Here is a 144,179-nt window from a genome sequence, read left to right on the forward strand (position 1 = left end):
TGTCTCGCGGCTCTATTGGTGGCCGTCATTGTCTCGTGATGAGAGTTCCTACATCTCTGCTTGTGCTATCTGCGCTAAGACTCCTCTAAATCGTCCTATGGGTGAACTGGTGCCATTATCTGTTCCACAGAAACCTTGGTCTCATCTGTTCATGGATTTCATCACTGATTTGACAGGGAAAACTGTAATTTGGGTTGTGGTGGGCGATTTCAGTAAAATGTGTAATTTAATTCCTTTGCCTCAACTCCTTGATTCCAAGACTTTGTCTAAATTATTTGTTGATCATATGGTTCGTCTGCATGGTATTCCGGAAAATATTGTCTCTGATAGAGGTGTACAACTTGTGGCTAGCTTATGGAGAGCTTTCTGTAAGAAACTTGGTGTACAGTTATCGTTCACATCTGCAGTTCACCCTGAGACTAATGGACAAACTGTGTGCTTTAATCAAACCTTTGAACAGCATCTAGGTGCTATATTGCTGAAAACCAGGTTGAATGGGTCTTCAATTGAACTTGAAGAACTCCCAAGTTACTCAAAAGAAAAATGCTTACAAAAAAAACGTACAGAGGGTCCTGTGTTTGTTGTGGGGCAAAGGTTGTGGTTTTATACTAAAAATCTGCGACTGAAAGTACTGTTTCGCAAGTTTGCTCCTAGGTTTATTGGTCCATATTAAATTGTTGAAATTATTAATCTTATATCTTTTCGTCTGGCTCTTCCTCTGTCTTTTAAGATTCATGATGTTTTTCACAAATCTCTCCTTGAAAACTTTCTTACAACCTCCTCTTCCAGTTCAGGTGGAATGAGATTTGGAGATTGAGGTTCAGAGGATTGTGGATTCCAGAAGGATCAGGGGTACTCTCCAGTACTTGGTGCACTGTAATGGGTATGGGCTGGGGGAAAGAACTTGGGTTCTGGCCTTTTCTGTACATGCTTGTCGTCTAGTTAAAAGCTTTCATTTAAAGTTTCCTTTGAAACCTAGGCCGAGGTTTAGGAGTCCGATGGCCTCTTCTTGTAAGGGGGGTACTTTTAGGAAGCGTCTGTGTCTTTAAGATCGCCATGACTACTGATCTAGCTTCTGGGCGGTTCTGTTTACTTCCTGAGCCTATCCCACTTCTCTGTCTTCTTCCTGTCAGGTGTGGGTGGGGTATTTATACCTGGCCTCATCCCGCTTTCTTTGCGTGTGAATTTTTCCTTACTTAGGTGTGGTGAGCAAGCTCTCACTAACCCTGTGCCCTGGACTTCTTGGAAACGGACCTCGTGTTGTCTCTCACTAACCCCTTGTTTGCAGATTTTGATTATCTGCTCTCGGCTGGTTCTGACCTCTGCTGTACCGGATTTCCACTAGTTGTTTTGGACATTCTGCATTGCACCCCTTATCCAACACTGACCTCCGTTAGAACCTGGGTTCTGTGCAGCGAAAACCATCGCGCCTCGCGGTTGGCTCCTGCGAATACCACAGAGTAGCCTTACATTCTGTCGATCAAAGTTGTGACGGATTTAGGGTTGCAGTATTTTTTTTGAACACTTATTAACGACAGTCTCTAGCAGCCTTTTGGGAATGGCACAACCAGTGATTCCATAACACCGTGTACTTGGTCTGCAACATTGGTAGCTGGCACATGTCAAAGTTACATCCACATGACTGCCAGGACTCAAGTGATCCCAGCAGACTATTACCCAGAGCATCAGCTGCTACCATCTCTTCCCCAGGTAAGCAATGCACACAGCCTTCCAGATAATGTAAAAGAAAATGTGATTCATCAGATCAGGACATCTTTTTTCACTGCTCAATTGTCCAGTTAGGATTCTCACGTGCCCATTTTAGGGTGCTTTTGGAGGTGGAGGTGGACAGCAGTCAGAATGGGCACCCAAACACAGCAAGCTGTGATGCACTGGGTATTCTGGCACCTTTCTATCATAGCAAGCATGAAAAAGAGGTTATTCCATTTACAATTTTCATACCAAAAGTCCTGAAATGCTGTCAATAGCTGTTTTAGGATAGGGCTACATGCAACTTTGGCCGTGACACAGGTTGCATGTTCAAAGATGGCTGCATCGCAGTAATGTGAGTGAATGTAGCCGTGTCGTGACCCCAGGAGGCCGCGCATTAAATCCAAATTTTCTAGATTTCCTACGACTGCTCTGTCAGAATTGCGGCCACATTCACTTTCATTACTGCGATGCAGCCAGCACGACACTGCGATCTTTGGCCGTGCGACATCTGTCGCGGCCAAATGCACCGTGTAGCCCTAGCCTACCTACATCTTTTGCTTTCATGAGTCCCCCTTGGTGCTGCTGCTAATCTGTGCTGCTGGGGTAAATGCTCTGAGCAGAATCTCTCTCTCTCCTCTGACAGCTTCTTACTCACCCTTCAGAAGTAGTCTACTCAGCTATACGGTCATGCTACTACAGAACCTCTGCTCCTTCGCTTGAGAAGAATGCAAACAAGCCTTTTCTTTTGCCTGCTGTGAACAATGGATTCCTATGCAGACACCTGGCTGTGGAGAGAGTGACTAAGCATGCGTGTCCGTTAATTAGGTGGACATGCACATTGTTACACACTTTAAATACCAGGTAGTACCATAATATGCAAGTAAATGTCATAACTTTACTGGATATATATATTTTTTAAATAGCATGCAAATGGCAAACTTTAATTTCTTATGATCTATACAATGAATATATTTAATGGTGCGACAACTCCTTTAAACTTTTTCAGCAATTTGTGCTACAGTAGTTCTTCTGTAGGAGCGGATCATATGGACTAGCCTTTGCTCCTCACAAGCATCAACGAGCTTAGGTTACCCATGCCCCGGTCACCACTTCATTAGTTGCCCTTTCTTAGACCATTTTTTGTAGATGGTAACCACTGCCTACGGTGAACAACCCACAAGACCTGTCCTTTTGAAAATCCTTTGACCCAGTCTTCTAGCCATTATAATTTGGCCATTGTCAAAATCGCACAGATCCTAACGCTTGCCCATTTTTCCTGCTTTCAACACATCAACTTCAAGAACAGACTGTTCGCTTGTTGAATATATCCCAGTGGTGGACAGGTGCCATTGTAAGGCTGAGTTCACAAATTGCAAAGGGTGATATCTGCGTGATATTCGCTAAAAAATACATGACAAGTGAACTCAATCTAACGAGATAATTAATATTCACTTCACAAGTCAGTAGTTTTTATGTAAAAGATAAATAAAAGCATTTGTTTTGATCTATGTACGCAATATACAGGATCTTAACCCCCTTCCCGCTGCAGCCACTATTGACCTTCCTGACAGAGCCTCATTTTTCAAATCTGACATGTCCCTTTACGTGGTAATAACTTTTACCTATCCGAGCAATTCTGAGATTGTATTCTCGTGACATATTGTACTTTATATCAGAGGTAAAATTTGGTCGATACATTTAGTGTTTGTGAAAAACACCAAAACTTAGCAAAAACGTGCAAAAATAAGCACTTTTCTAAATTTAAATGTATCTGCTTGTAAGACTGTCATACCACATAAAATAGTTACGAATTAACATTTCGCATATGTGTATTTTATGTTTGCATCGTTTTTTTTAACATCCTTTAACCCCTTAATGACCAGCCTATTTTAGACCTTAATGACCAAGCTATTTTTTACGTTTTTCCATCGTCTCATTCAAAGAGCTATAACTTCTTTATTTTTGCGTCGACATAACTGTATAAGGTATTGATTTTTGCGGGACAAGTTGTAATGTTTAATAGCACCATTTTGGGGTACATATAATTTATTGATTAACTTTTTTGGGGGGGAAATATAAAAAACCCCCCAGCAATTTCACCACACTTTTTTGAGTCCTAAATTTACGCCGTTTACTGTGTGGTATAAATAATACAATAGCAACAATACCAATATTATATCGATTTTGTATGTTTTACTACTTTTACACGGTAAAAAGATATTTTTTTCAAAATTTGTTTTTGTGTCTCCATATTTGTAGAGCCATAACTTTGTTTTTTTCGCCGATGCAGTTGTATGAGGGTTTTCTTTTTTTGCGGGTCGACTTGTAGTTTTTATTGGTACCATTTCCGAGTAGATGCGACCTTTTGATCAATTTTCACATTTTTTTTTAAGGCAGGAGTCAAAGAAAACAGCAATTTTTGCATTGTTTTTTATTTTATTTTTTACGACGTTCACCGTGCGGGTTAAATGATGTAATAACTTTATAGTTGGGGTTGTTACGGATGCGGCGATACCAAATATGTGTAACTTTTTTTTTTCCTATTCAAATTTTTATTGGTTTTCAATACACACAGGTATAGAACATAGTGGAGGGAAGGCCTCCATACACTAAAAGGACAACAACAAATAAGGGCAAAGCCCAAACAAAAAAAAGTGTGCATCACATCCCATGACATTCTAGATCAGCAGCATTAATGTACATAAAAAATAGGAGAACTGCATAAGGATGAACCAGAAAAATAACAGCTCAGACTCCTACACAACATAAAGTACAATGGGAACCGATAAATGCAATCAGAGGAAGCAAGGCACATTCCCCTAGACAGGGGAAGAGAAAGAATAAAGAAAGTATGGAGAAGGTGAAAGGAGAGGTAGGGGGAGGAATAAGTCATGGGGAGCCTGGACTCCAGTCCAGATTATCATGAGTGAAAACAGAAAAGAGCAGGAGCAGCAATACACATAGCAGGGGTTTGGTCAGAGCAGCAAAATCCCAGGAAACTGCAAGGAACGTCTCATCATAATAAGTCTCATAGGAAGGGGGGGGGGGCGTGCCTCAAGTTACTGCCCAAAAACTCTGCAACGAGGGGCAACTCCACCAAACATGGGACATGGAACTAAAATATGGGTAACTTTTTTACTTTATTTTTTATTTTTTTTAATAATAAAGCAGTTTGTAAGGGGAAAAAGTGGGTTTTTCTGTTTTTTTTTTCAGTTTTCTATTAAACTTCTTTTACGAGTCCCACTAGGAGACTTCACTATGCGATCCTCCGATCACATTTATAATACACTGCAACACTTCTGTATTCTATGCATCTGGCATGACCTAGCAGGCATACACTACAGGCAAACCTGGGGGCCTTTATTAGGCCCCCCCCGGCTTGCCATAGAAGACACCGTCACTCTGCGATCACATGCAGGGTGCCGGTGGGGTGAGAGAGGTAGCCCCCTCCTTCTCTCCAAAACCACTCAGATGCGGCGCTTGCTATTGTGCGCCACATCTGAGTGGTTAAACGGGTGACATTGATACTAATATCGATCTCACCTGTTAGAGCAGGGATGCCCCCAGCCCTCAGCTACCTCTGGTAGCTGGAAGCAAGAAGATTTAACAGCTCCCTGCTTTGTTTATTTATTCAGATGCAGCACCGTAAAAAAAGCTATTGCATCGGAATAAAGCCAGTTAGGGGTCGCCGTAAAAAAAACACTATGGGGCGGTTGCTAATGGGTTAATGCTTATAGGACTCAACAAGGCTTATAAGTTTAGAAGAAATGTCTCACATTTAAGAAACTTTCAAAAGCCTATTTTTTTTAGCGACCAGTTCAGTTTCTTTTACATTTCTTTTTTCAAACATAAGAAAACAGACAAAGCGAACAATATTTATACTTCATATCAAACACTTTGCCAATAAGAAAAGAAAAAAGGGTATAAAATAAATCTTAAGCACAAAACACACATACATAAAAATGTATTCATAACATTTTTTTGTGACATAGTACAAGGTAGAAATGAACTTCCAATATACATAGATCAAATAGATGAACGGCATGATTCCAAGGGAATGCCTAATTTAAAACTAAGCATATATCTGTTTATTTCTGGAGTACATGCAGAAAATTAATAATAGCAGAATAATATGTCATATGTCAATAATGGTCATTTCTAATAATGCAGATCTTGTTGGGAATGTCAATGTTCGTGAAAACCTCGGTAACAGTGATCATAATATAGTTACATTTTACCTATATTGTAAAAAACAAACGCAGGCTGGGAGGGCAAAAACATTTAATTTTAAGAAAGCCAATTTCCCCAGGATGAGGGCGGCAATTCAGGAGATATAGACTGGGAAGAACTAATGTCAAATAATGGAACAAATGATAAATGGGAGATTTTCAAATCTACTTTGAGTTATTATAGTGCAAAATGTATTCCTATAGGTAACAAGTATAAACGACTCAAATTAAACCCCACATGGCTTACACCTTCTGTGAAAGGGGCAATACATGACAAAAAAAGGGCATTTAAAAAATACAAATCTGAGGGTACAGCTGTAGCCTTTGTAAAATATAAAGAGCTTAATAAAATCTGTAAAAATGTAATAAAATTAGCAAAAATACAAAATGAAGGGCAGGTGGCCAAGGATAGTAAAACAAATCCTAAAAAATTCTTCAAGCATATAAATGCAAAAAAGCCCAGGTCTGAACATGTAGGACCCCTAGATAATGGTAATGGGGAGTTGATCACAGGGGATCAAGAGAAGGCAGAGTTACTAAATGGGTTCTTTAGCTCTGTATATACAACTGAAGAAGGAGCAGCTGATGTAGCCGGTGCCAGTGCTGTTAATATATCAGTTGATATACTGAATTGGATGAATGTAGAGATGGTCCAAGCTATATTAAATAAAATAAATGTGCACAAGGCCCCGGGACCAGATGGGTTACACCCTAGAATTCTTAAAGAGCTTAGTTCAGTTATTTCTGTCCCCCTTTTCATAATATTCAGAGAATCTCTAGTGACTGGTATAGTGCCAAGGGACTGGCGCAGCGCAAATGTGGTGCCTATTTTCAAAAAGGGCTCTAGGTCTTCCCCAGGTAATTATAGACCAGTAAGCTTAACATCCATCGTGGGGAAAATGTTTGAGGGGCTATTGAGGGACTATATACAGGATTATGTGACAATAAATAGCATTATAAGTGACAGCCAGCACGGTTTTACTAAGGACAGAAGTTGTCAAACTAACCTAATCTGTTTTTATGAAGAAGTGAGCAGAAGTCTAGACAGAGGGGCCGCTGTGGATTTAGTGTTTTTGGATTTTGCAAAGGCATTTGACACTGTCCCCCATAGACGCCTAATGGGTAAATTAAGGACTATAGGTTTAGAAAATATAGTTTGTAATTGGATTGAGAATTGGCTCAAGGACCGTATCCAGAGAGTTGTGGTCAATGATTCCTTCTCTGAATGGTCACCGGTTATAAGTGGTGTACCCCAGGGTTCAGTGCTGGGACCACTATTATTCAACTTATTTATTAATGATATAGAGGATGGGATTAATAGCACTATTTCTATTTTTGCAGATGACACCAAGCTATGTAATATAGTTCAGACTATGGAAGATGTTCATGAATTACAGGCAGATTTAAACAAACTAAGTGTTTGGGCGTCCACTTGGCAGATGAAGTTTAATGTAGATAAATGTAAAGTTATGCATCTGGGTACCAACAACCTGCATGCATCATATGTCCTAGGGGAGCTACACTGGCGGATTCACTTGTTGAGAAGGATCTGGGTGTACTTGTAAATCATAAACTCAATAACAGCATGCAGTGTCAATCAGCTGCTTCAAAGGCCAGCAGGATATTGTCGTGTATTAAAAGAGGCATGGACTCACGGGACAGGGATGTAATATTACCACTTTACAAAGCATTAGTGAGGCCTCATCTAGAATATGCAGTCCAGTTCTGGGCTCCAGTTCATAGAAAGGATGCCCTGGAGAGAAATACAAAGAAGAGCAACGAAGCTAATTAGGGGCATGGAGAATTTAAGTTATGAGGAAAGATTGAAAGAATTAAACCTATTTAGCCTTGAAAAAAGACGACTAAGGGGGGACATGATTAACTTATATAAATATATTAATGGCACATACAAAAAATATGGTGAAATCCTGTTCCTTGTAAAACCCCCTCAAAAAACAAGGGGGCACTCCCTCCGTCTGGAGAAAAAAAAGGTTCAAGCTGCAGAGGCGACAAGGCTTCTTTACAGTGAGAACTGTGAATCTATGGAATAGTCTACCGCAGGAGCTGGTCACAGCAGGGACAGTAGATGGCTTTAAAAAAGGGTTAGATAATTTCCTAGAACAAAAAAATATTAGCTCCTATGTGTAGAAATTTTTCCTTCCCTTTTCCCTTCCCTTGGTTGAACTTGATGGACATGTGTCTTTTTTCAGCCGTACTAACTATGTAACTATGTAATATTGAGGAGATGAATAGTTGGCAACCAAAAAAAACGTATGGATCATGAAACCTATAGCAGCACACACATCAGATATGGCATAAACGTATAGCCTTGTCTGTAACCACATCTTCAATCAAAGAACTTTTCAAGATTGCCAGGTCTTAAGAAAGATCTGGCAACCTTGTGATTTCCAATGGGACAACTTTTCAAATCGATATATTTGATCTACCTTAGCTATCCAATGGTCTAAAGAGGGAATGGTATCTGAGAGCCAGTTAAGCAGGATGAGTAGACCAGTAACAACCTAAATAATGCTGAAGGGGTTGTCTGTGAATTGAAAAGAAAGCAGGACAATATCAGGGGCTGTAGGGCTAGAGCTCTTACATATATTATTACAATGTTTAAAAATGTAATCGCACCACTGTGATATTGCACTGCAGGACCACCATATATGGAAGAAAATGCCCTTTTCCCTAGCACATCTCCCCCAAGTATCCAAATGAGTAAAAACCATACTTGTTTTATAAGGCGTTTTATACCATCGGGACATAATCTTCTAGCTATTCTCCTGAATTTGAATGCATCTAGAAACCTTATGAGGAGTAACCATGATCCAAGATATCTCAATGTCAGAGAATTTATTCCCCAGATCTCTTACGAATAGACTTATGGAGGATGAGAGGGATCAGATGTGGATGAGTATAGAAATTGGCTTGGGTGGTGTTCAGTTTTGAGGTAATAGGCCCTCAAACCAGTTGATGGGTCTGTGGAAAGACGGGGACCTGCAGCACAACAGCACAGAAGCTTTGACATATGCCATCAAGGGAAAGTGACTGTTGGGAAGGTCTAACGTAGATGTTAACGTGGAGTGATCTACTAGGCAGCCATTCCCATCTAGACTGAGTTAGGGGGATCAAAGATGACTTCACAGTCTCAGGTATGCTATCTTGTAAAGCTGTAGGAGCTGCCCCAATTATGTTTCTGAGCCGAAGCAGCGGTGAGGGCAAAGATTGTATATCTGGTTTATCTATGAATCTTTTCCATACAGAAAGTGTTGCTTTAGGGAGCACTCTCAAAGAGTGGGACCTTATCATATAAAATGAGTTGAGAGGGATTTTGGACATGCCAATTTCAATAGCTACCCATAGCTTGTGTTGTGGAGCACGTATCCAATCTATAACTCGGGCGAGGTGAATAGCATAGTAGTACAATTCTGGGTTAAGTAACCCAATGCCTCCATGAGGTTTTTGGTGAGGCAAAATAGATCTAGAAATTAGAGCTCTTTTTTCCCCCCGGCATATAAACTTTGAGTATGAATAGAATACTCTCCAAGTATGATCTAGGGACAGGGAGAAGTAAAGTCTGCAATAGATAAGTGTGTTTAAGTATTACATATGACATAACCCGATTCTTTCTACCGAACCAGGTAATCAGGCAAATCAAGCTTACAAAGTATATCATGGAAGGTAGTCAAAAGTGGGTTGAAGTTAATGGAGAATAAATTCTTGTAGTCATTACTCAGTTTTATCCCCAGATATTTGAGATGTGGTTCCAGGTCTCCAAAACAGAAGCTATATTAAATATCAGGGTTTTGACACAGCAATCGCATAAGGGTTTCTATAACCATAACAAACAAAAGGGGGGATAGGGGGCATCCTTGACGAGTGCCATTGCAGATCTCAAAGGGAGCTGACAAAACCCTGTTAACCACTATGGCGGTCGAAGGGGACATACATAGAAAGGGAAGCATTAATAAAAGGGGTCAGGTAGGTGAAAGGATGACATGGTCTGTCACACAAAATTCCAGCTAATTCTATCGAAGGCCTTCTCAGCGTCTGTGCTGAGAAGTACCATAGGTATGTTGTGCTTTTGGGAAAGATGCAGAGTAGGTAAGATCCTGGTAGAGTTGTTCTTACTCTTCCCTCAGCATAACAAAACCAACTTGGTCAGGGGAGATAATATCTGGGAGAATTCAATTTCAAGCGGGTCATCAGCATTTTTGCTATAAACTTTAGATCTATATTAAGCAGAGAAATCGGTCTAAATTGGAGCACAATGTGTAATTCCTCCCTTCCTTTGGGATAAGAGAAATATAAGCATGAGACATATCCACAGAAAGGGGGGGGGGGCCCTGAGTGGCAAGGTTGGCACTATTTAGGAGGCAGGGGAGGAGAATATCTCCAAAGACAGAATAATAGTCAATTGAAAGGCCACCTGGGTCTAGACACTTTTTCTAGAAGGGGAATGTCTTACAGTCATCTCCAGCTCTGCAATGGTAAACAGTTTGTACATTTGAAATGACCGGAAGAGAGATCCAGATCCCAAGAAGGAGGATATGAGGCCTGGTCTCTCCTCCAGATATGCCGAGGGGAGTGAGGTCTCCAAATTATAGAGGTTATGGTAAAACTCTCGAAACGGTCTAGCAATGGTATCAGTAGAATAAGTAAACTGTCCTTCAGAGATTTGTTTTAACACATGAACATAGTTGTTTTCCGGTCTGTTTAATTCTCTTAGAATGAAATTTAGAAGCTTTGCCATGGGTATAGAAATTGTGTTGAGAACAGAGATAGTACTTAGCCGAGGATTCATTTAATATGTTCTAGAGTTGAGTCCTGAGATCACACAACTCTAACAGTGTGGAGAAGCTAGATATTTTTTGTGTATCGTTTCTTGGTTTTGAATCTGAGTAAGAAGGGAGGCAGTAATTTTCACTTTCCTTTTTCCTGTAAGAGCAAATGCTGATTAATTGACCCATAATAAACTCTTTGTGAGCGTCCCAAATCACACGGGTTGAAGAGTCAGCATGTTCATGGAGTTCAAAGTATTCTTAAAGTTTAGTCTTGATCGATTCCATAATCATATCTACTCTTATGATTGAATCATTCAGTCTCCACCTAGATCCGGCAGATGAATTAGGAAGCTGCAGACTGCGGTAAATGGGTGCATGGTCGGAATGTAATTGGGAGCTGGGCTTTTGAGCAGAGCTGGAGATTAGATTTGAATATGAGCAAGTTATCTAACCTCTGATAAGAGGTATGTACTGGGGAGTAAAAGGTATAATCCGACTTGGATGGGTTGAAGCATCTCCATACAATCGACCAGGCCATAATTTTTCAATCGTAACTTATAGAGCTCTAAGGAGAGTTAAGACAGAACAGATTTTTTTTTTTTTGAAGGAGTCAATTAGAGGGTCCTATGACCAGGTTGATGTCACCTTCCAGGATTGTCAGACCTTCTGAAATTGTATAAACTAAAGTAAGAGAATCTCATAACCATATAGATTGACCAACAACTCGAGCGTACAAGTTAGCAAAGGTAATTATTTGCAAACCAATCTTACTCTTTAAAATAAGATATCCAACATCAATGTCTTGTATGTGAGAAAGCTATACAAATGGCAAATTTTTTTTTGGAAACCCACGCCCACGGAAGCAGAGCTATTGCAACCACAATGAAACCAGCCTGGGAAGTGAGAGAATGAGATTGGGATAGTGATCCTTTTTAAAATGTGTTTCTTGCAACATCAGAACACTACAGTCTTTTTTTTTTTTTTTTTAAAAAGAAAATTTGGCATCTCTTTGAGGGGGAATTGAGGCCCTTGATATTATATGACACAATATTTAGAGGAGTCATCTTATGGCATTAACGTCATAGGTAACGGAAAATAGCTAAGGAATGTGCCGATTGGCAAGAATGCCGTAACTAACACCGGTCCATGAACTCATGACTAAAAGGGGTAAGAGCTTGTCTACTTCCACAACACTAACCATGTCAGATACCTATGTCATATAGTAATATAAATAAGAGTAAAAAATACAAAAAATAAAAACAACAAGAATAAAAGTAACTTTACTGGAGGTCTCATCATGCAGCATTGTTTCAGGGAGAACCTTCCACAGGGGGAAATTTGGTGGCATAACCAATTTAAACAGGCCCGTAAAGGCTAAGGCACCTCAATAGTAATGATCCATTACAAAGCAAATTCTGAGCAGTGTCGGAGTTGGCACATTAGGAATGACCGGATTTTTTCCTAGTAGTTACCAGAGTCAGACGTCCAGACTTTCTCTTAATCCTCTGGTGTTGGCATTTTCTCCCAATGTACCATCTGGATAGTTTGAGGAAGAGATGTTAAATAGGTTTGATAGGTTCCCAGTGCTCTATATCCACAGGTTCAATATCCAGATGTGCGTAAACAGCATCCAGGTCAGAGACTTCGGAAACAAACATGCGACAATCTTCAATATTTTAGTTCTTCAGATGGTCTGTTAAAGGTTTGAGCAGTTTTAGTCTTTGAAGTGCAGTGGCCGCTAGGTCTTGAAATACTACAATAGGAGATCCTTGAAAAAGGGAGGGACACAGAGTCCCTCATCTTTGTCTTTAAAATTCAAAAAAGGGCAAATTACATCCCTCGGTGGATTAGAAGCTATAGGTTTCGTACGCAAAGGTCTATGAGCACTTTCAATAATAAAGTCCCCTGGATTGTTAGAGCCTAGTATGGATCGGCAGTGGTCTTGTATTGTATCCATTACTGCATCCACAGGGATTGTTTCAGGGATACCTAAAACGTAAGTTATTTCTGAGATTCCTGTTCCAAAGCCCAGAAAGCCAAATTTAGATGAAACTGGCATGAGGCAAAGCATTGCATGGCGGCAGTATTCAAATCTTTTATGGAAGCTTGAGTTGTTTCAAGTATCTCCACTCTCTGGCCTACGTGACATATCTTGCTTAATATCAGCTAGGTCTCTCCCAACTGGTTCTAAAGTTTTATTCAATACCATTTGAAAGAAGGTTCTTGTGAGTGGCAAAATCACCAGGAGCTCCCTCTGCATCACTCTCCCTGTCCGAGGCCTCAGACATCTCTCCATCTTGTATGCAGCGTGGCACCATCTTGGATTCTTGCGTGCTCGAGCCCGCAGTTTTTTTTTTCTTTTGAGGAATTTCTTAGGTGTCAGGAGAGTATCTGACGTTCCTGCCACCAATTTTCACCACACTCAGCTGCAAGAAGAGTACGGCAACACCACATAGGTGGTCATAAACTTCTGTCTGGGCACAAAGCAGGGCTCAGAAGGGAAGGTGCGCCTTTTGACACAGATTTTGCTGGATTGGCCCTTCGGCACCATGCCACTTTTGAAAAGCCCCTAAGGCACCAGTACAGTGGAAACTCCTGAAAAGTGACTCCATTTGGGAAACTACACCTCTTGAGGAATTCATCTATGGGTGTAGTGAGAATTTTGACCCCACAGATGTATCATGGATTTTATTAGAATTGGGAAGTAAAAATAAAAATATATATTTTTTTCCCAATAAGATGTAGCTTTAGCTAAAAAAAAAAAAAAATTTTCTCAAATAAAAGTAGAAAAAAGAACCACAACATTTGTAAAGCAATTTCTCCCGAGTGCGGCAATACACCACTTGTGGTCATAGACTGCTGTTTGGGCACACGGCAGGGCTCAGGTGGGAAGGAGCACCATTTGGCTTTTGGAATCTTTTTTTCTGGATTGGTTCCTGGGCACCAGGTCACATTTGCAAAGCCCCCGTGGGACCAAAACAGCCTCCAGAAGTGCTCTCATTTTGGAAACTACACCCCTCAAAGTATTCACCTAGGGGTGTAGCGAGCATGTTGACCCCACGTGTTGTCCAAAAATTAGTCTGCACTCTGTTGCAGAGTGAAAATGGCAACTTTCCCATGGATATGCCGTTTGTGTCCAATTTTGGTGCCCAGCTTGTGCCATCATGAAAAGACCGCTCTCTAATTATTATGCTGTGCTTCCCGGTTTTAGAAACACGCTACATGTGGCCCTAATTTTTTGCCTGGACTTTAAACAGGGCTCAGGTGTGAAAGAATACTATGCAAAATTGAGGCCCAATTTAGCAATTCACAAGGTCTTGGTTCAAAATTGCAGGGCTCTCATGTGAAATAGTAGAATAAACCCCTGGGAAGTGACCCTGTTTTGGAAACTACACCCCTCAAGGCATTTATTAAAGGGGTGCAGTAAGGATTTTGACCCACAGGTTTTTCCCATAAATGAATGCACTGCAGATGGTGCATAGTAAAAATTGCAATTTTCCCCCAGATATGTCCTTTCAGTGGCAAAGATGTGCCCAGCTTGTGGCAGTGGAGACACACTAACCAAAAATTGTTGAACGGGTTCTCCTGGGTATGGCAATGCCATTTATGTGAAGGTAAACTGCTCTTTGGGCACAGTGTAGGGCTCAGAAGGGAAGGAACGCAGATTTTCGTTAGTAATTTTGAGCATTACAGGCATCACCGTTTATGTGGGGGCATATCTAAGCTGTGCGGAGTACATTAGAGCATAATAAGGTGGTATAATAAAAGGGGTTAAAAAAAAATCAATACAATAATCCATAGATTAGGGTTACGCTGTGAAGCAACCCTTTATGCACAGGCCAGTGTTGCACTGATAAAGTCCTTTGTTCTCCCCCTTTTGGTACACACCCTGCACCTTTGAAGTTTGGGGAAATTTTTCTGGGAAAGGGGCATATGTGCCTTCCGTCGTTGGCAGACCAGGAAGCCAGTGTTAGGCCTCCAAATGCCATCGGCACTGCGGCGATTGCTTCACTGGGGGTGCCGGTTGGTTACAAACTCCTTAAATGCAGTGCCCGCTGAATTTAAGGGGTTAATGGTGGGGATCAGAGCCAACTTCAGTTTCTGCTATTACAGCAGGGTGTCGGCTGTAACATACAGCTGATGGCACAGGCTCCGCTTCTGAGCCTGTGCAAGCCATTTGTCGTGAAGTATGCAACAAATTGCGAGACGCACTAGCTTTCCATGTATTATATTTACGACAAATGTCAGGAAGGGGTTAAAGCTATGGCCAAAGACACGAGTGACAGGCAGCAATCTATCCCGGATCTTCTATAAACATGACTGTTGAGGTGGGTCTGTTTGTGCGGATTGGATTGTTTAAAATACATGGAGAACCTAATTTTACAGTCATGACGTGGGATTTGATCTATTTATTATATAAAAAAATATATATGTATACACAAAAAGGAAAAAACAACAACACACAACTGCTGGGATAGGTGGCAATCAGGCACCATGGGATTCACTTATCTTTTAGCAGACGGCAGATTCTTATCCTCATAAGTCTTACGTATACGGCCAGCTTCAATGGATAAAATAGGAGCAATACAACAGCTACGTCTCAAATACCAAAGCCGCATATAAGGTAACAGAAAAAGACTAGTAATGAGTTCTTTTTTTTTTGGGGGGGGAACCAGAATCAACGATGCCTTCAGTAAACGTGACAATACCAATAAAACATGAAGATTTTTGTTTTTGTATTTTAATATACAACTTAAAAAAAAAAATAACAAAAAAATAGGTATACAATTTATTCTGGAGTGTAGAAAGTAAACAGAGTTTTCTGCTTTATAGTAAACAGTTAAAATCAGACAAGAGTGCAAAGAAACAGTAGCATGTACATGTTCAGATGTAGACAACACAAAAATGTAAAGACTTTTGTTTTGAGTTTGCGCATGTCAATATTTGTACCAAGATAACATGTGCAGCATACAAAAAGGTACAAATGTCTAACCTAAAATGTTTCAGTAAGAATCACATTCATTCACCCAGGAAAGCAAAAAATTCTGAACTAAAAAGGTTAAAAAAAAAATTAAGGGTTTGTTCACAGTGCGTGTCTGAAGTCCTGTTTCATATGCCCATGAGCTTGTAATTTCATGAATGGGTAATGCTTGCAGCATTGGGAGAATATTAAATGTATTCACATTAAGCAAAGCTGGTAACTACACTCACAAAACAGGAGCAATTGGAGATCCATGCTCTACATAGCAAAACTTGGAAAATTATCTGTAGCATTCACTCACACCAAAATTGACATTATTAGTAAATGCATAAATATCCGCAATACTCGTGCCGATGTCCATGCTCGAGCAGTCATCCTGATGCCGGCTCTATATGCATCATTAGAAAATAGGTGCTCACATGACAGATGGAAAATTCATTAAAAAAGATTAATGAAAACATCTGAAGTCCCCAACACCTCAGTGATTAATATCTGAGCACCACTCACTGCTAATCTCAGATAGCCTAAAGAGCAGCACAGTTCTTCAGAATTTAGGGTTATAACTTTACATTTTTTTCATAGCCTGGGAATCAACTTTATGAATGCCTAATATGTTTAAATAAAAGCAGCATCATGGAATGATACATAAAAGGGAAACTCTAAAAAGGCAATACAAGAAAAAAGGTATTTTCAGGTCAATAAAACCAATTTATTGAAAACTTGGCACCAAAAAAACAAACAAACCTATATTAAATAGAAAATTATTTAGGCTATGCCATACTGTTCTTCTATCAGATACATTTCACCAATCCCAGCACTTGATTACATGTTGTACCTATGGGTTTTGGCTGCTGCCCCCACAAGTATTCTTTACCCAGATTTCTGTTCCAAGTGACAGACATGGCAAATTCTATGTAAACAAGAGGAAATCAATGGGGTTACAATGGACTAGGATACAAAATTAAAGCTTCGTTAGATCTTGATGCACATTATGAATATATAAGTAGAGTAGTAGTTTATTATCTGCTGAAAAACAAAAAAATAAGTCAAGTGTAATAAATTAAAATGGTTGAACAACCACCAGGACTCAAGTCATAGGACATGTTCAATCTCCTGCTTAGGGTATGTTCACACGCAGTAGCAAATTACGTCTGAAATTACAGAACTGTTTTCAGGCGAAACTGGCTCCTGAATTTCAGACATTTTTGCAAGAACTCGCGTTTCGCAGCGTCAATTACGGACGTAATTGGAGCAGTTTTTCAATGGAGTCAATGAAAAACGGCTGCAAAAACGTCCCAAGAAGTGACATGCACTTTGACGCGGGAGTCTTTTTACGCGCCGTCTTTTGACAGCGAGGCGTAAAATCACACCTCGTCTGAACAGAACATCGTAAAACCCATTGCAAGCAATGGGCAGATGTTTGCAGGCGTAATGGAGCCGTATTTTCAGCCGTAATTCGAGGTGTAAAACGCCCGAATTACGTCTGAAAATAGGCTGTGTGAACATACCCTTACATGTATTTGGTGTGATTCAACCTGTAACCTGTGTGCAAACTATTTATTATGATACAAGTACTTCCAGCAAAAATCACACAATCCCTTCTCTCTTTGTTTCGGAGGATTTCTTTATATTCGTAAACGCATGATGAGGAAAAAAAAAAAAAAGCCCCCAAAAAGGTTTTCCAAATGATTTATCATGTAAAATATATCACCCCTCTGATGTATTCTCCTGCCCTTTCTTTGCTGCTGTTTTTCCAGATGTGCATTATTTAACAGAAGTTTATTAAATTGTTAAACAATTGTATTGTTGACTGCTATGGTTTGGTTTTAAAAGAATGACATCACCTGTATAAACAAAGCCTTACTCCACTCCAGTTCCGTCTGATCTTTATAAGCTACATCTACACAAAGGTTTCTAGTGTGTCACAGATTGGTGTAGATGCTCAATGGATTCAAATATCTTTGTATGTACCTTGAGAATAGCAGGATCAGTACTACATGCATGAGCATGCACATATTAGAACGTCTACATGCATATTAAGCAGATTCAAGACACATTAGCAAATTCTGATACTAACGAAAAACTGAACAGTAGTAATAAATCTATTTAAAAGGCCTCTAAGACCCAGCGTGATCTTAGAAGCTCTGAGGCCAAGTTCAGGTTCAAGACAGGAAAGCTGATCCACCGCAGTGAAGTCCGGAACAGAATAGAGTATGCCACATATTTAAAAATGAGCAGTATGCTAATGTGGATATGAAGAACCCCATTTACTCCCATTGTACTGCACTATGCTGTGATATACCAACAGCTAATCTACAATGTGTGAACATGGTCGAAAGGTTCCTCAGTAAAGCATAATTTGTATGGCCACTTGTACCCAAGATTTGTATGGCCACTTGTACCCAAGATTTGTATGGCCACTTGTACCCAAGATTTGTATGGCCACTTGTACCCAAGATTTGTATGGCCACTTGTACCCAAGATTTGTATGGCCACTTGTACCCAAGATTTGTATGGCCACTTGTACCCAAGATTTGTATGGCCACTTGTACCCAAGATTTGTATGGCCACTTGTACCCAAGATTTGTATGGCCACTTGTACCCAAGATTTGTATGGCCACTTGTACCCAAGATTTGTATGGCCACTTGTACCCAAGATTTGTATGGCCACTTGTACCCAAGATTTGTATGGCCACTTGTACCCAAGATTTGTATGGCCACTTGTACCCAAGATTTGTATGGCCACTTGTACCCAAGATTTGTATGGCCACTTGTACCCAAGATTTGTATGGCCACTTGTACCCAAGATTTGTATGGCCACTTGTACCCAAGATTTGTATGGCCACTTGTACCCAAGATTTGTATGGCCACTTGTACCCAAGATTTGTATGGCCACTTGTACCCAAGATTTGTATGGCCACTTGTACCCAAGATTTGTATGGCCACTTGTACCCAAGATTTGTATGGCCACTTGTACCCAAGATTTGTATGGCCACTTGTACCCAAGATTTGTATGGCCACTTGTACCCAAGATTTGTATGGCCACTTGTACCCAAGATTTGTATGGCCACTTGTACCCAAGATTTGTATGGCCACTTGTACCCAAGATTTGTATGGCCACTTGTACCCAAGATTTGTATGGCCACTTGTACCCAAGATTTGTATGGCCACTTGTACCCAAGATTTGTATGGCCACTTGTACACAAGATTTGTATGGCCACTTGTCTTCCCAGAGACATTTATTGAATTTAAATTATAGAAAAGCACTGGTGTTATGTAGAGAACTACAGCAGAATAAGTAGTGTTTTCGAAATTACCCAGATCAATGGCTGTCGTTTTGCAGTTAAAGCTACAAAATGAAACAAGCCAAAATGGATTGTTTCTCCTGTAGCAACAACGGTTACCTGCAGTAACTTCCATTTGTGTTATAAAGAGCAATGTTCACACAGGCTATTTGACCCGAAAAATCGGAAGTAGACCGCCTCCAAACATCTGCCCATTGATTGCAATGGGAAAACAGCGTTCTGTTCCGATAAGCCGTTAATTACGCGGCCGTTTAAAAAAAAAAAAAACGGCCACGAAAAAGTGCAGGACACTTCTTGGGACGTTTCTGGAGCAGTTTTTCATTGACTATCGAAAACCGCTCCAAAAACGGCCGTAAAAACGCCACGATAATAGAGAGTGGCTTAAAAAAAAATGTCTGAATCAGGAGCTGTTTGAGGGAAAACAGCTCTGTATTTTCAGATGTTTTTAGTCTAGCGTGTGAACATACCCTTAGAGGTAGGGTTACAATTTATATGCGAATGATGTATAAGTTATGAGATTGTTATATTCATTAGATGGCTGTCAGTCCTGAGTACCCAATTTAATGGCATGTTCAGCTCAGCCAGATGTATATATGTTATTTAAATAGGGAAGTGGAGAAGAGTGACCGTTATACATCTTTGGCTCCACTTATCTCTACACAAGACAATAGCATTGGGCAGGTGGAATTTAACCGGTCTGATCTACCTTTCTTCAAAATAAAGTCTTTCAGCCACACTAATTATTAAATTGTATGGGAGATCCCGCCAAAGTACACAGGTTTGCTTAAAGGAAAAACAATCCTAATGTTTATATGGATTTTTATAGAATTAGTAAAGCCATGAAAAAAAATAAAAATTGTGCATTTGTACGTAACAATGAACTAGTAAAACGACTGCAAGGAAATTGTAAAATACGCCCTTCATAAACCTGATCTGAAACAAAAAAACAGTTATTTGGAACATACAAATCTTTTATATACTGTAGCAAATGGATAAATTTCAATCGTTAAAAATGGCACAGGGCTGATCCTGCAGTCCAAAATGTGGCACCGCCACATAATAGCTTAGCTTTGCAGAACCAATTATGTAGCAGATGAGAAATATTATATACGTGCAAACATTCTTTTTTTTATTTTATTTGAAAATAATTCCAGCATGAAGAAAATATTTATCCCCTTTAAAAACAAAACGAGCACATGAAGCTGAAGAACTGTTAGGAAGTATAGAATTTGTAGAAATCCTAGATAAATCTCATGTAAACAAGGAACTCTATGTACCGGTCAAGTAAAGGTTTTCCATAGAAATCCTAATGTGAAGATAATACTTTTTAGAAGGTTTCAGTACCGCTAAGACTTGGAATGCAAGCAAAACTGGAAAAATTAAAGTAATCGGATGTCATTCCACCTCCTCAACTACATATTAAAAAGTGTTAAAACACGGTATCTTTCCAAATAGTGAAAACCAAAAACTGTGTGTGTATATAATGTACATTTACCAACACTCGAATATGCAGTGAAATTAGCATCTATTTCACATAACACCAGTCACTGTGATGATTTCCTTATGATTTCTTTGTGGGACTGTAGTGATGTTCTAGAACTCTACAATGCATTTTCAGGACTTCATTTACTTGCATCATTTAGAACAGAGAAAGCTAGCGGACAAACACAAACTTTACACTCGGACCACAGAGAGCACCATTAGAAGAGGAAGTCAAACACAATTTTATCTTCATATAGAGCAATGACCAGCATTATGGCAAAACCAAGTAGAAGTCCTAAATTTTGCAGGATGAATTGCCCTACTGGACAGTATCCATGTTCTTCATTCTCACCATCCCCATGAAGCATTTCTGGGAGCTAGAAATTGAACAAATAAAAAAGATTTTTTCTTTAGAATGTATTACTATATAGATAATGCCATCCAAAATTCAGAAACGTCCAATACTGTATTGCACCAATTTACAATTTTATAGGTGTTCATGAGGCCCTTATACTACAGGAACCGCAATCATTCAATAAAACAAACTTTTTAACCATGTGTCATAACAGTCTCCTGATACGCAGACTCATTTCGAGGAAACTTAGGCCTCATGCACACGTCCATATTCTGGTCAGTATTTTGCTTCAATATTTGTAAGCCAAAACCAGGTGTGGGTCCAAAACACAGAAGAGGTGCAAATCTTTCCATTATAGTTCTCTCTGTTTATGTTCCACTACTGGTTTTGGTAGATAAATCCACCAGAAAAAGAATGCTTAAAAAACAATTTTAATATTATTAAAATGGGCTAAACTACTGGTCTTTGCTTCCAAATACTGACATGTGCATGAGGCCTCAGTCAGTTCACGCAGTGTTTTTCGGTGCCGATTTTGATGTGGAAACCGCATTGGAATCGGCGGCAAGAAAAAAAAAAAAAAAAAGACTCAAATCACCCCCCCCCCTCGTTGATTTAACTGGGAGGCAGATGCATTTTTTCCTTTTTGCCGGGTGGCTCTTGGCCGCTCGCAGAAAAAAAAACGCCAGTGTTTTCGCCTCTGACTTCCCATTGAAATCAATGGGAGGCAGAAAAAACCTGCGGCGCTCATTTAAGCGTTTATTGTGGACCTTTTATTAGATTCAAATGGCCCCGGGTGAAAAACGAGCGGAAAAAAATATGTGAAGGCAGTTCAAAATCTGCCTCAATATTCCTGAAGGAATTCTGAAGCAGATTTTTTCTACCTGCAAATAACTGTGTGAACAGGGCCTTACAAAGAATATGAGCTTCGCACCAGACATTCTTGAACTTTATACAGGACCTAGGATACGGTGCCTGTCTTCTATCTCCTCCACTTAAATTGTGCATCCCTGCTATAAACTGGAGGCCCACAACGCCATGCTCTGTGGCCTCCAACCAACCATGGGATACAGACATGCTCCTCTGTGTCCGGATTGTTCATTACCCAGCAAATCCATTCTTTATACCTTGCACTGATCGCAGGAATCATTGCAAGACTTTGAAGAAACATGTGAGTTTCTCCATATGGAAGTAACACAAAAAAAAACAAAAAAAAACAAAACCACTTTGTTTTTATAATTGCAGTGGAGAAAGCCATGTGCAGCCACCTCATCTCCTCTAGAGTGCCAAACAGTGGAGCAGGGACCCACATTCTCCCAATAAGTGGGAAAACCAAAAGTAGAACCACCACATAATTTTTGATATGCCATAAACGTCTCAGATGGGATCACCCCTTTAAGATTTATTGCATCCCTTGGGAGTAGTACTGTACCAATCAAAAGTTTGGATGCACCTCTTCATTCCGTGTTTTTTTTTTTTTTCTACACTGTAGATTCAGATTGAAGACATGGAAGGAGTAAAAATGAATAGGTTTTATATTTTAGATTCCTCAAAGTAGTCCTACCACTCTCCTTCTTGGTCAAATAGCACTTACATAGCCGATTAGGGGTCATTGTCACTGTTGAAAAAAAAAATGGTCTCACTAAGCTCCAAAAAGATGGGAATGGCATATCGTTGCAGAATTCTGTGGCAGCCATGATGGTTAAGTTTTCCTTGACTTTTGAATAAATCACCAACAGTGTCACCAGCAAAGCATCCACACATCTCCTACTTCATGCTTAATGGCGGGAACCACACATGTAGAAACCATCCACCCACCTTTTCGGTGTCTCACAAAGATATGGCGGTTGGAACCAAAAAGCCTAAATTTTGACTCAAATCAATTTACAGATTTCCACTTGTCTAATGTCCATTCCTTGTGTTTTTGAACCCAAGAAATTATCTTCTTGTTCCTCCATAGTGGCTTCTTTGAGAATTCGGCATTTTATGGTCGAATTACTGCAGTCTCCCCTGAACAGTTGATGTTGAGATGTGTCTGGTACATTTACTGGTCCTTCTCAATGAATTAGAATATAAAAAAATTGATTTCAGTAATTCAATTAAAAAAAGTGTGTGTAATGAATCTATATACAGTGAAGGAAATAAGTATTTGATCCCTTGCTGATTTTGTATTTTTGCCCACTGTCAAAGACATGAACAGTCTAGAATTTTTAGGCTAGGTTAATTTTACCAGTGAGAGATAGATTATATATAAAAAAAACAAAAAACTGAAAATCAGTCAAAATTATCTATATTTATTTGCATTGTGCACAGAGAAATAAGTATTTGATCCCCTACCAACCATTAAGAGTTCAGCCTCCTCCAGACCAGTTACACGCTCCAAATCAACTTGGTGCCTGCATTAAAGACAGCTGTCTTACATGGTCACCTGTATAAAAGACTCCTGTCCACAGACTCCATTAATCAGTCTGACTCTAACCTCTACAACATGGGCACGACCAAAGAGCTTTCTAAGGATGTCAGGGACAAGATCATAGACCTGCACAAGGCTGGAATGGGCTACAAAACCATAAGACGCTGGGCTAGAAGGAGACAACTGTTGGTGCAATAGTAAGAAAATGGAAGACATACAAAATGACTGTCAATCGACATCGATCTGGGGCTCCATGAAAAATCTCACCTCGTGGGGTATCCTTGATCCTGAGGAAGGTGAGAGCTCAGCCGAAAACTACATGGGGGGAACTTGTTAATGATCTCAAGGCAGCTGGGACCACAGTCACCAAGAAAACCATTGGTGTAACATTACGCCGTAATGGATTAAAATCCTGCAGTTCCCGCAAGGTCCCCCTGCTCAAGAAGGCACATGTACAGGCCCGTCTGAAGTTTGCAAATGAACATCTGGATGATTCTGAGAGTGATTGGGAGAAGGTGCTGTGGTCAGATGAGACTAAAATTGAGCTCTTTGGCATTAACTCAACTCGCCGTGTTTGGAGGAAGAGAAATGCTACCTATGACCCAAAGAACACCATCCCCACTGTCAAGCATGGAGGTGGAAACATTATGTTTTGGGGGTGTTTCTCTGCTAAGGGCACAGGACTACTTCACCGCATCAATGGGAGAATGGATGGAGCCATGTACCGTCAAATCCTGAGTGACAACCTCCTTCCCTCCACCAGGACATTAAAAATGGCTCGTGGCTGGGTCTTCCAGCACGACAATGACCCGAAACATACAGCCAAGGCAACAAAGGAGTGGCTCAAAAAGCAGCACATTAAGGTGATGGAGTGGCCTAGCCAGTCTCCAGACCTTAATCCCATCGAAAATTTATGGAGGGAGCTGAAGATCCGAGTTGCCAAGCGACAGCCTCGAAATCTTAATGATTTACAGATGATCTGCAAAGAGGAGAGGGCCAACTTCCACCTAACATGTGTGCAGACCTCATCAACTAGAAAAAACGTCTGACTGCTGTGCTTGCCAACAAGGGTTTTGCCACCAAGTATTAAGTCTTGTTTGCCAAAGGGATCAAATACTTATTTCTCTGTGCACAATGCAAATAAATATATATAATTTTGACAATGTGATTTTCAGTTTTTTTTTTTTTTATATATAATCTCTCTCTCACTGGTAAAATTAACCTAGCCTAAAAATTCTAGACTGTTCATGTCTTTGACAGTGGGCAAACTTACAAAATCAGCAAGGGATCAAATACTTATTTCCTTCACTGTAATATGAATTTCAGAGTGATCTATTTCCATCATTTTTTCTTCTTTTAATGTTGATTATGGATAACCGTTAATGAAAACTCAAAATGTAGTCTCAGAAAATTTGAATATTGGGTAAAAGTTCAAGATTGTAGACACATGGTGTCACACTCTAATCAGCTAAATCAACACAAAACACCTGCAAATGTTTCCTAAGCCCTTAAATGGTCCAACAGTCTGTTTCAGTAGGCTCCACAATCATGGGGGAGACTGCTGACTTGACAGTTGCCCAGAAGACACAGTCATTGGCACCCTCCACAAGGAGGGTAAGCCACAAAAGGACATTGCTGAAGAAGCTGGCTGTTCACAGACTGCTGTATCCAAGCATATTAATGGAAAGTTGAGAGGAAGGAAAAAGTGTGGTAGAAAAAGGTGCACAAGCAACAGGGATAACCGCAGCCTTGAAATGATTGTAAAGAAAACGCCATTCAAGAATCTGGGGGGGGAGTCACAAGGAGTGGACTGCGGCTTGAGTCATTGCTTCAAGAGCCACCAGACGTATCCAGGACACGGGCTACAACTGTCGCATTCCTTGTGTCAAGCCACTCATGACCCAGAGACGTCAGAAGCGTCTTGCCTGGGCTAAGGAGAAAAAGGACTTGTCTATTGCTCAGTGGTCCAAAGTCCTATTTTCAGAAGGAAGTAAATTTTGCATTTCATTTGGAAATCAAGGTCCCAGAGGCTGGAGGAAGAGTGGAGAGGCACTCAATCCAAGTTGCTTGTGGTCCAGTGTGAAGTTTCCACAGTCAGTGATGGTTTGGGGAGCCAAGTAATCTGCTGGTGTTGGTCCACGGTGTTATATCGAGTCCAGAGTCAACACAGCCGTCTACCAGGAAATTTTAGAGCACTTCATGCTTCCCTCTGCTGACAAGCTTAATGGAGAAACGTGGATTTCATTTTCCAGCAGGACTTGGCACCTGCCCACACTGCTAAGAGTACCAATATCTGGTTTAATAACAGTATCAATATGCTTGATTGGCAAGCAAACTCGCCTGACTTAAACCCCATAGATAATCTAAGCGATATTGTCAAGTGGAAGAGTAGACACCAGACCCAACAATGCAGACTAGCTGAAGGCTGCTATGAAAGCAACCTGGGCTTCCATAACACCTCAGAGGTGCCACAGGCTGATCGCCTCCATGCCACGCCGCATTGATGCAGTAATTCATGCAAAAGAAGCCCGACCAAGTATGGAGTGCATATACTGTACATACTTTTCAGTTGGCCAACACGTCGGTTTTAATAATCACTTTTGAAATTGGGCTTATATAATATTCTAATTTTCTGAGAGACTAAATTTTGGGTTGTCATTAATGGTTAGCCATAATCAACATTCAAAAGAAAAAAAATGCTGGAAATAGATCAGTGTGTGTAATGAATCAATTTATTTCAGTAATTCAATTAAAAATGTGAAACTCATATATAAACTTTATTAAAGGCAAGAAATTTAACTAATTAACTCTGGACACAGGATTAACATTCCAGGTGACTACATTATGAAGCGGATTGACAAAATGCCAAGAGTGTGGAAAGGTGGCAGGATAGGCCATAAATGTCCGATAGATGCGGGTCCCACCTCTGGGACCCGCACCTATCTGTAGAACGGGGCCACCTAAACCCCATTTTACATTTCTCGGCTCCTGCTGCCTCCCGACCACTTCCCGATTAGATGGTTGGAAGCTTCGAAAACAGCATAGCTCCCGTGCTACCGTAACTGCCATTCACTTCTATGGTAGTTACGGAAACAGCATAGCTCAGCAAGCTATGCTGTTTTCGGAACTCCATCATCTAATCAGGAAGTGCCTGAGAGGCAGGGGCTGCCGAAAAAGGTGGAACGAGATTTAGGGCGCCCAGTTCTACAGATAGCTAAATGAGGGTCCCACCTCTGGGATCTGCACCTGACATTTATGGCACATACCACGGATATGCCACAGAATATGGCATATCCCTACATGGAAAAACCCCTTTAAAGCGAGAGGGGGCTACTTTGAAAAATCTAAAATAAGAAAACATTCTGGTTTAAACACTTTGAAGGAACACGTGGAATTAAGTGGTAAAGAAAGTATTCAGGTCTTTCATATGAATCCAAAGCACAAAATAGAAAAACACAAAAAAAAACCACAAGAGAAACCATGGAATGAAAAGGTGTCTCCATACTTTTGACTGGTACTGTACATTCTGACAATGTGGCCTTTGGACCAGAAAAAGTAGTACACAATTCTTATTAATTTCAACACAGAGCAACACCACCTGCAGCTGGGACTAAAAAATTGTGCATCTCGGGAAGCACATTTCGAACTCTGGGAATTTATCAGCCATTTTAAAAAATATTATTTTGAACAAATGCCTTGCTGGTTAATTAAAATGTCTAATTCTAGTCTGATCAGAGAAGGATTGTAAGATTAAGGGTGCTCTTACATGGCCTAATACTGGCCAAAAACACGAGTGATGATACAGCACGCCGATCAGCGCTTTTTAGCTCCATTCACAAGGATCAACGATAGTGTATGTATGTATGGGGAAGGTGTAAGCGTAGGAGAAACATGCAAGATTTGCATTGTTACTGCAACAGGTCTTAATGATATGGAAATAAAGAAGCAATTTTTATCCACAAAGAATTACCTGCCTTTGATGCTTCCCTTACCTAAAGCACAATTTGACCAAAATTCTAAAATACACAGTGTGGTCATAATGCCTGCCTCTCAGGTGTGAGGACCAGGTGCGCTTTCTCCTAATCATTTATTTAGTCCAAACTCATATCAAATGCTTCTATATGATTGAATTTCTTATTATGTACACAGACTGGTATAGGCAACCAATAAGGGTTATTGCACATGATTCCCTCACGCAGAAATAGAAGAGGGTACTAAGCTACATGACATGCAAGTTTGTACACGGTCACATAAGATACATATAAATTCATTTATTTATTGTCCCTTACCATATCAACAAGTGCCACGTAGAGGAACATGCCAGCTGTAACGGCAAAAATCCATAAAGTGATGTTATTGGCATATTGTCCGACTGCTGTACCTATCAACATGCCTACATAAGCCATCATTGCAGAGAGGAGATTGTACACAATTGCTTGATTTACAGTCATACCGGCCTTCAGAAGCACAGCAAAGTCTCCTGTAAACAATCAGAAATAAATGTCACATCTTAAAAACAAACAGTAAATACTAGCAGATCCATGGTACAGTGCAATCTAGGTAACCGGTTCAATATTTAATTCCATACAAAAGGATACAAGAGGTCTCAAGTACCAAGAGTTTAAATTTACCTAATTCATGGGGAAGCTCATGGCAGAAAACTGCGACTGATGTGCTAATGCCACCTGTCAATGCAGCACTGAAAGCAGCACCTAGAATCAAAGCATATGAGAAGAAAAAAAAGGATTAATACACAACGTTATATCCCAGACATCTGAAAATGATGTATTTTATCACTTTTTTTTCTCCCTGGACAATGCGGGTTTCAGCAGCCCCCTTTAACCCCCTAATGACCAAGCAATTTAAGTTTTCCCATCGTCTCATTCAAAGAGCTCTAACTTTATTTTTCCGTTGACATAGCTGTATAAGGGACAAGTTGCATCTTTTTTTTTTTTTTTTTTAATATCACCATTTTGGGCTACATATAATTTGTTTAACTTTTATTAACTTTTTGGGGGGTAATGGGAAAAACTAATTTCTCCATACTTTTTTGCATCTTAAATTTACGTGGTTTACCATGTGATATACATAACTTTATTCAGTGGGTTGTTGCGATTGCGGCGATACCAAATTGATATAGATTTTATGTGTTTTACTACTTTTACACAGTAAAAACACTTTTTTCCAAAATTCTTTTATTTTTGTGTCGCCATGTTTTAAGAGCCATAATTTTTGTATTTTTCCTCTGATGCAGCTATATGAGGGCTTACTTTTTACGGGACGACTTGTAGTTTTTATTGGTCCATTTAGGGGGAAAACATGACTTTTTGAGCACTTTTTAAAAAAAAAAAATTTTTGACGGCATGACTAACACAAAACCGCAATTCTGGCATTGTTTTTTATATTATTTTTTACGGCGTGCGGGTTAAACATAATAGCTTTATAGTTGGGGTCGTTACGGACACGTCGATACCATATATTTGTAATGGTTGAATTTCTTTGTTTTTTTTCATAATAAAAGCATTTTGTTAGGGAAAAAGTGGGTTATTCTTTTTTTTTCTTTACTTGGGTCTTTTAATTATTCAATAAGTTTATTAAAACTTTTTGATAACTATCTTTTAGTCCTACTAGGGGACTTTACTATACAATCATCTGATCGCTTTTATAATCACTGCAATACTTCTGTATCTCACTTATGCCAGAGCGCCGCATTCTCACGGCACTATGACATAAGCCCAGCACGGATGTCCCATGCTGGCTAGAGCAGGTGTTGGGGGGGGGGGGTCTAAAGACAGACGGCCCCTGCTCTACCGGGCGGGATTGATAACATCGATACCACTCGTTTAACCTCTTACTTAGATGTGTAAAACGGACAGGCCTCTGGCATGGCCTAGAAGGGCATTTACTACAAAGCAGACTTGGGGGCCTGTTAGGCCCCCAGCTGCCATTGGCACCCTGCGATTGCTTCACAGGGTGCCGGTGGAGCGAGAGGGAGCTCTCTCCCTCCAGATCACTTAGATGCGGCGCTCACTATTGAGCGCCGCATCATAGGGGGTTAAACGGGTGGGATCGACGTGGATATCAATCCCGCCCGCAAGAGCAGGTGCCCGGCTGTCTTTAGTCAGCCCGACACCCGCTCTAGCCGGCATGGGACACCCATGCCGGGCTTAGGTCACCGTGAATAGGCGCCGCTCTGGCATAAATACCCTTAACGGCCGCCGTGAAAAGGCATATTGGCGGTTGTTAAGGGGTTAAAGGCGGTGTATACCTTTTGAAAGCGATTTTTTAAATAAAAAGGTCAGTGTGTTTAATAAAAACTAAAGTTCAACAAAACATTTTTTTTACTTTGAGATACAGCTGCTCTGTATTCTGTATACAGAGAAGCTGTATCTTACGCTGAATCCAATACCCGTCAGGTCCGTGGGTCCCGCGAACCTGACAGATTCAGGTCTTAGAGCATCTGTATCTTACACGGAGATACATGCTCTGTATACAAAGAGTAAAAATAATTAATAAAAACGAATTATAAAGTTGAACAAAACACACCGATTGACATTTTCGTTAAAGGCTATGTACACCTTAAAAAGCGCTTTATTTTTTTGTTTAAAGTATATAACTATGTGGCACTGTGGAAATCTTTTGCAATGTATGCTCTTACTGAACAGAAAACAGGGTGCTTCAGTCACTCAATAACATGCAGTTTCCTATTCATAAAAGTTCTGCAGCAGCTGAAAAGGTCTAGAATCATGTTATATGGAACGCTAGATTGACTTTTGTAATAAAAATAATGGGCTCATTGAAAATTTACTATAGATGTAAATATTTCGAGTGACCAAAATGTAAGCTTCTTCAGGATATTAATACGGTATTACTCATATTCTACAATATTACTTTATCCACTAGTGAACAGTTTGTCCCACAACTCGCCCATCTATATTTTAGATGGCTGATACAAAGAATTAAAAAAACAAAAAAACACGACATGCTTACCTATGGCTAGTCCATCACTAAAATTATGCATTCCATCTCCCATTATCACCATCCAAGCTATATTAGCGATCCCAGTATCCTTCAGGTCTTTTCCTGAATGGCAATGGCCGTGTGAATGGTGGGAGTGTTTACTGTGACTAGGTTTCTTTGGCATCTCTCCTTTTGCATGATTATTCTCAAACTGTACATCATCCACACTATGATCATCATCACAAGAGCCATCTTTGTTAATATGTGGCATAGCATCTTCAACAAAAACTTTTAAAGGAGATTGATGAAGACTATCAACATAAATCATTTCGGTTTCATTGAGTTGCTGGGATTCAGATGCAGCTGGGTCTTCAGTGACCAAAAAAATAAATAAAAAAATAAGACATGGTTTAACAACTCTAACAGAACATAAGAGAAATCTGCATTACCTACACAAACTAAAAAAGAAAGAAGAAAGAAAGAACGCTGATCGCCACCGGCGTGGCATGGTGGCGATCAGCTTGTGGCACTGCTGAGGTGTTATGGAAGCCAAAGTTGCTTTGATAGCGGCCTTCAGCTCGTCTGCATTGTTGGGTCTGGTGTCTCATCTGCCTCTTGACAACACCCCATAAATTCTCTAGGGGGTTTAAGTCATGCACGTTTCTGGCCAATCAAGCGCAGTGATACTGTGGTTATTAATCCAGGAATTGGTACGTCTGGCAGTGTGGGCAAGTGCCAAGCCCTGTTGTAAAATGAAATCAGCATCTCCATAAAGCTCGTCAGCAGAGGGAAGCACGACGTGCTCTAAAATTTCCTGGTAGACGGCCTCGTTGACTCTGGACTCTATATAACACCGTGGACCAACACCCGCAGATTACTTGGCTCCCCAAACCATCACGGACTGTGGAAACTTCACACTGGACTGCAAGCAACTTGGATTGAGTGCCTCTCCACTCTTCCTCCAGAATCTCGGATCTTCGGAATATTGGTTAAAAGTTCAAGATTGTAGACTCATTGTGTCACACTTTAATCAGCTAATCAACACAAAACGCCTGCAATGATTTCCTAAGCCCTTAAATGGTCCAACAGTCTGGTTCAGTAGGCTACACAATCATGGGGAAGACTCCTGACTTGACAGTTGCCCAGAAGACAGTCAATGATACCCTCCACAAGGAGGGTAAGCCACAAAAGGACATTGCTAAAGAAGCTGGCTGTTCACAGAATGCTGTATCCAAGCATATTAATGGAAAGTTGAGAGGAAGGAAAAAGGTGCAGTAGAAAAAGGTGCACAAGCAACAGGGATAACCGCAGCCTTGAAAGGATTGTAAAGAAAACTCCATTCAAGAATCCGGGGGAGATTCACAAGGAGTGGACTGCGGCTGGAGTCAGTGCTTCAAGAGCCACCACATAGACGTATCCAGGACACGGGCTACAACGGTCGCATTCCTTGTGTCAAGCCACTCATGACCCAGACGTCAGAAGCGTCTTGCCTGGGCGAAGGAGAAAAAAGTACTGGTCTGTTGCTCAGTGGTCCAAAGTCCTATTTTCAGATGAAAGTTAATTTTGCATTTCATTTGGAAATCAAGGTCCCAGAGTCTGGAGGAAGAGCGGAGGGGCACTCAATCCAAGTTGCTTGCGGTCCAGTGGGAAGTTTCCACAGTCAGTGATTGTTTTGGGAGCCATGTCATCTGCTGGTATTAGTCCAGTGTGTTATATCAAATCCAGAGTCAACACAGCCGTCTACCAGGACATTTTCGAGCACTTCATGCTTCCCTCTGCTGCCAAGCTTTATGGAGATGCTGATTTCATTTTAAAGCAGGACAGCGCCTGCCCACACTGCCAAAAGTACCAATACCTGTTTTTTTTAACCACAGTATCACTCTGCTTGATTGGCCAGCGAACACGCCTGACCTAAACCCCATAGAGAATCTATAGTACATTGTCAGGGAGAGGACACCAAACCCAACAATGCAGAGAAAGTGTGTGTGTGTATATATATATATATATATATATATATATATATATATATATATATATATACACACACACATATATATATATACATACATACACACACACACGTATACATATATACACAAAAAAATTACATAAGTGTTTTTCACATTCATAGTAATGTCTGCTCATAATAAACATTTAAAACACGGAATTAAACGAATCTAGAACATTAACGCATTAAGTCCCGCAAAAAAACAAAGTAAAAATAGTTAGGATATTTAAAGCGGTTGCAAAGATATTATCGTTTATATTAGAAATGGAAAATTTGACCTGGACACAGGGGTATCAATGAACCTTGGTCACGAAAGGGTTAATAAAGCTCATACTTACCCCCCTGCAGTAGTCTTAGCGACAAGACACTCTTCTGAGCACAGCCTGGCCTCCGGTGATGACGTTTCATCCCATGTGACTGCTGCAACCAATTGAACGCTGCAGTGGTCACGTGTACTCTAGCGTCATCACAGGAGGCTGAAGAAAAAGTTAAAAAAAAAAAAAAAAAAAAAAAAGATTTAAGCAGCACATCCAAAAAAGCAAACTTTTTATTCACCCATGCGATGTTTCAGCTCCTCAGAGCCCTTCTCAAGCATCACAGGGGGCCGGGCTGTGCTCAGGAGAGGGAGATGCATCCAAATACAAGGAAAGGTAGTCAATGTAACAAGAGTAGAATAAAATGTTGTTCATGATGGGGTTAACCTAAAATGTGAGCTTCTTTAAAAGCACCCATATAAAAGGTTGGTGTACGAAAGGGCAAAAAGTGAACCCATCGCACAACCCTGTATTTGTCTGTAGAGAGTGATTTATTTAAAGACCAGGCATTCTGTTGCAGTATGAAATCTATACATTGTGTGTGGAAAGAAATCTGGTTGATGGGCGTATCAGGGTCAGACCGTAGATAGGAGTCAACTGCAAGGATGCCCTTGAGGTGAGGAAAGTTGGTATATAGAGCCGAGACATCTGCTGTGAGAAAACAGTGTAGTGAAATTATGGTTACTGTTTAGGTATTGGAGCTCTCTGAAAAGGTGAGTGGAGTCCTTAAGGTAGGATGGTAAAGTCAGTACATGCAGTTGAAGATAGAAGTCTATAAAATGTAATAGGTTTCTGGCCGGGGGAGGGGGGCTATGATGGATTTGTGGACTTTAGGAAGGTGGTAAAAAAAAATTTAAAGTTGGTATAGTTACGCTCAAGAAGTTTTTTTCTCTTTCTTATTCAGAAGATCAAAAATGTATGCTCTGATATGTAGGTTGTAGTGGGGAATAGTATTTGTTGTCAGACAGTAGCCTCATGAATGTAGTCCCTCCCCCTTATCTGCTGACCTGATGACAATGGACTCATTATTCAAGGCAGGACCTAGTAGGCTAACTGTCAGATGACAGTTACAATACACTGCACTACACAAGTAGTGCAGTGTATTGTACCGGGGATCAGAAGATCAGATCTTCAAGTCCTAAGGCAAGTGTAAAAATAAAGTGAAAGTAAATAAACAAAAAAAAAAACGTTTAAGAAAAATAAAAAGTTTTAACTAATAAAAACAATATATGATCAGAAAGTCGCAAGTAACCCAAAATGGTACCAATAGAAACTACAGTTCGTCACGCATAAAACAAGCTCTCCAGCAGCGATAACTAAAAACAGAAAATGGCGACACTAAAACATATTCTTTCAGAAAGAGTATTTTTATTGTGGGAAAGTAGTGAAACGTAAAAAAACGATATAAATTTGGTGTCGCTGTAATCGTATCGACCCGCAGAGTAAAGTTAACATGTTTTTTACACTGCACGGTGAACACTGTAAAAAAATAAAAACCAGTGCTAGAATTGCTGTTTTTTGGTTTCCTCATCTCCCAAAAAATGGAAATGGCGATTAAAAAAAAAAAAAAAAAAAGCACATGTACCTCAAAGTGGAACAAATAAAAATGACAGCACGATCCACAAAATCAAAGCCCTCACACAGCTCTGTCAATTGAAAAATAACATGTTATGACTCAACACGCAATGATGCAAAATGAAGGACCAGACTAATTTTTTAGGTCAAGTAGTTTTTCACTAAATACCCCACATCATCATTTGCTGGACTCCACACGTTAACCCTGTAGATGCAGTAGAGATGAGGAAACTTTAGGGCCTTGTGCTGCTTATGGGGCTAGTGAAGAAGTCAAAGATTAGGCAATACTGAAGCGCAAATATTTTGTATAATACCCAATTAACCCGGCCTGTGCATAAAAGGATTGGTTCAAAGCATACCACACCAATCCATGGATTATTCATTCACCCCATTATTACATCATCCTATTATACCCTGATGTACTCCACCCAGATTACATATACCACAACATTATAAGCGGAAATACCAGTAAAATACCAAGAAAAATCTGCGCTTCAAAAGCCAAATGGTGGTCAAAATGAGCCTGGCAGTGTGCCCAAACGGCAATTTATGACCACATATGGGCTATTACTGTATTGGGCACTGAAATGGCATATCTGAGGAAAAACGACAATTTTCAATCTGCAACATCTATTGTGTGCTAATTTTTGTAAAACACTTGTGGGGTCAAAATGCTCACTACACTTCTAGATGAAGTCCTTGTGGGATCTAATTTCCAAAATGGGGTAATTTTTTGGGGTTCCACTGTATTGGTACTATAGATCAATGCAGGGGCGTAACTAGGAAAGACTGGGCCCCATAGCAAACTTTTGACTGGCCCTCCCCTGGGTGTCACACAACCGCCGCCCCCCCTTGTAGATAGTGCCTTTTTTACAGCCCCCCCTGTAGATAACACCATACAGCCCCACCTGTAGACTGTGTGGCGTTATCTACAGAGGGGGACTGTGTGGCGTTATCTACAGAGGGGGACTGTGTGGCGTTATCTACAGAGGGGGACTGTGTGGCGTTATCTACAGAGGGGGACTGTGTGGCGTTATCTACAGAGGGGGACTGTGTGGCGTTATCTACAGAGGGGGACTGTGTGGCGTTATCTACAGAGGGGGACTGTGTGGCGTTATCTACAGAGGGGGACTGTGTGGCGTTATCTACAGAGGGGGACTGTGTGGCGTTATCTACAGAGGGGGACTGTGTGGCGTTATCTACAGAGGGGGACTGTGTGGCGTTATCTACAGAGGGGGACTGTGTGGCGTTATCTACAGGGGGGGACTGTGTGGCGTTATCTACAGGGGGGACTGTGTGGCGTTATCTACGGGGGGACTGTGTGGCGTTATCTACAGGGGGGACTGTGTGGCGTTATCTACAGGGGGACTGTGTGGCGTTATCTACAGGGGGGACTGTGTGGCGTTATCTACAGGGGGGACTGTGTGGCGTTATCTACAGGGGGGACTGTGTGGCGTTATCTACAGGGGGGACTGTATGGCGTTATCTACAGGGGGGACTGTATGGCGTTATCTACAGGGGGGACTGTATGGCGTTATCTACAGAGGGGGCTGTATGGCGCTAACGCCATACAGCCCCCCCTGTAGGGAACGCCATACAGTCCCCCCTGTTCTCCCTATCGCTGCCAGCGATCACACATGTATCACACATGTATCCCTTATCCTGTGGATAGGGGATACATGTCTTGTTTAATGGCAGAGCGGGGAGATACCTCCCTGCTCTGCCATAGAGTTCAGTGGCGTCCCGCTGCAGCAGCCATAGCGGCTCCTAGCGGAGCCTGCGACCATGGTGGGGGCCCGTGCCGGCGGGCGACACGGGCCCCCTCATGCCGCGGGCCCCGTAGCAGTCGCTACGGCTGCTACGGCGGTAGTTACGCCACTGGATCAATGTAACATGGAGTAAAAAAAGGAATCTTGTAAAATCTCCACTCCAAATACTAAATGGCGCTCCTTCCCTTTAGAGCCCTGCTGTGTGTCCAAATAGAAGTTTATGACCACATGTGGGGTATGGTCTTATTCTGGAGAGAATGGTTTACAAACGTTGAAGTTGTTTTCTCCTATAGTCTTTGTGAAAATAAAAAAAATTGCGGTAGAACTAAAAAAGTTTTTTTTCTTTTTATTTTCACATCCTAATTCTAATAAATTCAGCAAAAACCTGTGGTTAAAATGCTCACAGCACCCCTAGATTAATTTCTCAAGGGGTGTAGTTTACCAAATGGAGACACATTTCAGGGGTTCTTACTGTACCGATACCTCAGGGTCAAGTGCAACATGGCGCCTAGGAACCAATCCTGCAAAACCTGCTCTCCAAATGCCAAATGGTGCTCCTTTCTTTGTATCCTGCCGTGTATACAAAACGGCAGTTTCTGACCACATATGGGGTATTTCTCTACACTGAAGAAGTTGGTTAACAAATGTTGGTGTGATTTTTCTCCTTTATTTGATGAGAAAATGAAAAATTTTGAGCTACTGCTACGTCTTATTGGAAAATAATTAATTTTTCATTTTCACTGACCATTTCTAATAAAATCTATGAGACGCCTGTGGGGTCAAAATGCTCACTATACCCCTAGATGAATTCCTCAATGCGTGTAGTTTGCCAAATGGAGTCACATTTGGGTAGTTTCCACTGTACTGGTACCTAAAAGGCTTTGCAAAAGAGACATGGTGCAGAAAAACCAATCCAGCAAAATCTGCTCTCCAAATGCCAAATGGCGCTTCTTCCCTTCTGAGCCCTGATGTGTATCCATACAGTAGTTTATTACCACATATGGGGTATTACTGCACTCTGGAGTTGTTTTACAAATGTTGGGGTGCTTTTTCTCCTTTATTTCATGAGAAAATGAAAACATTTTGACCTAAAGCTACGACTTCGCGGAAAAAAAACAACATTTTTGATTTTCACTGCCCAATTCTAAAGAAATCTATGAAACACCTGTGTGGTCAAAATGCTCACTACACCACTACTGTAGATGAATTCCTCAAGGGGTTTAGTTTCCAAAATGGGGTATTTTTGGGGGTGTTTCCTTTGTTTTGGCACCACAAGACCTCTTCTAACCTAACATGGTGCCTGAAATATAATTTAAGAAAAGGAAGGCCCTAAAATCCACTAGGTGCTCCGTTGATTCAGGGGCCTTTCTTTAAGTCCATTAGGCCACTAGGGTCACATGTGGGATATTTATAAAAACTGCAGAATCAGGGAAATAAATATTCTGTTGTGTTTGTCTGGTAAAAAACTTCAGTATTACAGGGAAAATAAATAAATAAAAAAAAATAAAAAAAAGATTAACATGTTCCCGACCGCTGGCTGTGTTTTTACGGCCAGCGGTCAGGGTCTCTGAAGTCCGCTGTATAGACTAATTACGGCGGCACTTCAAAGTGTGTGCACGCGCACACAGCCCTGTACCCTGGCTGTTGCTAACAGCCCTGGACACTGGGCAGTGTCAGGAGCCAATCTCCTATTATTGTTAGGATAGAAAGGTAGATGGATAGATTGTATAGATAGATAGAAATCTATACAGAGAATGTTTTGCAGTGTAAGACTTTTTATTCACAGTATTCTTCTGGCAGTAATTCTCTGGAGTCTCTTCTTCTCACACTGAAACAATGTGTGAGGAGAAGAGGCAGGAGATTTGCTGCCAGAAATGTCAAAATAAAAACCAATATGATCCCTGTGATAGGTTTTCGCAGCTATCACATGTTCAGGGACCATCAAATTGGTCCCTGATACTCTGCCCAGTGCCCAGAGCTGTTAGTAACAGCGTGTGCACAGGGCTGTGTGCATGCGATTGCGTGCACACTATTTACATAGAAATGCATGTGATCGCTGTGACAACCAATCACAGGGATCATATTGGTTTTTATTTTGACATTTCTGGCAGCAAATCTCCTGCCTCTTCTCACACATTGTTTCAGTGTGAGAAGAAGAGACTCCAGAGAATTACTGGCAGAAGAATACTGTGAATAAAAAGTCTTACACTGCAAAACATTCTCTGTATAGATTTCTATCTATCTATACAATCTATCCATCTACCTTTCTATCCTAACAATAATAGTTGTTTGTTTAGTTAGTGTTCGTGACATTAGGGCGAGGAAGTTTTTTTAGTGCTGAGGAGGCATACGCCATGCTGTGGTCAGAGTCTGAGACCGCATCAGAGATGGCGTCAGAGATAGAACCTGTTGTAGGCAGTGACGAGGATAGCGTTACTTCAGGTTCCTCTTCAATGGACATTATCCCTGACGCAGTTGAAACGGCAGTACATGAAAGCGCAGGGCCTAGTAGCGCTGTAGCACGGGACAGCCTGGTCCCTCCAGTTCAGGCTCATGTATGGGCACCTGCTCCATCTTTTGGGCCTAGAATCCACTGATTTACTGTCACTCCTGGCATAACTGTGGACAACACAAATTTTATCCAAATGGATTACTTCCATTTATTTATTACTGACGACCTCCTAAATAGGATTGTCCACTAAACTAAATTTATATGCCGCTCAGTATATAAGGCAGAAACCTTCATCCACCCATGCCAGAGATTGGATGCCCACCAATTTGCAGGAATTAAAAGAACAATTGGGGCTCACCCTAAGTATGGGTATTGTCAAAAAGCCCTCCATTAAGTCTTACTGGTCAACAAGACCCGCCCAAGCCACCCCAGTGTATTCTTCAGTAACGCCCAGGTCTCGTTATGAGACAATGAGTTTCCCCCACTTCAATAACAATGCACAGGCCCACCCCAAGTACCGATGCAAACCGTGATCATTTGTTCAAAATAAGACAGCTAATAAATTCCCTCAATAAATTTCTGCAACTTTACACCCCTGAGCAGAATGTAAGCGTGGACGAATCCCTCCTCAACTTTCATGGAAGACTTAGCTTTCGCTAATATCTACCATCCAAAAGGGCAAGATATGGCGTTAAGCTTTACAAATTATGTGAAAGCGGGTCAGGATATACCACCGCCTTCAGAATTTATGCAGGGCGGGACCGCACAATAAATGTTCCTGGATGCCCCCCTGATTTTTCCATCAGCAGTAAGATATTGTGGGAGATAATGCAGCCTCTGCTTCACAAGGGGTACCAGCTGTACTGCGATATTTTTTATTCCAGTGTGCCCCTGTTTAGGCATTTGCATGCTGCAAGGACTGGGGCATGTGGTGCCATGCACAAAAACCGAATTGATTTTCCGAAGAAATTAGTGGGGAAGCACATGGTAAAGGAGGACTCCTGTGCTTATGCATCTGAAGAATTGCGGTCAAGTACAGGGATCGCAAAGATATGTATGTACTAAGCACGATTCATACCGCAGGAACAGTGGCAGTGAGGGAAAGAGGGGCAACATCGGACAAGCACAAACCAGTGAGCATGTCCGAATATAACAAGTACATGGGGGAGTGGAGTTTTACAGCCCTATTTAAAGGGAATGTGTCGCTCGAAATGTTTTTTTTTTTTTTTGTTAGTTAAACTGTTAGTATATAAATGATTACACATGGTTTTAATTTTTTACATATTTTCACAAGTCAGGAAATATATATTAGATTCTAATTTATAAAATTTCCATGTGCTGGTCACTAGAGGGAGCAATTCCCAAAATTGCAGCATTGGCATGTGGTAAAGCAACCTCATTGCTTTATGCTGCAAAATTGGAGACGGCACACTCGCTCTTGTGTCCTCACACAATACCCCCTCCTTTCTCCTGGCTAGTGACAGGAGAAAGGAGGGGGTTGAATGTTCAAACCTCCTACACTGTGTACCGCCATTTTTTGAGCAAATGCACAGTGTAGGGTTAGATACAGTGGTAATCACACAGTATAGCACAAACATACACACACACAAACATAACTTACCTGCTCCTGCCGCCGCTCCTAGTCCTTGCGTCTGACCATATGGCCGGAAGCCGCGACCGGAAGTAGTCATCTTACTGTCCGGCCGCGGCTTCCGGCCCACATGAAAATGGTGCCGGATGCCGCTCTGCCGAAGACCTTCCTTTTGGTCTGTGTGGGAGCGGCGCATGCGCTGTTCCCACACAGATGGCGTACGCTATAGTGAATGGAACGGCTCCTGTTCCCATTCTCTATGGGGATGTATGTGCCGTATTCCATCTCTCTATGTGTCGTTAATCGACACAGAGATGAAAAAAAAAATGGCAGCCCCCATAGAGAAGAGAAAAAAATACAACACAAAAACACAAATAAAAATTTATTTTAATGACATACTAAAAGCCATAATATATAAAAAAAAAAAAATTCGTGACACCTTCCCTTTAATAAAACGCAAAACAAAAACCTGGTACAAAAAAGTGGCCATTTATCTGTTACAGGTGGCAGTCCACAATTCATTTGTGCTCTATAAAAAAAAAAAAAAAAAACAGAGGCACATCTGGATTTACAGGAGAAAATTATCGAAGGCCTCATTTTTGACATTCAGGACCAGAGAATGCCCCCAGTCTGAGGATGTAAAGCGACTGACTGAAAGACATTTCATCACTCACATTCCCCCAACACCAACTAGAAACAACCCGCAGAAAAAGTGCCACATCTGCAGAAAAGACGGGCACCGAAAAGATTCCCGATATTTCTGTCCCTCATAACCAGGCCTGTGCATTGAGCCATGTTTTAAAAAATACCACACTGTTCTGAATTATTAGATTTTAATTATTTCTAAATATATTTTCCCTACATTACGTTTTTCCAATGATTTTACTCAAAGGGTGAGGGAGGGAATGGGTGGGGGGTGGATGTCATGTTTGCATATTTTCTAAAGTTCATCTGCTGGAGAGCTCCAATTGCATAAACCTGCAATTTCTTATTTTAGAAAACCCCAAAAAATAAATTCCCATTATACCCCTAGATGAATATTTTGGGATTTCTGCTTCAAGAGCAGATATTTTTGAAGTGTTATAGAAACTCTGAGTTTTGTAAAACCAGCTTTGAAAAAAGGCGATTTGTGAAATAAGCTTCTTCTATCGTCCGCCCTCCTACATCTCTATGTGATAAATAAGGCCCACATATTTGGTATCCCCATGCACGGGAGAAGTGGCAGAATGTGAAAGGAGATGAATTTTGTCCATGGTCAATAACGGTGTGTGAAAAATGCTATCATAAACTGACGCATTTGCTAAAAAATGGCAAATGTTATTTTGTGCCATCTTATTCATGAAACTTTCAGAAGAAAAATGGACTTTCTAAAAATATGATAAACCCCTTGAAGAAAACCTTGGAGTCTACTTGTGTGAAGTCATTTTTGGGGTGTTTCTAATGTTTCAGCAGCATTAGGCTGGGTTCACACGACCTATTTTCAGGCGTAATGGAGGCGTTTAACGCCTTGAATTACGTCTGAAAAAAACGCCTCCAATACGTCGGCAAACATCTGCCCATTACTTACAATGGGTCTTACGATGTACTGTGCCGACGATCTGTCATTTTACGGGTCGCTGTCAAAAGACGGCGCGTAAAATAACAGCCTCGTCAAAGAAGTGCAGGACACTTCTTGGGACGTAATTGGAGCGGTTTTTCATTGACTTCAATGAAGAACAGCTTCAAATTACGGCCGTAAAAGACGCCCCGCAAAATGCGAGTACATGCAATTACGTCTGAAATTTAGGAGCGGTTTTCTCCTGAAAAAAGCTACGTAATTTCAGACGTAATTGCAGTTATTGTGTGCACATACCCTTAGGCCCCCTAGAAAACAGTATGCTGCTATAAAATCAAGTGCAGAATTCCTGGACCGAAAAGGCCAAAAAGCCTCCTTTTATGCCAAGCCCTGGCACATGCCCGCACAGTGAATAAAGCACACATATTTGGTATCCGCTCCACGGGAGAAGTACAAGAACGTGAAAGGAGATTAATTTTGTCTGTGGTCTATACGGTGTGTGGAAAATGCTAGCATAAACTGACGCAATTACTAAATTCTTGAATTTTTTTCCTATTTTTCCCACTTTAGAGAAAAAATGATGTATAACTGACAAACGCCACTAAAACAAAGCCCTATCTGTCCTTTGAATTTTACTCTTTTTTAAAGATGAACTTAATTCACCTGCCGAGTTATAGTCATCTAATGAAGCGCATAGCAAAATTGTGAAATTTGCTCTGGTCATTAAAGGGAATATGTTGCCAGAAAAACATGTTTGTTTTTTTTTAATTAAACATTTAGTGTGTAGGTGATTAAACATTGTTCAAATTTTTTTTATTTTTTTCACGAGTCAGGAAATATTATAAATTAGATTCTAATTTATAATATTTCCCATTGCTGGTCACTAGATGGAGCTATTCCCAAAAATTGCAGCATTGCAAAATTGGGTAAAAAGCCCTAGCTCTAGTGAGCTCTCAGAATCCCCCCCTCCTTTATCCTGGCTAGTGCCGGGATAAACGAGGGGTTTGAACGGTCTAACCTCCTACACTGTGTGTCGCCATTTTTTGAGCTAACGCACAGTGTAGTAGGTTTACATACAGTAGTAAACGTATACAAACACGAACATACATTGAAATCTCTTACCTGCTCCTGCCGCCGCGGCTCCCTCCGGCCCGTCCGCTCCGTCTGCTGCCGCTGGTCCAAGTGCACAAGTCCGGAAGCCGCGACCGGAAGTAGTAATCTTACTGTCCGGCCGCGACTTCCGGTCCACAGGAAAATGGCGCCGGACGCGCCAATTTCAAATTGGACTGTGTGGGAGCGGCGCATGCGCAGTTCCCACACAGACGGCGTACACAGAAGTGGATGGGACGGGACCCGTTCGCAGTCCCTACGGGACTGTGGCTGCCGTATTCCATGTCTGTATGTGTCGTTAATCGACACATACAGAAATGGAACAAAAAATGGCAGCCCCCATAGGGAAGAAAAAGTGTAAAAATAAGAAAAAGTAAAACACAAACACACAAATATAAACGTTTTTAATAAAGCACTAACATCTTTAACATATTTAAAAAAATAATTTGCGATGACACTGTTCCTTTAAGCTGTAAAACAGCCTAGTCTTAACCGGTTAAAATTGAATTTCTGAAAAAAAAAAAAAAAAATGAAACTTTCCCTTCCACTTTGCTTTAATTCCTGTGAAACGCATTAAGGGTTAAGAAACTTTCTAAATGCGGTTTTGAATACTTTAAGGGGTGCAGGTTTTAAAATGGGGTAATTTATGGGGGTTCCTAATATAAGGCCCTCAAAGCCTCTTCAGATCTGAACTGTTCCCTAAAAAAAATAGGCTTTTGAAATTCTTGAAAATGTGAGAAATTGATGCTAAAATTATAAGCCTTGTAATGTCCTAGAAAAATAAAAGGATGTTCAAAAAAATGATGCCAACATAAAGTAGACATATGGGAAATGTGAACTAGTAACTATTTTGTGTGGTATTACTATCTGTCTTACAAGCAGATACATTTGAATGTAGAAAAATGCTAATATTTGCAAATTTTCTCTAAATTTTGATGTTTTTCAAAAAATATTGAATTTATCGACCAAATTTTTTCACTAACATAAAGTGCAATATGTAACGAGAAAACAATCCTAGAATCGCTTGGATAGGTAAAAGCATTCTAAAGTTATTACCACATATATTAACACCTCAGATCTGAAAAATGAGGCTGTGTCATTTGGTCCAAAAGTGGCTACGGCGGGAAGGAGATAAAATACACCACAAAACTTTAAAACAAAATAAAACAAAAACACCAGTTACTTTTCCACACAATGACCTAAAAGTGTATTGTAGATAGAGTTCCCACTTAGGCTCTGTTCACATGTGCGTTGGGTCCCGTTCTGACGGAGCTTTCCGTCAAATCGGGACCCTGAACAGAGACAAACTGAATCCAGAGGTTTCCGTTTCCATCACCATTGATTCCAATGGTGGCGGATACGGTGCCCATGGTTTGTGTTTGTCTCTGTTGTGCACCGGATCCGTCGTTTTGCCGGAAGCAATAGCGTAGTAGACTTTATTTAAACTATATTTGAAAGAGTGGGTGACTACACTTTCCAATATAAGCACATGAATACCAGGGAATAAACTTTTTTAGAATGAATGAGAGACAATGTCATAAGTCTGTGCTATATGCCGAGCATACACACTTAGGCCTCATGCACACGGCCGTACCCGTAATCACGGCCCACGGTTGCGGGCACAGCAAAGTATGGGAGCACTGCCTATAAAACGCAAAATATAGAACATGTTCTATCTTTTGTGGTACAGTTCTACAGCACGGACACCTATCCGTAGCGATACGGAAAGGTGTCCGCGGCCAATAGAACCAAACAGGTCCGTAATTGCGGACCATATTACGGTCCGCAATTACGGAGATTTTTTACGGTCGTGTACATGGGGCCTTAATGTGCTGTGAACAGATCCTTACATTTTCAGCATTGTGCAAAATCAAAAACGCTAATCAGGTAACATCTCAGAGTTCCAAAATAAATGTAATTACCTGCTAAGGGTTTTAGTTGTAACCATTCAGCATCGGACCAGCGATCGAGTTTGTGGTCAGATAATTTTCTTCCCACTGCAGACTCATCCCCTTTCTGCTTCCGTTTCAACCTACTTGGTCTTCCCTTAAAATCAAACAAATTAAGTAGTAAATCCAATTATGCCTGTTTGAGAATTTTAAGTTCTTACGTAGTTGTATTGGCACTTTGTTTAAATTTTATGTATTGCATGGGATTAGGATGCGATACAAGGCTGCCATAAGTCCTCCTCAACACACAATTTACTGCATCTAAAAACACTAGCTTAAAATGTAACATGCGCTTAAAGGGAACCTGTCACCAGCTATTTCACCTATTAAACCAGCAACACCTGGCGGTAGTGGGTGAAAAATCATTTCTATATAACCTCGAATTGTCTTAGTCGGCTCTATAGCTTTAGAATTCAGTTTTTTAGTGTTCCCACACTGTATGCCAATGAGCATAAGAGTCATATCTTTGTTTAAAGAGGCTCTGTCACCAGATTATGCAACCCCTATCTCCTATTGCAGCAGATCGGCGCTGCAATGGAGATAAGAGTAACGTTTTTATTTTTTTTCAAAAAACGAGCATTTTTGGCCAAGTTATGACCATTTTTATATTTATGTAAATGAGGCTTTCTAAAGTACAACTGGGCGTGTATTGTGTTCGTTACATCTGGGCGTTTTTACTACTTTTACTAGCTGGGCGTTGTGTATAGAAGTATCAGCCACTTCTCTTCACAACGCCCAGCTTCTGGCAGTGCAGACACACAGCGTGTTCGAGAGATCACGCTGTGACGTCACTCACTTCCTGCCCCAGGTCCTGCATCGTGTCGGACGAGGGAGGACACATAGGCACCAGAGGCTACAGTTGATTCTGCAGCAGCATCAGCGTTTGCAGGTAAGTAGCTACATCGACTTACCTGCAAACGCCGATTTAACTTTAACTTTAAACAAGCCCAGTTGTACTTTAGAAAGCCTCATTTACATAAATATAAAAATGGTCATAACTTGGCCAAAAATGCTCGTTTTTAAAATAAAAAAAACACGTTACTCTTATCTCCATTGCGGCGCCGATCTGCTGCAATAGGAGATAGGGGTTGCAAAATCTGGTGACAGAGCCTCTTTAAAAAGTGTAAAATCTTCGTTTGAAAAGTCATATCTTCATTCCTCAAGTCTTTGAGTTACCCCACCTCCTTACTTTGGATTGACAGCTCCTAGTCTTCCCCAGCACACAAAATCCTGCACTTGTGCATTATTGTCCTATTCTGGTGCATGCGCACAAAGGGACACCGGATTATTACGATAAAAAGTGCGAAATGCATTCAGACCGTTATTTACAGTTGGAGGAGGAGTTTAGGAGAGGGAATAACGGCAATGAACTTTTGATAGCAGTGGCCAGTGAAAGATAAGCAAAGTTCAATTGGTGACATACTGGTGACAGGTTCCCTTTAATGCATTTTTAAATTTAGTGTCATTTTGTAGAGGATATTTTTCTGGCCTTTTTGAAGTCTTATAGGTGCCTATTAGAAAAACGCCTGTAAACCGCCATACCCAGAGATGCTGCGTTTGGAAAAAATGTCAGACCGACAACAAAATTGTCAAAAATAGCACAAACCAAAACAGTTGTGTTTAGAGCATTTATAGAGTGACTAGAATTTATAACTTTTGATCCATCAGCGGTATATCAGAGGTTTAAAGAGGCTCTGTCACCAGATTTTGCAACCCCTATCTGCTATTGCAGCAGATAGGCGCTGCAATGTAGATTACAGTAACGTTTTTATTTTTAAAAAACGAGCATTTTTGGCCAAGTTATGACCATTTTTGTATTTATGCAAATGAGGCTTGCAAAAGTACAACTGGGCGTGTTGAAAACTAAAAGTCCAAGTGGGCGTGTATTATGTGCGTACATCGGGGCGTTTTTACTTCTTTTACTAGCTGGGCGTTCTGACGAGAAGTATCATCCACTTCTCTTCAGAACGCCCAGCTTCTGGCAGTGCAGACACAGCTGTGTTCTCGAGAGATCACGCTGCGACGTCACTCACAGGTCCTGAATCGTGTCGGACGAGCGAGGACACATCGGCACCAGAGGCTACAGTTGATTCTGCAGCAGCAGCGGCGTTTGCAGGTAAGTCGATGTAGCTACTTACCTGCAAACGCTGATGCTGCTGCAGAATCAACTGTAGCCTCTGGTGCCGATGTGTCCTCGCTCGTCTGACACGATGCAGGTCCTGTGAGTGACGTCACAGCGTGATCTCTCGAGAACACGGCTGTGTCTGCACTGCCAGAAGCTGGGCGTTCTGAAGAGAAGTGGATGATACTTCTCGTCAGAACGCCCAGCTAGTAAAAGAAGTAAAAACGCCCCGATGCACGCACATAATACACGCACATAATACACGCCCACTTGGACTTTTCGTTTTCAACACGCCCAGTTGTACTTTTGCAAGCCTCATTTGCATAAATACAAAAATGGTCATAACTTGGCCAAAAATGCTCGTTTTTTAAAAATAAAAACGTTACTGTAATCTACATTGCAGCGCCTATCTGCTGCAATAGCAGATAGGGGTTGCAAAATCTGGTGACAGAGCCTCTTTAAATCAGTGGGGGTTTGGGCAGAGAGCACTGCATCTTTGTCTGTGATCGGCGCTCCTCCTCAGGCTAGAGACGGCTCGCATTGACTTTCTACGAGGCCGGATTCACACGAGCGTGTGCGTTTTGCGCACGCAAAAAACGCGGCGCTTTGCGTGCGCAAAAGGCACTTAACAGCTCTGTGCGTCAGCCCCGTATGATGCGCGGCTCCGTGATTGTCGCGCAGCTGCCATCATTATGACACTCCTTTTGGATATTTGTAAACAGAAAAGCACGTGGTGCTTGTTGGTTTTCATTCATAGTTTTACTGCTGTTGCGCGAATCACGTGCGTCCCACGGAAGTGCTTCAGTGTGCTGCGTGTGATTTTCACGCACCCATTGACTTCAATGGGTGCGTGATGCGCGAAATACGCACAAAGAACGGACATGCCGTGAGTTTTACGCAGAGGAACTCACGCTGTGCAAAAATCACTGACAGTCTGCACTGCCCCATAGACTAATATAGGTCCGTGCGAGGCGTGTGAATATCAAGCGCGTTGCACGGATGTATATCACGTTCGTCTGAATAAGCCCGGAGAGCGATTTTCAGCCTGACAGGGAGCGCCTATTATAGCTGAATATGCGGGGCGCTGAGATTCTTGTTCATCTCAAGAAGCGGAGCTGGAGGTGGTCACTGAGGCTTGTAACCTGGCAAAAGACAAGACGGCCGACATTTAGGAGTAAATACAGAGCCCCTGTGGGGTGGATGAATAGGAAGTGCTGGAGTGGAGCATAGCAAGTATACTCAATAGCACATAGTGCAGCCTGGGGACCAGTTCGGATAGCTTCATTTTCTCCAGATCAACGATTCGGCTATAATTGTAACAACCAAATCAGCAGAACCAGAGAGTACTAGTGAAGGTACACATTGATACATGCGGCAGGATTCCGTAGCCAATAATCAGTGAACTAAAACCGGTTACACTAAAAGTTCTCAGGTTTATAGAAGTATCAGCAGGGCTGGGCGTATAACCACAGAGCATGTACAGCCGAACAGAGGACACTTAATAGGAAGCATTTGGAAAAAAAAAAAAACAACCAACCACCGTTATCTGCGATGAATTTCAGATGTCATCTTGTGCATTGCTTTTTTTCGGTTCAGGATTTCCCCGGTTACAACGGCATCTACGCAGATACAGATGAATCCAAATTGTGGAGCAGGGAGTCGTCAGAACGCTGGCCAGCTATGAGGGCATTATATTGGATGGGGAGGGCATTATACTGTGTGTGGGGCAGCTATAGTGGCATACTGTGTGGGGGCAGTGGCAGGGGGTATATTATATGCAGTAGTATACAGCAGGCTCAGAGGATATATATTAATTCAATGACTTGGCATGTAAAAAGGGGCATAGCCTAAATAACTGTCCATTAATCGTAATAGAGGTTACATGTTCAATGAAGCGTGATTTTGATTTAGGTAATTTTCGCCCATCCCTATTTACACCTGCTGGTTTTGTGGCTTTTTGCTGAAATTTTACACAAATGCGCACATTCAACTTTGTTTATGGGCTTTTAAAAAGGGACTTCTATTTAGGAATATTTATTGTGCTACTGAATTTCCTGTGCAAAAGGTCACAATGAAGAGCATGAAAGATGGAAAGAATAAAAAAAACTTATCTGGCAGTCATCAAGCCCCCAGATATTAATTTAGTTACTGGTATGTAAACAATCAATTCTTATTAGTAACCTTAACCCCTTCCCGCTCCTGGACGTACTATTAGGTCATAGTAGCTGTATCGTTCGCGCTCCATGACCTAATAGTACGTCTCGGGAGTAACGGCCGTTTCGGCCGTCCTCCCGACACATACAGGAGCTGTGACAGCTGCTGTCTCGTACAGCAGCTGTCACCGCTCCTACAGCGGGGACCGATCGCTGCACCCCCGCTGATTAACCACTTAAAAGCCGCGTTCAATAGAGATCTCGGCTATTTAGGGGTTAAGCTACCATCGCTGGCCTGCTACACGATAGCGGCCGGCGATGGTGACTATGGCAACCGGACACCAAACAATGGCGTCCGGCTATGCCATCGACGGTAGCCTAGTGGGTCCTGACAAAGTCAGGACCCACTATGCTTGCTGTCAGTGAGTAGCTGACAGCTCTAATACACTGCACTACGCATGTAGTGCAGTGTATTAGAATAGCGATCAGGGCCTCCTGCCCTCAAGTCCCCTAGTGGGACAAAGTAAAAAAAAAAAAAAGGGGTAAAATTAAGGGAGAAAGGGGGATTTTTACTTATCAGTCCTTTATTATTAACAAAAATAGATAAACAAATAAACTATACATAATTGGTATCGCCGCGTCCGTAACGGCCTGAACTACAAAAGTATTTCATTATTTATCCCGCACGGTGAACGGCGTAAAAGAAAATAATAAACCGTACCAGAACAACAATTGTTTGGTCACTTCACCTCCCAAAAAATGGAATAAAAAGAGATCAAAAAGTCACATGTACCTAAAAATGGTACTGATCGAAACTACAGTTCGTTACGCAAAAAATAAGTCCTCGCACGGCTTTATTGATGGAAAAATAAAAAAGTTCTGGCTCTTACAACATGGTAACACAAAAAGTGAATGATTTTTTACAAAACATTTTATTGTGAAAACGCCATAAGACATAAAAAAAACTATAAACATCTGGTATCGCTGTAATCGTATCGCCCCGCAGAATAAAGTGAATGTCATTTATAGCGCACAGTGTACGCTGTAAAAAAAATTGAATAAAAAAACAACAGTAGAATTGCTGTTTTTTAGTCACCGTGCCACCTAAAAATAGAATAAAAACTGATCAAAAAGCCGCATGCACCCCAAGAAAACTACAATGAATTCCTCAAGGGGTCTAGTTTCCAAATTGGGGTCACATTTTGGGGGTTTCCACTGTTTTGGCACCACAAGACCTCTTCAAACCGGACATGGTGCCTAATAAAAAAAAAAAGAAAAAAAAAAAAAGAGGCCTCAAAATCCACTATGTCCTCCTTTGCTTCGGAGGCCGGTGTTTCAGTCCATTACCGCACTAGGGCCACATGTAGGGATATTTCTCAAAACTGCAGAATCTGGGCAATACGTATTAAGTTGCGTTTCTCTGGTAAAACCTTTTGTGTTATAGAAAAAATTGGTATAAAAAGGATTTTCTGACAAAAAATAAATATGTAAATTTCGCCTCTACTTTGCTCTAAATTCCTATAAAACACCTAAAGAGTTCATAAACTTTCGAAATGCTGTTGTGAATACTTTGAGGGGTCTAGTTTCTAAAATGGTGTTTGATGGGGGGTGTCTAATATATGGACCCCTCAAAGCAACTTCAGAACTGAACTGTAACCGAAAAAAATAAATAAATTAGGCAATACTTTGCTTCTTACATTATACTGATAATGAGCCGTGCCCACCCTGAGATGACCCCAGTTTTGACCGTTTGTATAAACGGAGACCCCTATTAGACCGTTTCAGTGTCCGGTTTTCCCAAGCATACACCCCTGAGAAGTGTATTTCTATTGAAGAGTCCTTGGTACATTTTAAAGGGAGGCTTTAATTCCGCCAGTACCTGCCGAGTAAGAGGGCAAGGTATGGCGTGAAGATGCATAAGCTATGTGAGAGTGCATCAGGGTATACCTACAGATTTAGGATATATGAAGGGAAGGACAGCAGTGCCAGAATGCCCCCGATCACTGGGAGTGAATGCAAAAATTGTGTGGGATTTGGTGCACCCACTGCTGGACCAGGGTCACCACCTCTACCTGGATAATTTTTATACCAGCGTCCCACTCTTCAACTGCCTCGCTGCCAGAAGTCCTGCGGCATGCGGCACTGCTAGATGAAATCTGAGAGGCCTCCCTAAAACACTGCTTGGGCAAACACTCAGAAGGGGTGAGAGCTGGGCACAATCTAGCAGCAACATATTGTGTGTCAAGTACAAGGACAAGAGAGCTGTCCTTGTATTGACAATACATGGCCACACCAGTACCCATGTACCTGTACGAAGTACCAGTACAGAGACCCCCAAACCAGACTGCATCCTGGGCTACAATAGGTATATGGGAGGGGTGGACTTGTCAGATCAAGTCCGGAAGCCCTACAGCGCCATGCGGTGTGGTATAAGAAGCTGGCCGGGCACATCATAGAGATGGCATTGTACAATGTCTACGCGCTACGTCGATGTACAGGCCAGACGGGAACTTTCCTGGAATTTCAAGAGGGGATTATCAAGAACCTAATCTTTAGGGACCAAGAAGGGGGGGGGGGGCACCCAGTACTTCTCGAAGCGAGGCCACACGCATCGTGCCAGGGCAACACTTTCCAGGAGAAGTTCCCCAAACTGGCAAGAAGGGAAAAAGTCAAAAGAGGTGCAAAGTCTGCTATAAGAGGGGGATAAGAGAGGACACAATATATCAATGTGGATATGCAAAATAGCTCTCTCTAGTGCCACTATTAGGTGTCTATATAGGGTCGGATATAGACTAGAGACTTAAAACATGACAGATGAATAGTCAAACCAGACACCCATCTGTGGACAGCACGGTTTTGGAGCTATTGCTCCTAATCAGTACAGAGTAGGGTTCGGATTGGCTTAAGAAGCCTTTGAAGCTGCTTTTAGATACAGACTCTCTTGGTGGAGATCCCCTAGGCACACCGCGACGCAACTGTACGTCCGGGTGGCCAGTGTCTTAGCACACGGGGACGTACAGTTACTGTGCAGTTCCCGGTGCACACTGTCCATTCCTGACACTTCTGAATCTTTTCTGTGAGATTTCCAGCAAGGGAAACTAAATCTCGTTTACCTCGTCATCTTGCGAGATTACACGTGGCTTGCTGGAATCTCACAGAAAAGATTCAGAAGTGTCAGGATTCTGAGTACACATGACGTCCAGGCTGGAGGTCATGTGTATTCATTATCAGGACACTTGTGTATGCGGCTGCACGTCGTTCTAGTAAGAACACTATGTTCTGTGTGAATGAATGGAGAGGAGTGCATGATGCCGATTGGTCACTCATTCGTCAGCATCATACACTTCTATTCACAACGCCCAGTTAGTAAAACAAGTAAACACGCTCAGTTAAAAACACAATACACGCCCAGTTGGACATACGAAAAAAAAAAAATACGCCCAAATGTCCATTTCAAAGCTCATTTATATATATATATATATATATATATATATATATATATATATATATATAGCTCATAACTTGGCCAAAAATGAACGTTTTTCAAAAAAAAACAAAAAACCTTTACTGTTCTCTACATTGCAGTGCCGATAACATGCAATAGGCAATAGGAATTTGAGAATCTGGTGACAGAGCCTCTTTAAGTTGTCGTTTTTACCACACGGTGAGTGGTAGAAACTAAAACCCAAAAAGCAAAGGAGGAATCACATTTTTTCCAATTTTACCCCACAAAGAAAAGTATTTTCTGTTTCCCAGTACATTATATTGGACTTTAAATGGTGTCAATAGAAACTACTACTCTTCCCGCAAAAAAATAAGCCCCAACAACGCTCTATTCATGGAAAAATAAAAAATAAAAGTTATGGCGTTTGGAAGGCGTGGAGTGAAAAACTAAAATGGAAAAGCAAAAAAGAATCAGTCCTGCAAAGGTTAATTAATTTCTATTAAAAAAATAAATTACCACCACATGTGGGGTATTGTCATACTCGGGAGAAATTGTGTTACAAATTTAGGGCGACTTTCTCCTTTATCCCTTGTGAAAATGAAAAAAATGCAACATTTTAGTGGACAAAAATCTTTATATTCATTTTCACGGCCTAATTCTACTAAATTCTGCAAAAAAAAAAAAAAAAAAATCTGTGTTGGGGTGCATTTTCTTCTTTATTCCTTGTAAGTATTACAAATTTCTATGTTTTTTCAGAAAAAAAGTCAATTTTCACAGACTAAGGCCTCATGCACACGAACGTATTTTTTGTCCTCCCGTAAATACGGGTCCTTGGTCAAACGTATTCAAACCATATTGCACCAGTATTTACGGACCTGTGCCCGTAAATACGTGTCCGGTGTCACCCGTACTCCACCCGTATTTACGGGCACTATTTCGCTGCAAAATTACACTGCAGTAATCGGCAGCCCTTCTCTCTATCAGTGCAGGATAGAGAGAAGGGACTGCCCTTTCCGCAGAAAAAGTAAAAGAAATTCATACTTACCCGGCTGTTGTCTTGGTGACGCGTCCCTCAATCCATGTGACCACTGCAGCCTGTGATTGGCTGCAGCGGTCACATGGGATGAAACGTCATCCCAGGAGGCCGTACTGGAGGAAGAAGCAGGGAGTTCTGGGTAAGTATGAACGTCTTTTTTTTTTTTTTTTTTTTTTTTACATGTTGATCTATACTGTGATCGGAAGTCACAGTCTAGGGTGAAGAAAGTGTTACTGCCGATCGTTTAACTCTTTCAGGACCCTGGACAGTGACTATTTACTGACATCGCCTAGCAACGCTCCCGTAATTACGGGTGCACACACGTAGTCACCCGTAATTACGAGAGCCCCATAGACTTCTATGGGCCTGCCCGTGCCGTAATTACGGCCTGAAATAGGACATGTTCTATATTTTTCAACGGTATGGGCACCTTCCCGTAAGCATACGGGGAGGTACCCGTGGCCAATAGAAGTCCATGAGCCCGTAAAAACGTGCCGTAATTACGGCCCGTAACTATGGGCGTTTTTACGTTCGGGTGCATGGGGCCTAACGCCAATAAATATAGCAAAATACCTGTGGGGTCAAAGTGCTAACTATACCCCTAGATAATGTCCTTGAGGGGGGTCTAGTTTCCAAAATGGGACCTCTTCAAACCAGACATGGTGCCTAAAATATGATCTAAATATACACAGGCCCCAAAAGCCTGTAGGTGCCCTTTTACTTCTGAGGCCGGTTTTTCGATCCATTAGCACACTAGGGCCACATGTGGGATATTCCTAAAAACTGCAGAACCTGGGCAATAAATATGGAGTTGCGTTTCCATGGTAAAAGACTCTGTGTTACAGAATATTTTTTATTACAAATGAATTTCGGCAAAAAAAAAAAAAATTTGTAAATTCCCACTCTACTTTGCTTTATTTCTTGTGAAACGCCTAAAGGGTTAAGAAACTTTCTGAATGCTGTTTTGAATACTTTGAGGGGTGCAGTTTTTAAAATGGGGTGATTTATTGGGGGATTCTAATATGCAAGGCCCTCAAAACCACTTCAGAACTAAACTGGTACCTGTAAAAATAGCCTTTTGAAATTTTCTTGAAAATGTGAGAAATCTCTGCTAAATTTCTAAGCCTTGTAACGTCCTAGAAAATTAAAACGACATTCAAAAAAACGATGCAAACAAAGTAGACATATCGGAAATGATAACTAGAGACTATTTTGTGTGGTATTACTATCTGTTTTACAAGCAGATACATTTAAAATTTCGAAAAATGCACATTTTTGCAAATTCTCAAATTTGGGTGTTTTTCACGAATAAATATTGAATTTAATCTACCAAAATTTTTCCACTATCATAAAGCACAATATGTCATGAGAAAACAATCTCAGAATCGCTTGGATAGGTAAAAGCATTCCCAAGTTATTACCACATAAAGTGACACGCCCGATTTGAAAAAAATCAGAGGCTCTGTCATCGGATTATAAATGCCCCATCTCCTACATAATCTGATCAGCGCTTTAATGTACAGTAGATAACCGTGGCTTTTATTTTGAAAAATGATAATTAATGAACAAGTTATGAGCAATTTTAGATTTATGCTAATTCGTTTCCTAATAGACAACTGAGCGTGTTTTTACTTCTTACCAACTGGGCGTTGTGAAGAGAAGTGTAGGACGCTGACGAATCAGAGTTATACACTTCTCATTGTTCCAGCCCAGCTTCTTTCAAACGCACAATCCCACTGTGTGTGCAGTGAAAGAAGCTGGGCTGGAACAATGAGAAGTATATGAGGCTGGGTTCACACGACCCATTTTCAGGCGTAAACGAGGTGTATTATGCCTTGTTTTATGTCTGAAAATAGGGCTACAATACGTCGGCAAACATCTGCCCATTCATTTGAATGGGTTTTCCGACGTACTGTGCAGACGACCTGTCATTTACGCGTCGTCGTTTGACAGCTGTCAAACGACGTGTAAATTGACTGCCTCGGCAAAGAAGTGCAGGACACTTCTTTGCAACATAATTTGAGCCGTTCTTCATTGAAGTCAATGAAGAGCAGCTCAAGATTTACGCGCGTCAAAGACGCCTCGCATAATACGAGGAGGAGCTTTTACGTCTGACTCGAGGCAGCTGTTTTCTCCTGAAAACAATCTGTCTTTTCAGACATAAAAGCCTCTCATCGTGTGCACATACCCTTACACGGATTGGTCAGCGTCCTACACTCCACTTCATAACCCCGCAGTTGGTAAAAAGTAAAAACACACCCAGTTGTCTATTAAGAAACTAATTAGCATAAATCTAAAATTGCTCATAACTTGCTGAAAAATTATTGTTTTTCAAAATAAAAACCACTTATCTACATTACAGCGCCGATCAGATTATGTAGGAGATAGGGCACTTATAATATGGTGACAGAGCCTCTAATGACAATGCTCCGTGGGAAGAAGTATGCAAAATATCTCTCCTCCAGAAGAAAAAAAACTAGTGCCACCTATAGGTGATTGCCCTATAATTTAATGTACTAATAGTACACATCCAGTTGTTAGGAAATACTTGGTATGCCCGAACAGCAGGGAAGATGGTAAGACAGACCATAGGGTTATATCACAGAGAAGAGGTTTCGCTTATCTCTGCTGTTAGAGCGGGGCTGTAGATGTGTGTTACAGCCTTTGCCACGCTTCGTCTCGCATAGAAACGGTAGCAGTTCTCGTGCGATCAGCATGACAAATATGCACATCATGAGCACTCTTTATATGCTCTGGCTGGGCTCACACCGCCATATTCGATTTAAGCAGCGCCATAAGCAAGACTGAATCAGTCCCCAGTACTGCTCAGGTATGTTTAACCAGCACTTTATACCATTGACCCCATCTCCTGATGCATCCTATGTCCATTGCTTGTCTGTTTTCTGTTGCATTTGCCTGTTAACCCTTTTGATGTATTGTTGACACAACCGTTATTTAAGTGAACATCCTATCTCAGAGCCATAACTTAGTCCCATTGTGTCCACTATGAACTTGTGTTCTTGTACCTACAGTCCATTATAGACAATAAGATTATTCCTTAACTACTTCATAGACCACGGCATACCAGGGACACCCATACCCACCCCTATGGAATACATAAAATTTGGATCATATACAAGATCTGGACCATTGCAACCCTAACTTACCTGGTGACCACATATTTACACACTGTACTGCTTATGTCTGCACGTGCACAACTACTGATGTATGCACATAAAATGATTTCTACTTCCTGATGTGCTTATACTGTACCAAGGTGACTGAAACTGTACCTTCTTTTTTAACATCCAAATATTGGATCTGTTTTGCATTTACAATTATTTAGTCTATGTATGACATGTTCTGTAACATTATATTCCTGCAATTTTTCGTACCCATATTATATGCTATAATTACACACACACACACACACACACACACACACACACACACACACACACACACACACACACACACACACACACAAATACATATTAGTGCCCGACAAAGGTCTCACGACGGAAACGTTAACGTTGCACTTGTAGCCTCTGGCATATACCTAAAGAAATAAAATCTATGTTGGATACTACTAAGGTGTGCTGAATACATTTCTCCTGACCTACAACTGGGTTGGGACCCCATTTCAAGCACCCAAAGAAACTGGTGCTGTCTGAACAAAACCACATGGGTTCACACCTTGGTCGGGTCATTCCATTGTTCTGCGCCGTCAGTGGAGCAGAAAAAGTGAATACCGGAAGAGAATGTTCTGTTGCACCACAGACACCACCGGCGGCCGATGGAACTCATTGACATAATGGGTTCAGTCGGCTTTCCGTCAAGGTGTCCGTGGTTTTACTTGAAATAATAGTGCAGAATGCTGCGCTATGGTTTCCGGTAATGTTTGCTGGATCTGTGACGGAGGCCCATTATGTTCTGACGCAGATGTGAACAGAGCCTTAGTCGTGAAGTATTTAAATGGTTATTTGAAACAGCGTACGATACAAAGAGAAATGACTAACTTCACATGACTAAGTGAGATTCTGGCTGATCAAAAGTACATGAACAATACTTGATAGAGTACAGATGGCTTTTGGAGAGCCATAGACGTACTAGTATGAACGCACACACATATTACATAGACACACTTACCCTTCTCTCCTTATAATGTTTAAACATTCGTAAACAATGCTCAACAATGAAAAGCAGATAGATTCCACCAAGAGCGACAAGACCTTTCATAACACTGTCATATTCCACCAAAAACTCCTTGCTTGTGGCTTGATCCAAATCGACGCCATGGTCATGACCGTGCCCAGGTTTGTTTGAAGAATGGTCATGTCCCCCTTGCGACTGCAAAACAGAATGTAAAAGTAAATAACAAAAAATAAGAAAATGAAAGTTAAAATTAAAACGGATGTGTAAAAAAAAAAAAAAAAAAAATCCAACAGGACATTTTTCTATGTAGAGCATTCCCGATACATATTACAATAAAGAACCCGCAGAGTGAATGCTACAAGATTTATATGGGAAATCAGAAACTGCTACTAATGATCAAAGGGCGATATGGGACCCTCTTCTTGTTGGCGGATTACCAGTGATTGGACTACCTGCTTCTCTGAAAAGCCTTCAAAATAATTCCATTAAAACTGAGTTTAGAATCACAGAATAAAATTGACATTCTGCTGATTTCACCGATACAATGTATTATTTGATCATTAGACGGTGTAGGTATTAAGGCGTAGCTAAAAACTTTTAAAAAACTTTTGACACATCAAAGTGACATGGCAGAAGTTTTGATCGGTGGAGGTCCTAGTAAAGGTTGCTAAAACGAAGTGCCAGAAGTACACGAGTGAGCGCTGTGCCGACCCGTTTGAGATTGGCTTTTCTCGGAAAGCCGAGCCAGCGCTGTATGAGCTCATGGACTTTGTTTAGCTTGTACAGTGCTGCCTTGGCTTTTGGAGAAAAGCAGATCACATATTAAGCGACACAGCGCTTACCAGAGTACTTCTGCCACTTTGTTTTAGCGATCGGTGGGGGTCTCACTGCTAGGACCTCCAGCGATCAAAACTTATGACATGTCACTAGGACATGTCAAAAGCTTTTTTTAAAGTCTAGTTAGCAGCTAAGGCTGTGCCTAGTTTTTACCATTAATCCATTTAAAAAGGGAACCAGTCAGCTACTTCATGCTGCTCTCTGTGAGAGCAACAGGCAGTAGTGACAGGCATGCTGATATGAACAGTGTCAGTCATTTAGGATCACCCCAGTGTAATCCTTGCAGTGCCCAGCCAGCGCTATGAAGGAAGAATCTGACGTTTTCATGATAAGCTGCGGATTTCTCCCTATGCACAGGAATAGGAAGAAACTTTTCAAATCAACAGGAGGGCTGGCGGAGCCTATGTATTATGAATAAAACCAGAATCCTTTCTCACAGCGCTGACCGAAAACTGAAAGGTTTAAAATAGGAGTTTGCACAAGCGACGCTAGAATCACAAATTACAGACACACTATGAGCAACATGATGGGCACGTTGATTTGAACAGAGAGGACAAGGCCATTTTTGAGCTCAAGGATCAGATACATTTTTTTTTTGGGTTTTGGTATTCTGGATTGTTCAACATTTTTAATTTCTGTATTAATATGGATTATTGGGGCCTTGTGTTTTGCAGTTTGCATACATATTTTTAAAATTTTGGGGTATGCATACACTAATGTTTAATTTTTATTCATTTCAAGGGTACAAGAAAAAAAAAAAACTCCTGCAATTTTTTTTCACCGTTCATTACTGACCAACATGTATAAATTCAAAGCGTAGGCTGTTAGGCATCCGAGGATTCCAAAAATGTGTTCGTTATATTTATGCAAAAATATTTTATTTTGTCCCATATAGAAACTTTAAATAGTCACTAACTTTAACAAACTTTGCATAATTTAATAGTTCAAGCAAATATAAGTAACGTATAATATATCTTTTAGTGATAAAAATGCCTTTCTCCACTTAGGCTCCTCCGCTCAAATGTTCACTCACGTAGAATTTACTGTCAATTAGTCTCCTCAAAACTAGGCACTGTTTCAGCTGACTGAAGAATCAGGTTAAGGCTGCCTATAGAAGTCTTTGGAGATGGGGGTAGGAGGAGGGAGCCGAGAGAGACAAACAGAGGCGCCTGCTGCAGCTTCTAGTAAGGGTATGTTCACACGATTAACAAAATACGTCTGAAAATACGGAGCTGTTTTCAATGGAAAAACAGCTCCTGATTTTCAGAAGTTTTTTGAGCAACTCGCGTTTTTTTACCGCCGTTTTTGGAGCGGTTTTGAATAGTCTATGAGAAAACGGCTCCAAAAACGTCCCAAGAATTATCCTGCACTTCTTTTGATGAGCCGTCATTTTACACGTCGTATTTTGAAAGCGACGCGTAAATTGACAGCTCGTCTGCACAGAACATCGTAAGACCCATTGCAAGCAATGGGCAGATGCTTTCCAACGTATTGGAGCCGTCTTTTCAGGCGTAACTTGGTGTAAAACGCCTCCATTACGTCTGAAAAGAGGTCGTGTGCACATGCCATTACATCTCACCCCACTGCTGGATTAACAGCTACACTGCCGTATAATGTCCTCCATGGTGCTGTGGCTTCTATATATGAAATAAATAGTTTTATTCTTAGGAGTGAAGGATGTTCTCTTCCCTATGTATGCTGTGTATGGCAGACATGATAGCAGTTAGGCTCCACCCACTAGCTCAGAGAAAACTGAGAACTAAAGAGCTGGCAGTGGTGTTCTTACTTTTACTTCTCTATGGGCGCTGCCATTTTTTTATCTCTGTATGTGTCGATTAACGACACATACAGAGATGGAATACGGCATATACATTCCCATAGAGAATGCGAACAGGAGCCGTTCCATTCTCAGAAGCGTAGGCCGTCTGTGTGGGAACGGCGCATGGGCCGCTCCCAAACAGACCAAAACGAAGCTCGTTCGCAGAGCGAAATCCGGCGCCATTTTCATGTGGACCGGAAGCCGCTGCCGGACAGTCCAATCACTACTTCCGGCCGTGGCTTCCGGCCATATGTTCAGGCGCAAGGAATAGGAGCTTAGACCAGCGGAGGCGGCAGGTAATTTATGTTAGTGTATGTGATATGTGTGTATTATATTCGTCTGATACGGTCTGCTGAGCCCTGTATCTAATCCTCCTACACTGTGCAGTCGCTCAGAAAATGACGGCACACAGTGTAGAAGATTTGAAGATTCAAACCCTTCCTTCTCCTGGCACTAGCTAGAAGGGAGGGGGGATTGTGTGAGGACACTAGAGAGAGAGTGTCCACCCCAAATTTGCAGCATAAATTAATGAGGTTGCTTTACCACATTGACCATGCTGCAATTTTGGGAACTGCTCCATCTAGTGGCCAGCACATGGAAATGTTATAAATTAGAATCTAATTTATAATATTTCCCGACTTGTGAAAAAATTAAAACAATGTGTAATCACTTAAATAATAATTGTTTAACTGAAAAAAAAAAAATTCTAGTGACACATTCCCTTTAAGCATCCCTTTAATAAAGGTTCTCTAACCTTAAAAGAGGTTCTCCCATAATCCAAAGTTTTGTCAAAAGCCCAGTACCCTTTTAACATTAGTAAATAGAACGTCAAAATGCCCAACTGTGCTTCTCTTCTATGTACTATTACTAGTTTCTCCATTTGGTGCAGTTTTATTCAATGAGCAAACAGGGTGGCCCTTCTGCTCTGCCAACACGACCGGCATTTCTTACTGGAAACCTACAGTTCCCAGAAGCACCCAGCATCTCCTCCTGACTGCAGACACTTCCCTTCTCGCATATGCATGCATTTACCAGTGACCATAGACACCAGTAAAGCACCACAAAATGGTACAAATATTAGAAATATGTGCTCTGTGACAGAAATTATAAATGTAAAGATCTCTAGTCACACACACAGTAAGGCCCCATGCAAATTTTTCATCCATAATTATGGACTTATTCATTTCTATGGGCTACAGACACCTTTCCGTATTTTTATTGATGCGTTTCTGTGCCGTAGAAATGATAGAACATGTCCTTTATTTTGTCTGTAATTACGACATGGACTCTCCATAGAAGTTTACGGGTGTTTCCGTAATTACGGACGGTTACGGATTCCTACCTTTTTCTTAGCGGATCCGTAAATAAGGATGCAACATGGACTGTATTTACGGACACCCTTCCGTACATGCGGATGATTTACAGTTGGCTATAAATGACTAGGGATCCATATTTAGACAGTATTTATTGATGGATTAAAGATACGGTAATGTGAATGGGGCCTTACATGCATCATCTAGTATATGTACTGTGCATGTCACCAAACCAGAGGCAGCCCTAATAAGACCAGAACTATACTGCCTGTGCGAATGAAAGTGTTAAGGAGAGCAGATTAACCTATTCTCCACCCCATGAGCTTGCGAGAAGCAGGTACCCAATATTCACACCGTGTGGGGAGGGGGATAGAGCTCTGCAAAACATACCTTTTACATGTGCCTCAATCACTATAGCAGCCCTGATGAGACCAGCAACTCTGTATGAGTAGGGGAGGGGGGACAGAGTGGCACTTTCTGAATGCAGTGGAGAGCAAGACGGAAGAGAGACGCAGGTCTAACCTGCGCATGCTCGCCCTGTGTGCTGAAGAGACTGATAGACTGAGCATGCTTGACCTAGAGTCAAGAACTACTGTAAAAAGCATAAAGTAGCAACAAAAAGGTAAACACAGTGGGGATGGGATATTTAGGGGGGGGGGGGGGGGGAGGAAAACCAGGAATGGTACACTTTCAAAAAAATTATATGCAAAGATTAATCATTTTAGGTAAAGAACACACTAAGCCACCAATGTGATCTAGAGAAAAAAAAAATTGTTTTTAATAAATTATGTTGTACTTGTAGTTTTGGTTACCTGCTGTTCATGACAATGTTTAAGTATGTATCCCACCGATATCCATGATAAAGGATGGGTCAAATATTCAACTACATTAAATGGAAACCCTGACTAACTACCCTGGTGGTCATTAACCTAAAGGTACTCATTTTTATACTAAATGCTACTGGATGGAAGACTTAACCAATATGTGTAGTTACAGCATGTGCTGGGTGATTATCTGCTCGATTTGCTGGAAAGGCACTGTGTTTATGATAATGCAGACAGAGCCGTTTCCTTCTGTAGCTAAGGTCTTACATTCAGACATTGAATTATGACGAGGGGAGAAAGGGTTGATCGCCAGGGACACTAAATAATTCTTCATGCATTTTTTATTTTGATTGCAATTGGAGACAGAATAATTAAGGATATTAAGTGAGGGAATTCCACCAAGATTACTTTAATAGCCTAAGTGATTATAATGGTCTCATATACAAAGTTTTGATCTATATAAATAAAAACAAATAAAAATAAATAAGTAAAACAAAACTTAACAGTTAAAAAAAATAAAATCCGAATTTTTAAATAAATTCCAGAGCATTATCCTTTGGTACATAATGACAGATGTTTCATTTACTAATATTAGTAAAAAAAATTAAAGTATTTACATGGGGCAGGAGATGTAGAAGTGCATCTCCACTTAAGGTTCCCACAGCTAAAGCAACGAAGAAGTTGAGTAGGAACTTGAAGCAACCTTGGTTAATGAATGGAATCAAAATAACTCCCAGGAGGGACAACAGACTGATGACAGTGATAGAGATGAGGCCACAAATCCAGGCTAAAAATGGAAAAGAAATTCAGTGTTAAAAAAGCATAAAACAGTATGTCAGATGACTGCAAGGTCTATATATATATATATATATATATATATATATACATATATACATATACATATAGTGATAGTAAATAATATTCTGAGCCAAACTACACACAATTCACAATTGTCCTAATAGAAACTTATTTATGGAAATTCTGCTGTCTGAATAAAGAGAGCTACATTAATAAATGGCAGCAAACTCAGACTAAAATTCATCCCTAGTTACAGAGCAGACAAGACAAACTGCAGGGTTTGCTGGATTCTCAGCGACAATCAGTGAACACGGAGAGAAAAGAAAGAGAAAAAGAAAGACAGAAAAAGAAAGGAGAAAAAAAATGGAGAGAAGACAGAGGGGTTGCTGGTTAGATTTATATGGCACCCCATTGCTGGATTCTCAGCTACACTCAGAATACTGAGAATTAGGCCTCATTTACACGAGCTCCGTGTGTCATACACTTGACAGCTCCGTGTGTCATCCGTGTATGATGCGCGGCTGCGTGATTTTCGCGCAGCCGCCATCATAGAGATGATTCTAGCCGACGTCAGTCACTGTCCAGAGTGCTGAAAGAGTTAACTGATCGGCAGTAACTCTTTCAGCACCCTCGACAGTGCATTCCGATCACCATATCGAGTAACCTGTTTAAAAAAAAAAAAAAAAAAAAGAGGTTCGTACTTACCGAGAACTTCCCAGCCGTTGCCTTGGTGACGCGCCTCTCTTGACATCTGGCCCCACCTCCCTGGATGACGCGGCAGTCCATGTGACCGCTGCAGCCTGTGCTTGGCTTGTGATTGGCTGCAGCTGTCACTTGGACTGAATTGTCATCCCGGGAGGTCAGACTGGAGGAAGAAGCCGGGAGTTATCGGTAAGTCAGAACTTTTTATTTTTACACGTTCACGTCTATTGGGATCGGAAGTCACTGTCCAGGGTGCTGAACCAGTTTAACTCTTTCAGCACCCTGCACAGTGACTGTCTCCTGCCGGGTTCGGTCAAAACGAGTTCAGCCGAACCCGGTAAAGTTCGGTTCGCTCATGTCTAAGACACTCCGTTCGGATGTTTGTAAACAGAAAAGCACGTGGTGCTTTTCTGTTTACATTCAGTTTGACAGCTCTTGCGTGAATCACGCAGTTCGCACGGAAGTGCTTCCGTGCGACCTTCGTGGTTTTCACGCACCCATTGACTTCAATGGGTGCGTGATGCATGAAAAACGCAGATTTTTAGAACATGTCGTGAGTTTTTTTCAGCGCACTCACGCTGAGCAAAACTCATGGACTGTCTGCATGCCCCCATAGAGTAATATAGGTGCGTACGACACGCGTGAAAAGCACGCGCGTATATTACGCTCGTGTAAATGAGGCCTTACAGATAGAGCCTGCAGATGAGGAAAACCAGATTAAAAATAAAATAAATACATCAGGATACAAGTCGCATAACAGACAGAAATAGTGTTGGTCATATGTGAGTACATGAGTAACATTTAAGCCATCTGTAAAGTTAGGTATGTGTTAACTGCACTACAAACCAGAAAGCTCTGAAGAAAATAAACAGATGAACAGCACCTATAGTTACTGACTGGTATATCATTTTTGAGCCCACAACTGGACATTTATCGCTAGTTACTGTATAAAACACTAAAATAAAAAAGACAAAAGTGCTTTGTTTGCTTGAGCTTAAAAGGTTATGGGCACCTTTGACCTGGAACAAAATGATATTTTATATATTGAGCTGGTGTTAAAAAAAAAAAAAAAAAAGCGGCAATCTTCATGTGCTTCCAGACCCCCGAAGAACACAACGTACCCTATAAGGGCATATGAAAAAGGAGCTGCCCAGACAACAAATTTGGGTCATGTTCACACTTAGGCTATGTTCACACGGGGTCTTTTGCCGAGTTTTTTGACGCGGAAACCGCGTCGCAAAACTCGGCAGAAACGACCCGAGAACGCCTCCCATTGATTTCAATGGGAGGCGTCGGCGTCTTTTTCCCGCGAGCAGTAAAACTGCCTCGCGGGAAAAAGAAGCGACATGCCCTATCTTCGGGCGCTTCCGCCTCCGACCTCCCATTGACTTCAATGGGAGGCAGGAGAAAGCGTGTTTTATGCCCGCGGCGCTCAATGGCCGCGGGCGAAAAACGGCGCGATAATTGCTGTTCACACGGAGTATTTTGGGGGAGGAATATCTGCCTCAAAATTCCGTTTGGAACTTTGAGGCAGATATTCCTCCCCCAAAATACTCCGTGTGAACATAGCCTTAGACTTCCCATCCAGATATTCGGACGGAAATTCTGCAGCGTAATACAGTAATAGGAAAGTGAATGAGTTTTGAATAAATTTCATCCACATGCTGCAGAAATTTTCCATGCAGAAATTTACCAGATTTCTGCTGCAGAAAGTGCACAGATTTCCTGATTTTTTTATAAAAAAAAAAAAAAAAAAAAAAAAAAAGAAGAAGTTAAATTAAACGTTTTAAAAATTTTTAAATAAAAGCCCACTATACTCACCTTTCCTGGTAACATTTCCCTGGTCCCCTGCCAGTCTCTGCACAGCCGGCCTGCAGCGATAACGTGTCGACATGTAACCACTAGAGCGGTCACATCATTGTTGAAGGCCAGTTGTGCAGAGACCAGGTGAATATAAATTTTAAAATTAGACTTTTTTTTTGCAGGGAAATCCGCACTATTTGGTGCGGCTTTCACTACGTGTAAATTTAGCCTTAGCTTAAATTCTATTCGAACTCTGAAAAGAACGTTATACTTCTGCCATACAGAAAAATAATCTATTCAAGGCCATTTTGTTTTTGCACATATGGAGCAGTATTAAAATAGTCAGCGCTACCATAGTAAAGGATCAAACTTAATAAAAACACACAGCAAGAAAGCATCAGGTAAGCCAACAACTGGGAACACGTACAAAAATGTGGGACACCAAAACGACGATACATTTTATTCGTACATTAGTTAAGATCTGCAAAGTAGACAAAACAAGCCTAAGGCCAAGGCTACAACTAGACTTTTTGCAGCGCTACCGATTGATTTTTAACTCGAGTGACCGCTGCAGTCCACAAGATTGCATGCAACTCCAAATATTAATTTGGCCTGCAGGCGTCGCTCAAGAGTTAAAATCAAATAAAATTACAGTACACAGTATAGGTGCAGCCGTGGCCTACGTTTCTTCTGCAGATTAAGTTTGTTAAAATGCTTCAGAATTGGCCAACTCCCACTAGGATATAATAGGTCCCTTTTACAAAAGGTGAAAAACTCCTTATTACATATGCCCACAGTAAAGTAGCATAATGGATTTCACACCACTTCTAGAGGTTTAATTGACAAAAACACTTTGCATTCTTTTGATAATTAAGCCAAACAGTCAATAACCAAGCTAAATCTTTACAAAATAAGAAAGAAATTAGCTTCTATAACTATATAAAAAGGAAACCTTATAGCTGGCTCTGAACAAACTAAAAAAGGAGTGGAAAGTGGTGCGCACGTACGTACACATATATATATATATATATATATATATATATTACACACACACACACTTTGCACTGTTTTTTTTTTTTTGTCCCTCTAAGGGACTTGAAGCCGCCATGGTTTGCTGCTTGTATAATGATTTGGAAAGCATAGTATTCCAAAACAATATTTCCTGTCAGTGCATCCCTGCCATGGACTAATAGGCACAGTTATGGAAGACCTGGGGACCTTTGTTAAGTTTCCATGGCAACCAGGGGCCTATTAGCAGCCTATGATCAGGTTGCGTGAGGTGATGGGAGACAGAGGGCGGTAGTTCTAATAGGTTAACGGCTGGGGTCAGAAGTTTCTCTGGTCCTGGCCATTGCAGGAGCACAGCTTCTGTGCCCGCGAGATCACCATTTTGTCCAAATAAGTCATGAAGGTTTAATGCCCAACCTTATAAAACAGGGCAATCAAAAGTAAATACCATTTTCACCTAAATTAGAGATTACTCACCAGATGCTGTGCCTTTACTTTCTTCTAAAGTTTTAGCTTCCTCAAAAGAATGCTTGATGCAAAACCTACGATCAATCTGATACAACAGCGCAGGACATAGGTACGCAAATTGGTCAGGGGAAATTGGAGAGTTGATATTTAGCCCGTAATAATTGAGGAGCTGAGTAACATTTAAACACTGGAAAGAAAGAACAAAAAAAATGTGAATTGAAAAACAAAAACACAATATGGTATGTTAACTTGACATGCTCTAGTATGGATATTATAAGGCTAATTCATACCGATTCTATTTGTATTGACGGGCCACTGTTTTGTTAAATACAGTATGAAAGTAGAAGCAAAATCAGACTATTTGCAGCAGATTTTTTTTATTTTATACATTCCCCATCTTCCATACCAGTTATCAAGTTAACAGTTGAGCAAAACTAACAAGACAACTAAAAGGTGCGGTGAAATTGCATAAAGGAACTTTGACATCAGGAAAAAAACACCTTTAGTGAATATTTATAAAACATGGTGCTAGGCAAAAGTGGCATAAGTTTCCAGGCATTTGGCAACTATAATAGATTTTTATGACATCACCCCTCCTTTTAAATTACATCACAGGCATTACAGAAAAGAAAAATGCAACAGGTTGATTTTGTTGGGTTCAATACAGAGAACACTTAATTGGAGAAGCTTTAAAAGGGAATGTGTCATAATTAATGTTAAGCTAAGGTCACACTACCGTTGTCTCCCGTTTAGGTCTCTTCAGTCAATGGAAGGGAAGACCGAACATCCAAAATGGAATGCATCGCTTCCGTTTGAGTTACCATTAATGGTATTTCTTTTGTTTCAATCGGATTCAGTGTGCCTCCATTAGTTAGATTTCAGGTTTTGCACTTTTGCTTCCGTGAAAAAAGCGGAAACCTAGCGAATCAAGGCAAACGGAATTCAACTGAAAAAAAAAAAAAAAAGAATGGGCATTGAAATCAATGCTAATTCAAACGGAAAATATGCCTTACGTTTGGATTTTCGGTCATCTCTTCCTCAGACGGAAGAGACCGGTAGTGAGAACTTCGGCTCCTTTCACACTAGGGTTCAGCTCCATTTAGCTCTCTTCTGTCAGAGGAAGAGCTGAACGAGAGTCCAAAGGAAAAGCATCGCTTCCATTAGAATTACCATGGCTTTTAATGGGGATTCTGTTTCAGTTGCTTTCTGTTTGTCTCCGTTCTGCAGACTGCACTTTTGATTCAGTGAAAAAACACTGACACAGTGAACAAAGTCAAACTGAAAGCAACTGAAACAAAAGAATCACCATTGAAATAGATGGCAATTCTAACGGAACCGATGCTTTCCGTTTAATGTTTCGATCCGCTCTTCATCTGACGGAAGAGAGGTAAATATATACGAACGCTAGTGTGAACTTAGCCTGAGCCCAAGTTTCATTGGTTAGATTTACATCTGTATAAGAAAATGAATGTTTTTTCCAATGTTGTAGCTATTTTTTTATAAACTTTCCTGGGGGTGGCTAAATTAGAGGTTCACACTTCCTTTCTGTTAAGACAGTACAGCAAGGAGAGTAGGTTTTGTGGCAACTGAAATTAACGGGAGTCGATTGACAGGGAAAGGTCATAAAATATTACAATTTCCATGAAGCAATTGGGTGCAGCCCCCTCCCCAGAGCATGACTCATAGCGCCTCATATGTGCGCACAGTGCATTGTATTACTATACTGCATTATTTAGGCCTCAAGCAGCACAATAGAGAATATACACACAAACACTCTAAGAAAAGGTTTCTAAAATAGATTATAAACCTGTTTTAGCGGTCATTTTTTTGATGATCCATTCCCTGTAATATATATACTTTAAACGGGTCGTATCCCAAAAAACACCATATAGCCACAGGATAGGTGATAAATGCATGATCGCTGCAGGTCCGACTGCTGAGACCCCCAGAGGTCATGAGACCTAGTGTCCCGTGTCCCCACCTTTTAAATGGGAGTGGTGGCAAGTAATTCGCACTACCACTCCATTCTCTACGGGACTGACGAAAATAGTTGAACGCTGTCCTCAGCCATCTCGGCCAATAGAGAATGAACATGGTGGTAGCGTGTACGTGTGACAGCCTCTTAATTCAAAAAGGGGACACTCATTGTGATCCCAGCAGTTGGACCCACAGCGAAAATATAATAATCCTGTCCTTTATTTTTTTTGTAAAATGTATGCATTCGTTACTTGAACATTTTTCAAACTGAAATAAAAAAAATCTCTTTACATTTTGCGCTTCAACTTCTTCTTATGTACTATACATAGAAGCTGCATGGCGCCACTGTTTGCCGAATCAGCCAGTCAGCTGGACTGACTGCTCTGATGACGGTGGCTCCAGTGTGTCTAACATCCTAGTAACTAAAAATCCCTAAAATACCATATTTAAATGAATTAACCAGCAGGAATGATCCCGATGACCTGGCCTATCCTGCTGGCAAAAATCAAATTACCTACAATCAGAGATCACAATAACATCTTGGATCTGTATACACTTTGTGATTCTACACATTTGAGACCTTGTGGTGTCGTTTTAACATTGTATAGCTGCAGACAGTTATTTCTGTTTGGATCTTCTGCTTTTTACCAGGTGTTTTAGCTTTTTGCTACAATCAAGATTTTTTCCTATTTTCAATACTGCATGACTCCGGTCCTCTTGTTTTCCATATGATCTTCTTGGAGTTTCTATTTTCTGTGATTACTGACAATTATTACTTTAGCATAAAGCTAAAAATCGCTAATAATGAGTTTCTTAATGCCCCAGTGGGCGTGTTATTACTTTCGACTAAGTGGGCGTTGTACAGAGGAGTGTATGACGCTGACCAATCAGTGACCAGTCAGCGTCATACACTTCTCCCCATTCATTTACACAGCATCGCGTTCTTACTAGAACACGATGTGCAGCCACATACAGACATGAACGTTAATCAAGTGTCCTGATAATGAATATACATTACCTCCAGCCTGGAGGTCATGTGTATTCAGAATCCTGACACTTTTGAATCTTTTCTGTGAGATTCCAGCAAGCCACACGTAATCTCGCGAGATTACGATATAAACGAGATTCTGTTTCCCTTGCTGAAAATCTCACAGAAAAGATTCAGAAGTGTCAGGATTCTGAATACACATGATGTCCAGGCTGGAGGTAATGTATATTCATTATCAGGACACTTGATTAACGTTAATGTCGGTGTATGTGGCTGCACATCGTGTTCTAGTAAGAACGCGATGCTGCTGTGTAAATGAATGGAGAGGAGTGCATGACGCTGATTGGTCCGCTTCATACATTCCTCTGTACAACGCCCACTTGGTCGAAAGTAAAAACACGCCCACTTGGGCATTAAGAAACTCATTAGCATAAATCTAAAAATCGCTAATAAAGTGGTTTCAAATAGATTGTTTTTCTAAATAAAAAGCACTGCTGTCACCTACATTATGTAGGAGATAGGGCACTTATAGTGTGGTCTCTTTAAGCTCTGCCTGTAAAAGTGACTATACACTGCAATACATTAGTATTGCAGTGTACTGTACCAGCAATCTAACGATCGCTGGTTCAAGCCTCCTAGGGGGGAATGATAAAACGTGTTAAAAAAAAAAAAAAAAAAAAGTTTAGTACTGAAAAAACAAAAGTTACATCTGTATCTAATTATCATAACTATTACAATATGCCACTACTTAACTTTCAGTGAACGCCGTAAAAAAACAAAAAACTCAGTTATTTGGTTAAAGAGGCTCTGTCACCACATTATAAGTGCCCTATCTCCTACATAAGAAGATTGGCGCTATAATGTAGGCGACAGCAATGCTTTTTTTTTTTTTAAAATTATCTGTTTTCACCACTTTATTAGCGATTTTAGATTAATGCTAATAAGTTTCTTAATGCCCAAGTGGGCGTGTTTTTACTTTAGACCAAGTGGGAGCTGTACAGAGGAGTGTATGACGCTGACCAATCAGCGTCATGCACTCCTCTCCATTCATTTAGTCAGCGCGTAGGGATCCTTTTAGATCACTATGTGCTGTCTTATACTAACATTAACGATACTGAAGTGTTTAGACTGTGAATAGTCATTCCACGGGATGTCTATTCACAATCTCTGCACTTAGTTACTGTTTCTATGGTAGTTACAGCAGAGCAAGCGTAATCTCGTTGTAACCGGTCATCTACAGCGTAATCTCGCGAGATTACGCTTGCTCTGCTGTAACTACCACAGAAACAGTAACGAAGTGCAGAGATTGTGAATAGACATCCCGTGGAATGTCTATTCACTGTCTAAACACTTCAGTATCGTTAATGTTAGTATAAGACAGCACATAGTGATCTAAAAGGATCCCTACGCGCTGACTAAATGAATGGAGGAGTGCATGACGCTGATTGGTCAGCGTCATACACTCCTCTGTACAGCGCCCACTTGGTCTAAAGTAAAAACACGCCCACTTGGGCATTAAGCAACTCATTAGCATTAATCTAAAATCGCTAATAAAGTGGTGAAAACAGATAATTTAAAAAAAAATAAAAAGCATTGCTGTCGCCTACATTATAGCGCCAATCTCCTTATGTAGAAGATAGGGCACCTATAATGTGGTGACAGAGCCTCTTTAACCAAATAACTGAGTTGTTGTTTTTTTTACGGCGTTCACTGAAAGTTAAGTAGTGGCATATTGTAATAGTTATGATAATTAGATGCAGCAATACCAATTTAGTTTTTTTTTACATTACGTTAGAGGAAAAAAAAAGTGTTTTTTTTGTAACTGTTTTTTCAGTAAACTTTTTTTTTTTTAACACGTTTTTAACACGCACTGACTAAATGAATGGAGAGTAGTGCATGACGCTGATTGGTCAGCGTCATACACTCCTCTGTACAACGCCCACTTAGTCTAAAGTAAAAACACGCCCAGTTGGGTATTAAGCAACACATTAGCATAAATCTAAAATCGCTAATAAAGTGGTGAGAACAGATCGGTTTTTTTAAAATAAAAAGCACTGCTGTCACCTACATTATAGCGCCGATCTCCTTATGTAGGAGATAGGGCACTTATGTGGTGACAGAGCCTCTAACTTAGCGGTGCAATAATTTTTTTTATTAAAAATGTGGTAAAAAAAGTTGTATGTGCCAAAAAAAATTAAAAAAATTTTTTGTATCAATAAAAACCACAGCACGTCCCGCAGAAAATAAGCCCTCACACCGCTCAATCTACAGAAGGATATACAAAAACAAAAAAAAGTTACGGCTCTCGGAATGTGGTGAAGAAAAACAATTCTTTTTTTTTTTAATTTTTAAAAAAAAAAAAAAGCAGTATAATATGGAAAACCTATATAAATTTATAGTATCACCGTAATTGTATTGAGCTGTAGAATAAAGTTTAGTTGTTTTTACTGCACAGTGAAAGCCGTAAAAATGAAACCCCCCAAATGGTGGAATCAGTTTTTCCCCCAATTTCAGCCGGAAAAGATTTTTTTTTTCTGTTTCCCAGTACATTATATGGTACTTTAAATGGTGCCAATAGAAACTAGCACTCCTTCGCAGGGAGTGAAAGACGAAAAAAAGCAGAAACTGGTTTAGTCCTGAAGGGATTAAAAACAAACAGTCTCATGCATATTTCTATACATGGGACTGAATCCAGTTGGCTCTCCTGCACAGGTGATGCTTGTCAAAGAGAAAAGCTCTTAACGTATTGCTCCCTACCATTGACTGCGAGTAAGTAACTTTCTCATTGGCTCTCCTACACAGGACCGGCTTATGTGCAGAAGAGCCAATTAGAAAGCTTCTTACTCGCACTCCGTGGTAGGCTGCGCAGCCAGAAAAGAAGGAGCTCTCTTTGACAGGTAGACTATTGGTTAGGTGGGCTGCAGGATCGGGAAGAATAAATATAGCAGTAGGCCATCAGTGCATCCGCTAGGTCTCAAAGCCAATATCAATCACTTACTGGTAAGCACGCTCTATTCAATGTAAATGAAAACTCATTTATTGGTTCCAAATGGATAGTTTAAGACATTTAACCTCTTCCCGCAAATGAACGTGATGGTACGTCCATTTTAAGGCTAACTTACCGCAATTGGGCGTAGTGTCATATCCTGAAGGTCAAGCGGGCACAGGAGCTGTGCTCACTTTATCTTCAGGGGGTGTATGCTGTAATATACAGCTGACATCCCGCCGCAACAGTGGCGATCGCAGTTACCTCCGATCGCCGCTGTTTAACCCCATAAATTCGGCGGACAATTGCGACCGCTGCATTTAAGGGGTTGACAGAGGAAGCTCCCTCTGTACCCCATCAGCCCCCCCCCCCCGCGAGCGATTGCGGGTTGCCAATAGTTGCTGTGGCAACCTGTAAGCCTAGCAATGGCTTCCTGGTTGGCCATGCACGGAAGCCCATTAGGTCCTGTCCGAAGCAGGGAGAAATTGCGTAAGAAATTTTGGGGTGTAGTCCTTTTAAAAATGAAAAGATGTAGTTTTAGTTCAACATTAGAAAAAAAATGTAGATTAAAATTTTCAATTCTAACTACCCTAATTTAATTCCTTGAGGGTTAAGGTCACCAAGATGGGTTCACATCTGGGGAATTTCTACTGTACTGGTACCTCAGGAAGCTCTGCAAATGCAACATGGTGCCCAGAAACCAATTCAGCAAAATATGCGCTCAAAAAAGCCAAATGGCGCGCCTTCCCTTCTGAGCCCTGCCGTGCGCCCAAACAGCAGTTTGCGATGACATATGGGGTATTGCTGTACTCGGGATAAAATGCTTTACAAACCTTGAGGTGCTTTTCTCCTATAGTCCTTGTGAAAATGAAAAATTTAGAGTTAGAACTACATCTTATTGGAAAATATTTTATTTTTTTTAATTTCGCATCCTAATGCTAATAAATTGAGCAAAAACCTGTGGGTTCAAAATGCTCACAACACCCCTAAATTGATTCCCCAAGGGGTGCAGATTACCAAATGGAGTTACTTTTCAGGGGTTTCCACTGTACTAGTACCTAAGGGGCTCTGTAAATTCAACATTGGACCCAGGAATCAATCAAGCAAAATCTACGCTCCATAAGCCAAGTTGCGCACCTTCGCTTCTGAGCCCTGCTGAGTGTCCAAACGGAAGTTTATGACCACATATGGGGTATTTCCATACTCTGGAGAAGTTGCTGTACAAACGGAGTGCTTTTTCTCCTTTATTTCTTGAGAAAATGAAAAATTTTCAGACAAAACGAAGGGGTATTGGAAAAAAAAATTTAATTTTTCATTTTTACTTCCCAATTCTATTAAAATCTATGGAACACCTGTGGGGTCAAAATGCTCACTACACTCCTAGATAAATTCTTTGCGGGTGTAGTTTCCAAAATGGGGTCTTATTTTTTTTTTAAGCGTTTCCTTTGTTTTGGCACCACAAGACCTCTTCCAACCTGACAAGGTGCCTAAAAACAAAAAAAAAAATACATTCTAATAAAAAGGCGGCCCCTATATCCACTAGGTGCTCCTTCACTACAGAGGCCTGTGTTTCAGTCCATTAGCACACTAGGCCCACATGTGGGGTATTTCCAAAAATTGCAGAATCTGGTCAATAAATATGGAGTTGTGTTTTTTTTCTGTTAAACATTTGCTGTGTTACAGAAAAGAATAGATTAAAATAGAATTTCTGCAAAAAAAAAATAAAAAAAAAATTAAAAGGTCACCTCCATATTGCTTTAAATCCCGTGAAACGCCTTAAGGGTTAAGAAACTTTCTAAATGCGGTCTTGAATACTTTGAGGGGTGTAGTTTAAAAAATGGGGTGATTTATGGGGGTATCCCAAAATATAGGCCCCTCAAAGCCACTCACAACGGAACCCTATAAAAATAGCCTTTTGACATTCTTGAAAATGTGAGAAATTGCTGCTAAACTTATAAGCCACATAACATCCTAGAAAAATAAAAGGACGTTCAAAAAAATGATGCTAACAAGGTAGACATATGGGAAATGTTAACTAGTAACTATTGTGTGTTATCATTTGTCTTACAAGCAGATACATTTAAAATCAGAAAAATTCTCTACATTTTGGAGTTCCATAAATAAGCAATGAATTTATGGACCAAATTTTACCCCTGACAAAGTACGTCATGAGAAAACATTCAGAATCACTTAGATAGGTAAGAGCGTTGCAAAGTTATTACCACAAACTGACACGTCAGATTTGTAAAATGGGGCTCTGTCATTTAGTCCAAAAGTGAGAGCTTACCCCCCCGAAGACCACTTAGTATGATCTCCGGTCACATGATCCTTGTGACAACCTGGCACAACGATCACATTGCTCCTTATGCACCGACTGAGGAGCTCCGTGATACAGAGACAGCCGATATCACGGAGCTTTCACCCAGAGACCCGGTCTTCAGTCACGTAAACGCTGTGACAGCCCGTAAGGGGCTCCATGTCTCTTGACAGCTGTATCACAGAGCTTCACCCAAGGACCACTCAGTGTGGTTTCAAGTCATGTGATCGCTGTGACAGCGATCACCAGGTTCATCTTCTCCCTCTGGTAGTCTGACAGAGAGGGTAAAGAATACTGCAATGGTCACCCGGCCAAAGATCGCTATGTCCCGTAGCCTACATTGCAAGGAATAAAAGCCAACGTGGTTGTGTCGCAATACGCATGTTGTCGCGACATGACAGTTGCAAGAAATCCTAGTTCACAGTTTTTTGCAGGAGGAAAAGGTCTCAAAATTCCATATAGAATTTTGAAGAAGATTTTCCTCTACCTGCACGCCGGTTTTCGTGGCGTATTACGCCCGTGACCATTGAGCGCCGCAGGCATAAAACGCCACGAAATGCGCTTTCTCTGCCTCCCAGAGAGGCGTAAACGGCCAAAGACAGGGCATGTCTTTTTCCGCTCGCGGGGAAAAAAAAACGCCTCCGCCTCCCATTGAAATGGGAGGCATTTTTGGCCGTATTTTGGCGCGTTTTCCGCGTCCATGTGAACAGGGCCCAACTGTCATGACGCAGTTACTTGCAGGTCGCAACGTGACCACTGACTTTCATTACTTGCAGTGTAGGCTATGGGACAAAGCGATCTTTGGTTGTGCGACCTGTGTCGCTGTCAGTCACCATGTAGCCCCAGCCTTTAGGTGATTTTACATGTGGAGGATTTGCTGCAGATTTTACCTGTGGCTTTGTGCAGGTCAAGTCTGCAGCGGATTACAGTACAAGGCAAGTACATGAGATTTTACAAGTCTCATCCACGTGCAGATTTTAAAATCTTTAATAAGTCAGTAAATTAGTACCTTGAGGAGTCTAATTTCCATAAGTCATTTTGGGTGTGTTAACCCCTTCCCGCTGCAGCCAGTTTTCATTTTTTTATTTTATTTTAGTTTTTTCCTCCCCACCATCCAATAGCCATAACTTTATTTTTTTATCAACATATATATATATATATATATCCATCCACAAGGAAGAAGAGAAAGCCTGGACTGCACATCCACTTGATCTATGGAGGGTCAGCAAAATAAAATGTACGAACATTCGGTTCTTCGTAAACATTTTAATCACACTGTATAAGCCCACTTGCCACTTCACGGCGACCTCTTTCAAGTGGATCCCTATTCTACCAAGTGTAGTATCCCATGGTAACCAATGCCACTGCAACACAGGACCTGCAGAGGGAGAAACCCAGGAGACCAAAAGCACCACCTTGGCCCTGGGCCACATCCCCCCAGATACAGCTGAGCCGCAATAGATCAAGTATAGCGTGCGGTCCAGATTTTCTTTTCTCCCTTGTGGATGTAAATGTTATATTGTTATAGTTCGGACTTCTACGGACACTGATTCCAGTCACGTTAACTATTATTTTTTTTCGAACATTACTTTTTTTTTTTTTTTTTTTAAACGTACCATTTTATTTATTTTTTCCACTGTTGGAAACACTTTAGTCTGACTAGGGACTGCATTACATTGCAGTATATTGTCATTTTTACACGCTTCAATTGAGCCCTGCCATAGGCTTCAGGTGGGAGCTTTATAGTACTTCCTAAGTAGTACATTATATGACACCCCCTGAAAGGACAGTTCAAATAAAATGGATGTTTGTGGCGGTTGTAGGGGGCACATAATCAATTCATAGATACAAAAATAATGGCCGACTGTGCATTTCAATTAAAATATGATCTTTTTATTAAAATGCTTGATCTCTTGGATGCCGCAATAATCTATTCTTAAATAAATAAATGGCTATACAGCAATATTGTGGTGGTAAAAAATAAAATAAATCCTCCAATACATATACACACATATATAATAACCTAAACTCCCTTTTTCTGTATGTAAGCATTGTTAAAAGCTCCCCATATATGCTGGGCATTATTATAACATCACGTGTGCCTCGGAAATATTTGAATTAATGCAAATTATATTCTCCTCCTTGGTTTAAAAATAAATAAGTGTTCATAGGAGCATTCTTACTGTGCTGCCACCTTTGCCTACAATTAGACTACGGTTGACACCATTTAGAGAGATTAGTAGTATTGGAGTTCTCCCACAGCTATCTGAATCAATTCATGTAATAACATTGTGTGGCTATTTAAGCAATTCGCTAATTGAATACAAATTTTTAAAAGTGGAATATGTAAGGCAATGTCTATACAGTCCACGCAGAATCTAGAAGAAACGTAGCTTTTACTTACCTCCTCATGTTCATGCACTTTATCATCATGTTGGCTGTGACTTTTCTGAAAGCCCGCATGGATTTTTAGATTAGTCTGATAATTAGGAGCTTCTCTTTTACGAGTGTTTCTCTGAATATCTTCAGGCCCCTGCCGATGTTCCTCTGATTCATGATTGTCATCATCCCCATTGCCAGGAACAAGAGATGCAGCAAAACTATCGTCAGGTTTGTAACCACGTTTGTGTTCATCTTGAATTTGTTCAAAATCAAACTGAGTCTCTACAGTAGCTTCACTGTCTTTTGTTCCTTTCCGTCTCTTTTTCTGCTTGCGAGGTTTCTTTTCGGCTTGTTCCTGTGTTTTATTTGTACCAGTCAATTGTTCATTTGTTTGCCCTTCAAGTGACACATGGCTGACTGCAGCACTGTGATTATGGTGGCTATTGTTATGAGAATGGTAGGTACCATTATGAACATGATGATGCAAGTGATTTTTGTGGGTGGTTTTATGCTTCACTGGCACAGAGGTCTTCTTCTCGTTACACTTGTTAAACTCTTTTGAAGAAGCCGTTTTTGTTTCGTTGGTTTCATTTGCGTGGGGATGTGACTCTATATGATCATGTATATGTAAATGCTTTCTTTCCTGAACATCTAAAACATCCAAATGTGAAACGGGGTTATGGCCAATATCCTCATGATCTATTTCCACTACTTTCACCTCACCAAGACCCAAACTGGATAAGAGTCTTTCCAGTCCATAATAAGGCAATCTTCCATTCTTCCCATAGCGATGGAATAATTTTTCAATATAATATTTTTGCTCATGCTCAGCATCGGGCAATGAAGACTTGCTTGTGGACAGCTCTGAAGCTCTATTCTGCAGATACGGCTTTTCTGAGATCTGGTGGTCATTGTGCGTGTGAGTATGGCTGCCTTCTGATGTGTGTTCATGTATATAGCTATGGCAACGGTCACAGTGATGAAAAAAAAAGGTAAACAAACAAATAAAGCAAAATGGTGTGTGTACGTGTACCTTCATTTCTATTACACCTGGAAAAAACACAAAAGAAAAAAAGTAAATACTTTTAAGATATTCGGTTAATGCAGTCTGTAAAACAAATGCAAGTTTAGCATTGTGGTGCAGCTCAAAAATGGCAGAATGTAAACCGTGTAAAACCGCATGTTCGTAAATCATTTAAGCATAAATATCACAATGGTTACAGGGAGTCAACTAGGATCTCAAATCACTACTAAATACTAAAATATAGCAATTACACTAGATGGAGTTTACACGGAGGTGACAGTACTGAAGCTCGGTACATCCCAATGGGCTCATATGTCCTCCATGTGCTTGAATAAAACCCTTTCTTCACACTATGCAAAAGCTGTGCTTACAATTAGGACTTTAATCGTCCAGAATGCGGCTGATAAATTGTCCGTGGGATCGTTCGTACGAACGAGCTTACAGCAACACAACAGTTTAGACTGCCGATCACCGACTTTACTCACAATGCAAAAAAACAAAAAAAAAACACGCAATTTTAAAAAAAAAAAAAAAAAAGAAAAAAAAAAAAAAAAAGAAGAAGAGGAAAGAACAAAATAGTATTTTCACCAGACAGCAAATTCAGTAAGGGACTTTACAAATCACTTACCAAAATTGTGGACATACCAATGGCATTAATGGATATTTGTCCTTCGTAAGGTTTCACCGTAATGGAAAAATAAGTTTTCTAACCCAGGAGACTGACATTTTATAACGCTCTCATACTGGGGGAAGGGCATGTAGATACAAGATCAAGAAAAGCTGCACACAAAGAAACCATTAATTCTTTCCAAAACAGTTTATTATCTGAACAGATTCATGTGATGCAGAGATATTTAGCAGAGGACATTCTTACGGCCAGGAGAACAGATAATGGTAACATTGTACACAAAAACAAAAAGGTTTTAACCCCTTTAGGACACAGCCTGTTTTGGCCTTGTGGACACAGCCTATTTTTTCAAATCTGACATGTGTCACTTTATGTGGTAATAACTCCGGAATGCTTTTACCTATCCAAGCGATTCTGAGATTGTTTTCTCGTGACATATTGTACTTTATGTTAGTGAAAAAATTTGGTCGATAAATTCAATATTTATTTGTGAAAAACTTCAAATTTTAGCAAAAATTTGCAAAAATTTGCATTTTTCTAAATTTAAATGTATTTGCTTGTGAAACAGATAGTAATACCACACAAAATAGTTACTAGTTAACATCCCCTATATGTCTACTTTATGTTTGCATCATTTTTTTTCACGTACTTTTATTTTTCTAGGACTTTACGAGGCTTAGAACTTTAGCAGCAATTTCTCATATTTTCAATAAAATTTCAAAAGGCTATTTTTTCAGGGACCAGTTCAGTTCTGAAGTGGCTTTGAGGGCCTTATATATTAGAAAGTCCCCATAAATCACCCCATTTTGAAAACTGCACCCCTCAAGGTATTAAAAACCACATTCAGAAAATATTTTAACCCTTTAGGCGTTTCACAGGAATTAAGGCAAAGTAGAGGTGAAATTTACAAATTTCATTTTTTTTGCCGAAATTCATTTGTAATAAAAAAAAATCTGTAACACAGAAGGTTTTACCAGGGAAACGCAACTCAATATTTATTGCCCAGATTCTGCAGATTTTAGAAATATCCAACATGTGGCCCTAGTGTCCTAATGGACTGAAACACAGGCCTCAGAAGCAAAGGAGCAGCTAGTGGATTTCGGGGCCTCCTTTTTTTAGGAATATATTTTAGGCACCATGTCAGGTTTGACTCGGTCTTGTGGTACCTAAACAGCCGAAACCCCTCCAAAGTGACCCCATTTTGGAAACTACACCCCTCAAGGCATTTTTCTAGGGGTATAGATAGCATATTGACACCACAGTTTTTTTGCAGAATTTAGTGGAATTAGTCTGTGAAGATGAAAATCACCTATTTTTCTGTGGAAACATAGAATTTTTTCATTTTTACAAGGAATAAAGGAGAAAAAGCACCCCAAAATTTGTAAAGCAATTTCTCCCGATTACGGCAATACCCCATATGTGGTCGTAAACTGATGTTTGGACCCACAGCAGGGCTCAGAAGGGAGGGAGCGCCTTTTGGAGTGCAGATTTTGCTGGATTGGTTTTCAGTGCCATGTCGGGTTTGCAACGCCCCGGAGGGACCAAAACAGTGGAAACCCGCCAAAAGTGACCCCATTTTGGAATCTACACCCCTCAAGGAATTTTTCTAGTGGTATAGTGAGCATTTTGGCCCCTCAGGATCTTTTTTAGAGCTAGGGTGACCAAAAAACAGCGATTTTGGCGCTTTAAATTCTTTATTACAGCGTTCACCGTGCGCAATAAATTACGTTTTAATTTATTCTGCCGGTCGGTACGATTACGCCGATACCATATGTGTATAGTTTTTTTTAAGTTTTGCAGCGTTTGCACAATAAAATTAAGTTTCTATAAAATAATTTATTTTCTGGGACACGCTATTCTGAGCCGTAACTTTTTTATTTTTTTGTCAAAAAAGCTGTGGGAGGTCTTGTTTTTTGCGGGACGGGTTGTAGTTTTTATTGGTACCATTTTGGGGTAAATGCGACTTTTTGATCACTTTTTATTCTATATCTTGGGAGGGGTGGTGACCAAAAAATAGCGATGCTGACAGTTTTCCGTTTATTTTGTTTGTGGCGTTCACCGTGCGGAAAAATTAACATTATAGTTTCATAGATTGGGTCGTTACGAACGCGGCGATACCAAATATGTGTACTTTTTTTTTAACGTTTTCATCTTTTCCCTATAATAAATGACTTATTATAGGAAAACAAAACCTTTTATTTTTACACTTTTATAAAACATTTTTATTAACTTTTTTTTACACTTTATATTTTTGTTTATTAACTTTTCTTTTACTTTTTACACTTTATTTTTTTGACCTGCAGCTCTGATCGCTGCTAGAATACATTACACTACCTAGGTAGTGTAACGTATTCCTACTGTCAGTGTGACGTCACAGTCACTCTGACAGTTGGTCTACGAGGATCAGCAGAGGCTGATCCTCATAGGCTGACATACATGGCAGACCTGGGGGCCGTTGTCTGGCCCCCGGGTGCCATCACAAGCATCAGAAGCCCCCACGATTGCATGGGGGCTGCTGATGCGCTACAAACCCGCTACATGCGGAGATCGCAATCGAGCCCCGCATGTAACGGGTTAATTGCCGAAATCAGCGGCGATGAGCCGCTGATCGGCAACACTGGAGAGTGTCAGCTGTCGGGGACAGCTGATCTCCAAGTTCCCGACGCACACTGTCGCCGACAGTGTGCATCGGGAACGGCACAGTGACTTTCTGTCACTCTGACAGGAAGCCTATCAGGACCAGCCGAAGGTTGGTCCTGATGGGCTTCTGTCCATGGCAGACCCGGAAGCCATTGTTTGGCTTCCGTTTGCCATACTAACTATCGGCAGACCCCGCGATTTCGGACGGGGGTCTGCCGATATGTTAGAAACCCCTAAAATTCGGCGATTGCACCCGATCGCCGAATTTAAGGGGTTAATGCGCCGAAATCAGCGGCAAAGGACCGCTGGCCGGCAAGAGGGGAGTGTCAGCTGTCGGCGACAGCTGACCTCCTGGTTCCCGGTGCACACTGTCGCCGACAGTGTGCACCGGGATTAACTCAGTAACTGTACGTCCTCGTGCGGGAAGTAACTTCCCGCAACGACGTACAGTTACGTCCTGGTGCGGGTAGGGGTTAAAGAAGTGGATTATAATTATTTCATAGTAAATCATGGAACCTGGAGCACACTTAGGCTATGTTCACACGGAGCATTTTGACGAGTTTGGCGTCGCAAAACTCTGCAAAAACGGCCCAAAAATGCCTCCCATTGATTTCAATGGCAGGCGTCGGCGTCTTTTTCCCGCGAGCAGTAAAACTGCCTCGCGGGAAAAATAAGCGACATGCCCTATCTTTGGGCGTTTCCGCCTCTGACATCCCATTGACTTCAATGGGAGGCAGAGAAAGTGTATTTTGCGGTGTTTTATGCCCGCGGCGCTCAATGGCCGCGGGCGAAAAACTCTGCGAAAATCGGCGTGCAGGGAGAGGAAAATCTGCCTCAAACTTCCAAACGGAATTTTGAGGCAGATATTCCCCCTGCAAAATACTCAGTGTGAACATAGCCTTAGGCTATGTCCACACGGGGTATTTTGGCGAGTTTTTTGACGCGGAAACCGCGTCGCAAAACTCGGCAGAAACGGCCCGAGAACGCCTCCCATTGATTTCAATGGGAGGCGTCGGCGTCTTTTCCCCGCGAGCAGTAAAACTGCCTCGCGGGAAAAAGCAGCGACATGCCCTATCTTCGGGAGCTTCCGCCTCCGACCTCCCATTGACTTCAATGGGAGGCAGGAGAAAGCGTATTTCTCACTGTTTTATGCCCGCGGCGCTCAATGGCCGTGGGCGAAAAACGGCGCGATAATTGCCGCGAAAATCGGCGTGCAGGGAGAGGAATATCTGCCTCAAAGTTCCAGACGGAATTTTGAGGCAGATATTCCTCCCCCAAAATACTCCGTGTGAACATAGCCTAAGGCTGGGTTCACACAGGGGTTTTTTGCAGGCAGAAAATCTGCCTCAAAATTCCGTTTGGAAATTTTGAGGCAGATTTTGCTCAGCCTGCACGCTTATTTTCAGCCATTGAGCGCAGTGGGCAAAAACCGCAGCGTAATACGCTTTCTCTGCCTCCCATTGATGTCAAAGATACTTGTGTCTATTCATGCGGTTCGCATGGCAAAGAATATCCAATCCCTAATGATATTGGCTGTGTCCTTCCTGACTGGTTGTCTGGAAGTTATAAATAAATTAGTAATGTCTCCCCGCATTTGGAATGTTTTAGCCAGATAGGATTTTAACAGTGTCACAAAACAGAGGGGATGAGTATAGACATACTTGAATCACATAATTGGCTTAAATAGGTCAAAAGAGGCTCTCTATCCCAAGTACTCCCCCTTCACTGCCCAGCCACACAGAGTGATCATATAGTACACTGCCTCCATTCCCGACTGTTTTTAACTAGTGATACCTTCGGTTGTTTCACAGCTAGAACGGTGATCCTGCCAACAGAACCACTGATCTGCCACGAGATATGGCTATTTAAAGTGATCCCCTCCAGCCTCAGTCTCTCACACTGGGTGTGATGCAGCTTCATGCTGATAGGACGGCGTTAGATGCTGTGAGGGAGCTTCACCTCAGGAGAATTGCTGGTGTTGACACCCACATGTCTAGTATAGTTAATTTGCATATTTAGAAAAAAAGCTCATAACTTCTAAAATAAGCTTTTTGGGACACAATTTTCACTAGCATTAACGCCTATTAGATTAGCTAGTAGATTGGGCGTTACTAAACTAGTGACAGATCCTCTTCAAGTATATTCTATTCTCCGTCAGATTAGGAATAACGACATTCAAGGCAGAACCTATCCATTTTAAAGTGTTGGAGGCTATACCCAAATTTAATTTTGAATTCAAGCGCTGCCCATGCATCTGAAGGATCCAAAACTTCTCTGTACGTTTGTGATCCCCTAGCCTGAAACTCATATATAATGGCTCGATATCTGTTACACGTCCTTGGTCTCAAGGACCAATTAATTCGGTTGTTGGTCTGTGCCCAACCCAGGGAAATGAGAACAGCTGACTCTTGCAGCTATTCACATTAGTTGCGGAAGCTGTAATAGGCGGTCCATTGGACCCTGGAAACACTACTGTCATCCCCAACAGGAGCTTCTCTATTGCCAGAGACTGTAGTTTGGGGTACCACGGTTTCGATGACCATACAGGGGACACTAATATTAACCGTGCTATATACTCCTCTTTCGAAGAGTTTGTGGCAGCAGAGTAGGGGGACGGAAAGCATAGGGTTGTACGAAGTCCTTCCATTGGAATGATAGGGCCTCTATCCCCCAATCTCTCGGAGCTGTGGTCTCTGACGCAACTAGATCTATCTCCAAGGTCCCATATTTCTGAACTATTAATTTGAAAAGCTGGTTCCTTAGGGCAACCATTGCCAAGGCTAGTTTTTGTTTGGAGATTGCATCTGTAATCTCGTTTGTGTGTTCTGGAACATATTGTGCTTCCACGTCCACCTTCCTATCGCCCAAGTCCAGAACACTAATGCTTCTGCACATTACCTTCTGGATTTTTTTTACCTCCTATCTTGTTGAGGTAGGACACTGGTGTCTTGTTGTACATATGGACTGACAGTCCATCTCCTAATTCCCTGGAGACTGACAGGCTGCACTTAATTCTAAGACATTTAAATGTAGCTTTTTTTCCTTTGCCTGACCAAGTGCCTCTTACTGCAGAGCTTAGTGAATGGCTTCCCCCACCCCCATGAGAAATGTGAGATCTGATGCGAAAGTTAGAATTGCAGCTGGCGAGGTAATACAATTTGGAATAGGGTCTTTTAAGAATAGGATTGCCTCTAATTTTCTCTTGACCTGTAGAGGGATTTTAAACACTGTTCCAAAGATTCCCTTGTCCGAGAAGATCTCCCAACCAAAAGTGCATCTCCCGACAGAGAGGGAGCTGTTTTAAATCCCGGTTATAGTCCTACAACTCTTCCAATGAGTCTTGCAAGATCTTAGAGCAAGCATATCCGTGGTAAGAATTAAGCGAACTCTGTTACGTTTAACCACCTCTATTGGAACCTGTATTAGAAACGGCTTTGTAGTTAGGTGAAAACCTAAGAAAATTAAACTCGTTGTGGGCTGAAGAACTGACTTTTATACATTTATGTGGAAACAAGCGTCTTAGGCGGTGTTCATATCACAGTCGCCCTTTCGTGGAGCGGTTCAGTCGGAGGTTTCCGTCAGGTTAACCCCTCAACGGAAAGGCAAACGAAAACCTAAGCTTCTATTTTCCTCACCATGGATATCAATCGTGACGGAAATATTGCTAAAAGGTTTCCGTTTGTCACCGTTGCTTTAGACTGAATCAATGGCTTAGTAGACTATTGACTACAAACTGAATAGACCCTCTGGGATGATAGTGACCTTTTCATTTGGGGGGGGGGGGGGGAGGTATGTAGTACTTCATGTGTAATACTGATGTAGGTTGTGCTTTTACACGTGTATGTCAAATTTCAAAAGGAAAAAAAAAAAAAGAAAAAGAAAAAAGATAAAAATTTAGAAGAAAGAAATTTACTGAACGTCCAATATAAAACTGTAAAAATTGGCTGACTACCTGACACTATCACATTAACCTTAACGTTGGATAAAATTGTAAAAAAAAAATAAAAAAATATTGAGCTACAACCGTGTCACCATGCTATCAAAAATTTAGTGAACAAACTTCAGTTAAGAAATAAATAAAATATCCATCACTAACTGCCGCTAACCGTAAGGGTCAATTCACACGTCGCATAAATACTGCACATTTTCCGCAACGGAATTTGTTGCGTAAAATCTGCAGCAAATACAGTAGCAGCAAAGTGGATGAGATCAAACAAATCTCATCCACACGCTGCATAAATATGGAGCAGAAAAACCGCTCAGAAATTGACATGCAGTGCAGAAATTATCTTGTATAGACCGCACAAACCCCCGTGTCTCCTATAGGTTATAAGATCATGTAATATCCTGAATATTGCGGGGTCCTGGTCCCGTTCGGCCAATTTTACTACTGGCTGCCTGTTTTGGGAGAAGGTATTTGTAGTACTTTGAGTTTTGGATCTTTGCATCTTTTACCTTTGGTTTTGATCGGACTGTGAACACAAAGCCACTTCGTTGTTCGGGTGCTCCGATTGGCTGTCAGAATGGGGGCTCGCCGCCATCCGGGACGTCAGAAATTATGTGCGGAATGCAGATTGGTGGCCTGCCGAAATGACAGCAAGAGGAGGGCTCAATCCTTTAAATATCCGGCGTCTTTCCGGCGCGTGCATTACATCCGAGTCGTGCACACGACGGGAGGCTTAATGAGCACAGAAACCGTGCTAACCGGTCGATATATGAATCTTTAACCCCTTAAGGACGCAGCCTGTTTTGGCCTTCAGGACACAGCAAATTTTTTCAAATCTGACATGTTTCACTTTATGTGGTAATAACTTCAGAATGCTTTTACCTATCCAAGCGATTCTGAGATTGTTTTCTCGTGACACATTGGACTTTGTTACTGGCAAAACTTGCTCGATACTTTAAGTATTTAATTGTGAAAAATACCAAAATTTTGCGAAAAATTGCAAAAATTAGCATTTCTCTAAATTTCAAATGTTGCTAAGAAACATTACCCATATGTCTACTTTAGATTGGCATTGCTTTTTGAACATCCTTTTATTTTTCTAGGACGTTACAAGGCTTAGAACTTTAGCAGCAATTTCTCACATTTTCAAGAAAATGTCAAAAGGCTATTTTTACAGGGACCAGTTCAGTTGTGAAGCGGATTTTAGGGCCTTCTATATTAGAAACCCCCGATAAGTCACCCCATTTTAAAAACTTTACCACTCAAAGTATTCAAAACAGCATTTAGAAAGTTTCTTAACCCTTCAGACGTTTCACAGGAATTAAGGCAACGTAGATGTGAAATTTTCAACATTTTTTTTTTCTTTTTTTGCAGAAATTCATTTTTCATCTTTTTTTTGTAACACAGAAAGTTTTATCAGAGAAGCGCAGCTCAATTTCCATCTCCCAGATTTTGCAGTTTTTAGAAATACCCCACATGTGGCCCTAGTGCACTTATTGACTGAAGCACAGGCCTCAGAAGCACCTAGAGGATTTTGGGGCCTTCTTTATATTAGAAAATATTTTAGGCACCATGTCAGGTTTGGAAGGCTCTTGCGGTGCCAAAACAGTGGAAATCCCCCAAAAGTGAGCCCATTTTGGAAACTATACCCCTTGAGGAAATTGTCTAGGGGTATAGTCAGCATTTTGACCCCGCAGGTTTTTTGCAGAAATTATTGGAAGTAGGCCGTGAAAATGAAAATCTACATTCTTTCAAAGAAAATGTAGGTTTAGCTAATTTTTTCTCATTTCCACAAGGACTAAAGGAGAAAATGCACCACTACATTTGTAAAGCAATTTCGTCCGAGTAAAACAATACCCCACATGGTCAAACACGGCAGAGCTTAGAAGGGAAAGAGCGCCATTTGGCTTCTGGAGCTCAAATTTAGCAGGAATGGTTTGCGGAGACCACGTCGCATTTGCAAAGCCCCTAAGGGACCAAAACAGTGAAAACACCAAAAAAGTGACTCCATTTAGGAAACTACACCCCTTGAAGAATCCATCTAGGGGTGTAGTGAGCATTTTGAACCCACGGGGTTTTCATCGATTTTATTAGAATTAGGCAGTGAAGATTTTTAAAAAAATCATTTTCTTCCAATAAGACGTAGCTTTAGCTCAAAATTTTTCATTATCTCAACAAAGAAATAAAAGAACCCCAACATTTGGAAAGCAACTTCTCTGGAGTACGGCAATACCCCATTTGTGGTCATAAACTGCTGTTTGGGCACACGGCAAGGATCAGAAGAGAAGGAGCGCCATTTGGAGCACAGATTTTGTGGATTGGTTTCTTGACAGCATGTCACATTTGCAAAGCTCCAAAGGTACCAAAACAGTGGATCCCCCCAGAAGTGACCCCATTTTGGAAACTACACCCCTCAAGGTATTCACCTAGGGGTGTAGTGAGCATATTGCAGTGTGAAAATTTAATTTTTTCCATAGATATGCCAATATGTGGTGCCCAGCTTGTGCCACCATAGCAAGACCGTTCTCTAATTATTATGCTGTGTTTCCCGGTTTTAGAAACACCCTACGTGTGGCCCTAATCTGTTGCCTGGACATTCAACCAGGCTCAGGAGGGAAAGAGTACCATGTAAAATTAAAAAGGCCTAATTTGGCAATTTACAAAGTATTGGATCACAATTGCAGGGCTCTAATGAGAAATAATAAAAGAAACTGCTGAGAAGTGACCCCATTTTGGAACCTGCCCCCCTCAAGGCATTTAAGGGGTGTAGTGAGTATTTTCACCCCACAGGCCTTTTCCATGAATGATTGCTCTGCGGAAGGTGCAAAGTAAAAATTTACATTTTTCCCTAGATATGCTATTTCAGTGGCAAATATGTCATGCCCAGCATGTGCCACTGGAAACACACACACCCCACAAATTGTTAAAAGGGTTCTCCCGGGTATGGCGATGCCATTTATGTGGTAGAAAACTGCGGTTTGGGCACACTGTAGGGTTCAGAAGGGAGGTAGCGCCATTTGGCTTTTGGAGCATGGATTTTGCTTGTAGTAGTTTTGTTTGGAGTCTTACTGGTGTTTCCGTTTATAATGTGGGGGTACATGTAAGCCGGGCGGAGTATATAAGGGGTATAGTCATGTGGTATAATAACGGGGTAACAACAATAAAATAATCCATAGATATTTGTTACGCTGTGACACAATCCTTTCTGCACAGGCCGGTGTCGCACTAATAAATGTTCCTTACTTATTCCCCTTTTGGTCCACACTCGGCATCTTTTGCAGTTTGAGGAATTTTGCTGGGAAGGGTTGTCCTGGCATAATACGGGCACCCTAACTTCCAGCGGATATGTTTGGGCCCTACCCTTCCTGGTTCCCTAATTTTAGGGGCCTTGATAATTCGCCACTTGAAACTTGAAGAAATGTTCCCCTGCATATTTTTTTTTTCCTGACTTATTGGAACCTTAACTAATTTTATTTTTTCGTAGACGTAGTGGTATGAAGGAGTTTTGTTTTTTTTTGCAGGACGAGCTGTAGTTTTTATTGGTACCATTTTGGGGTACATACGACTTTTTGATCACTTATCCTTTTTTTTGGGAGGCAAGGTGACCAAAAAACAGCAATTCTGGCATTTTTTTTTTTAGTTCTTTTTATACAGCGTTCACCACGCGTTACCTTTATTCTGCGGGTCAGTCCGATTCTGGTGATACCTAATTTATAGCACTATTTTATGTTTTACAACTTTTTGCACAATAAAATAACTTTTGTAAAGAGAATGGATTTTTTCTGTCGCCAAGTTGTGAGAGCCATAACGGTTTTAATTATTTAGTTGACGTAGCTGTGTGAGGGCTTGTTTTTAGCGAGACGAGTTATAGTTTTTATAGGTACCATTTGCTACGTTTTGATCAGTTTTTATTTACATTTTTGGAAGACAAAGTGACCAAAAAAATAGCAGTGTCGTCAGTATTTTTTAGGTTTTTTTTAACGGCGCTTACTGTGCGGAATAAATAATATTTTTATAGTTCAGGTTGTTACAGTCGTAGCGATTCCAAATATGTATGGCTTTATTATTTTTTTTCAATAATAAATGACTCGATAAGGGAAAAAGGGCGATTTGTGTTTTATTTTATTATTTGAAACTAATATTGTATTTTTTAAAACTTTTTTTTTTTACACTATTCTTTAGTCCCACTAGAGGACTTGAAGCTCTGTTTGTTTGATGTTCTAATACATTGAACTACCTATGTAGTGCAATGTATTAGAACGGTCAGCTGTTCACTGACAGCAAGCCGATCAGGCTCCGCCTCCGGACGGGGCCTAATCGGCTTCCGTAATGGCAGATAGGAAGCCATTGTTAGGCCTTCTGTTGCCATAGTAGCAGTCGCCAGCCTTACCATTGCATGGCAGACTGCCGATGTCATACAAACCACTTTGATGCAGCGATTGCATTGGATCGCTGCATTGAAGGGGTTAATGGCAGGAATCGGAGCTAGCTCCAGTTCCTGCCTTTACAGTTGGATGTCCGCTGTAACATACAGCGGACACCCACTGCTGATGACGCCGGCTCAGCTTTTGTGCCGGAAGCCTTTTGAGCCCCGCCGACGACTGGGCATAGGAGTATTCTGTTACTGGCAGACCGGGAGGTATTAGGCTGGGGTTCCGGTTGCTATAAACTCCTCACATGCTGCGATCTCTATTGAACGCAGCATGTGAGGGATTAATCGGTCGGATCGGAGGCTAGCTCCGGTCCTAGCCGATACTTCAGGGTGCCAGCTGTAACATACAGCTGTCACCCGGCGGCGGTGTCGCTGGCTCAGCTCCTGAGCCATCTTCATCTCTTTCACGTACAGTTACGTGGAATTGCGGGAAAACACCAGCTCCCATCACGTAACTGTACGTGAAAATACGGAAAGGGGTTAAATAATCCCTGGCGACGTATCTCAGAGATAGGTGGTACTGAAACGCGTAGGATTACATGGATTATTTTTGGCAAGGGTTCAGTGAACTTTTATGATATAAGGAAAGACTGCGATCTATGGGAGGACACATCACCCACTGACGCTTCTCACCCTTCTGACCACGGGCTTTTAGAGCCATTTTTAACCCTTTAATGACCAGGCATGTTTGTACCTTAATGACCAAGCCAGATTTGTCAAATCTGGTATGTCTGACTTTATCAGAGAATAACTCTGTGAAAGTTTTGAATATCCAAGTAATTCTGACATTGTTTTTTCGTCACATGTTGTACTTTATTTTAGTGGTAAAAGTAGACTGATACAATTTGCGGAAATTAATTAAATAGAAAAATCGAAGAAATTTTGTAAAAATTACAATTTATCCCTATTTTTAACTGCAATATGTCACATATGTACACACATACTGTACAATTTTTTAAATTAAATATATATTTCTATCTCCTTACTCTATTTTGGCAGCACTTTTGAAAAAATAAAATAAATTTTCAGCAATTTAGAGGACTTACAAATTGAATAATAATTTTATCAATTTTGAAGTACATTTTGTTTTCCTGCACCAAACCAGGTTTTCAGAGGCTCATAGGTCTCAGAGTGATGGAAACCCCCACAAATGACTCCATGTAGAAAACTAGACCCCTTAAGGTATTTACCTAGGGGTATAGTAAGTATATTGACCCCACAGTTTTTTGCTAAATTTAATACATAGCAGGTGAAAAAAAATTTTTTACTTTTTTTCATAAAAGTATCAGATTGAAGACCAATTTCTTTGTAAAGCGACCATGAGAATGAAGAAACACACCACAAAATCTATCACCCTGTTTTCAAAAATACCCACATTGTGGCCCTAATGCGCTGCCTGGACACACGGCAGGACCCACCCGGAGGCTTTCAGGACTCATATTTTGCTTGAAAATGTTTTAGGCCCTGCTGTACATTTGGAGAGCTTTGAGCTGCCAGAACGATAGAAATTCCCCATAAAACGACCAATTTAGAAAACTAAACCCCATAACGTAATTATTTAGGTGTATAGTAAGTATTTTGACGCCACAGTTCTTTGCTAAATTTAATGCATATCAGGTGGGAAAAAATAATAATTTCACTTTTTTCATAAAAGTATTAGTTTGCAGACCGATTTCTTTGTAAAGCGACCATGAAAATGAAGAAACACACCCCAAAATCTATCACCCTCTTTCTCCTGTTTTCAAAAATACCCACATTGTGGCCCTAATGCGTTGTTTGGACACACGGCAGGGCCCCAAAGGAAGGGAGCACCCGGAGGCTTTCAGGACTCATATTTTGCTTGAAAATGTTTTAGGCCCCACTGTACATTTGGAGAAATTTTGAGCTGCCAGAACGATAGAAACTCCCCATAAACGACCCCATTTCGAAAACTAGACCCCTTAAGGTATTTATCTAGGGGTATAGTTAGCATTTTGACCACACAGGTTTTTCGCTAAATTAAAATGTACTTTTTTTCTGAAACATAGAAATTTTTTATTATTTACAAGGAATAACGAAGAAAATGCACCCCAACATTTGTAAAGCAATGTCTCTCGATTACGACAATACCCCATATGTGGTAATAAACTGCTGTTTGGACCCACAGCAGGGCTCAGAAGGGAAGGAGCGCCATTTGGATTTATGATTTTGCTGGAATTGTTTTCGGTGCCATGTCGCATTTGCAATGCACTGGAGGGACCAAAACAGTGGAAACCCACCAAAAGTGACCCCATTTTGGAAAAACCTTCAAGGAATTTTTCTAGGGGTATAGTGAGCATTTACACCCCACAGGTCTTTTGCAGAGTTTATTAGAATTAGGGCACGAAAATTAATATCAAATTTTCCACTAAAATGTTGAATTCTCTCATTTTCAAAAGGGATAAAGGAGGAAAAAAACAACCATTTTTTATAAAGCAATTTCTCCCGAGTACGGAAATACCCCACATGTGATCATAAGTTTTTTCATTAGAAATGAATTAACCCTTTCAGGACTGATCCATTTTTTGCTTTCATATTTTAGATTTTCACTCCCCGCTTTCCAAGAGCCATAACTTTTTTATTTTTCCATCAATAGAGTGGTGTGAGGGCTTATTTCTTGCGGGAGGAGCTGCAGTTTTTATTGGTACAATTTTTTTGGTACATAAAAAGCGATTCAAAAGTTGTATTACGTTTCAATTATTACATTTTTTTAAGGTGTGCACTGTGCAAATTAAATAATGGTATATTGTAATAGTTCGGACTTTTACGGACGTAGCGATACCAATTGTGTTAATTTTTTTTTACATTACTTTAGAAGAAAAATGCGAAAAAGTGTTTTTTTGTAACTTTGAAAAAAAAAAATGGTCAATACTGACAACTATAATTCTTCTACACATTTTATTAATCAATCCCCTTAGGAGACTTGAGCCAGCGATCATTGGATCACTGGTACAATACCCTGCAATACTAATGTATTGCAGTATATTGTTATTCTAACAGGCTTCTGTAACAGAGCGATCGCTGTACCTGTCCGTTAGTACCGAGGGGGCCTGCTGTAATACACAGCCGACACCCGCAGCGTATGGAGCGAGCACAGCACGTGAGCCGGCTCCATACATCAACTGCCGCACCATGATGGGCAATTAAGTCATAGTGCGCAAAGGGGTTAATGCACAGCGGATGGTTCAAAGTGAAAATTGCAATTTTCCACTGATACGCCATTTTAGTGCATAATATGTTGTGCCCAGTTTGTGCCACAGAAGACAAATACCTCAAAGCGTTAAGCGGGTTCTCTCGGGTATGGACGCCATATATGTGGGAGCAAACTGCTGTTTGGGCACGCTGCAGGGCTCAGAAGGGAGGGAACGCCATTTTGCTTGGCAGTAGTTTTGTTTGGGGTTTTGCTGGTATTTCAGTTTATAATTTGGGGGTATGTGTCATCTGTGCGGAGTACATCAGGGCATAATAAGAGGGTATAATGGGGTAAATAAATAATATTTCATAGATATGTGCCCGGTGTCGCACTGATAAATGGCGCCCGATCTTATCCACTTGGACACTCTGCACATTTTGCATCGCCATATTCTGAAAGCCAGAACCGGAGCCCTGTGAGGGCTTATTTGTTGCGGGACAATCTGTACTTTTCATTGGTACCATTTTGGGGTAAATGTGATTTTTTTTTTTATCACTTTTTATTCAATTTTTTTGCAATCCTGAGCAAAAAAAAAAACAGGAATTCTGACACAGTTTTTTAGGTTTTCTTTTTGCGGCGCTCACCGTACGCTATAGATGACTTACTTTATTCTGCGGGTTGGTACGATTACGGCGATACCATATGTATATAGGTTTGGTCCTTTTTTTTAGCGTTTGCACAATAAAATCACTTATTTATAAAAAAATAAAAATTATATTCAGACAGCCATAATTTATTTTATTTTTAGTCAAAAAAGCTGTGTAAGGGCTTGTTTTTTGCGGGACGGATAGAAGTTTTTATTGGTACATGCGACTTTTTGATCACTTTTTATTCTTTATTTAGGGAGTGGTGGTGACCCAAAAAATTGTGATTCTGTCGTAGTTTTTTATTGAATTTTTGTTGGGGTGTTCATTGTGCGGGAAAAACAACATTACAGTTTTATAGTTGGGGTCGTTACGAACGCGGTGATACAAAATGTGTACTTTTTTTAACGTGTTCATTTATTTTCTATAATAAAAGTCTTATTATAGGAAAAAAAAAAGCATTTAGTGTTTATAGAACTTAGAACTTTTATTTTTACACTTTTGTTAAAACATTTTTATTACTTTTTTGTACTTTTTTCACTTGTCCCACTAGGGGACACTTAGACTTGCAGCTTTGATCGCTGCTAAAGTACATTACACTACACACGTAGTGTAATGTACTCCAACTGTCATTGTGACGTGACTGTCACTCTGACAGGAAGCCGAGGAGGAGCGGCCGGAGGCTGTTCCTCCGAGGCTTCCGTACATGGCAACCCGGAGGTCATTATCTGACCTCCGATTGCCACTACAAGCATTGGTAGCCCCCACGATCACTTCATGGGGGCTGCCGATGTGCTTCAAACCACTTAAATGCGGCGACGGCAATCCGTCACCGCACTTAAGGGGGTTAATTGCCGAAAGCAGCGGCGATGGTCTGCTGTCCGGCGAGACTGGTGTGACAGCTGTCTAGGACAGCTGTCAGCGCACGCCTGTCACTCTGTGTTTACACAGAGTGACAGTTTTAAATCCTGACAAGGACGACCAGGACGTTCATTTTCGTCATTGGTCGTGAAATGGTTAATAAATAAAACAAATTAGAGACATTTTAATCTTTCTTTCAGGCGGTGAAATTATTGAACAAAATTCAGTATCAGTTTATACAGTGAATAACTGCTAACCGCAAGGGTCAAACCACACGTCGCATAAATACTGCGGATTTTCCGCAACATAATTTGTTGCGTAAAATCCGCAGCAAATACAGTAGCAACAAAGTGGATGAGATCAAACAAATCTCATCCACACGCTGCATAAATATGGAGCAGAAAAAAACCGCTCAGAAATTGACCTGCGGTGCAGATTTTTTTTTTCCATTTCATGTCAATTGTATTTGTGTAAACGCTGCTTATTTGTTGGGGGGTTTTCCCCATTGAAATCAATGGAGAAGTAAACCCTGCAACAAATGGCAGTTGCTGCGTTTTTTGCAGCGAGTATGCAAGAAAAAAGTAGGAATTAGACCTACCGGTAATTGTATTTCCAGGAATCCATCATGACAGCACCACAGGAGGTTGCCCTATTGACCTCTATAGGGACGGGAAGACAGAGGTTAAAAGGCCCCTCCCATCACCCACTTGCCAGTGTTTTTCAATTACTACACCAGGATGGATGCAACCCTTCAACAAGGGGAGGGAATGTAAGGGTGCTGTCATGATGGATTCCTGGAAATACAATTACCGGTGGGTCCAATTCCTATTTTCCAGTACATCCCTCATGACAGCACCACAGGAGCAATACCAAATTACAATGCTCAGGGCCATAGAGGCTTCTCTTTTCTGCCCAGGATGCCGAAATTGCCCTCGTTGAATGGGCTTTGATGCCTTGTGGGGCACATAGTCTTTGGGACTTGTAGGCTACTTGTATGGTAGTTTTTACCCATCTCGCTAGAGAGCCTCTCTTTCCTCTATTCAGGACAAAGATTTTTATCTTGTCTCCAGGAGGAGGTTCTATCCAGATACTGAAGAATTGTTCGCCTGACATCCAGGCAATGGAATTTTTCTTCTTGTTGGTCTTTAGGATCTGGACAGAAGGAAGGTAGAATTATTTCTTGCTCCCTATGGAATGCAATAGATACCTTCGGAATAAAGGAAGGATCTAGCTTTAGAATGACCTTGTTTTCTTGTACTTTTAGGTAGGGTTCTATGACCGACAGATTGGATTTCTCCAATCCTTCTTGCTGAAGTAATAGCGACTAAGAATGCAGCTTTTAGAGTTAAAAAATGCATACTAATCGTGTCGAACGGCTCAAAGGGGGGAAATCGCAAAGAGCCATTAACACTACATTCAAATCCCAGGTAGGAACGGATTTCTTTAGGGAAGGTTTCAGTTTAGAGACTGCTTGAGTGAATCTTCTAATCCACCGATGTTCAGCTAAAGGAGTATTAAAAAAATTACTTAAGGCTGAAATTTGCACTTTTAAAAAGGTACTAGGGCTAAGCCCTTTTTTGAATCCCGATTGTAGAAAATCTAGGATTTTCGCGAAGTTGGGAGAAATGGGGTCTGGTCCTGGGTCTCCATACCAGGAACAGAATTTCTTCAAATTTTTTTGATAGATTTTTGAGGTAACTTCTTTATGACTTGATAAGATAGTTGAAATTACCTCATCAGATAGACCGTGGTTTCTCAAGATCTGCCTTTCAGGATCCAGACTGACAACTTCAGAGTTTCTATTGCCTGAAAGAATAAGGGACCCTGGGAGAGAAGATTCTTCTTGACTGGGAACACGATAGGGTCTTCCAACGCTAGGTACTTTACGATTGGAAACCAGCTTCTTTTTGGCCAATAGGGAAGAATAATGATGAGCTGTCAAATCTTCCTGGATTTCTCTTAATACCATTGGTATTAGAGGAAACGGAGGAAAGGCCTAGGCCAGATGCATGTCCCAGGGTTGGGACAATGCATCTACTCCCAAATGGGTTGTCTTTGAGATTTAGGGAGAAGAATGTCTCTACTTGGGAGTTTTTCCTTGTGGCAAACAGGTCTATTTGTGGATAACCCCATCTTCGGGTTAAGAACAGAAATCACTTCCCTGTTTAGGGACAATGCTCCAGGGTTTACTTTTTCCCGACTCAGGAAATCTGCCGATAGGTTCTCTGAGCCTTTTAGGTGGACTGCAGAGACTGATAGGACATTTTCTTCTGCCCAACTGAAAATTTGTGTAGAGAGGGCCTGAAGAAGAGTGTGTCTTGTTCCCCCTTGATGGCGAAGGACACAGCTGTTGTGTTGTCCGATAAAACTCTTATATGCGTCCCTTTTATGATGGGTGAAGCTCTTATAAGTGTCTCCCAGACGGCTTTTAGTTCTCTGAAGTTTGAGTACATCATCTTCATCTGAACAGTCCATGTGCCTTGAAAGTGCTCGTCTTGGATTACCGACCCCCAGCCGTGTTTGCTGGCATCTGCGATAAATACCACATAAGGAGAAGTTCTCCAGGGGACCCCCTTGCTCATGTTGTTTGTGCAGAGCCACCAATGGAGAGAGGATTTCACGGTCTCGGAAATTTGAATTCAAGGAGTCCTGTTTTCAATCCCACTGGGACAGGATCAGATTCTGTAAGGGTCTGAAGTGAAATGGACTCCATGGAATAGATTGGATGCAAGACGTCATCATTCCCAACATCCGCATTCCTTCCCTTACGGAACAGGCATCTTTCCCCCAAAATGTCCTTACTTCTGTCAGTAGGAGTATTTGTTTCTCTATTGGGAGGAAGGAATGTTGAAGGGAGGAGTCTAGTAGTACTCCTAAGAAGACCTTCTGTTTTTGGGGTGGAAAACTTGACTTTTGGAAGTTGATTATCCATCCCAATTCCTGTAGTAGGGAAAGAACCTGTGACTGATGACTGTTTAAGATAGACGGAGTATCTGCTGTCAACAGGAAGTAGTCTAGATATGGGATAATTACTGTGCCCTGACTTCTTACGAATGCCATAATCTTTGTAAAAGTTCTGGGGGCAGAGGAAATGCCGAAAGGGAGGCAGACAAACTGGAAGTGGAGAATGGAAGGACCGTTCTGAATCGCGAATCTGAGGAATCTCTAGTAAGCGGGATGGATAGGAACGTGATAATACGCATCCTTTAAAAATCGATCGTACACCTTGATGCCTCTTCCCTTATTAGAGGAATAGTCGATCTGACAGACTCCATCTTCAATTTTCGATATTTTACCCATTTGTTCAGAACCTTCAGGTTGATTATTGTCCTGTAAGAACAGTTTGTTTGTTTGTTTATTTCTTGACTAAGAAGATCTTTGAATAGTGGCCCTTGAATTTTTCGTTGTGGGGAACTGGAGAAATTGCTCTCAATTTGAGTAGTTTCTGGACGTCCCAGATAAGGATCTGATGAAGGTCTTTTGCTTGGTACTGGGTTATTAGACACTTCTATGGAGGAGAATTCTATTTTGTACCCTTCTTCTATAATCTTTAGAACCCAGGGGTTCTAGGTTATTCCTGTCCATTTTGGATAAAATTGTAGGAGTCTCTCCCCCCCCCCCCCCACACTCTTGGCATCATTGCTTTGAGGACTGAAATGAGTTATTGGGGTTAAGGAGATATCCTCGACCCCTCCCTCCTTTGGGGTAACTCCAGCGACCGGACTTCCCTTTCCCGCTGTAGTTCTGTAAGGTTGGCTCCCTCTGTTGGCGAAACCTCCAAAACTGAGGGGGTTTTTTTGGTTTCTCTTCTGGAAACCCCTTTTTCCTAACTGCAGCATTCTCCAGCATGTTATCCAGGAGAGGACCGAACATCAGAGAACCTGTAAACGGGATAGAACACAACTTGTTCTTGGACTTCGTATCTCCTGACCACATCTTGAGCCATAATGCTCTGCTAGCAGCATTTGAGAGCACCCCATTCCTGGCAGCAAATCTAATGGATTCCGCTGAAGCGTCTACCAAGAATCCTGTTGCCATCTTTAGTAAGGGTAGAGATTCTAATAGATCTTGTCGTGATGTCTTCATCATCAAATGGGTCCCCAGCTGGTTTAACCATATAAACATTGCTCTTGCTACCGATGTGGCCGCAATATTCGTAGAGATCAAAGCGGAGGAAGATTCCCAAGCTCTTTTCAGTAGCCAGTCTGCCTTTCGGTCCATGGCGTCCTTCAACTGAGAGGAATCTTCAAATGGGATTGCGTTTGTTTTTTTTAGCAACCCTGGCTACTGGGACATCTACTTTTGGGATCTCATCCCAAGGTTTAGTGTCTTCTGGATCAAAAGAGAAGTCAGTTTTTAAATTCTCTTGAAATGAAGAGCCTCTTTTCCAAATCCTCCCATTCAGTTGTTACCATTCTCTTGAGATTTTCGTTTACCGGAAAAATCTTTGTTTTCTTTTCCTTTAGACTCCCAAACATCTCATCCTGGATGGTATGTGGTTGGTCTTCAGGAATATCCATGGTTTCCCGTATTAAGGTATCAGACATCTCAGAAGAGAAGACATTTTTTTTCTCTTGAGTGGATGAAGTTGAAGGCAAGAGTTCCTCTCCTTCTAACTCGCCCTCCGATAGGTAATAAAACTCCTGCTCCGAGTCAGACCCCTGAGATGGAGGACAATATTTTTGATCCACTTCAATCCGTGGTCTTTTTACCTGGGAGTGTGAGGGAGTTTCTTGAGGAGGGGGGCGAGGGAGGCTACTGACTGGCTCACTTCTTCACGAATCATAGCCCTAAGTTCAGACATAAAACGTCAGTTGTTCCTCTTTTAGTACTTTTGCAATACAATCCTGACAATTGTTTCCTATGTGACTCTGGCAATTTTTTTAACCTTTTTATCAGTTTGCCTCTGAGAGGAAACTTTCTCCTAGAGAAAACAGAAGGCAGGTAAAGTATGGTGTACTTGCATAAGGAGTCATAACCCTTACCCCAAGGGTGAGACTCACGTGACCCTGGGACATATCCGGAATTCCGTCAGAACGAGGAAGTTCCATTCCGCAACAGGTAACAGCCAATGCAATATGCAATCCACAAGATATAAATCCAAGTTAGATTTGTCAACTCTTACTACATACCTGTGCGTGTCCCTTTAAATGCGGGCGTTTTGAATTTCCCGCCTTCCAAGATGGCCGCGGACCAGAAATAGCCCGACGTCATTTCCGGTCGTGGCTATTCGTAGCCGGCGACTGAGGCCTGCTATGCGGCGCAGCGAGAATGCTTTTGCCGATGCTTCCAAGTCTATAGAGCTGCCGGTCCCCGCCTGGTCACGCGGCCAGGGCGAAGCCTGCTTGGGAATCCCGAACGCCACACACTACCGGAACCCTGCCTAGGACTCCTCAGGTAGGTGTTTTAGGTTGGGAGCTAAGTTAGAGGGGTATTAGCCTAGGCTTTAGGAGGAATGAAAGGGGGAGTGCATGGACCGCCCCAATCTTGCCCCCTGCCCGAGTTTTTTCTCCTGCAGCAACACAGGAGCGACGTCTCTCTGCTCCTGACCCTGTAGGGACAGTAAGAACACTGGCAAGTGGGTGGTGGGAGGGGCCTTTTAACCTGTCTTCCTGTCCCTATAGAGGTCAATAGGGCAACCTCCTGTGGTGCTGTCATGAGGGATGTACTGAAAAAAAATTTATCCTTAGGCCCCATGCACACGAACGTAAAAACACCCGTAATCACGGACCAATAGACTTCTATTGGCCACGGGTACCTCCCCGTATGCTTACGGGAAGGTGCCCGGGCCGTTAAAAAATATAGAACATGTCCTATTTTAGGCAGTAATTACGGCACGGGCAGGCCCATAGAAGTCTATGGGGCTCCCGTAATTACGGGTGACTACGTGTGTGCACCCGTAATTACGGGAGCGTTGCTAGGCGACGTCAGTGGATAGTCACTGTCTAGGGTGCTGAAAGAGTTAACTGATCGGCAGTAACTCTTTCAGCACCCTGGACAGTGACTTCCGATCACAATATAAATCAACGTGTAAAAAAAAAAAAAAAAAAAATAGAAGTTCATACTTACCCGAAACTCCCTGCTTCTTCCTCCAGTCCGGCCTCCTGGGATGACGTTTCAGCCCATGTGACCGCTGCAGCCAATCACAGGCTGCAGCGGTCACAAAGACTGCCGCGTCATCCAGGGAGGTCGAGCTGGATGAAAAGAGAGGGACACGTCACCAAGGCAACGGCCGGGTTTGTATGAATTTCTTTTACTTTTACCTCGGAAAGGACTGCCCCTTCTCGCTATCCTGAACTGATAGAGAGAAGGGGCTGCCGATTAGTGCAGTGCAATTTTGCAGCGAAAACGTGTCCGTAAATACGGGTGGAATACTGGTGACACCGGACCAATATTTCCGTGCACGGGTCCGTAAATACAGGTGAAATACAGGTCGAATACGCGTGACAAGGAACCGTATTTATGGGAGGAAAAAAAATAATAAAATGTCTGTTACTAAGGGCCTGTTCACATCAGCGTTGTGTTTCCGTTGAGGAGTTCAGTCTGAGCTTTCCGTCGGGGGAACCCCTCAACCGGAACCATAGCTTCCGTTTGAATCACCCTTTATCTCAATGGTGATTGATACTTTGCTAACCGTTTCCGTTTGTCCAAAAGAAAGATCAGCAGCATATCAGTCCCAGAGAGCATTCACAGGGAGCATTTAAACAGGAAAAGATTTAAAATCGAGGCAGGCCCAGCCTAACAACTCCAAAACAGGAACAAGAAGGTAGAGAAACCACAGCACACACGTTATCCAGGTATCAAAAAGCGGTGTCTTTATTTCACCATAAAAACCGACGTTTCGACTTTGGCTTGAGACAGACCCTCACTGAGGTCGAAACATCGCTTTTTAATGGTAAAATAAAGACACCTCTTTTTGATACCTGGATAACGTGTGTGCGCTGCGGTTTTTCTATCTTCTCGTTTCCGTTTGTCACCATTGTGAAAGTGGTCAGTTTTTTTTACAGAATCAATAGCGCTATTGATTCAGTCAAAAAAATGGAAACCTTTCATAATGGTGACAAATGGAAACCATTAGCAAAGTATCAGTCACCATTGAGATCAAGGGCGATGCAAAACGGAAGCTATGATTCCCGATTGCCTTTCCGTTGAGGGGTTCCGACGGAAAGCTCTGACTGAACTCCTCAACGGAAAGACAATGCCGATGTGAACAAGTCCTAACTGACGGTAAGTATAACTCTAAATTTACACTAACTGTAGGAAAAAAAATATATAGCTAAAACTTCTGCTATATATTTTTTTTTTTACACAACGGACATCAGTAAACGTCCGCTACGCTAACGCCCTACCTATACACGTACTAACTACAGCTATAACTTTTACAATTTTTTTATTTTTTTTTTACAGATTCAGATATACCTATCCATCTCTATCTATATATAAAAAAAAGGCCCAGAAAATACAGCGTCAACAAATCAGATTATAGACTCACTCATTGGCTGCAGGGCGCACATAAGACGACGGTGTAGTATATATATAGGCTGAAAAATATAACCTGCGCAAAAATTTAAAAAAAAAAAGTATGCACAGTGAATTGGTGCGGATAGAAAAAGACAGAGGAAAAAAAAACCTGCCTCAAAAAAAAATTACCACAGATGATCACTGATCCGCACTCAGCAGCCGTAGGATGTAAGAAGGGGGAAGGGGACAGGGGCTGGGAAGTTTAGGGACAGAATTAGAGCTGCTGCTGAAAAAATAAATAAAAGCAGCAGCACAGAGGACGACGACCACAGCAGCAGGACGCAGATGACGCAGGATTGCAAGACCAGAACGCTGAGAACCGGTAAGAGCTAGTGCACACTTCAGTCTTTTTCTTCAGGGTGCTAGCCGTTTTTCTGACGGCTAACACCCTGACCCATTCATTTCCATGGGGCCATGAACACGTCCGTTTTTTTACGGTCCCGTTGCTCCGTTCTGACAAAAGTAGAGCATGTCCTACTTTGGTCCGAGATTCCCTGACCGTGAGGCCCATGCAAGTCAATGGGGCCATCCAAAAAACTGAAGGCACACGGAAGGCATCCGTGTGCCGTCCGTGTGTGACGGAGCAGTTGCCTAGCAACAGCCGGGCGGGCAGAAGTACATTACAGATATATTACACTAATCGGCAGCCACTTGTCTCTATCAATCACTGATAGAGAGAAGAGGCTGCTGATTAAAAATAAAAAGCAGTTCATACGTACTCCGGTCGTTGTCTTGGTGACGAGTCCCTCTTCTTCCTCCAGTCCGACCTTCCTGTATGACGCGGCAGCCTGTGATTGGCTGCAGAGGCGGTCACGTGGGATGAAGCGTCATCCCTGGAGGCCGGCCTTCTGACGTCATCCAGACTAGCGTGACCGCCACTACAGCCTGTGATTGGCTGCAGCGGTGACATGGGATGAAACGTCATCCCAGGAGGCCGGACAGGACAAAAATGCAGGGAGTTCTGGGTATGAACTGCTTTTTTTTATTTTTTATTTCATAAATTGTATTTTGCGAGCGCCGAGCATGGTCATTCTTCAGCGCTAGTCACTGTCCAGGGTGCTGAAAGAGTTACCGCCGATCAGTGCAGCCCATTAACTCATTCAGCACCCTGTACAGTGACTAGCGCTGAACAACCATGCTCTTTCAGCACCCTGGACAGTACGATGCTCGGAAACACGGAAATCACACGGCTGCTAAACCGGGCTCACGGACCCGTCAAAAACGGACGTGAAAACGGTGATGGAAGTGTGCACGAGGCCTAATCACATCGACAATCGCTACGATTGGTCGATCTATGCAGACCGACCAATTGTCACGATTGGGGGGGGGGGTGGCACCACCGCCATCAATACATGGTTGGGATTGGTGCTGTACTAGACAGCACCAATCATTGCCATATCCCTGTGCCCTGCGGCACAGCGGTTCGCTAAAGCAGCAAATAGCCACAATTGGCCGGTCTGAATTGACCGGGCAATCGCAGCGATTGTCGATGTGATTAGACACCCGCCTGCGTATTGTGTAGGAACAGCAGCCATCTTTACTTTGTAACTGTAATTTTACAAAGTAACCGCTTCCCTGTTTGTCGTGTGGATATGGAAATCTGCGGGAAGCACCGGCTTTCCATGACATACCATACGACAAATGTCAGGAAGGGGTTAAAACCTGTTATGTGGACTAAAGGCATTTATATTATTGTCCCGTTACAAAGAAATAACCCTTAGTTGCTATATCAGATTGAATGTTCTAAACATCTCAAAAAGATGGTCGTTAAATGGAAAATCTCAGCAGTTTTGAAGCCACAAAACTGCGGACAGAGCGATATATGGGAGAGGAAGGGAGTTCAAAACATACCTTTTGTCTTGCTCGTGCAACTTGGAGCTTTATTCCTCCGGCATGGCGGTCGCAAATACCGCTCTCTGCAATAAGTGTCGGCTCTAGCGGCTAATCAGGAGACCGCTACAGCCCTGACAAAGTGCTTATTCACACGACCGTAGTATACATCCGTGTCATGACCGTTAAAACAACGGCCGTTACACGGACGCATGTAATTCAGTGGAGCCGTTCACACGCCCGTTGTTTTAACTGACCGTGTGAAGTAAACGTGGAAAGATCGGACAGGTCGTATTTTCTTCTGTCTTCATGGATCCCTCAATAGACTCAAGTCTGTAAGGGATCCGAGTGCAACTCGGACGTGAAAAACTGCAGTTCTTCACATTCGAGTTTGCACTCGGTCGTGTCAATCTAGCCTATGGCCTTATTCACACAAGCGGCTTTCAGTTCAGTGTTATGCGCATTAAAACAACGGACACTAGCGTATTTCAGTTACGCGCATTAAAACACGTGTCCGCTGCATGAAACTCACTGCATGTCCTGTTCTTGTGCGTTTTTTGCACATCACGCACACATTGAAGTGAATGGGTGCGTGAAAACCACGGACAGCACAAGGACGCACATCAGTGTGCGGTCCATGATTCACGCAGCAGTTGCTAAAGAAATACACCTTGTTTGTTTTCGCGGACGTAAAAAACGCGTGAGATAAGGGTAACATACGCATGTAAAAAACACACGCGCCATACACTGATGTCACACGGAACTGCAACGCAGGAACAATGCTGCATCTTTTACATGCGCAAAACGGACACGTTCGTGTGAAGGCCTAAGGCTCGATGCACACAAATGTATTTTTGCTGCCGCAATTCGTCCGCAAATCTGAGGCCCCATTCATTTCAATGGGCCCATGCACACGACCGTGGTTTCCAGGCTCAAAGAAATGAATGCACGCAGCCATGTGCACGGCCCGCGGGGGACACACTGCGGCTGTCCGAACCGCAAATCACTATGGTCATGTGCATGAGGCCTAAGAGTAGAGGGACAGGGCTGGCAGCGTGCAGAGAGGAAAAGCCAGGAGCACTTCCACATCAAGCGCCCACCTGTAGTGCAGTCATGCAACTTATCCTCAGCTTCCCCTATATAGCTCTGTCAGCAGTTTTAAGGCATCAAAAAGGCTGACCGATTCCCCTTAAACCAATGTATAGAACCTGTTTAAATCAATCAGTACATTGTAAATATCCATATATAAAACAGACACTGCTATATTCCTATAAATTGTTGTTTTTTTTAGCAATGTTATTCTATTACTTTAGAATATAAAGTCCACCTATACTAGCAGTTTGCTCATAGATTAAATAACTAAATATTACTGAGGATCATATACCCCATTGTATAAGTGATGAAGGAGGATCCAGTTAAAAAAGGGAGGGGAGGGGACACTGATCTCAAATTAATGTTGCAAAGAAGAGGAACTCATTCAAACTTGACGGACATAGGTTTTTTTTTTGTTTGTTTTTTTTTTTACCGTGCAGAACTATGTAAACTATATTGTAGCTTGGTCTGGCCACCAGAATGTCACAATGGGTACTGTTATTTGTCCAACTTTCACTTAAAGAGACTGTCACCACATTATAAGTGCCCTATCTCCTGTATAAGGAGATCGGCGCTGTAATGTAGGTGACAATAATGCTTTTTATTTAGAAAAACAATCTATTTTTACCACTTTGAGCGATTTTTAGCTTTATGCTAACTAGTTTCTTAACTCCTTAACGCCGAAGGACGGTTATATCCGTCCTCAGCAGCTGCTAGTTCGCGCAGGAGGATGGATATATTCGTCCTGTGATGGCGCGGGCACTGCCACTGTACCCACGCGATCAGCGGCAGGAGCACGGCTGTTGTACACAGCCTGGCTCCTGCCGGAATCGAAACGTGCTCCGATTCCGGCAGTTTAACCCATTAAATGCCGCTGTCAATAGTGACAGCGGCATCTAGTGTGTTTGACAGATGGAGTGAGCTCCCTGTCACCCGATCGGCGCCCCCGCAAACAAATCGCGGGTCGCCGTCGGGTTTCTATGACAGCCTGGGGCCTAACAAAGACCCCCAGGTCTGTCTTCAGCAAATGCCTGTTAGGCGATGCCGGAGGCATGACCTAACAGGTTGCCTGTCAGTTTTACACTGACAGGCAATAATGCTTTGGTATACTAAGTATACCAAAGCATTATATATGCGATCAACAGATCCCATAGTGAAGTCCCCTGGTGGAACTTTAAAAAAAAAAAAAAGAAAGTCAATCAGTTAAATAAAGTTTGTGAAAAAAAAAAAAGTCAAAATCAAATAAAAGTGGTTTTATTTAGTATAAGTGTCAAAACAAATAACACATACACATATATGGTATCCCCGCGATCGTAACAACTTGACCAATAAAATGAACACATTAATTAAACCGCCGGATGAACGGCGTCCAAAAAAAAAAAAAACACAAAAAACTGCAAAACTCTTTTCTCCCATTCCCCCCATAAAAAAATAAAATAAAAGTTAATCTATAAGTCCCATGTACCCAAAAATAGTACTAATGACAACTACACATTGGCCTGCAAAAATCAAGCCCACATACGGCCACAGACAGAAAAATAACAAAAGTTACGGCTCTTGGAATGCGGCGATGCAAAAAGTTATTTTTTTTCTAAAAGGCTTTTTATTGTGCAAACGTAGGAAAACATATAAAACCTTTACATATTTGGTATCCCCGTAATCGTGCCGACCCATAGAATAAAGTTAACATGTTATTTACGCTGCATAGTAAACGGCGTAAATTTAGAACGTGAAAATTAATGCTGGAATAGCTGTTTATTTTCAATTCTCTCCTAAAATAAAGTTAATCGATATATTATAAGCATCTAAAAATGGTACAATTACAAAATACGACTCATCCCGCAAAAAACAAGCCCTTATACGGTTATGTCGACGGAATAAAAAAAAAAGTTACTACTCTTGGAGTGCGACTGTGAAAACAAAAAATAATCCTTGGTCATTAACGTGCAAAATGGCCCGGTCATTAAGGGGTTAATGCCCAACTGGGCATGTTTTTACTTTATACCAAGTGGGCGTTTTACAGAAGAGTGTATGACGCTGACCAATCAGAGTCATACACTTCTCTCCATTCATTTACACTGCACTAGCGATATAGCTATATCGTTATGTGCAGCTACATACACACACACACACACACTATAACATTACTGCAGTGTCCTGATAGTGAATATACATTACCTCCAGCCAGGACGTGATGTGTATTCAGAATCCTGACATGTCTGAATCTTTTCTGTGAGATTTCTACAAGGCAAACGTAATCTCGTTTACATCGTAATCTCGCGAGATTACGTTTGCCTTGCTGGAAATCTCACAGAAAAGATTCAGACGTGTCAGGATTCTGAATACACATCACGTCCAGGCTGGTAGTAATGTATATTCACTATCAGGACAATTGCAGTAATGTTATAGTGTGTGTATGTAGCTGCACATAACGATATAGCTATATCGCTAGTGCAGTGTAAATGAATGGAGAGAAGTGTATGACGCTGATTGGTCAACATCATACACTCCTCTGTACAACGCCCACTTGGTCTAAAGTAAAAACACGCCCACTTGGGCATAAAGAAGCTCATTAGCATAAAGCTAAAAATCACTCAAACTGGTAAAAATAGATACGTTTTTCTAAATAAAAAGCATTACTGTCACCTACATTATAGCGCCGATTTCCTTATGTAGGAGATACGGCACTTATAATGTGGTGACAGAGCCTCTAACACACAGGGCAGCACTTTTGAGAAGAAAGGCTAAAGTGGAGTTTTTATTCAAGTCTTGAATTGTTAAAGTTCAGGTACCTTCTTACCCTTTGAAGACCTCTTCCCATGACCAGCTTCATGTGATGATCACAATCTTTCAGTACATTCACACAAGCGTAAATTCCTTTCATTACTAGTTTTTGAGGGGTTTTTTTAACTCACAATGGACCTACTTTGTCTAAGTGATAGAACATCCTAATGACTGAACATTTGTCTGATCGTGTAAAACCTTGAGGCGTTTAAAAAGGAACCTACTAAACATTAACGGGAATGAATATAATAAACATTATTACCAATTGGTGAAAATATATAGAAAGGTATAATGAAATTCCTTTGATTGCTGGACATGGAATGAAGATATTTGTATAGTTCACAGTGGAATGAACACTTTCTCTACAAACAGATTTGGTGTTGAACTCTGAGCTTATTAACCATGGAATGAATAGAGTATACTGTATGGATTTTAGCACGGATTTAGGCCTTATTTACACGAACGTGTGCATTTTGCGTGTGTCATCAGTGTTTGGTGCATGGCTGCATGATTTTCGCGCATATGGCATCCTTATGACACGCAGTTATGAGATTTAGAAAATGAAATGGAGGTGATTTTATCTTTTCCTTCATCTCTTGCGCGAATCACGCGCAGCACACGGAAGTGCGTCCATGTGCTGCGCGTGATTTTCATGCACACATTGACTTCAATGGGTGCGTGATGCGCAAAACACGCTAAAGTATCGGACATGCAGCGAGTTTCACGCAGCGGATACACGCTGCGTGAAACACACGGAATGTCTGAATGGCCCCATTGACTTACATAGGCCGCACGCACGTATCACGGACGTGAAACTCGTTCGTGTAAATAAGGCCTTAAAGAGGCTCTGTCACCAGATTTTGCAGCCCCTATCTGCTATTGCAGCAGATCGGCGCTGCAATGTAGATTACAGTAACGTTTTTATTTTTAAAAAACGAGCATTTTTGGCCAAGTTATGACCATTTTCGTATTTATGCAAATGAGGCTTGCAAAAGTACAACTGGGCGTGTTGAAAAGTAAAAGTACAACTGGGCGTGTATTATGTGCGTACATCGGGGCGTGTTTACTACTATTACTAGCTGGGCGTTGTGTATAGAAGTGTCATCCACTTCTCTTCACAACGCCCAGCTTCTGGCAGTGCAGCACTGTGACGTCACTCACAGGTCCTGCATCGTGTCGGCACCAGAGGCTACAGTTGATTCTGCAGCAGCATCAGCATTTGCAGGTAAGTAGCTACATCGACTTACCTGCAAACGCCGATGCATCTGCAGAATCATCTGTAGCCTCTGGTGCCGACACGATGCAGGACCTGTGAGTGACGTCACAGTGCTGCACTGCCAGAAGCTGGGCGTTGTGAAGAGAAGTGGATGACACTTCTATACACAACGCCCAGCTAGTAAAAGTAGTAAACACGCCCCGATGTACGCACATAATACACGCCCAGTTGTACTTTTGCAAGCCTCATTTGCATAAATACAAAAATGGTCATAACTTGGCCAAAAATGCTCGTTTTTTAAAAATAAAAACGTTACTGTAATCTACATTGCAGCGCCTATCTGCTGCAATAGCAGATAGGGGTTGCAAAATCTGGTGACAGAGCCTCTTTAAGAACATGCCTTATCATTTTCCTGTGCTGAAAGACCAGGAATTAACAGGATGGTTGTGTAGAGAATAGTGAAATTAACACATTCCATACAAACCGAGGATTATGGATTTTCCTAGAATTGCTAAACATGGTGTATATTTGGTTTATAGTGGTACAAACAAAGATGGCATAATTAGATGCAATAGTTGTCCTGTGACTGATGTGTGCCCCAACAGGGTATGTGTGTAGTTTATGGTGGAATAAACACCGATTCCACACGAAGAAGAGGTTTCATTATTTTAAGGCTACATTCACACGAACGTGGCCAACCTCAGACTACAGTTTTTCACGTCCAAGGTGCACCCGTGCAGGACTCGTTATCAAGCAATCCCCCATAGACTAAAGTCAACGTTGGGATGCGTAGGGACATGTCCTATTTTTTTCACAGGCCCGAAACAACGGTCCCATTGAAATACACGAGTCCGTGTGACGGCCGTTATTTTAACGTCCATCTCACGGACGTGATTCACGCTCGGCTAAATGAGCCCTAAGGTGGATAGTTTAAACCAGTTCAGGACCAGTCACCGCTAGCCATTTTTAAAAATGCATTAAACAGCTATAATTTTTTATATTTGTTAGGCTAGCGACGTGATTGCGATGTTTTTCCATGGGCAATGCAGGTTTCCTTTTTTATACACATACTTTTTTTTTTTTTAGACATTTAAAAAAATTATTTGTTTTTATCAAATTTTTATGTATTAACTTATGGTTCCCCTAAAATGTACTATTTGTGATCATTATTGAGTGATATATTAAATGTCTATTTAGGGGTAATTGAGTCAGGGCTAGAGTTACAACAATGATTGGCAGGGAGAGTTTTTATTGGGGTGGCATTTTAGGTGTACTTTTTATTTATTCTTGATTTTTTTACCTTGATTTTTAAAAATATAGCCTGTCCCCTCAAATGCCAGAAAAGGCAGTAAACGGTCCTCAAAATTGTTGGTAGTGAAAACACCCATCAGCATGTCTAAACAGCAATAATTACATTCTGGCATGCTGATAAGGACAGTAAAGCCATACACAACTTTCTTCCCTACCACGGCAGACGTAAGGGTCCTTTTAGGCTATGTCCACACTGAGTTTTTTGCAGGCGAAAACTCTGCCTCAAAATTCCGCTTGGAAGTTTGATGCAGATTTTCGCTGCGTTTTTTGCCCGCGGCCATTGAGCGCCGCGGGCATAAAACGCAGCGAAGTACGCTTTCTCTGCCTCCCATTGATGTCAATGGGAGGTCAGAGGCATAAACGCCTAAGGTAGGGCATGTCCCTTCTTTCTCCCACGAGACGGTTTTACCGCTCGCGGGAAAAAGACGCCTCCCATTAAAATCAATGGGGGGAATTTTTGGGCCGTTTTTGACGAGTTTTACGTCGCGGTTTCTGCGTCAACAAAACTGTGTAAACCCAGCCCGGCCAATATGGGCCGTAAAAACAAACAAGACAGCTCGTTGATCATCGCTCGTTAGCGCCTTTCACAAGAAGCAATGAACAGTAAGGGTATGTGCACACGCTAGCTTCCTTTTACGTCTGAAAAGACAGACTGTTTTCAGGAGAAAACAGCTGCGTCGTTTCAGACGTAAAAGCTCCTCCTCGCATTATGCGAGGTGTCTTTGACACCCGTAATCTTGAGCTGTTCTTCATTGACTTCAATGAAAAACGGCTCAAATTACGTTTCAAATAAGTGTCCTGCACTTCTTTGCCGAGGCAGTCATTTTACGCGTCGTTGTTTGACAAACGACGACACGTAAATTACTGGTCGCCGGCACAGTACGTCGGCAAATCCATTCAAATGAATGGGCAGATGTTTGTCGACGTATTGGAGCCGTATTTTCAGACGTAAAACGAGGCATAATACGCCTCGTTTACGCCTGAAAATAGGTAGTGTGAACCCAGCCTTACTACAATCGCTCGTCCCCATGCATTTCGATCATGTCGGCAGCACATCTCCATGTTTACACAGGGATATGTGCTGCAGACCATAATATTTTGTGCTGCATAAGCGATACTATCAGTCAATGAACGAGCGTTTGCTTGTTTATCAGCTGATCGTCGCCCTGTTTACAGAAAGCAATGATTGGAAATGAGTGTTCATATAAACCTTGTTTGCCCGATCATTGGCCTGTGCAAAAGGACCTTAAAGGATATGTACATATTTGAAATAGTTTTGATATATATATATATATATACATACATACATACATACACATATACACACACACACACACACACACACACACACCGCCTGTCAGTGTGTTCTGTGTAACTTTCTCAATTCTTTCTACTTTTTGAGATACAACTGCTCTGTATTCTGTATACAGAGTAGCTGTATCTTGCCCTGAAACCTGACCTGTCAGGTCAGCGGCACTGATGGGTTCAGTGACAGCGGGTCCTGCGTGGATCCACCTGTTCTCGATCACATCTAATTGATGACCTTAGATGTGACAGTTATAGCTCAATGCTGCGTGAGCGTATGTGAACACGGCTTATTTTTGGCTGTTTTCTGGGCCGTAAAACGACTGAAAAACGGCCGAATAATCGGAAGCAGAACGGCTCCCAAACAAGTGCCCATTGATTACAATGGGAAAAACGGCGTTCTGATCCGACGAGGCTTTTTTTTGAAAAAACAGCGCGTAAAAAACGCCCGTGAAAAAGTGCATGTCACTTCTTGAGCAGTTTTTCATGGACTATAGAAAAACAGCTCCAAAAACGGCAGTAAAAAAACACAGCGAAAAATGTGAGTTTGCTTAAAAAAACGGCTGAAAATAAACCTTTAAAACAGCTCCGTATTTTCAGACATTTTTGGTTAAGCGTGTGAACATACCCTCAGAGACATGATTTCAAAAGGTGAACATAGCCTTTAAAACGACAGTTCTTATTGAGAAGCTTATGTTAATGTACGTGGCTTTTGACATTGTCATAAAATAAATGCAGTTAAATATAAAAAAAAAAAAAAAAAAAAATTTCCTTCAGGAATTTGGAGCCAGATTTTTACCTGCCTGCAAATTCTTGCCGCGATTGCGGAATTTTTCACTCGCGATCATTGAGCCGCGGGCAAAAAACGCAGCGAAAGATGCTTTCTCTGCCTATCATTGATTTCAATGGGAGGTCTGAGGCGGAACCACGGCAAGAAAGAGACTGCAGCTCTTCTTTTACCGCAAGCAGCTAAAAACTGCAGCGGAAAAAACAAAACCGCCTTCGCCTCCAATTGAAATCAATGGGAGACCGTTCCGGACGTTTTTTTCCCGCTGGTGGAACATGTTGCACACCCCTAAAGGCCGGCTCAGGGTCTCTGCCTGGAGCGAAATCCCCGGCAATGCTATGACCGTGGATTCCGCTCCTAGCTCACATCCACCTTCCCGCCGGGTGCTGCCAGAAGGTGGATGCGGCAGCACCCGGCATTCACCCGGCCATCATTAAAATAATGATACAGCGCTGGACCTCCCTGGGAGCCGGAACCAAAAACGCTGCAGGTAAAGTTTTTAGGTCCAGCACCCTGGGAGGTCCGGCACCACAACTGAAGTCCAACAGAGAGCACTGCGGTATTTACAGGGGGTGTGGCCCTATCTACAGAGGGAACCGTGGCATTATCTACAGGGGTGTGTGGCACTATATACAGGGGCACATTTTCAAGCCTAGACTACCATTTTGTGGACCATTGTGGTAAAAGCTGATGTTAAAAATGGATGGTAAAAACCGACGACAACCAATGGTTTTGTAGTAAAAATCGTGAAAAAGCCTGATAGCAACTGATCCTTTTTTGCATCAGTTGTAATCACTTAGAGAAAAAAAACTGATGCTGATGCAACTGACATATGTGAACACACCCTTATTCAGTTTTCAGCGTTGTCATTTTTCTAGAAATCTCTCTCTCCAGCAGCTCGTATTCATGAGCTGTGGCTAGCCCCATCCACCGGTCGCTGGTTAGCAGCTTACTCCCATTGCACAGTATGAGAAAACGTGATCAGTGGCAGGTGGGAGGGGCTAGCCGCTACTCATGAATATCTACATATGGAGCAGGCTCACGGGCTGAGCGCGCTCCATACCGAGCGGGTCATGGCTTTATGTTACAGCCAACACCTCACTTCAACGGGTGGAATCAAAGATCACTTTGATTCCGCTTGTTTAACCACTGAGATTCCGTCAATAGCAACTGCAGTATCAAAGCCGTTGGAAAGCGGGGTTGGCCCTCTCCTATAGTCTGCAATCACAGGGTGCTGATGGCCATCATGGCAGTCTGGGGGCCTAACGTAGGCCCCCAGGTTTGCCATCTTTAGATTTTATTAAGCCGTGCTAGAAACAGGGCTTAAAAGGACTATGTATACTTTGATTTTTGTTTTTAATATAAACAAACGTGCATCAGTGTGATTTGGTGCAACTTCCTAATGACTTACTAAAAATTATTTTTACTTTTTGAGATAGAGCTGCATTGTATCCTGTATACAGAGCAGCTGTAGCTCTGCATGGAAAGATGAATCTGTCAGGTCCGCGGGCCCTGCGTCTCTAACACGCAGGATCCACCTCAGTTTTTACGGGCGGCGCTCCCATTATAAATTATAGCAGCGCTGTCCGTAAAAACAAATAGGACATGTCCTATTTTTTTCGGGAGGTTTCTACGGTACGGACACCGACCCGTAGATATACGGGAAGGTGTCAGTTTGCCATAGAAATGAATATGCCCGTAATTACAGGCGATTTTACGATCAAGTGCATGGGGCCTTACCAAAAAAGAAACATAACTGGTATCGCCGCATAAACAAAAAAGTCGGAACTATTAGAATATATCGTTATTTAACCCTAACAGGGAATTCGGTAAAAAGAAAAAAAAAGGGGGGGGGGGGGGGGGGGTTTAGGAAAAACACCATAATTGCTGTTTTTTGGTCACCTTAGAACACCAACAAAATGGGCAAAAAAAAAAAATCAATCAAAAACTTGCATGCACACCAAAATGGCATCAATGCAAACTACAGCCCGCCGCGCAAAAAAAATAAGCCCTCGTACCACTCAGGCAACGATAGTACATAAAAAAAAAACAAAAAAAAAAACGAAAACACGTATGGCTCAGAATGTGGCGACGGAGCGGAACCATGGAAAGACCGACGCAGATGTGAACGATGCCTTATACTGCTAAGACTGGTGCAAGCAGTTGTAATAACTTTCAGGGGCTGTTGCTTCTTCACATGGGTGATGTGAGCACTGGATGACTTTTTCTAACAAATGTTGCAATAATTCAGGAACTCATGAAATGACACATTTCCTTGGTCTGATAGGGGGGGGGGGGGGGGGAGGTGTATGGCTTTACCATCCATTGTAAACTCTATGCACCCCACACCCTCAGGGGCCCAAGTGTGTATTACAAAGTATGAGCGCTTCATAATAAAGTTATCACAAACAAAAACAATCCCCTCACCTTCTGCAGAGATGGAATATATCAGCTACCTTCAGAATTTCCTCACATTATAAATATAAAACAGAACGAGTCACTGAGTACATGAAGGACCAATACAAACAGTAATGAAAACAGCTCGAAGTTAATTTCCAGTCACATAAAGCCTTGAATTGTAGTGTTGCCCTGAAACAAAGCTGTGACTGGCTGTAACAAGACACCTGACAGAGAAATACCGCATGTGAGGGACCAGCAGCCCAGAGTAAAATACAACACAACGTAGCTGAGCAGCAGGGCAAATACCACACACCACTTCACCCGCCACCAGGCAGAACAGCGGACACAGGAGGTGCCAGAGGACAAAGACTCAATCTTCCCTGGCACCTTCATTGTAGAGCGGAGTGGCGCGCGTGTAACTCACACGGTCAGATAACACCACTAGACGAATTCACCGCCAAGAACCCTGACTCTGTATACGTGAAGCCGGCCTATACTGCTTCAGAGACCTACAAAACGGCGGCGTTAGGGTTCTCCTGACCTTATTCGTAGATCTCCGAGGTTCCAAAGTGCCGGCCATTAGAGAAAGCACACCTCTTCCACTGCCAGCCAAGAACTACAATTCCCAGCTGCCTTAGCGCCTCGGTGAAATCGTAGAAAAACCATTCAAATGTACGTAACTTTACTTACACGACAATGCGCTTGCTTTGCGACACGAAGAGGAAGCCAGGCTGTAAAGAATCAAGCAGGGACGCACGTGTCCTCACTATGTGCGCGTCACTGGTGGAGGGGGCGGAGCTATACATAGCCCTATGCAGAACGTAGACTGCTAACTTTCTTTTGATCTCGTCTGATCACGAGGGTGAAAATCCCGTGTGTTGCCGCCGCTCATAGATGTGTAATTTTATACACAAATATCGCCGGATTCGCATGAACCTTAGTGTAGTTGCCCACATACTAATATTTGATCATGATTTTCTGAGTCATATATGCATTTGAGACACTCAAATGCGTCACTTTGCTTACAGCTGTGCCAGAGGCATAGCCAGGGGTTTAGCACAGCAGGAGTGGAAAAAAACATCTAAGTGGCCCCCCCAATGCATGTTTACAACTGAAGGGTCAGACTTACGTAATCAGCGCAGTTTGCTGTGTAAGGCTCCATGCACATGACCGTGCCATAATCACAGTCCGTGACTGGGCACAGCCTGCCGCATTTACTGGCCGTGCTCCCATATAAAGTATGGGAGCACGGTCTGTAAAAAGCAAAAAATAAGACGTCCTATCTTTTGTGGAACCTTTCTATTGCCGGGAAACCCCGTAAATATACGGGAAGGTGTCCGTCGGCGATAGAAATAAATCGGTCAGTAATTACGGACGGAATCTACGGTCGTGTAAATGGGTATTAGGCTAGATTCACACGACCGAGTGCAAACTCGGACGTGAAAAACAAAGGTTTTTCACATGCGAGTTGCACCCGTGTGGAACCTGTTTTCACGGATCACTCAGACTTGAGTCTATCGAGAGATCCATGAAAACGGAAGACAATAGGACGTCCAATTTTTCAACGGACCCTTCACACGGTCCGTTAAAACGGCCATCACACGGACGTATACAAGGTACGTGTGAATAAGCCCTTAGTGTTTCTGTTAACTTCCATAGAAGTGAATTGGTGTTACAGAAACAGTGTAGCATAAAGAACTACGCTGTTTCCATAGCTGCTAGGTTGTTTACGTAACTTTCAGGGTATGTTCACACGCACTATTTACGGACGTAATTCAGGCGTTTTGCGCCTGGAATTACGGCCGAAAATACTGCTTGAAAGCGTCGGCAAACATCTGCCCATTCATTTGAATGGGTTTTACGATGTACTGTGCGTACAAAAGATGCCCGCGTCAAAGAAGTGCATGTCACTTCTTGGGACGTAATTGGAGCCGTTTTCCACTGACTCCATAGAAAAACAGCTCCAATTACATCCGTAATGGACGCTGCGAAAACGCCTGCAACATGGCATTACGTCTGAAATTCAGGAGCTGTTTTTGCCTGAAAACAGCTCCGTAATTTCAGCCGTAACGGACGTGCACGTGTGAACATACCCTCACAGTATAGAGCCTCCCCACACAGTATAATACCCCCATAGCTGCCCCCACACTGGATAATGCCCCTATAGCTGCCTCACACAGTAGAATGCCCCTTTAGCTGCCTCACACAGTAGAATGCCCCTTTTTTTGGCCCCCACACAGTATAGTGCCGTCATAGCTTCCCCACACACAGTATACTTCCCCTATAGTGCCTTCCTATACAGTATTTGGGCATGTGCACACGACCTATTTTCAGATGTAATTCAGGCGTTTTGCGCCTCGAATTATGCCTGAAAAGATGGCTCCAATACGTCTGCAAACATCTGCCCATTGCTTGCAATGGGTCTTACGATGTTCTGTGCAGACGAGGTGTAATTTTACGCGTCGCTGTCAAAAGACGGCTCGTAAAATTACGGCCGCGTCAAGAAGTGCAGGACACTTCTTGGGACATTTTTGGAGCCGTTTTTCATTGACTCCAATGAAAAACAGCTCCAATTACGTCCCTAAAAGACTCCGCGAAAAACGCGAGTACATGCAAAAACTTCTGAAATTCAGGAACTGTTTTCACCTGAAAACAGCTCCGGTTTTTCAGACGTATTTTGCGTTTGCGTGTGAACATACCCTAATGCCCCCATAGCTTCCCCACACATAGTATAATGCCCCCATAGTTACCCCCCACACAGTATAATGCCGCTATTACTGCCAACACAGTATAATGCCCTCATAGCTGCCCCACACAGTAAAATGCCCCTTTAGCGGCCCTCGCACTGTATAATGCCATCATAGCTTCCCTACACAGTATAATGCCCTTATGTGCCTCCTCACACAGTATAATGCCCTTATAGTGCCTCCACACACAGTATAATGCCCCTATAGTACTGTTAAAGATCTGCCAGGCACAGCTTCTGTATCCACGCCCATAGGTAATCAGTCTGCACCTGCTTCTATGTCTGTGAGACTGACTCCATCTTCCACCACTCAGGATGGCAGGCTTAGGAGTGGGAGAGCCTATCACAGCCTGGCCAGACGGAGCTAGCTCCCGCCCTCTGTCTATTTATACCTGCCTTTCCTGTTCCTCCTTGCTTGTGATTCTTCTCTGTTGGTTTCCTGGCCCTGCTGCAGCTTCTGAACTATTTGACCCTGCTTCGTATTGACCCTGGCTTACTGACTACTCTTCTGCTCTGCGTTTGGTACCTCGTACACTCCTGGTTTGACTCGGCTTGTTCACTACTCTCCTCTACGTTTGGCACCTCGTACTCTCCTGGTTTGACTCGGCTCGTTTACTACTCTTGTTGCTCACGGTGTTGCCGTGGGCAACTGCCCCGTTTCCCTTTGTTCTGTGTTTCCTCGTCTGTTGTCTGTCGTGCACTTATTGAGTGTAGGGACCGTCGCCCAGTTGTACCCCGTCGCCTAGGGCGGGTCGTTGCAAGTAGGCAGGAACTGAGTGGCGGGTAGATTAGGGCTCACTTGTCTGTTTCCCTATCCCTGTCATTACATAATCACAAGCCCATATACCTACTCTACCCTGGTCCCTCACACCACTATGGACCCCCTTGAGACCCTGGTTCAGCAAATGCAGGGTCTCTCCCTACAGGTCCAGGCCCTGGCTCAGATGGTCAACCAGCCTGATGCTACCATGGTAGTACCACTCACCTCACCTCTTGAACCCCACCTCAAGTTGCCTGACCGGTTCTCAGGGGACCGGATGACTTTTCTCTCCTTTCGGGAGAGTTTTAGGCTCTATTTTCGTTTAAAGCCCCACTCCTCAGGTTCTGAGAGCCAGCGGGTGGGTATAATTATGTCCCGGCTCCAGGAAGGGCCCCAAGAATGAGCCTTCTCCTTGCCTCCTGACGCCCCTGAATTTTCCTCCGTTGATCTTTTCTTTTCTGCTCTCGGACTCATTTATGACGAGACTGACAGGACTGCCTTTGCCGAGAGTCAGCTGGTGACCTTACGTCAGGGTAAGAGACCTGTTGAGGAGTATTGCTCTGACTTTAGGAAGTGGTGCGTAGCTTCTCGGTGGAATGACCCTGCCTTAAGGTGCCAGTTTAGGTTGGGTCTGTCGAACGCCCTGAAAGACCTGCTAGTTAGCTATCCCTCTTCTTTTTTTTTTTTTTAATTCTTTATTTTGTTGACCCAGGAGGTCCATTTTGTAACATAAAGGGTACATAAAACAAGGCAATGCACATTTAGAGTACATACTCCGACAGCAAATGTACAAAAAGCATAAACAGCATAAATACATTGTTATACATTAATGTTCTGATTGAAAAAGAAAAGATAATGAAAGGGGATTTCAGATCTCCAAAGTGAGGCTGGAGCTGAGTTCTCAAGCTAGAGAATGAAGAAAGAAAGTGAAAGCGGGAAGGAGAAGGAGGGGACCCTCCACAGCAACCCAGAGGCTGAGGTGCTATTCAGACTGACTAAAGGAATGTGGCTCTCGTATGATATCTTTATAGGAGTCCGAATCCTGAAAAACTATCCACTGAGACCAAGTTTGACAAAACCTGGAGCTTGAGTCGTGAATAACGGATGTCAAGTCCTCCATATGCATGATGTCGTTAACCTGTGAAACCCAGAGGGATAGCGTGGGGGGAGATGGATCCTTCCAACGTAGTGGGATGCAATGACGTGCTGCCATCACTAGAAAGTGGAGCAGCGAGCCCTTATATTTGTTCGCTGGGATGTCGCAGTGATGAAGAAGGAAGAGGGCCGCATCCAAAGTTATACTTGTATCTGTGACTTCAATTATCACCCGTTTTATGCCTTCCCAGAATGGGGTAAGGAGGGGACATGACCAGAAGGTGTGAAGGAGGGTACCAATGTCTTGCCCACATCTCCAACACATAGGGGACGCTGTGAGGAAGATGCTATGTAGGCGGGCTGGGGTCCTATACCAGCGAGAGAGTAGTTTGAAGCTTGCCTCTTGGTATCTTGAGCAAATGGAAGTTTTTTGAGCCATAAGGAGTATACGCTGCTCTTGTGTGGGAGAGAAGGATATCTCCAGATCCTCTTCCCATTTTGAAATGTATGCAGGGGAGGGCCTATCGGGGGGATCCATAAGGATTTTATAGATTATGGACAATGTATGTCTAGCCAAATCAGAGCCTGTACAGAGGATCTCTAGTGGGGTCTTAACCATTTGGTAGGACGTAGGAGCTGAAATAGAGGCCAGAAAGTGTCGTAGTTGCAGAGAACGCCAGTGTCCCAACGGAGGAAGATCAGGAATCTGGGCCAGATCCGCAACAGAGAGCCATTCACCGTCTATCAAGAACCGATCTGCACGATACCGTCCCGAGATCTGCCATAAACGGAAAATTGGGTCCGTAATACATGGCTGGATTGCCCAGTATCGGAAACATTGAGGAAGGGAGTGGCAAGCAAGATGTCCTTACCGAAGGGAGAGAGCAGCATACTAGTGTTGGGCCTATAGTAGGGTGATGGTAGAGATGTCTGATTTGGCTACGGTGTAGCCAAGGGAGAGCCGATAGTGGAATAGAGTAGAAACTCTGCTCCAGAATCACTCAAGACTTAAATGTCGCATGTCTGCACCAATCAACTACCCGAGCAAGATGAGATGCAATGTAGTAGGTGCGGACGTCAGGGAGTGCAAGCCCTCCCGATTCCCTGGATCGACACAATAGTGTGCGGGAGAGTCGCAGAGTCTTACCATTCCAAACAAACGCAATCTGAAGAGAATTGACCGCTTTAAAGAACTGTGGTGGGATAGCTATGGGAAGGGTCTGAAATAGATATAGTAGCCTGGGAAGTGCATTCATTTTGAAGATGGTACATCGACCCATCCATGTAAAGGTGCCTTTGGACCATCTGGCGCAGTCTGCCTTAAGTTCAGCAAGGAGTGGAGGAAAGTTCAGTTGAAAGAGATCTCTCAGATTTGCTGATAAGCGAATCCCGAGATATTTCAGAGCTGTCGGAGTCCATTCAAAACTGAAAGATTGTTTCAGGGCCGCGGTAAGATGGGTTGGGAGAGAAACATTCAGGGCTTCGGACTTAGAAAAATTAATTTTAAAATTAGATAAACTTGAAAAGCGTTGGAATTCCCGCCTGAGATTAGGAAGGGAGACGGTTGGATCGGTCAGAAAAAAAAGCAGATCGTCCGCATAAGCGGCCACCTTGTTAGCTGAGGTATTCGTTTCTAGCCCCTTCACATCCGGGTTTGCACGTATATGGCGTAAAAAGGGCTCTAGTGTCAGTACAAAGATCAAGGGTGAGAGGGGGCAGCCCTGTCTGGTGCCATTGTGTATGGAAAATTCCTCTGAGAGAAGTCCATTCACCCGAACTCGGGCAGATCGGCATGAGTACAGGGACGGGATCCAAGGCCAAAACGTGAAAGGGTTTCTTCCATAAAGGTCCAATTGACTCTATCAAACGCTTTTTCTGCGTCCGTAGATAAAAGCATAAGGGGAACCTTGGAGATTTTGGCCTTGTGGATAAGATTGATGGCTCTAGTTGTATTGTCACGTGCCTCTCTACCTACCATGAACCCTGCCTGGTCTGTATGCACAACTCCTCCAATCAGTGGTGAAAGACGATCCGCCAAAATCTTGGCAAACAGTTTGATATCCGTATTGAGGAGGGATATTGGTCTGTAGCTAGCACATTGCGTAGGGTCTTTCTCAGGCTTGGGGATCACCGCAATATGAGCCCTAAGGGCATCGGAAGGGATGGGGGAGGAGGCAGAGTAGGAATTGAAGGAGGCTAGGAAATGCGGCCCCAGAGCCGTCAGAAACTTTTTATAATATTGGATTGTAAATCCATCTGGGCCAGGTGCCTTGCCTATTCGGGAATGTTTTAAAGCGTATGAGAGTTCTTGCGTAGTAAGTGGTTCTTCCAGGCTAGTGATATTATCTTCTGATAGGGTGGGTAGACCAGAATCTGCGATGTAAGTAGAGATATTAGACCTGAATTCACGGGATGCCACGGACGGATTAGTAGAGTCCGTATTATACAGAGCAGCGTAGAAATCCCGGAATGCAGAGGCAATATCCAACGGCAAACGAAGCCATGTTTGTAAAGGGGATACTATAGAGAGTATGTAGTTCTGAGTTTGTTGAATACGCAAGGCTCTAGCCAGAGACCTACTACTTTTGTTGCCGTATTCATAATAGTGACATTTACATTGAGAAAGCGTAGCCTTGGCTCGGGACATCAATAAGGTACGCAGTTCCTCTCTTTTGCGGAGGAGGGCAATCCTACATTCCGGGTCACGGGAACGTTTGTGTAAGATCTCAAGGATCTCAATCTCGGACAGCAAGCGGACCGTGGCCAACGCCCGTTCCTTCTTCAGGCGGGCTCCATGTTTGATAAATATACCCCTGATCACGCATTTATGCGCCTCCCAAATAATGCGAGGATTGGTGGTCTCAGTGACATTAGTTGCGAAATAGTCAGTCATATTGCGCTGAATATCTGCAATAACAACTGAATCCGAAAGAAGCGTTGGGTTTAATTTCCACTGAGATTGTCGGTATAGAGGGGAATGTAGCGAGAGGGTCAAGGTGACTAGAGCGTGATCTGAGAAGGAAATCGAGTCAATGTCGGCAAAGCGTACAGAGTGTAGCGAGTGATGCTTGACGAAGAAAAGATCAATTCTGGAGTATTTGTCGTGTACTGCGGAGTAAAAAGAAAAGTCCCTATCTGCTGGGTGTAGGAACCGCCACGTGTCCACTAATTGGTGTTCATGAAATGATTTCATAATGCGGCGCAGCTGTGCCCTTGAGAATGCTGAAGAACCTACGGAAGTGTCTAGAGTGGGATCTAGCGCTACATTGAAGTCCCCTCCCAGAACAATGGTACCCTCCCGAAACTCCTCCAGAGTGTTCAGAAAGCCAACAAGGGCTGTACCTTGACCGGAGTTAGGTAGATAAAATGAGGCAAAGGTATATATTTGAGAGTCAATAGCTCCTTTGATCAAGAGCATCCGTCCCAATCCATCACTGCGAGCCCCCTTGAATTCCCAAGGGAGAGATCTGGAGATCAAAATACTTGTCCCCCTGGATTTCGTGTCAGGAGAAAAACTATGGTATGCATTGGGGAACCATGCGTTAGAGAGTTTGAAAGGTTTTTGCTGGCATAGGTGTGTCTCTTGAAGGAACGCCACCTGTATATGTTTGCCTTTCAGTAAATTGAAAAGTATGGATCGTTTTCCAGGGCTGTGTAACCCCTTGACATTCAATGAGCCTATTATCAGGTCCGTTTGTGTGTGTTGCGTCATGTCTGCCCTAGGGTGCAATGGAGGGGGAGAGGAAGAGGAAGGCGAAGGGAGGGACGAAAAGGGGGACAGATAAGGAAAAGAAAGAAAGAGATTGAGACGGTACACAAGAAAGAGGCCCGAAGACCGACTCCTAGAAGGTACAAAAACCTGTAAAGGAAGGTTGTTAGATTTGTGGGGACTTGGAAAGCCACGGGGGGGGGGGGGGGGGAGCCCCGGACCGCAAACATAATCATCAAACAGTAAACCGTTTCTTCCATCGCCTATCTAGGGGGAGACGACGGAGCCACATACATATTATAGAACCGACGTGCATCTCTCATTTTCTAATAGCCCAAGGCGGGTTACTAGAAATCCTGTGCTAATAGCCATGACCTCTTATTAACAACCTATAGAGTTGCAGTACCCTTCTGGATAAGTGTTAAAGGCTGCTACAACCGCATATCAGACATAAAACCGTCCTCATAGCTGTTAAGAGGATTTAAAAAAAAATTGGCATGTAACAGGTGTATACCCGGCAGATGCCGCATTTTTTTTAAAAAATACAAGAGAAACAGGCTAGAAAAATCATAGGAGACTCCCCCTAAACCACGTCGCAATCAGCTGTCTAGTAAATCGAACCATCAAGAGGGAGGGAATGAGGGAGGTAACAATAGGCTAAGTGCTTCATGAGCCGCAAGTGGTAACACGCCCTATAATCATCTTCGGACACTAACCAATTTTGTGTCGGTCTATAATTAACACTTGAACTAATACGGTATAAACAGTCCGCATTTCCTGCGGGCTAGGTAGATACTTGTAGCAGCAACTATATTTATACAAGAAACATGGGAATCTTATGAAAAAGCTGGGCAAAACACTTGGTTGCAAGAGAACCTTGTTAGGTGCATAGCAAAGCAGTAAATGGAAAAAATAACATTTGGCGATCTTAAGTCCCTTGAACGACAATGCTGCAGGCGATTTAGTAAAATAGTGACTAGTAAAAGGATATTAGCGTGAATGTCCTCTTTTAGGCCTCAGGCGGAACCGGCGGGAGAGGTCGATTAACGGAAGATGTGGTGCTCCCGGGATGGATCTGCTTCGGATGGGCTGGCTAGGTCTGTTGGGACGACGACGTTGAGGTTGTTCAATTCTGTCCAGGGCTAGCCAGTCCGGAACTGGGAAAGGCTCGATCTGAAGAAAACGAAATAGGCCCTCAAGATCCGAGGAGTGGCGCAGGAGGTAGAAGCCAGAGTTGTTCTTGACTACAACATGGAACGGGTGTCCCCATCTATAAGTGGCGCCTGCAGACTTGATCTTTTCAAGCAGAGGATGTAGAAGCCGTCTCATATAGAGTGTCCGTGGGGAGACATCAGGGTATATAGTAACCGTACTTCCTTCAACCGAGACCGGGCCATGTGACCAAGCACCCCGAATAATTACATCTTTGTCGATATAATAGTGTAGGCGACATTGTACGTCACGAGGAGAAGACAGATCGAGCGGGCCAGGACGCGAAACTCTGTGAATACGGTCCAGGAGGAAAGTCGCTTCTGGCGGTCGATTAGTGAGCTTGTTGAATAGAAACTCTAGTCGCCAACTCGTCTCGTGGGCCGAGGTCTGGAAGGCCCTTCAGACGCACATTGTTTCTGCATCCTCTGTTCTGATCATCCAACTGAGGCGCCAAGGATTGTAAATGTGTTCTAGTGTCCGTGGCAACTCTTTCCAAAGCAGTTACTCTGGAGTCAATGGCAGACACAGTATTTCCAGATGTAAGAGCCATAGAGTCTATTCTGACCACGTCCTGACGCAGGTCAGCTATATCTTGCTGATGTGCCTGCTCAACCCTGATCACCAGAGTATCAAGATCCTGCCGGGTGGGGAGGACTTGTATCATCTCCCTCAGTAGTTGTAGGTCAGCATGTAAGCCAGAAGGCCCAGCCTGAACTTCAGGGGCATATGTGTGTGGTATAATGGCGGGCAAATCTCCCACTGAGGACGTGTTGAGGGGAGAGACAGAGCTTACCGCATCCTGGGTGCTGCAGCAGGGAGGCACGGTGTCGGCAGTCGTGACCGCATGAGCTGACTTCAACAGGGGAGCAGGAGGAGAGGGAGCCGAAGTGTCTGTGCCCGGATGTGTCGGCAATGCGTCCGCCATTGCTGCTCGCGGGTCCGCGGCCGATTGTGAGGAGGAGAGGAAGCGCTCCATGCTTTTACAGCGGCCAGATGAGCGAGGTAAGGACCGGGAAGTTCTAGGGCAGGTTCCCCTACGTTTTCCTGGCATCGCCTGCCGGGTTTACCCGGAATAAATGGCTGGTATTCAGCTGCTGGTGCGGAGCTCCCCCAGAACGCGTGCTCACGGCTCCATAGCTAAGCCACGCCCCCAGCTATCCCTCTTCTGACTCCCTAGACCAGGTTATGGCTTTAGCTGTACGACTTGACCGACGTCTCAGGGAACGACAACGTGAACGTTTATATGTTTTCTCCTCTGACTCCCCCATGATGCCTCCCGAGGTTCCGTTGCTTCGTTCTTCCACGGAAGACTCGGAGGTACCTATGCAACTCGGGGCCTCCGTGTCCCCCCAACAACGTAGAGAGTTCCGCAGGAAGAATGGTCTCTGCTTCTATTGTGGGGATGACAAGCATCAAGTGAACACCTGTCCTAGGCGTAAGAATAAGCAGCCGGAAAACTTCCGCGCCTAAGTGATCATCGGGGAGGTGACTTGGGCGCACAGGTATTTCCCGTAAATATGAAATGTAATAAAATCTTGCTTCCCTTTCAGGTCTCTTTTGGTGGTAGGTCTGCTACCGGCAGTGCCTTCGTGGATTCAGGGTCGTCTGCTAATATCATGTCTGTGGAATTTGCTATGTCTCTAGCTATGCCTTTGATTGATTTGCCTAAACCTGTCCCGGTAGTGGGTATCGACTCCACTCCTCTTGCTAATGGTTATTTTACACAGCATACCCCTGTTTTTGAACTCCTTGTTGGCTCCATGCATTTGGAGCAGTGCTCTGTACTGTTGATGCAGGGATTATCGTCCGATTTGGTTTTAGGCCTTCCCTGGTTGCAGTTGCATAATCCCACATTTGACTGGAATACTGGGGATCTTACCAAATGGGGTAATGAATGCTTGACGTCATGTTCTGTTAATTCTATTTCTCCCCCTGAGGAGGTGAACACGCTACCTGAGTTTGTTCAGGACTTCGCTGATGTTTTCTCTAAGGAGGCCTCCGAAGTGTTACCTCCTCATAGAGAATACGATTGCGCTATCGATTTGGTACCAGGAGCTAAGCTCCCTAAGGGTAGGATATTTAATCTCTCTTGTCCCGAACGTGAAGCCATGAGAGAGTATATCCAGGAATGCCTGGCCAAGGGTTACATTCGCCCCTCTACTTTTCCGGTAGGTGCTGGCTTCTTCTTCGTAGGGAAGAAGGATGGTGGTCTTAGGCCATGCATTGACTACCGTAACTTGAATAAGGTCACTGTAAGGAACCAGTATCCCCTTCCTTTGATTCCTGATCTCTTTAATCAGGTTCAGGGGGCCCAATGGTTCTCTAAGTTTGATCTACGTGGGGCTTATAACCTTATCCGCATCAAAGAGGGGGATGAGTGGAAGACTGCGTTTAACATGCCCGAAGGTCATTTTGAATACCTCGTCATGCCCTTTGGGTTGTGTAATGCTCCCAAGGTCTTCCAGAATTTCATTAATGAGATTTTAAGAGATTACCTGGGGGTATTTCTTGTAGTGTACCTTGATGACATACTTGTGTTTTCCAAGGACTGGTCCTCCCACATTGAGCATGTCAGGAAGGTGCTCCAGGTCCTTCGGGAAAACAAACTGTTTGCGAAGACCGAAAAATGTGTGTTTGGGGTGCAGGAGATACCATTTTTGGGTCAAATCCTCACTCCTCATGAATTCTGCATGGCCCCTGCCAAGGTCCAGGCTGTGGCGGAATGGGTCCAATCTGCCTCCCTGAAGGCGTTACAGTGTTTCTTGGGGTTCGCTAATTATTACAGGAGATTTATTGCTAACTTCTCGGTCATCGCTAAGCCTCTTACGGACCTCACTCGCAAGGGTGCTGATCTCCTCCGCTGGCCTCCTGAGGCTGTCCAGGCTTTTGAGGTCCTTAAGAAGTGCTTTATCTCGGCCCCGGTGTTGGTTCAGCCCAACCAAATGGAGCCATTTATTGTGGAGGTTGACGCGTCCGAGGTGGGAGTGGGGGCTGTCTTGTCCCAGGGTACCAGGTCCCTCACCCATCTCCGTCCCTGTGCCTACTTCTCCAGGAAGATTTCGCCCACTGAGAGTAACTATGATATTGGCAACAGCGAACTCTTAGCCATTAAATGGGCATTTGAAGAGTGGCGCCACTTCCTGGAGGGGGCTAGGCACCAGGTAACGGTCCTTACCGATCACAAGAATCTGGTTTTCCTAGAATCGGCCCGGAGGCTAAACCCGAGACAAGCTCGATGGGCGTTATTTTTTACCAGATTCAATTTTTTGGTTACCTATAGGGCTGGGTCTAAAAATATTAAGGCTGATGCACTGTCGCGTAGCTTCATGGCCAGCACTCCTTCGGAGGAAGATCCTGCTTGTATTTTGCCTCCAGGTATAATCATTTCCTCTATTGAGTCTGATTTAGTCTCTGAAATTGCTGCTGATCAAGGTTCAGGTCCCGGGAACCTTACTGAGAACAAACTGTTTGTTCCCCTGCAATTCCAGCTAAGGGTACTTAGGGAAAGTCATGACTCCGCACTATCTGGTCATCCTGGCATCCTGGGTACCAAGCATCTCATTGCCAGAAAATATTGGTGGCCTGGGTTGCCTAAAGACGTTAAGGCCTACGTCGCCGCTTGTGAGGTTTGTGCTAGGTCCAAGACTCCCAGGTCCCGACCAGCGGGCTTACTACTTTCTTTGCCCATTCCCCAGAGACCCATATCTCCATGGATTTTATCACTGATTTCCCTCCATCTCAAGGCAAGTCGGTGGTGTGGGTTGTAGTAGACCGCTTCAGTAAGATGTGCCACTTTGAGCCCCTCAAAAAACTACCCAGTGCTAAGACGTTAGCTACCTTGTTTGTCAAACACATCCTGCGTCTCCATGGGGTCCCTGTCAATATTGTTTCTGACAGAGGGGTACAATTTGTTTCTTTGTTTTGGAGAGCCTTCTGTAATAAGTTGGATATTGATCTGTCCTTCTCTTCTGCCTTCCATCCTGAAACTAATGGCCAAACGGAGAGGACTAATCAGTCTCTAGAACAATATTTAAGGTGTTTTATCTCTGACTGTCAATATGATTGGGTCTCATTCATTCCCCTCGCCGAATTTTCCCTTAATAACCGGGTCAGTAACTCGTCAGGGGTCTCCCCCTTTTTCTGTAATTTTGGGTTTAATCCACGGTTCTCCTCCGTTTCACCTGGTAGTTCCAACAATCCCGAGGTAGAGGTCATTCATCGGGAACTGTGCACAGTCCGGGCCCAGGTTCAGAAGAACCTAGAGGCGTCCCAGAGCATACAAAAAACTCAGGCAGATAGAAGACGTTCTGCTAACCCCTTGTTTATGGTCGGGGATCTAGTGTGGCTATCGTCAAAGAACTTGCGCCTTAAAGTCCCGTCCAAGAAGTTTGCTCCCCGGTTTATAGGGCCGTACAAGGTCATTGAAGTCCTCAATCCTGTCTTCCGACTGGAGTTGCCCCCATCTTTTCGAGTACACGACGTGTTTCATGCCTCCCTCCTTAAACGCAGCTCCCCGTCCTTGGCTCCCTCGAGGAAACTTCCTGTCCCCGTTCTCACCCCTGAGGGGGTAGAATTCGAGGTGGCCAAGATTGTGGACAGCAAGATGGTCCAAGTTTCCCTCCAGTACCGTGTCCATTGGAGAGGATACGGGCCTGAGGAGAGGACTTGGGTACCCGCCCGGGATGTTCATGCTGGGGTATTGGTCAGGAGGTTCCACCTTCGTTTCCCCAATAAACCAGGTCCATCTAGAAAGGGTCCGGTGGCCCCTCATAAAAGGGGGGTACTGTTAAGGATCTGCCAGGCACAGCTTCTGTATCACCGCCCATAGGTAATCAGTCTGCACCTGCTTCTATGTCTGTGAGACTGACTCCATCTGCCACCACTCAGGCTGGCAGGCTTAGGAGTGGGAGAGCCTATCACAGCCTGGCCAGACGGAGCTAGCTCCCGCCCTCTGTCTATTTATACCTGCCTTTCCTGTTTCTCCTTGCTTGTGATTCTTCTCTGTTGGTTTCCTGGCCCTGCTGCAGCTTCTGAACTATTTGACCCTGCTTCGTATTGACCTTGGCTTACTGACTACTCTTCTGCTCTGCGTTTGGTACCTCGTACACTCCTGGTTTGACTCGGCTTGTTCACTACTCTCCTGCTCTACGTTTGGCACCTCGTACTCTCCTGGTTTTACTCGGCTCGTTTACTACTCTTGTTTCTCACGGTGTTGCCGTGAGCAACTGCCCCGTTTCCCTTTGTTCTGTGTTTCCTTGTCTGTTGTCTGTCGTGCACTTATTGAGTGTAGGGACCGTCGCCCAGTTGCACCCCGTCGCCTAGGGCGGTTCGTTGCAAGTAGGCAGGGACTGAGTGGCGAGTAGATTAAGGCTCACTTGTCTGTTTCCCTATCCCTGTCATTACAAGTACCTCCCCAAACGGTATAATACCCCTAAAGTGCCCCCACACAATATAATGCCCCTATAGTTCCCCTACACAGTATACTGCCCCTATAGTGCCTCCCCATAAAGTATAATGCCCCCTTAGCTGCCCCACACATAGTATAATGCACCCATAGCGGCCCCCACACAGTATAATGCCCCTATAGCTGCCCCCACACAGCATAATGCCTCTTTAGCTGCCCCTATACAGTATAATTGCCCCAAAGCTGCCCCCACACAGTATAATGCCCCCATAGCTGCCCCATACAGTATAATTCCCCAATAGCAGCCCCCACACAGTATAATGCCCCCATAGCTGCCCCCACACAGTATAATTCCACTATAGTGCCTAATAAAAAAAAATTATTCATCACTGTTCCCACATCGAGTGAGGGACATCCCTGTGCTCCTCCGGTATGTGCTATGAGTGGCTTGGCACAGACAGTCGTGATGACATCATTGCATGGCGCCTGTCTGTGCTAAACCGCTCACGGCTGGCGTTACACAGTGAACGCTGAAGCAGGGAGCTGACGGCTCCCTGCTCCAGCATTGGATTCAACTGTATCTGCATCCTGAGGGCGCAGATACAATTGAAACAGGGACATGCCACCGTGGCCCAGCCTGCCCCTGGCCTCCACATGTCAGTTGCCTGCTGCCTACGCCTCTGCAGCTGTCCCTTGTGCAAAAGCTATCAGAAATTCGCCAGACGCACAAAATCAGCGCATGGAAATTGAGAAAATTGTGTCAATTCTATGTGTTGGAAAATGCTCACTGAAACACGAACTGTTGTACTATAAGAGTATGCTCACACTGCTTATTTTCGGCAATTTTTCGGGCTCTAAACGTCCGAAAAACGGCCGGAAAATCGGAAACAGAAGGCCTCCAAACATCTGCCCATTGATTTCAATGGGACAACGGCGTTCTGTTCAGACGGGCCATTTTTTTACGCGGTCGACTTGAAACTGTATAGACTCTATAGAAAAACAGCTCCTAAAAACGGCCGTGAAAAACGCGAGTGTCTTAAAAAACGTCTGAGGCCTTATTCACACAAACGTGTTATATGTCCGTGCTACGCACGTGATTTTCACGTGCGTCGCACGGCCTATGTTAGTGAATGGGGCCGTTCAGACTGTCAGTGAATTTCGCGCAGTGTATGTGCGCTGCGTAAAACTCACGACCTGTCTTATACTTGGCCGTGTTTCGCGCAGCACGCACCCATTGAAGTCAATGGGTGCATGCAAATCGCGCACGGCACATGGAAGCACTTCCGGGTGATTCGCGCTACAGTAGTAAAATAAATATATGAAAACAGAAAAGCATCACATGCTTTTCTATTTGTAAACATAAAACCAGAGTGTCATAATGATGGCGGCTGCGCGAAAATCATGCTGCCATGCACCATATGCTGATGCCACACAGACCTTTTGCGCGCGAAAACGCAGTGTTTATTGCGCGCGCAAAACGGACACGTCCGTGTGAATAAGGCCTGAAAATCAGGAGCTGTTTTCCCTTGAAAACAGCTCTGTATTTTCAGACGTTTTTTATTTTGTGTGTGCACATACTCTAAGGAATGACAGCCATGACTAAGAGCACTTGACGTGCTTGAAACGCGTAGGCTCACTACACCTACCGATTGCTGCCTTGATACCAAGTCTGCCTGTTACCGAATTTTTATATGTTTTGATATGAATAAAATTGGGAATACGTTCCTTTTTAAAACACTCCTCCAGTGCTGGATCAACTTTTTCTACTCTACTATTATCTACCGTGGACCGTTGCGGAGACCCAAGCAAAGCAGGAGTGTCAGGCGTTGGGCTGGTGAGCTGGAGGTTTCCTCCCCTTGTTCTACCACATACTCTAAGGCCCTGTTCACACAGAGTTTTTTTTGATGAGTTTTTTGATGCAGAAACCGCGCCGCAAAACTCCTCAAAAAACGCCCGAAAATGCCTCCCATTTCAATGGGAGTTGGACGAGTTTTTTTACCGCGAGTAAAAAAACGCGTCGCGGTAAAAAGAAGCGTCATGACCCATCTTGAGGAGGTTTCCGCCTCCAAAACCCCATTTCAATCAGTCAGAAAGAGGAAAAAAAACGCCTCGACGAGTGTTTTGACGACTTTTTGTCAAACCACTGTGCAAAAACCGTCTGGAGCAGTTTTTGCAGGAGGAATTTTCCTTCTGCAAAAAACTCAGTGTGAACACAGCTTAAGGCCCTGTTCACACGGAGTTTTTTGACACGTTTTTTGACGCGGAAAACGCGTCGGAAAACGCGCCAAAAACGACCCAAAATGACTCCCATTGATTTCAATGGGAGACGGAGGCGTTTTTTTACCGCGAGTAAAAAAAACGCCTCGCGGCAAAAAGAAGGGACATGACCCTTCTTGATGCGGTTTCCGCGTCCAAAACCGCATTGAAAGCAATGGGGACACGTCAAAAAACACCTCAAACTAGTGAGGTGTTTTCTGACGAGTATATTGCCGAGTGTTTTGGAGGAGTTTCTTGCAGGAGTCGTCTCCTGCTGCTAGTCCAGCCCAGCAAGGGGCTGTCATTTCCTGTCTGCTCGTGGAGCCTGAAAAACATCGTGGACAGAACTCAGGGATACAGAAAACCGAAGTCCTGCATCCAAATCGAATACAAGTAAGTGCAATTGCTTCTATGTTCCATACATGCTATACATGTATGGAGCTGTGCATTTTTTTTTGTAGATTTTTTTTTTTGATTTTTTTTTTAGATTTTTTTTTTAGATTTTTTGATTTTTTATTTTTTATTTTGTTATGCAGTTGTTCATGTATGTCATCTCTTTTTTATTTTTTTTTAACATTTCAGGAACAGAAATGACGACAGCAGAGGTGTACCACCGAATGGACATTGATGTTGGGAAATTGATTCAAGAAGTAAGTATACTTAATACTTATACTTATACTTTAATGTGGGCCTGTTCACATCAGCGTGGTTTCCGCTGAGGGGTTCCGTCGGTGCTTTCAGTCAGGGGAACTCCTCAACGGAAAGGCAAGTGTGAAGTGGTGACAGATCCGTTGCTAATGGTTTCTGTTTGTCCCCGTTGTGCAAAGGGTTCTGTCGTTTCGACTGAACCAATACCGCAGTGTAGGGAATCCCATTAGCAACGGATCCATCAGCATTGAAGTCAATGATGATGCAAACAGAAAACAATGTTTTTTTTAATGTGGGCCTGTTCACATCAGCGTGGTTTCTGCTGAGGGGTTCCGTCGGTGCTTTCAGTCAGGGGAACCCCTCAACGGAAAGGCAAGTGTGAAGTAAGTTCCGTTTGCATCACCATTCATTTCAATGGTGACAGATCCGTTGACAGAAGGATGTCAGGCTGGGTTCACACGACCATGTTACGTCCGTAATGTACGGAACGTATTTCAGCCGGAAGACCCGGACCGAAGACAGTGCAGGGAGCCGGGCTCCTAGCATCATAGTGATGTACGACGCTAGGAGTCCCTGCCTCGCTGCAGGACAACTGTCCCGTACTGTAATCATGATTACAGTACGGGACAGTAGTTCCACGCAGAGGCAGGGACTCCTAGCGTCGTACATCACTATGATGCTAGGAGCCCGGCTCCCTGCACTGTCTTCGGTCCGGGTCTTCCGGCCGAAATACGTTCCGTACATTATGGACGTAACATGGTTGTGTGAACCCAGCCTCATGCGTGTGAAAACCTCGGCATAAACAGCCTGAAAAACCGCCTGGAAAACCGCCTCAAAAACCACGTCAAAAACCACGTCAAAAACCACGTCAAACATGAAAACCTCCAGGGTCAGTTTTTACAGAAGGAATTTTCCTCCTGCAAAAAACTCAGTGTGAACAGGGCCTAAGGCTGAATTCACACGAGCATGTTCGGTTCGTAGAGGACGGAACGTATTTCGGCCGCAAGTCCTGGACTGTACACCCTGCAGGGAGCCGGGCTCCTAGCATCATAGTTATGTACGACGCTAGGAGTCCCTGCCTCGCTTCGGGACAACTGTCCCGTACTGTAATCATGTTTTCAGTACAGTACAGTAGTTCCACAGAGAGGCAGGGACTCCTAGCGTCATACACAACTATGATGCTAGGAGCCCGGCTCCCTGCACTGTGTTCGGTCCGGGACTTGCGGCCGAAATACGTTCCTTCCTTTACGGACCGAACATGCTCGTGTGAATCCAACCTAAAAGCCAGCATCCCAGGTTGATTCACAGCCACTCTTGTTTTCCCTTAGGGGTATATGCACACACAAAATAAAAAACGTCTCAAAATACGGAGCTGTTTTCAAGGGAAAACTGCTCCTGATTTTCAGAAGTTTTTTTAAGCCACTCGCGATTTTCGCTGCGTTTTTCGGGGCAATTTTTACGCCCGTTTTTGGAGCTGTTTTTCTATAGAGTCTATGAAAAACGGCTCCAAAAACGGCTGAAGAAGTGACGGCCATTTTTTTACGCGGCAGTTTTGAAAGCAGTTTTTCGGAACGTTTACGTCCTGAAAAACGGCTGAAAACACTCCATGTGAACATACCCTAACAGCATTCTATGCTGCTGGTCTACTCTCTGATGAGACAGTATTATTAACCCCTTTAGGACTGAGCCTGTTTTGGCCGTCAGGACGAAGCCGATTTTTTCAAATCTGACATGTGTTACTTTTTGTGGAAATAACTTTGGGATGCTTTTACCTATCCAAGTGATTCTGAGATTGTTTTCTCGTGACATATTGTACTTTATGTTAGTGGAAAAATTTGGTTGATAAATTCAATATTTATTTGTGAAAAACACCAAGATTTAGAGAAAATTTGCAAAAATTAGCATTTTTTAAATTTAAATACATCTGCTTGTAAAACAGATTGCAATACCATGCAAAATAGTTACTAGTTTACATTTCCCATATATCTACTTTATGTTTGCATTGTTTTTTGAACATTCTTTACTTTTCTAAGACGTTACAAGGCTTAGAACTTTAGCAGCAATTTCTCATATTTTCAGGGACCACTTCAGTTTTGAAGTTACTTTGAGGACCTTATATATTAGAAAGTTCCCATAAATCACCCCATTTTGATAACTGCACCCCTCAAAGTATTCAAAACAGCATTCAGAAAGTGTTTTGACCCTTTAGGCGTTTCACAGGAATTAAAGCAAAGTAGAGGTGACATTTACAAATTTAATATTTATTTTTTGCCAAAATTCATTTGTAATACATTTTTTTTTCTGTACCACAGAAGGTTTTACCCAAGAAATGCAACTGAATATTTATTGCCCAGATTCTGCCGTTTTTAGAAATATCCCACACGTGGCCGTAGTGCGCTAATGGACTGAAACAAAGGCCTCAGAAGTAAAAGGAGCACCTAGTTGATTTTGGGGCCTCCTTTATTTTAGAATATATTTTAGGCACCATGTCAGGTTTGAAGAGGTCTTGTGGTGCCAAAACAGTAAAGACCCCGCAAAAGTGACCCCATTTTGTAAACTACACCCCTCAAGGAATTTATCTAGAGGTATAGATAGCATTTTGAACCCACAGTTTTTTTGTTAAAATTTATTAGAATTAGTATGTGAAGATGAAAATCTACTTTTTTTCTGAAAAAACATAGACATTTTTAATTTTTACAAGGAATAAAGGAGAAAAAAACACCCCAACATTTGTAAAGCCATTTCTCCCGATTACAGCAATACCCCATATGTGGTAATAAACTGCTGTTTGGACCCACTTCAGGGCTCAGAAGAGAAGGAGCACCATTTGGATTTCTGATTTTGCTGGAATCGTTTTTCAGTGCCATGTCGGATTTGCAATGCACTGGAGGGACCAAAACAGTGGAAACCCCCCAAAAGTGACCCCATTTTGGAAACTACACCCCTCAAGGAATTTTTTTAGGGGGTAAAGTTAGCATTTTGACCCCAAAGTTGTTTTGCTGAATTCATTGGAATTAGTCTGTAAAGGTGAAAATCTACTTTTTTTCTGAAAAAAAACGTAGGCATTTTTAATCTGAGATGCTGATCATGCACTTTTTTTTTATACTGTTTGTATCTTCACTCATGTTTGTATCATCTGGCATACACGCCCGTATGTGGCATTTGCACACGCAGAGTTAGATCTTTGTGGGCATTTATTGTATTCATTGTTTGCATCCCCCATTCCATTCATTCATCCACTCATTTATCTTTGATCAACTACATAGTATGCACTACACACTTTATATTTGACACATTTTTAATTTTTCTATTTTAACACGTTTGTTATTCCTTGTCTCACTTGTTCATTTTAATATATTTTTTTTTATCACTCACCATTTTGCATGCATCAGATATTTTACACACTTTTTTTACTTCTGGAATAATCCTCATTTTCCAGTTTTGCATCACTTACATATGGTTTTCACATTTTATTTCCACATATATTATTGTATAATGCTTATCAATCTATTGCTTCACTTGCAATATTATTTTTCACCTTATTACCACATCATGGTCGTTTCACAATATGTTTACACCTATAAATTGTTATATGCATATATTTGTTCATTATTTAATGAGTGGTAGGCATGTGTTTATATGCGTGTGTATTCATTTATTTTTTGTACTGTGTTTTATTTTTGCAAATATATTCTTTGTTGCACGCATCTGTCTTTATATTGTAATTTTACCTTATGTATACTTTATTTAAGGTTTTAACATCATGTGGCTTTTCTGCATAAACATTTGTGTTGCATTATATGTTTTGTATTTAGGGAAAGGATGGGGTGAGCAATGTATTTTAAAATCTTTTTAACACGCATGCTATGATTCGGGATGCATATAGTGTGAATGTATTAAACACTCAGCATGCTCTGTTTGAATGCTGTGTCTGACATCACCACTCTATAATCACCTCAGCTGTTTTGTATTTTCATCAGCCAGTATTAGATTTCTATTGGCCCGCCCTTATACAAATACCTCACTCTGACTCTCTGGCACCACCCCCAGACGAAGGCTTCTGCCGAAACGTGCGTTGGGGTGTGACACACCAGACAGCCGGACAATGTGCTATGGGTAAGACTGTTATTTGGTATTCGGGATATGTTGTATTTTGTACCTCTGTGTTCATGTGACTGGCATTGCCCAGCCACTTCAGCTACCATACCTTGTGTTTGGTGGGTGATAGCCTGACATGTGCTACCAACACATGTCGTCATATGTTTGTGAGCTTTACCTGAGGTATCACAGAATTGACTCCCCTATCAATATCTCAGGTAAAACTCTTATATACGTTTTGTATATATACATCCATATCCTCGTTTCTTGCCATATATGTACTACATGCATATTATAATTTCAGACTTATACTGTCTGGTTTCCATCTTCACACACTGTGGTCGCTATCATCTCTGTAACTTTTTTTATGTAATAGCTTTCATGTATTTGTACACAATAAAATGTATACGTTTTACAGCAACTAGTGGTATATTTTTAGGTTATTATAAATTTTTGCAAGGAATAAAGTAGAAAAAGCACCACAACATTTGTAAAACATTTCTACCGATTACGGAAATACGCCATATGTGGTAATAAACTGCTGTTTGGACCCACAGCGGGGCTTAGAAGGGAAGGAGCGCTATTTGGCTTTTGGAGCTCAAATTTAGCTGAAATGGTTTTTGGGTGCCATGTTGCATTTTCAAAGCCCCTGAGACGCCAAAACAGTGGAAACCCCCCAAAGGTGACCCCATTTGGGAAACTACACCACTTAAGGAATCTATCTAGGGGTATAGTGAGCATTTAGACCCCACAGGTCTTGCAGAATTTATTAGAATTAGGCCGTGAAAATGAATATCAACATTATTTCCACTAAAATGTTGAGTTTTGTCATAAAGAAGGAAAAAGCACCCCAACATTTGTAAAGCAATTTCTCTCGAGTATGGCAATGCCCCACATGTCAGAAATGTTTTTTCATTAGAAATTAATTAACCCTTTCCGGACTGATTCATTTTTTTCTTTTTCATTTTTACCTCCTCGCTTTCCAAGAGCCATAACTTTTTTTATTTTTCCGTCAATAGAGGAGTGTGAGGGCTTATTTATTGCGGGAGGAGTTGTAGTTTCAATTGACACCATTTAAAGTACCATTTAATGTAAAATTCTTTGCAGGCTGAAATTGGAAAACACTGCGATTCCTCCTTTTTTGGGTTTTGTTTTTACTGCTTTCACCGTGCAGTAAAAACGACAACTTAAAAATTTTTTTGCGACTCAATACTATCACGATGATACCAAATTTATGTCTTTTTTTTATATTTTACTACTTTCACAAAGTAAAAACTATTTGTAAAAAAAAATAATTGTTTTGTTTCAACATATTATCCGAGAGGCATACGTTTTTTTTATTTTTTCGTCGATCGAGCGGTGTGAGTGCTTATTTTTTGCAGGACGTGCTGTAGTTCTTATTTGTACCATTTTTTTTGTACATACAACTTTTTGAACACTTTTTATTACATTTTTTGGTAGTTTTGCAGTGTTACAGTCTTTATTTTTCACATCTTTCACCGTGCGAGTTAAATAATGGTATAAATAATGGTATATTGTAGTAGTTCTGACTTTTACAGACACAGCGATACCAATTTTGTGTATTTTTGAAAAAAAAAAAATATATTTTTTGGGACTTTAACTCCTTCCCTCTTTAGCCACTTTTAACCTTCCTGACAGAGCCTCATTTTTCAAATCGGACATGTTTCACTTTATGTGGTAATAACGTCGGAATGCTTTCACCTATCCAAGCGATTCTGAGATTGTTTTCTCGTGACACATTGCACTTTAAGTTACTGGCAAAATTTGCTCGATATGTTCAGTATTTAATTGTGAAAAACACCAAAATGTAGCAAAAATTTGCATTTTTCTCAATTTAAATGTATCTGCTTGTAAGACAGGCAGTTATACCACACAAAATAATTAACATCCCCCATATGTCTACTTTAGATTGGCATCGTTTTTTGAACATCCTTTTATTTTTCTATGACATCACAAGTTACATAGTTAGTACGGCTGAAAAAAGACACATGTCCATCAAGTTCAACTAAGGGACGGGAAAAGGGAAGGAAAAATTTCTATACATAGGAGCTAATACTTTTTTGTTCTAGGAAATTATCTAACCCTTTTTTAAAGCCATCTACTGTCCCTGCTGTGACCAGCTCCTCCGGTAGGCTATTCCATAGATTCACAGTTCTCACAGTAAAGAAGCCTTTTCGCCTCTGCAGGTTGAACCTTTTTTTCTCCAGACAGAGGAAGTGCCCCCTTGTTTTTTGAGGGGGTTTTACATGGAACAGGATTTCACCATATTTTTTGTATGTGCCATTAATATATTTATATAAGTTAATCATGTCCCCCTTAGTCATCTTTTTTCAAAACTAAATAGGTTTATTTCTTTTAATCTTTCCTCATAACTTAAATTCTCCACGCCCCTAATTAGCTTCGTTGCTCTTCTTTGTATTTTTTCCAACTCCAGGGCATCCTTTCTATGAACTGGAGCCCAGAACTGAACTGCATATTCCAGATGAGACCTCACTAATGCTTTATAAAGTGAACTTTAGCAGCAATTTCTCACATTTTCAAGAAAATTTCAAAAGGCTATTTTTACAGGGGCCAGTTCAGTTTTGAAGTGGCTTTGAGGGCCTTATATATTAAAAATCCCCAAAAAGTCACCCCATTTTAAAAATGTCACCCCTCAAAGTATTCAAAACAGCATTTAGAAAATGTGTTAACCCTTTACACGTTTCACAGGAGTTAAAGCAAAGTAGAGGTGAAATTTACAAATTTCATATTTTTTTGCAGAAATAAATTTTTAATACAATTTTTTTTATAACACAGAAGGTTTTACCAGAGAAATGCACTCAATATTTGTTGCCCAGTTTCTGCAGTTTTAGGAAATATCCCACATGTGGCCGTAGTGTGCTACTGGACTGAAGCACCGGCCTCAGAAGCAAAGGAGCACCTAGAGGATTTTGGGGCCTTATTTTTGTTAGAATATATTTTAGGCACCATGTCAGGTTTGAAGGGCTCTTGCGGTGCCAAAACAGTGAAAATCCCCCAAAAGTGACCCCATCTGGGGTGTAGTGAGCATTTTGACCCCACAGATGTTTCATAGAATTTCTTAGAATTGTGAAGTGAAAATAAAAACACCTTTTTCTTCAATAAGACGTAGCTTTAGCACAAATTTTTTCATTTTCTCAACAAATAAAGGAAAAAAAGAACCCAACATTTGTAATGCTATTTCTCCCAAGTACGACAATACCCCATATGTGAAATTATCTAGGGGTATAGTGAGTGTTTTGACCCCACAGGTTTTTTGCATAAATTATTGGAAGTAGGCCCTGAAAATGACAATCTAAATTTTTTCAAAGAAAATGTAGGTTTAGCTAATTTTTTCTCATTTCCACAAGGACTGAAGGAGAAAAAGCACCACAAAATTTGTAAAGCAATTTCTGAGTAAAACAATACCCGATATGTGGTAATAACCGGCTGTTTGAACACACGGCGGGGCTTAGAAGGGAAAGAGCACTATTTGGCTTTTGGAGATCACATTTAGCAGGAATGGTTTGCGGAGGCCAGGTCACATTTGCAAAGCCCCTGAGGGGACAAAACAATGAAAACGCCCAAAAAGTTACTCCATTTAGGAAACTACACCTCTTGTGGAATTCATCTAGGGGTGTAGTGAGGATTTTGACCCCACAGATGTTTCATAGAATTTATTAGAATTGGACAGTGAAAATAAAAACAACTTTTTCTTCAATAAGACGTAGCTTTAGCACACATTTTTTCATTTTCTCAACAAATAAAGGAAAAAAAGAACCCGACATTTGTAAAGCAATTTCTCCCGAGTACGGCAATACCCCATATATGGTCATAAACTGCTGTTTGGGCAAACGGCAGGGCTCAGAAGGGAAGGACCGACTGCCATTTGGTGTGCAGATGTTGCTGGATTGGTTTCTGGGCGCCTGTGGGCCCAAAACAGTGGATACCCCCCAGAAGTGACCCAATTTTGGAAACTACACCCCTCATTGCATTTACCTAGGGGTGTAGTAAGCATTTTAACTCTGCAGGTGTTTTGTAGAAATTAGTGTGCACTCGATGTTGCAGAGTGAAAATGGGATTTTTTCCATAGATATGCCAATATGTAGTGGCCAGCTTGTGCCACCATAACAAGACAGCTCTCTAATTATTATGCTGGGCTTCCTGGTTTTAGAAACACCCTACATGGGGCACTAATCTTTTGCCTGGACATTCGACCAGGCTCAGGAGTGAAAGCGTACCATGTCAAATTGAGGCCTAATTTGGCGATTTACAAAGTATTGGTTCACAACTGCAGAGGCTCAGATGTGAAATAATAAAAAGAAACCCCTGAGAAGTGACCCCATTATGGAAACTGCACCCCTCAAGGCATTTATTAAGGGGTGTAGTCAGCATTTTCACCCCACAGGTCTTTTCCATAAATGATTGCACTGCGGATAGTGCAAATTAAAAATTTATATTTTTCCCTAGATATGCCATTCAGTGGCAAATATGTCATGCCCAGCTTATGACGCTGGAGACACACACCCCAAAAATTGTTAAAAGGGTTCTCCCGGGTATGACGATGCCATATATGTGGAAGGAAACGGCTGTTTGGGCACGCTGTAGGGTTCAGAGCGGAGGGAGCACCATTTGGCTTTTGGAGAGCGGATTTTGATTGGTAGTAGATTTGTTTGAGTATTGCTGGTGTTTTCATTTATAATGTGGGGGTACATGTAAGCCGGGCGGAGTATATAAGGGGCATAGTCAGGTGGTATAATAATGGGGTAAAAAAATAAAATAATCCATAGATGTGTGTTACGCTGTGAAGCAATACTTTCTGCACGGGCCAGTGTCGCACTGATATATGGCGTCCTTTCTTATCCCCCTTTTGGTCCACACTCCGCACCTTTGCAGTTTGGGGAATTTTGCTGGGAAAGTGTTGTCCTGGTATAATACGGGCACCGTCGCTTCCAGCGGATATGTTTGGGCTCTCCCCTTCCTGGTTCCCTAATTTTAGGTCCTTGATAAATCGCCTCTTGAAACAGAAGAAATGTTCCCCTCGGACCTGCACAACTGCATATTTTTTTATTTCCTGGCTTAATGGAGCCTTAAAGAGGCTCTGTCACCAGATTTTGCAACCCCTATCTGCTATTGCAGCAGATAGGCGCTGCAATGTAGATTACAGTAACGTTTTTATTTTTAAAAAAACGAGCATTTTTGGCCAAGTTATGGCCATTTTTGTATTTATGCAAATGAGGCTTGCAAAAGTACAACTGGGCGTGTTGAAAAGTAAAAGTACAACTGGGCGTGTATTATGTGCGTACATCGGGGCGTGTTTACTTCTTTTACTAGCTGGGCGTTCTGATGAGAAGTATCATCCACTTCTCTTCAGAATGCCCAGCTTCTGGCAGTGCAGATCTGTGACGTCACTCACAGGTCCTGCATCGTGTCGGCCACATCGGCACCAGAGGCTACAGTTGATTCTGCAGCAGCATCAGCGTTTGCAGGTAAGTAGCTACATCGATTTACCTGCAAACGCCGATGCTGCTGCAGAATCATCTGTAGCCTCTGGTGCCGATGTGTCCTCGCTCGTCTGACATGATGCAGGACCTGGGGAAGTGACGTCACAGCGTGATCTCTCGAGAACACGGCTGTGTCTGCACTGCCAGAAGCTGGGCGTTCTGAAGAGAAGTGGATGGTACTTCTATACACAACGCCCAGCTAGTAAAAGGAGTAAACGCGCCCCGATGTACGCACATAATACACGCCCATTTGTACTTTTACTTTTCAACATGCCCAGTTGTACTTTTGCAAGCCTCATTTGCATAAATACAAAAATGGTCATAACTTGGCCAAAAATGCTCGTTTTTTTAAAAATAAAAACGTTACTGTAATCTACATTGCAGCGCCTATCTGCTGCAATAGCAGATAGGGGTTGCAAAATCTGGTGACAGAGCCTCTTTAAGGCTCCATTAAGCCAGGAAATAAAAAAATATGCAGTTGTGCAGGTCCGAGGGGAACATTTCTTCTGTTTCAAGAGGCGATTTATCAAGGACCTAAAATCGCAAAACTCGGCAAAAACGGCCCGAGAACGCCTCCCATTGATTTCTGGCGCTTCCGCCTCTGACCTCCCATTGACTTCAATGGGAGGCAGGAGAAAGCGTATTTCTCGCTGTTTTATGCCCACGGCGCTCAATGGCCGCGGGCGAAAAACGGCGCGATAATTGCCGCGAAAATCGGCGTGCAGGGAGAGGAATATCTGCCTCAAAGTTCCAAACGGAATTTTGAGGCAGATATTCCTCCCCCAAAATACTCCGTGTGAACATAGCCTTACGCTCCGTTTTTTAAAACTGCAGTGTAAAAAGATGCCCCGTATGAACTAAATGCTGTTTTTCCCATTGATTCCAATGGGCAGATGTTTGTAGGCATTCAGCTTCCGTTTTTTCAGGCATTTTTCGAGGCGTAAACGCCCCGAAATACGCCTGAAGACACTGCGTGTGTACATACCCTTATTTTTACACTTTTTAAAAACATTTTTATTATCTTTTTTTTTTTGCTTGCCTCACTAGGGGACATGAAAACTTGCAGCGCTGATCACTGCTAGAATACATTACACTACCCACTTGGTGTAATGTATTCTAAGGGTATGTTCACACGGCAGCGTCCATTATGGCTGAAATTACGGAGCTGTTTTCAGGAGAAATGCATGTTGCAGGCGTTTTTCGCAGCGTCCATTACGGCCGTAATTGGAGCTGTTTTTCTATGGAGTCAATGGAAAATGGCTCCAATTATATCCCAAGAAGTGACAGGCATTTCTTTGACGCAGGCGTCTTATTTACGCACCATCTTTTGACAGCGGCGCGTAAGAAAAATAACCGTCGGCACAGAACATCGTAAAGCCCATTCAAAAGAATGGGCAGATGTTTGCCGGCGCATTGGAGCCGTATTTTCAGACGGAATTTGAGGTTAAAACGCCCGAATTACGTCCGTAAATAGGGTTT

The 144,179-nt window shown here is 42.2% G+C and overlaps 1 protein-coding gene across 3 annotated transcripts; it reads right to left on the reverse strand.

Moving 5' to 3' along the window:
- Positions 1-18,819: 18,819 nt before the first annotated feature.
- Positions 18,820-116,011, reverse strand: SLC39A10 (solute carrier family 39 member 10). 3 transcript variants are annotated; one of them, XM_075829968.1, is made up of 10 exons: positions 115,941-116,011; positions 77,701-78,728; positions 67,038-67,215; positions 62,867-63,036; positions 57,451-57,651; positions 44,519-44,642; positions 30,253-30,591; positions 27,894-27,974; positions 27,552-27,742; positions 18,820-20,874 (listed from the first exon to the last, which is right to left on the reverse strand). In XM_075829968.1, the coding sequence occupies exons 2-10, from the start codon at positions 78,715-78,717 to the stop codon at positions 20,716-20,718; spliced, it is 2,460 nt and encodes an 819-aa protein (XP_075686083.1). In that variant the 5' UTR covers positions 78,718-78,728; positions 115,941-116,011; the 3' UTR covers positions 18,820-20,715. The 3 variants fall into 3 exon arrangements, with proteins under 3 accessions (XP_075686083.1, XP_075686082.1, XP_075686084.1); XM_075829967.1 differs by lacking the exon at positions 115,941-116,011 and adding an exon at positions 115,792-115,896; XM_075829969.1 differs by lacking the exon at positions 115,941-116,011 and adding an exon at positions 79,331-79,367.
- Positions 116,012-144,179: the final 28,168 nt, after the last annotated feature.

Source organism: Rhinoderma darwinii, chromosome 6 (genome assembly GCF_050947455.1).
Source record: "Rhinoderma darwinii isolate aRhiDar2 chromosome 6, aRhiDar2.hap1, whole genome shotgun sequence".
NCBI classification, from domain to species: Eukaryota; Metazoa; Chordata; class Amphibia; order Anura; family Rhinodermatidae; genus Rhinoderma; species Rhinoderma darwinii.

What these genes read in the sequence shown, in the direction of transcription:
- SLC39A10 (XM_075829968.1), bottom strand. Translation starts at nt 78,717, where the DNA reads ATGAAGGTACACGTACACACACCATTTTGCTTTATTTGTTTGTTTACC. An exon ending in AAGTGCATGAACATGAGGAG is followed by an intron (nt 67,216 to 77,700) that starts GTAAGTAAAAGC and finishes CTTTCTTTCCAG; the next exon opens with TGTTTAAATGTTACTCAGCT. An exon ending in AACATTATAAGGAGAGAAGG is followed by an intron (nt 44,643 to 57,450) that starts GTAAGTGTGTCT and finishes TTTGATTTTAAG; the next exon opens with GGAAGACCAAGTAGGTTGAA.